This window comes from Arvicanthis niloticus, chromosome 9 (assembly GCF_011762505.2).
Source record: "Arvicanthis niloticus isolate mArvNil1 chromosome 9, mArvNil1.pat.X, whole genome shotgun sequence".
Lineage (NCBI taxonomy): Eukaryota > Metazoa > Chordata > Mammalia > Rodentia > Muridae > Arvicanthis > Arvicanthis niloticus.
The window spans coordinates 62,202,803-62,337,230 of NC_047666.1; the positions used below are offsets into that span (position 1 = coordinate 62,202,803).

General features: G+C 49.2%; 10 protein-coding genes and 1 long non-coding RNA gene across 30 annotated transcripts; 3 read left to right on the top strand and 8 right to left on the bottom strand.

Moving 5' to 3' along the window:
• Positions 1-2,126: 2,126 nt before the first annotated feature.
• Eno2 (enolase 2) lies at positions 2,127-11,645 on the bottom strand. Of its 3 annotated transcripts, none has more exons than XM_034511399.2 (12): positions 11,513-11,645; positions 10,323-10,422; positions 9,749-9,844; positions 9,573-9,631; positions 9,194-9,263; positions 8,630-8,763; positions 8,192-8,414; positions 5,705-5,902; positions 5,007-5,208; positions 4,629-4,737; positions 3,346-3,404; positions 2,127-3,131 (listed from the first exon to the last, which is right to left on the bottom strand). In XM_034511399.2, exons 2-12 carry the CDS (start codon positions 10,405-10,407, stop codon positions 3,062-3,064), a joined length of 1,305 nt encoding a protein of 434 aa, XP_034367290.1. In that variant the 5' UTR covers positions 10,408-10,422; positions 11,513-11,645; the 3' UTR covers positions 2,127-3,061. The 3 variants fall into 3 exon arrangements, with proteins under 3 accessions (XP_034367290.1, XP_034367291.1, XP_076796660.1); XM_034511400.2 differs by having other exon boundaries at positions 10,323-10,590; positions 11,513-11,622; XM_076940545.1 differs by lacking the exon at positions 11,513-11,645 and adding an exon at positions 11,326-11,468.
• Positions 11,646-11,942: 297 nt separating this feature from the next.
• On the bottom strand, positions 11,943-22,232 carry Lrrc23 (leucine rich repeat containing 23). Of its 7 annotated transcripts, none has more exons than XM_076940549.1 (8): positions 21,938-22,232; positions 21,307-21,483; positions 21,111-21,220; positions 20,367-20,620; positions 18,213-18,343; positions 15,035-15,171; positions 12,649-12,952; positions 11,943-12,247 (listed from the first exon to the last, which is right to left on the bottom strand). In XM_076940549.1, the coding sequence occupies exons 2-7, from the start codon at positions 21,430-21,432 to the stop codon at positions 12,679-12,681; spliced, it is 1,032 nt and encodes a 343-aa protein (XP_076796664.1). In that variant the 5' UTR covers positions 21,433-21,483; positions 21,938-22,232; the 3' UTR covers positions 11,943-12,247; positions 12,649-12,678. The 7 variants fall into 7 exon arrangements, with proteins under 7 accessions (XP_076796664.1, XP_076796663.1, XP_076796666.1 ...); XM_076940548.1 differs by having other exon boundaries at positions 21,958-22,172; XM_076940551.1 differs by having other exon boundaries at positions 21,307-21,450; positions 21,958-22,094.
• Positions 22,233-41,218: 18,986 nt separating this feature from the next.
• Positions 41,219-43,377, top strand: Spsb2 (splA/ryanodine receptor domain and SOCS box containing 2). Of its 5 annotated transcripts, none has more exons than XM_076940556.1 (3): positions 41,219-41,548; positions 41,993-42,677; positions 43,030-43,377. In XM_076940556.1, exons 1-3 carry the CDS (start codon positions 41,367-41,369, stop codon positions 43,057-43,059), a joined length of 897 nt encoding a protein of 298 aa, XP_076796671.1. In that variant the 5' UTR covers positions 41,219-41,366; the 3' UTR covers positions 43,060-43,377. The 5 variants fall into 5 exon arrangements, with proteins under 5 accessions (XP_076796671.1, XP_034368098.1, XP_034368102.1 ...); XM_034512207.2 differs by having other exon boundaries at positions 41,364-41,548; positions 41,993-42,735; XM_034512211.2 differs by lacking the exon at positions 41,219-41,548 and adding an exon at positions 41,585-41,679 and having other exon boundaries at positions 41,993-42,735.
• An 89-nt stretch (positions 43,378-43,466) lies between these two features.
• Tpi1 (triosephosphate isomerase 1) lies at positions 43,467-47,632 on the bottom strand. The gene is made up of 7 exons (XM_034512213.2): positions 46,955-47,632; positions 45,733-45,856; positions 45,560-45,644; positions 45,351-45,483; positions 44,636-44,721; positions 44,273-44,360; positions 43,467-44,177 (listed from the first exon to the last, which is right to left on the bottom strand). Exons 1-7 carry the CDS (start codon positions 47,178-47,180, stop codon positions 44,059-44,061), a joined length of 861 nt encoding a protein of 286 aa, XP_034368104.1. The 5' UTR covers positions 47,181-47,632; the 3' UTR covers positions 43,467-44,058.
• Positions 47,633-47,943: 311 nt separating this feature from the next.
• On the bottom strand, positions 47,944-62,172 carry Usp5 (ubiquitin specific peptidase 5). Of its 2 annotated transcripts, none has more exons than XM_034512201.2 (20): positions 61,991-62,172; positions 59,073-59,198; positions 58,149-58,215; positions 57,905-58,038; positions 57,607-57,752; positions 57,176-57,360; positions 56,495-56,589; positions 55,525-55,718; positions 54,874-54,945; positions 54,495-54,582; positions 54,251-54,376; positions 53,579-53,732; positions 53,148-53,322; positions 52,479-52,567; positions 51,584-51,775; positions 50,983-51,126; positions 50,761-50,906; positions 50,405-50,558; positions 50,064-50,148; positions 47,944-48,602 (listed from the first exon to the last, which is right to left on the bottom strand). In XM_034512201.2, the coding sequence occupies exons 1-20, from the start codon at positions 62,099-62,101 to the stop codon at positions 48,509-48,511; spliced, it is 2,577 nt and encodes an 858-aa protein (XP_034368092.1). In that variant the 5' UTR covers positions 62,102-62,172; the 3' UTR covers positions 47,944-48,508. The 2 variants fall into 2 exon arrangements, with proteins under 2 accessions (XP_034368092.1, XP_034368093.1); XM_034512202.2 differs by having other exon boundaries at positions 51,653-51,775; positions 61,991-62,137.
• Positions 62,173-62,247: 75 nt separating this feature from the next.
• On the top strand, positions 62,248-65,791 carry Cdca3 (cell division cycle associated 3). Of its 2 annotated transcripts, none has more exons than XM_076940558.1 (6): positions 62,248-62,386; positions 63,229-63,376; positions 63,879-64,005; positions 64,675-64,968; positions 65,087-65,190; positions 65,505-65,791. In XM_076940558.1, the coding sequence occupies exons 2-6, from the start codon at positions 63,257-63,259 to the stop codon at positions 65,655-65,657; spliced, it is 798 nt and encodes a 265-aa protein (XP_076796673.1). In that variant the 5' UTR covers positions 62,248-62,386; positions 63,229-63,256; the 3' UTR covers positions 65,658-65,791. The 2 variants fall into 2 exon arrangements, with proteins under 2 accessions (XP_076796673.1, XP_034368105.1); XM_034512214.2 differs by lacking the exon at positions 62,248-62,386 and adding an exon at positions 62,847-62,991.
• Positions 65,792-66,659: 868 nt separating this feature from the next.
• Positions 66,660-72,613, bottom strand: Gnb3 (G protein subunit beta 3). The gene is made up of 10 exons (XM_034512212.2): positions 72,454-72,613; positions 72,187-72,273; positions 71,914-71,952; positions 70,203-70,309; positions 70,055-70,118; positions 69,779-69,941; positions 69,609-69,675; positions 69,317-69,518; positions 67,950-68,166; positions 66,660-67,161 (listed from the first exon to the last, which is right to left on the bottom strand). Exons 2-10 carry the CDS (start codon positions 72,241-72,243, stop codon positions 67,055-67,057), a joined length of 1,023 nt encoding a protein of 340 aa, XP_034368103.1. The 5' UTR covers positions 72,244-72,273; positions 72,454-72,613; the 3' UTR covers positions 66,660-67,054.
• Positions 72,614-73,604: 991 nt separating this feature from the next.
• On the bottom strand, positions 73,605-90,045 carry P3h3 (prolyl 3-hydroxylase 3). Of its 2 annotated transcripts, none has more exons than XM_034512203.2 (15): positions 89,331-90,045; positions 88,080-88,232; positions 87,395-87,593; positions 87,164-87,295; positions 86,632-86,768; positions 85,452-85,541; positions 83,754-83,806; positions 83,594-83,661; positions 83,307-83,431; positions 78,003-78,104; positions 77,570-77,720; positions 77,251-77,368; positions 77,072-77,147; positions 74,261-74,415; positions 73,605-74,120 (listed from the first exon to the last, which is right to left on the bottom strand). In XM_034512203.2, exons 1-15 carry the CDS (start codon positions 89,820-89,822, stop codon positions 73,907-73,909), a joined length of 2,265 nt encoding a protein of 754 aa, XP_034368094.1. In that variant the 5' UTR covers positions 89,823-90,045; the 3' UTR covers positions 73,605-73,906. The 2 variants fall into 2 exon arrangements, with proteins under 2 accessions (XP_034368094.1, XP_034368095.1); XM_034512204.2 differs by having other exon boundaries at positions 74,275-74,415; positions 89,331-90,042.
• A 525-nt stretch (positions 90,046-90,570) lies between these two features.
• On the bottom strand, positions 90,571-96,156 carry Gpr162 (G protein-coupled receptor 162). Of its 2 annotated transcripts, none has more exons than XM_034512205.2 (5): positions 95,885-96,151; positions 93,060-94,360; positions 92,302-92,491; positions 91,601-91,758; positions 90,571-91,334 (listed from the first exon to the last, which is right to left on the bottom strand). In XM_034512205.2, exons 2-5 carry the CDS (start codon positions 93,924-93,926, stop codon positions 90,783-90,785), a joined length of 1,767 nt encoding a protein of 588 aa, XP_034368096.1. In that variant the 5' UTR covers positions 93,927-94,360; positions 95,885-96,151; the 3' UTR covers positions 90,571-90,782. The 2 variants fall into 2 exon arrangements, with proteins under 2 accessions (XP_034368096.1, XP_076796668.1); XM_076940553.1 differs by having other exon boundaries at positions 91,121-91,366; positions 95,885-96,156.
• Positions 91,212-102,211, top strand: LOC117715416 (uncharacterized). Of its 2 annotated transcripts, XR_004607627.2 has the most exons (3): positions 91,212-91,350; positions 91,523-91,579; positions 101,834-102,211. It is a non-coding gene; the product is annotated as an uncharacterized LOC117715416 (long non-coding RNA). The 2 variants fall into 2 exon arrangements; XR_013112607.1 differs by lacking the exon at positions 91,523-91,579 and having other exon boundaries at positions 91,216-91,350.
• On the bottom strand, positions 96,974-119,770 carry Cd4 (CD4 molecule). 3 transcript variants are annotated; one of them, XM_076940554.1, is made up of 10 exons: positions 119,472-119,770; positions 111,588-111,671; positions 111,306-111,470; positions 104,653-104,811; positions 103,896-104,132; positions 101,650-101,985; positions 99,969-100,172; positions 99,321-99,442; positions 98,959-99,108; positions 96,974-98,630 (listed from the first exon to the last, which is right to left on the bottom strand). In XM_076940554.1, exons 2-9 carry the CDS (start codon positions 111,637-111,639, stop codon positions 98,983-98,985), a joined length of 1,401 nt encoding a protein of 466 aa, XP_076796669.1. In that variant the 5' UTR covers positions 111,640-111,671; positions 119,472-119,770; the 3' UTR covers positions 96,974-98,630; positions 98,959-98,982. The 3 variants fall into 3 exon arrangements, with proteins under 3 accessions (XP_076796669.1, XP_034368097.1, XP_076796670.1); XM_034512206.2 differs by having other exon boundaries at positions 98,959-99,026; positions 119,472-119,767; XM_076940555.1 differs by lacking the exons at positions 96,974-98,630; positions 98,959-99,108 and adding an exon at positions 99,162-99,228 and having other exon boundaries at positions 119,472-119,769.
• Between the last annotated feature and the right edge of the window lie 14,658 nt (positions 119,771-134,428).

The following is a 134,428-nucleotide window of genomic DNA, read 5'->3' on the forward strand; positions in this document are numbered from 1 at the left end:
GCGCTGAATGGGCAGGCTGCCTTTGGGGGAGGGAGGAGAACGGCTAGCCTTGTAGCCACCCAGTAGGTCTCATGCCACCATTCCTTAGGCCAGATTCAGCCAAGCTCTTGAACTTACCCAAAAAGCTCTACACAGATTCCAAAGCACTAGGGAAACCGAGCAAGAATGCTTGTTCCATCTAGGAATGACTATCCCATCACCCCACCCTGAAGTCCCTTGCCTCTGCAGGGACTCACTTTACCCCCATACCCATCAGCTTGTCCCCTTCCAAGGCCTCCGAGAGACCAGGCCCTGGACCAGGTCCTCTCCTGTGTACCCCTGGCTTCTTTTTCTCTGTGCTTTAAGATATAGACCCAGCTCCTTCCCTCCACCAACTAATTTTGCTGAGACTCCTCCCTCCCTCTCTCCGTTGCATTTCCTCTCTTTCCTTTAGTTTCCCACTGGGCCTGGCCCAGGACCTTTCTAGACTGAGCCTCTACCCTTGTTTAACCACTAAGGCAACAGCCAAGATTACTTACCTAAGCCTAAAAGAAAAATGTAGGCCTAGGTAAGGACAGGGCATGAAACTAGGAAAAGAAGCCGGCACTACACGTTCCAGTTCCTCTGGTACCCAAGGCCAGGCTCATAGCTCAGCTGCTGGGAGCATCATATATACACCCCACCCCCATCCTTCACCCCAGCTTCCTCTCTGGCCCCAGCCCCCTACAATCCACTGGTCTCCAGGCAATGTCACAAAAGGAAAGTAGAGAGGGGCCTTGAGGCCCAGGCAGAGCTAGCCGTAATCCAATCCAACCCAGTACCTGGAGGGGGCTGGTAATGCTGTCAGAGAAAGATACCTAGCTAGGATGGAGGGAAGAAAAGACATGGGTCAGGAATGGTGGCTGCAGCCACAATAGAGCGGGCCAAAGTTCCTGAGACAGCAACCCCAGAGAAGTGTAGCGGGCCCCAAGGGAGGCATACAGGGGTGCAAGGAGAGAAGGGAAAGATGAGGTGCTTACATAGAAATCCAAAGGGACAGAGGAGAGGGGGCAAGAAGTTCTTTGAATTGAAAATAGCTGAGGGATACAGGAATGGGGGAGGGGGGAGATTTGGCTCCTGGCCATTCACCAATGAACGTTTCTGTTAGCCCTAAAATGAGAAGGAAGTCTGAGGGAGTCTGGGACCAGAACTTGGGAGGATCCGTGAGAAGCGGGCGGAGGGTGCAACCTTGAAATTCTTCCCACCCCAACCTCACCTTGGCGTCTAGTATGGTGTCCTGCAAAACTTGGGCTCCCTCTAGTGGCCACAGCTATCCATGGGCAGATGCTGCTTGCAAGCGTGAGCCCGAGTACCCTAAGCATAGTAATGTAAAGGGAGATTGTCCCCCAAGGTAGGCCGGGTTCTTCAACACCACCGCCTCAGTGGAGCTGAAAGCTTAGCGCGCCTCTAGCCACACACCGATGTCCTCACAGTCGTGCGGGCTATCGGGGAGGCTGGTGAGGACTTCAGGTGCTGCAGCCATTTTACTGGAGAACTCAGATTCCCAGGCCCCCAGTTCCCCTAATATTTCTTCTCCTCTCCCTTTCCTCTTCAGTTCCATATTCCAGAGGAGTCGGTGGCCATGATGTTCTCATGTCAAAGCCATCCAGAATTCTGTTGAGGACCAGTACAAGAATGCTTTAGTTTTTAGTCTGCTACTTTATTCCTTTTTTGGCCAAAGACTTTGGGAACCAGGAATGCCTTATTCCTCACCCCAGATACAATCAATCCCTTATGTTTGAGTGACTCCTGTACTACAGGCTAAGAATCCTTAGTTCCGTCAGGGGTGGCGGTACATGCTTTTACATGCTTGGTACATCCCAGCACTCGGGAGGCAGAGGCAGACGGATTTCTGAGTTCGAGGTCAGCCTGGTCTACAGAGAGAGTTCCAGGACAGCCAGGGCTACACGGAGAAACCTTGTCTTGAAAAAAACCAAAAAACCCATGAATCCCACATCACCAGCTACGCTGCAGACTTGATCATGAGTCCAGTGCCTGCCGATTTTTGAGCCCTTCCCAGATCTGCTATCCAGGTTCACCAGTATTTAGTCCTTTCTCTTTCTCCTCTCCTATGGAGCAGAGAGAAAAAGTCCTCAGACAAGGGGCGGTGCTCTGTGATTCAGACTTTAATGGTGGTGGTCATTTCAAAGCCACAAAGACAGTGGCAGCTGTGGAACATGGCACGGGGAGTGGGGCAGTGCTCTGGTGCAGCTGGAGAAAGACTGAGGAACCCAGGGCTGGGGAGAGAGTTAGAGGAGAAAAGCCCCCCAGGTACACAGCCCCATTCTGTAAAGTAGCGAGCTTCGGTTAGTGCACCAAATGAAACAATTGCTAAGGTCCTTTTCTGTTCCCCTTCCCGTGCTAGCAAAACCTCCCATCCTAGGTCATCTTGGAATGCAGTCACATGATAATATTGATGCCTCGTCCTGTCAAGTTGGGTCACTTTCAGACTGGAGAGCTATGGGAGATGACTGACTGACCAGCTGAGTGATTGATAAATAAATAAATAAATAAATAAATAAATAAATAAATAAATACTTGTTCTCTCTCTCTCTCTCTCTCTCTCTCTCTCTCTCTCTCTCTCTCTCTCTTTGTCTTAACCAAGCATGACCACACATACAACACTCCCCAAACACCAGTTCTATGCATAGTTCAAGGCTTCTACACAACATAGAAAACAGTGACACACACCTGCCCCATGGCCCCACTGTAAACACCCCAACACACCAATCCCGAAGCTCCTGTCAGACACTGACGGTTCTTCTGTGGACCCTCTTCTCATCGCCATTTTTTTTTTTTTTAAAGAGAAGAGAGAATAGAAGGGAAGGCGGGCAGACTGGAATCCCTCAAAAATGGAGCCCAGGAGGAGGAAGAGCAGAGATAGCAAGGGGTTGTGGAAGCCAAGAGCAGCCGGAGCAGGTGAGTTGAGGTGTTCTGGGTGACCTGGGGGCTCAGGGTATCAGGGTGAATTATGGCATATTGGGACAGCAAGAAAGAGGCTCCAGGAGAATGAGATGTTCCAGTGAGCAGGCAAGCAGGGGGTTCACAGCACACTGGGATTTCGGAAATTATGTCCCGCGAAGCGAGCTTCGTCCCCCAGTTCTTCTTCAATCCTGACAGGTGATCCAGAAGAGGAGCAGTCAGGAGAAGAGGGATCTGCTCTTCTCTCTGGGTCCCTCCAGGCTCCTCCTTTGAGGACTGCCCCAAGGTGAACATTCCCTGACTTTCCTGGACCCTTAGTGATCTGACAATCAGACCATCCTGGAACCCACTAAGCAAAACTATTTCCTTGGTATCAACTACTTGTTCTTCAGGGACCCTCCTCACCTCATGAGCTGGTTGTACTTCGCCAGACGTTCAGATCTGCATGGGGCACCAGTCTTGATCTGAAACATTCCAGGAGACATATAGCTTAGAGATTTCCTTCACCTGATAGGACAACCCTACTCCCCTCGCCCCCTACCACACACACACACACACACACACACACACACTTTTTTTTTTAATTTTATTTTGAGACAGTTTTATGAAAGTTGGCCTCAAAAGGGACAGGTTAGCCTTGAATTCCTGATCCTCCTGCCTCTACTTCCCAAGTGTCAGGACTAAGGGCATGTATAGCCAAGTCCAGGTCTTTTTGTTTGTTTTTGAGACAGAGTTTTACTATGTTGACTGTGCTGTCCTGGAACTTGCTATGTAGACTAGGCTGGTCTTGAACTCCTGCCTCTGTCTCCTGAGGGCTGGGACTTTTAATGAAACCCAGGGTCTTGCACATGCTAGGCAAGCACTCTGCAGCTGAGCTAAACCTCCAGCCCCGAAACATCTATATTTGTATTAATTAATTAATTAATTAATTCTAAAAATCAATACTTTATTTTGTGTCTGTGTACACGTCTGTGGATCTGCTCTTGCCATGGTATGCATGTGGAGGTCAGAGGACAACTGGGAGTTGGTTTTCTCCTTCTAACTTGTGGGTCCCACGAATCAGACTGAAGCTGACAGTCGGCTTAGCACCGGACACTTGTATCTGCTGAGCCATCTCACCAGCTCAGAACTTCTGCTCTTTTTTATGGTTTGCTTGTTAAGAAGTGCCTCCCTGTAGCCTTAGGAGTCCTGTAACTTACTATATAAACCAAGCTGGCCTTAAACTCACAGACATCCACCTGCCTCTGCCCCCTGAGTGCTGGGATTAAAGGTGTGTGCCACTATGCCTGGCCAGACTTCTACTCTGTTTGTTTGTTTGTTTGTTTGTTTGTTTGTTTTTGGTTTGGTTTGGTTTTTTTTTTTCTTTCGAGACAGGGTTTCTCTGTGTAGCCCTGGCTGTCCTGGAACTCACTCTGTAGACCAGGCTGGCCTCGAACTCAGAAATCCGCCTGTGTACTCTTTTTGTTATTTTTGTCTTTTTTTTTTTTTTTTTCCCAGAGCTGAGGACGAACCCAGGGCCTTGTGCTTGCTAGGCAAGCGCTCTACCACTGAGCTAAATCCCCAATCCCCAGACTTCTACTCTTGAAACTTCTCTGACTCTCAAATTTCTGGCAGGACAGTAACTACTGGGCCCAGAACCCACCAACCCTACAAAGATCTCTCTAATTCCACAGACTGGCTCTACTCACCTGGCCTGTACACAGTCCCACTACGAGGTCAGCAATGAACGTGTCCTCCGTTTCTCCAGAGCGATGGCTCACCATGACCCCCCAGCCATTCTCCTGGGCCAGTTTGCACCTGCAGCGTACACCAGCACTGACTTGCCCCGAAGCACAGCTATTCCCTTCCCAACCCGGGCTTGATCTATGTCAGGGAGCCCCTGGAGGAAGGTGACTAAGGGTCGTGAGGGCAGATCGTGAAGTATAGAGAGACTAGAAGTGACAAGAGTGTGAAGGGTACCCAGCCTTCGCCAGGATTCCAGGGCAGAATCCAGCTGCTAAGAGGGTTCGCAAGAGGAGTCCTGAAGAAACGAGGTGGGAGGTGGGAGGAGGCCAGAAGCCACTCACGCTTGGATGGCTTCTGTGACTGAGCCGATCTGATTGACCTTGAGCAGCAAACAGTTGCAGGCCTTCTCCTCCACCGCTCGCTCGATGCGCTTGGGGTTGGTCACCGTTAGGTCATCGCCCACTATCTGGATGCCGACGTTGGCTGTGAACTTGGACCAAGCTGCCCAGTCATCCTGATCAAATGGGTCTTCAATGGAGACCACTGCAGAGGGAGTGGAGAGGGGACTGGTTTTTGCCAGAGAAGCTTGCTCTGATGGAGACAAACGGCCACCATGGAGCGAGACAGAGGCCCTTGGTAGCTGGGGAGACTGTACCTCAGTGACTCGCCCCCCCCCTCCCCCCACCAAGGCAGCCGTGCCACCTCCATCTACCTTCATCGGTCAAAGATACTAACACCTGGCACTTTTCTGTCACATCCATTCATGTTTTTCCCATCCCTGGCTCCTTCCAGAGCCCTCCCTAGGGCCCAAGTAGCTCTCAGAGCCCAGGTTCTGAAACAATCGGAGGAGCTCCATCACAGCTACGTGCGCAGTCACATGACACTCAAAGCGCGGCTCTGCAAGAAACTGCTGCCTCGTCTCCCTGCTTCTCAGCCTCTTTAGGATGTCACCTGGCCCCAGACTCTGCATCCCATAAAGTTCACCTTTGCCTATCTTCGTTCTTTCCCTTTCCTATCTCCCACAATCCCTCGCTCTCACCAGGATAGTTCCGGACAAAGTCCTGGTAGAGTGCCCCCAGCTGGTCCCCAGTGATGTAACGGGAAGGATCAGCGGGAGACTTGAAATCCAGGTCGTATTTGCCGTCACGGTAGAACTCCGAGGCAGCCACATCCATGCCGATCACCATCTTTTCCGTGTAGCCGGCCTTGTCGATGGCTTCCTTCACCAGCTCCAAGGCTAGAGACAAATCCAGGGAAATTGTGAAGTGAAACAGGTGTGAAGGAAAGAGGAGGAGAAAAGCAATACAGAGTGGAAGGAGGGGACTGCTGGGGGGAGGGGTGGCTAGGGTCTGCGGAGAGGCTAGGGAGACAGAAGAGTAGAGCTCGGTTACTAGTTACTAGTGTTGGTCCCCCTCCCTCCAGCCCCTCCCCCACACTCACTCCCCCACACATCATCCTGGTGCTGAGGCTCAAACCCAAGTCCTCATTCACTTGAGGCAATTCCTCTGCCACCAAGCCACATACATTCCTACGCCCTTTTTTCTCTTTCATTTTGAGAAAGGGTCTAAATTGCTCAGGCTGGTCTGGAACTCACTCTGTAGATAAAGCATACCTTGAACTTTCGATTCTCCTGCCTCAGCCTCTAAATGGTTGGGATACTACACACCAGGCCCTGGCTAGCAGTGTGTGTGTGTGTGTGTGTGTGTGTGTGTGTGTGTGTGTGTGTGTGTTCTTTAAAAAAATTTTATGTGTATTAAGTGTTTTGCTTGCATGTGTGTATATGCTGCATGTATGTGCTGGTACCCACCGATGCCAGAAGAGAGTGTTACATCCCTGGAACCATGTGGATGCTGCGAACCAAACCTGAGCCCTCTGCAAGAGCAGCAAGTGTCCTTAGCCACTAAGCCCTAATATTGGCCTTCCCTGGTATCACCTCATGTTAGCATTGTACATATATTATCTCATGTAATCCTCAATGATACTTCTAGAACTCAGATCACGCCTTGTTTTCCCCTCCACCTTGTTTTGAGACTGGTTCTTACCACGTAGCCATAGCTACTAGCCCCGAACTCTCTGTGTAGACCAAGCTGGCCTTGAACTCAAAGATGTACCTGCCTCTACCTGGGATTAAGGATCTGCACCTCCATGCCCTGCTCAAATGCTTGGCTCTTAAAAAGACCACTTCTGTGTCTTTATTGTTGTCATTTTTCTCTTTTCTTTCCATTATTATTAATTATTATTATTTTCTTTCTTTTTTTTAAAAGAAGAAGGTGGTAAGAAGGTTTCATGACCCTGTAGTCCAGGATCTAAGCTCATAGCAAGCTTTGGCCTCCCAAGTGTTGTTCCAGCTAATAACTCCTCAGAGTTCAAATAAGTGCAAGTAATCTCAGAGTCAGCACGAATGTGTATGGATATGTGTGCACGTACATGTATGTGCATGCGTGTGTATACATTAGGGTGTGGTGTGATGGCCTGGAACAGGCTGAGCAGGTGCTCTACCCCTGAGTGTCACACCCCTAGCTAGTACTTTCACTTTTTGTTTTGTTCTTTGTTTTAATTAGTTTGTTTGCTTATATTTTTTAAAATAAATAAATATTTATTTATTTAATGTATATAAGCACACTGCCCTTGAAACACCAGAAGAGGGAATCTTATCCCATTACAGATGGTTGTGAGCTACCATGTGGTTGCTGGGAATTGAACTCATGACCTTTGGAAGAGCAGCCAGTTCTCTTAACTGTTGAGCCATCTCTCCAGCCCTGTTTGTTTATTTTTAAGATAAGGCTTGCACTGTGTAGCCCTGGCTGTCCTGGAACTCACTCTGTAGACCAGGCTGGCCTCGAACTCAGAGATTCATCTATAAGTTCTGGGATTAAAAACAAGCACCACCACTGCCTGGCCAGTATCTTCACTTTTTTCACTTTTTTTTTGTTTGTTTGTTTTTTGTATATGAGTTTACTGTAGCTGTCTGTCTTCATACACACCAGAAGAGGGCATTGGATCCCATTACAGATGGTTGTGACCCACCATGTGGTTGCTGGGAATTGAACTCAGGACCTCTGGATCTGGAAGAGCAGTCAGTGCTCTTACCCGCTGAGCCATCTCTCCAGCCCCAGTACCTTCACTTCTAACCACTACCTTTACAGTTCCCGCAGCACAGGAAATATAGAAATCCTAGATACCTGAGAGGCTGGGAAGGGGATGGAACCAGTGTGAATTACCTCCCTGAAGCACGGTGTACATCATGTAAGACTGTGGCATTAACCTTACCCAGAGCACTTACCAATATTCTCAGCAGTCCAGTGAGGACCTATGCTAACTAACAGGTTTGGCTAGGCAGGTAAAAGACCAAGCTCCAAGGTCTATTTGTGAAATCAGAAGGCCCCGGGAGTCTACTTTAGGGGCTGCTAGCTACCTCTTGAGATTTTCTGAAGTTTAAGGACCTTTCTCCAGTGTCCTACAGGACCTGCATGTGCCAGCTTTCCCAGTGTGAGACTTGGGCTGGAGTAAGGGCTCCGGGCCTCACCTTCACTGTTCTCCAGGATATTGGGGGCAAAGCCACCTTCATCCCCCACATTAGTAGCATCCTTGCCATACTTGTCCTTGATGACCCCCTTGAGTGTGTGGTACACCTCTGCCCCAAGTCGCATGGCATCTCGAAAGCTCTCAGCACCCACTGGGAGGATCATGAACTCCTGCATGGCCAACTTGTTCCCAGCATGAGAACCACCGTTGATCACATTAAAGGCCTGGGGGAAGCCGCAGATCAAAGAGTCACCAAAGAGTCAGAGACTTTTCCTCCTGCTCCTGAGAATGGCAACCTGAGATCCTCAGATGCCAGGCTCAGGTCTCACATCCCCATCCTTCCTCTGTAGCTGCCTGTTCACCTTCCTCCCCTCATCTCTCACCCGGTGGCATGCTCCCTCCTCCCCTGGGGACGAGGCTAGGCAAGTGCAGTGCTCACCGGCACAGGCAGGATGAGGTCGGAGTTCCCAGCCAGCTGAGCAATGTGGCGATAGAGGGGCAAGTCCTTCTCAGCTGCCCCAGCCTTACACACGGCCAAGGACACACCCAGGATGGCATTGGCCCCAAATTTGGCTGGAAGATTACAGAGGAAGGCAGTGAGTGAAAAATGTGCCCCTCTCTCGTAGGCCCTGGCTCCACCTATACTTCCCCAGAAAAGCCAGTAAAGGAGATTTCCCATCCCTGCCCCTCAACAGCGAGGGGTCATTTTCTGTTACTAATAGTGGGGTTGGGGACAGAGGTGAGAAGAAAGGGAAGGCCTCACCTCTTCCTAAAAATCCCCCAGCCTACCTCATGCCGGCTCCTGGGCTCCTGTCCTCATGCTTCAAGAAATCCTTTCTTCTTAGTGTCACCCCCTCCCACTGCCTTCCTTCTTAGTGTCACCCCTCTCACTGCAGTGGCTTTGGGTGAGGGAGGAGGAGGTTCTCTGACAGTCCAAGTGTCCCCAGCATGGTTCCTCAGGGCTCTGTACTTGCCTACCCCTCCCCGGCCAGCCCCTGCTTACATTTGTTCTCAGTCCCGTCCAGCTCCATCATCAGGTTGTCCAGTTTCTCCTGCTCCACCACGGAGAGACCCTGTGGGCAGAGCCAAGATGGAGGCTGGACCCTAAGGCAGAGGGTCCTCCATTCACACACAGCCTTATGTCTGAGCAGGGTACCACCACATCCCTGCCCTGCCGGCTTTTGGGACCTTCAGTTGCTGCAGGAGCAATAAGCAGTATTTTTCCCACCCTTGCATTTGTAACTACAACTCCTAAAGAGTGGGGGTTAATTTGTTTGTTTGTTTGTTTGTTTTGCCTCCCCTTGTCCCCTCCCTGGAGCCAAGATTTCGTCTAGGATTCTGGCTTAGCAGCCACCCCACCCACAAGAAAGAGCGGGCCTCACTGAGCTGATGAGGGCCGGTGCAATCCTGCTGTTGATGTGGTCCACTGCCTTCAGGACACCTAGAGAAAGGAAAACCAGGCTGGTCAGGCCAGGAGGAGGGGATGGAGAGTGAGGAGAGGAAGGGGGAAGGCATCCAGGGGACTGGGGCATGCTAGGAGAGGAGAGTCATCCATCACCTTTGCCTAAGTAACGCTGTTTGTCCCCATCCCTCAGCTCCAGGGCCTCATAGATGCCAGTGGAGGCCCCACTGGGGACTGCAGCCCGGAAAAGACCTGGAAGAAGACATGCCATGAGGAAGGGGGGAGGACACTCTGGGGCCAAGGATTCTCTGAGCCTTCTAGCCTAAACTCCTGCCTGCCACATCCAGACTTCTTCCTACAAGGTTCCCTGGCACTACACACAGATACACACACTCTCACAGACACTGTACCAGCTGCACACGCAGGGCCACCTCATCCGCCCGACTGAGGCCTCATAGGCACAAGTGGGAGGCCTCAGAAACAGAGCTAAGCTAGGCAGAGCATGCGTGCTCCTGTGCTCACACAGGCAGGACCTTTCTCACTCTGAACTAGAATACAGACCCACCTATCCTGGATCCACAAGCCAAGGAAGATCAGACTCCACAACCCAGCCCTGGCAACCTGGCCTAGCGCTCCACGGCCCCTGGATTTGAAGGAAGACCTCTCAACCCTTTCCAGACCCAGCATAGGAGAAGTAGGCGCTATAGACAACCCATGCTCCGCCCATCACCTTTGGCAGTATAGAGATCCACCTCCACGGTGGGATTCCCACGGGAGTCCAAGATCTCTCGGGCCCAGATCTTCTCTATAGACATGATGGCTGGGATCTCCTTGGGTGGAAGTGGAGGAAGGAGAAAGATAAGAGGCTTAGAAGGGTGGAGCCTGAGGCCAGTGGGAGGGGCCAGAGGCTAGGAGGGCTGGGAAAGAGGTTACTGCAGTGGTAGGGGGAGGGGAGGAGCGGACTGCAATCAGGCACTGTAGAAGGGGTTCTCCCTTCCCTGTGGAGAGAGAAGAAGGTCAATGCAGTGAGGAAGGGGAGGTCACTTGCAGTAGGGGCGGGGTACATCTCATGATAAGATGGGAGAACACTGCAGTGAAGAGGGGAGGGGCAAGCAGCGATTTTTTTCGCCCCTCAGCAGCTTCACCGACCAGTGGGGTTCCCCTAGACTTCCCTAGGCGGGATGGCTGCCAGACTGGCATTTTTTCCCTTGGATCTTGAAACAGAAAGAAGAGGGGTTGTCTGGGCAGGCGGAGCACCAACTTGACAGCCCATATACAAAAGGTCTAGAGAACACTCCGGGGTCGTCACCTCTCTCCCAAACACGAGTTCCTCGTTTCAAGAGGAGTCTAGGGACAGCGTCCTGGGACCAGGCCTCCAGTCCCTAGGGGCTACAGTGGGGAATGGTGAGGCAGACCCATCTCTTTTCTACCCCCGGACAAATTTCCCCCACTCCTCCTAACCCTCCCCCAAGCATCGGAGAAAAATGAAATGTCAGAGAGAGGGGAAGAGAAGGGACCAAAGGAAGAGTCTAGAGCAAGTCTGAGGCAGCCAAGGAAGGAAGCCAAACGCAAAGGAAAAAAAAAAAAAACGTGCTAGGAAAACACGCGCCGCCTGCGGAGACATCGAACTTAAGAAACAAATCGGCAGGACCCTAGATGAATGCCGGCGCGGGGAGAGGAGAAGGAGAGGGTGGAACCGTGCAGTTAGAAAAGCGGATGCAGAAAGCTAGTACCTAAACCAGAGGGGGTGACAAGCAGAAAGCCGGGAGCTGTCCGGGAAGGCCGGGAATGGAGGGTGCCAGGGAAGGCAGGTGACAGTCAGGTATGCAGCGTCACCCGCCCGGGACGCTAAGCCCAGGACAACGGGGAGTGGAGGCCGCAAGGAGCGAGTAAGGGGATGCGGCCCGATACGGGCCTCACCTCGAGGACTGCAGACTCAGCCGGTGGCGGTGGTGGTTGGCGGTGGCGATGGTGACGGCGGCGGCACAGAGAGAGCAGGAGTGGCGGCGGCTGCGGCTCCCAGCGCAGGCGGGGGGTGGGGGGGAGCAAGGGGCGGTGCCTATAGAGCCAGGCGGGCGCATGTGACCCGGGGGCCCCCGATGAGTCAAGAGCTGCAGGCGGAGACGCACGTACGAGCGCGGGTGGTGGTGGGGAACCGAATGGGTGGGGGAAGGGCCCGGGCGATCCGGGATCAGGCTGGCAACCCCTTAAGCACACAGATGCTCATAACCCACGTCCAGCCAACTCGAGGGAAGCAGGCGTCGCCTCATTCCTGTACTGCGGCAGGTATTAACCCAGACTGATAGAAAAGCACACCACAGGGGTTCACGAACTCGGTCACACACAAAAGTATAAAAATGCCTTTTATTTGAAAGCCGAACTGGCCCATCATAGCCCGCCTCCCCAGCTCCTCTCTCCAGACAACCCTGACTAGCATCCTAGTTGCCCCAGACCTGCTTGAGAGCTGTACTTAGGAGTTTAGGCCCACGGAACAAGCCACACAGAGATGACTGCCAAAGAACCTGGGCCTTGGGATGTGATGGATTTCCAGTCTGGGACAAAAAGGAGCATCTCCCACTTCCTGTGACAGGGCTATGAATGAGGGGGTCCCCCACTGGAGTCTTATCAGTTCTTGAGGCCAGTGTCCTTGGCCTCCTGGAAAAGAGAAGAGAAATAAATCTTGTGCCCTACCGGAAATGCCCACATCCCCAGGCCTCTCGGTCTCTGCCTTGCTCTGCCCTCTTTTCCCCTCTTCACCCATGTGTCCTGTTATTTTTAGCTTCAGATTTTGAGTGCAGGATCTTTTCCCTGGCCCAGCTACATCCTCCATATACCCCAAGCTACCTCCTTCCCTGGTGAGCTCCAGAGAGATCCCTTCGGACCAGCTATGTCTGTACAGCGGTCCCTTCTCTAGTCTCCTGTGTCTTTTATCACCACTTCCTGCGCCTCTCTCATTTTTCCTTCATCTCTAAGTAAGATACCTGTAGCCCCTAACTCTGGCCTCTCCTCCTGTGTGCCCAGCCTTTGCCCTCCGGAGGCTGTCTTCCTGGCATCACCTTTACTGTCCCTGCAGGCTGGAAGAGCCACTAAGCTGGTGGCAGGTATGGCTCCATGTCCTGGTCCGGATCGAGTTCTTGCTCCTGTTCCTCCTTCAGCCTCTGCCGGATCTCCTCGGCCTCTGCCCGGTCCTCATCCTCATAGAACTCCTTGTCTAGACGCTCTAGGTGTGCCATCTGCACCAGGGCCTCCTGGCGGTAGTCAGTCTCATCCGCACATGGGTTGTCCAGCAGCACCAGGGCTCGAAGCTTTGGCAGGTCCCGCAGTTTGGCCAGTTCCGCCAGGTCAGCAATCATATTACTTCTGTGAATGAGGTCGGGGAGGGGTTAACTCAGGAAAATGGGCTTGCTTTGATTGTTAGCTAGGAATTGGGCTTCCTTTGTAAGAACACTTCCTGGAAGCAACTCTGGGCCCTGGAAGCAATGATGGTTGAGGACCGGACTTGGCAGGATGCAATTCCCTCACCCCTCCTCTTCCCTTCACAGAATCCCTAAATGCCATGCGATGTGTCATCTTCAGACTTTGGAGCAGCAAAGCTAGGCCTCATCCCATCTTGTATTTGGAGAAGAGGGGCAAATGTCCCTTACAGGAGCAGACATTTTCTGTGTCAGCCATACCACAACAGGGATTGGAAAGATCAGGAGAAGGAGCTTGGACCTGAGAGTGAGGCGCTAAGGGATGAGGGTGCTTCCTTCAGTAAGGAACCCAGAGCTAGGGATGGACTGGGTCTCCCAGCTTGAATAAAAAGCTCAGTCTTCTAATGTACTTCTTTGCAAAACTCTGCATGAAATGGCATGCTCCTGCTTCCAAACACCTATGAATCCAGTTCTGAGTATTCCAGACGGTCTCCACAGGTGCTCTGGGCCTCCTGGAACTTTCTTCACTTTGAGCTCTACCGGCATTTTGTTAGGCCCAGTGAGAGAGTACATATTTCACATGCACAAGGCCCTGGGTTTGATCAATAGAACCACAAAACAAAAATTAAAGAATTGTTCATCAGAAAAGAGGAGCTTAGAGAAAAATCCCTCTGACCCTGCATGTGCGTATCCATCTCCTCCTTCCGTGTGTGTGTGTGTGTGTGTGTGTGTGTGTGTGTGTTGAGGGGGCTGACAGAGTTTGGCTCTGCAGCCCAGGCTGGTCTCAGACTCACAGAAATCAGCTTCCTGCGTACTGCAATTATAGGCATGAGCCACCACATCTGGTTTTTGTTGCTGTTATTATTTTTATTATTGTTTTTTGTTGTTGTTGACAGAGTCTCTCTATGTACCTGTGGTTGGTACAGACCTACTCACTATACGGATCTGGCTTCCCCCTCAAACTTGCAACACCCCTCCTGTCTTTGACTCCCAAGCCCTAGGATTATGAACATGTGCATCAGGCCTTGAAGTTTTGGTCTGTCTTTCGTTCATTTTCTTTCTTTCTCCCTTTCTTTCTCTCTGTCTCTCTCTCTTTCTTTCTTTCTTTCTTTCTTTCTTTCTTTCTTTCTTTCTTTTTCCAAGACAGGCTTCCACTGTGTAGCCCTGGCTATCCTGAAAATCACTCTGTAGACCATGTTGGTCTCGAACTCAGAGATCTGTCTGCCTCTACTCCTGAGTTCTGGGATAAAAAGCCTACGACACCACCGTCTTATGTTTAATATCACAGGTTAAATGCTGTCCTTTACAGGTAGTGTTCAGTTCAGGAGAAAAGAGACAAGGAATGGAAAGGGTAATTGGGGCCTAGGAGAGGGAGAAAGGCATTTACATTACATAAGATACAGCCAGGAAAAGATCACTGGAGTCAGACTGTGAATCACTTAAAGACAGCCATAGTGGTGGATGACTATAACCTCAGCTGTCCAGGAGGCTGAGGCCGAGAGATTGGGGCCAGCCTGTGGAACATTGTAAGACCCTCACATTTAAACAAGAAAAAGGAGCTTAACAGTTGTGGACAGTGGCGGTGCATGCCTTTAATCCCAGCACTGAGGAGGTGGAGGCAGGTGGATCTCTTGTGATTTCCAAGCCAGCCTGGTCTACAAAATGAGTTCCGGGACAGCCAAGGCTACACGGAAAAAAACATTTTGGGGGGAAAAAACAGAAAAGAAAGAAAAAGAGGAAAAAGGACTGCTTCTGATTATTTTAGGTGTTCCTAAAACACAGAATCCGCCCTACTAAACACAGCACAGTCTTCACTATAGAATGAATTAATCTAAGAATCTGGAGCTCCCAGGAAGATCTCTGTGTTGCTCTTTGAGGCAAATGCAGAAGAAAGGACAGCAGAGGACAGGATCAAAAGGACAAGGTGAGGACCCAGCTGACGGGTACTGGGAGAGGACCACGGACTCAGAAGCTGCTCTTGGTGATGAACAGGTGGGAGGTGGGTCTTAGAGAGAATGCACAGCCATACCTCAAGTTGAGGTACTGCAGCGACTTCATTTCCTTGGAGAAGCCATCCAAAGTTTCGATCTGGTTGTCTCGCAGATGCAGGGTGGTCAAGTTGCTCAGGTTCTCCAGGCCCTCTACCTTCTTCAGCAGGTTTTGAGCCTACATCCGGTGTATGGTAACATTGACCCAGGGTGGGGAGCAGAGAGAGTGAGTCAGAAAAGGATGAAGCCAAGAAGAAATGGAAGTATCGTGGGCATGGAGGAGGAGGGTGGGGACAGAAGGTGTGATGTAGAAAATGAAGAAGTGCAGAGCTAGGTGTGTGGCCCATCCCCCAAATCCTAGTATTCAGGAGACAGAGGCAAGTAAAGTGTCATGGCATAGAAGCCAACCTGGGCTACCTCATGAAGTCTCCAGGCCTGCCTGGACTACAGTGTTAGACCATATCTCAAATAGTCCCCCCCCAAAAAAAAGAGGCCATCAGGATTACTCAGTGAGTGTTTGCAGCCATGCCCAACAACCTGAGTTCATTCCCCTGTACTCAGATGGTGGAAAGAGAGCCAGTGTTTGCCATTCATCCTCATGTCATGCTGTGCATCCCCACACACAAAGTAAGAAGTAATTGTAAAGTGTTTTTAACTAAAAAGAAAAACAAGGGCTGGAGAGATGGCTCAGCACTGGCTGTTCTTCCTTGAGGTCCTGAGTTCAATTCCCAGTAACCACTTGGTGGCTTATAACCATCTATAATGAGATCCAGTGCCCTCTTCTGACCTGCAGGCATACATGCAGAATGCTGTATACATAACAAAATAAATAGATTTTCTTTTTAAAAAAGAGAAAGAAGCCCAAAGACTAGATTTCCCAGAACAACAACAAATCTGTCCGTAGAAACTAGAAACACGGCATTGTTTCTGGGCCAGGGAGGAGCTCTGGTGGCTCAGCTCTCCTATAGCTGTGCAGGGCACTGATTTCAAATCCCAGTACAAAGGAAGAAAAAACAAGCTAGACAAAGGGAAAAGAAAAAAGCAGCAGCCACCACAACAGAAGCTCAGCCATATTCTGTTTGTCTCGTCATCCCATCAAGGCTACCTCTAATTCCAGAAGAGTTAGACCTTGAGCCCACCCTTGTCCCAGGAGCCCCACTCTCTAACAGGGAAATGGCTCTAGTACCATTCTAGAAGTCAGCATGTCCAGGCTGAATGGGCAGACACTGAGAGCCTGGCCGGTGTGGTGGTGCACACCTGTGACCCCAGCACCCACTTGGGGATAAATAAGAGGGCAAGCCTGAGCTCTGTTTAGGGGTCAGGCCAGTGTAGGCTATACAGAGAGATCCTGTCTCAAAACTAAAAGTAAGCTTGGGGCCAGAGCAACGGGTCAGCAGTTAAGAGCATCTCCTGTTCTTTTAGAAGACCCAGGTTTTGTTTCCAGCACCACGTGGCAGCTCACAACCACCTGTAACTCCAGTTTCAGGGGATTAAGCCTCTCTCCTGATCTCCAGGGGCACCAGGCACACACATGGTACTACACATACACACATACATGTAGACAAAACATGCTTATACACACACACACACACACCACACATATTCGAGACAGGGTGTAGCCCTGGCTGTCCTGGAACTCACTCTGTAGACCAGGCTGACCTTGAACTCAGAGATCCTCCTGCCTCTGCCTCCCAAGTGCTGGGATTAAAGGCGTGCACCACCACAACCTGGCTATATAAATATTTTTTAAGGTAAAGTAATAAAAACAAGATATGGCAGCACACACCTACAAATCCTGGCACTTAGAAGACCAGGGTAAGAGGATTGCAGTGAGTTCCAGACCAGACTGACTTACATAGGCCAGTCAGGGCAACATGGTGTGACCCTTGAAAACAAAAAACAAACAGAACATGGGGCCATAGACCTGGCTTGGTCAGTAAAATTCTTGTCCTGAGACTTGTTTGTCCTTAGCACTCACACAAAAAGCCAATCCTGTGTCTGTGGTGGGGGAGGGGCACGCAGTCTGTAATGCCCGCTGTTGGGGTAGAGACACTCAGATCCCTGGAGCCCTTAGGCTAGGCCAACTAATTAATTAGTGAAGCTTCAGGTTCTGTGAGAGACCCTGTCTCAAAGTACAAGGTCAAAAGCCATTGAGGAAGAGGCTTGAAGTCTGCCTTGGGCTTCTACACACAGCACAGCTGCACGCCTGCATGCACACACAGTGTGTGTGCACACAGACACAAACACATAAAACAAAACTACTGGGGGCTGGAGAGATGGCTCAGCAGTTAAGAGCACTGACTGTTCTTCCAGAGGTCCAGAATTCAATTCTCAGCAACCACATGGCGGCTCACAACCATCTGTAATGAGATCCAATGCACTCTTCTGGTGTGTCTGAAGAGAGTGAAAGTGTACTCATGCATAAAATAAATAAATCTTAAAAAAAAAAAAAAAAAAAAAAGAGTACTAGGTTATAGCTGGGTAGTGCAGTGCATGCCTTTAATCCTAGCACTTGGGAGGCAGAGGCAGTTGGATCTCTGAGTTCAAGGCCAGCTTGGCCTACAGAGAGAGTTCCAGGACAGCCAGGGCTACATAGAGAAACCTCCGTCTTAACAAAAAAAAAAAACAAAAAAACCCAAAAAAACAAAAAAACAATATTCACACACACACACACACACACACACACACACAATTATAATGGTACATACTGGAATTCTGGCACTTGGGAGGTAGAGGCAGGAGGATCAGGGAGATCAAGGTTATCTCCAGTTACATAGTGATTTCAGGTCAACCTGGGCTACATAAAACCCTGTCTCAGTAAATAAACAAATGAATGTTTAAGTGGCTTTCTTCACCTGTTCTCTGTACCTGAAAAGCGCATTTTGCAACAACCTATATCAAAACATTTCCCTGGCATTTTTCGCACGTCGTACACTGTAGCCCTGCCTTCCTCTCTCCCTCTCCCCAACTCTCCTCCTTTCCCTCTGAGAGACAGAGTCTTATTCTGTAGCCCAGGCTGGCCTCTAACTCTCAACTGTCCTCCTTACCCAGCCTCCCAAGTGCTAGCATTATAAGCATAGCTTGTACTTATTGTTTTAATTTTGTATTAACACAGCATCAGGCGCCATGCGAGGCCGCATCACCACGGTGGTGATAAAGCCTACTAAAGGCCGAGGCTGTGCTCCCTTCCCTGTGCCACCTGAGGGCCCAGTGAGCTACCAGGTAGAGATTCTTTAGCTTAGGAAGGTTGATTCCCATTGTGGTTTCTAACTGGTTCCCCCGAAGCTCCAGGGTGTGCAGGCTCGTCAGTCTTTCAGGGTCCAGCCCAGTCACCTGGTGGATTCGGTTCCCTGTCGGAAAAGAGGGAATGGAGATCTCAAAGGTCCATGGAGAAGGTTCAGCAGGAGATATGTTGCCCCCCCACCCCCACCCCCACATCTTCTTCCCCTCTGATGCAGTGTGGATGGTGAGGGAGAACAACCCAATACTAATACTTTTGGAGCTCTGAGGCAAGTGGGTTAGCCCACCTATGCTTTGAGAATGAATTGGTTATGCCTAAGCAACATTCATGGGCGACGTCCTTCCTTCCTGAACATCTTTGGTCAGGTGGTGTTTCCCCTAAACAATCAGTTTGAAATTGTTATCTGTGCTGGGCCAAGTAGTTCAGACCTAGGAGCCTGAAGCAGCAGAGTAAAAAAGCTATGGCCTCCCTGGGCTACTATTGAGTGAGTTCAAGTCCAGCTTCAGAAATTTATGAGACCTATTCTCAAAATTAAAAGTAATTTTCGAGGCTGAAGAGATGGCTTTAATGGCTCAGAGCATGCCTCCTGTTCCAGAGGTCCTGCGTTCCATCCCTACCAACCATGTGGTGGCTCACTGCCCGTCTGTGGTGGTTTGAATATGCTTGGCCCATGGTGTCTCTTCACAGCAATCAAACCTTAACTAAGACAGAAGTTGATACCAGGCTCTGATAGGCCTGACCATGTTTTTATTTGAGAAATATGGACTTTGGGGCTGTCGTCCAGTGTTACCATGAAGAGACACCATGACCAAGGCAACTCTTATAAAGGACAACATTCAACTGGGGCTTACTGACGGTTTCAGAGGTTCAGTCCATGTCTGATGCATGGTAGCCTGCAAGGCAGACACGGTGCTGGAGAAGCTGAGAGTTCTTGATCAGAAGGCAGCCAGAAGGAGACTCTGTGTCACACTGGCAGACTTAAGCATATATATAAGACCTCAAAGTCCCGCCTCCACAGTGACACACTTCATCTAACAAGGCTGCACCTCTTCCAATAAGGCTTTACCTCCTAATAGTGCCACTTCCCATGGGCCAAGTGTCTTCAAACCACCACACAGTCTATAATGGGATCCAATGTCACCATCTGGTGTGCAGGTGTACATGCAGACAAAGCATGCACAAAATGCATAAACAAACTAACCTTTAAAAATCTTATAAAAAGTCGTGACAGGGCTGGGATATGGCTCAGTAGAAGAGTGCTTGCCTAGCATGCACAAGACAATAGGTTCAGTCCCTTGTACTTTTAGACTGGGTCTCACTCTGCAGGCCAAGCTGACTCTGACTGGCTTTGAACTTCATCGACCCTGCTCTAACCTCCAGCGTGTAAGGATTATGGTTGTGAGCCTCCATGCCTGGTTTGTATTTATTTACTATGCTCACTGTTAAAATCTGCCCATCCTCCTAAACTAGAATGAACTCTACATAAGAGTAGAGAGTTTTGCTGGCCAGTGCCTTTAATCCCAGCACTTGGGAGGCAGAGGCAGGCGGATTTCCGAGTTCGAGACCAGCCTGGTCTACAGAGTGAGTTCCAGGACAGCCAGGGCTATACAGAGAAACCCTGTCTTGAAAAACCAAAAAAAAAAAAAAAAAAAAAAAAAGAGAGAGAGAGAGAGAGAGAGAGAGAGAGAGAGAGTGTGTGTGTGTTTTGGTTTTGCTCATTGTATCTCCAGCATGAAGAACTGTCATAAAGAATTTTATGAGGGACTACAGAGATGACTCAGTGGTGAAGAGACCTGGGTTCGGTTCCCAGCACCCACACCAGGCAGATCACAGGAAGCCGACATTTTCTTCTGGTCTTTGCAGACACCTGCACATACCTATGTACACGTAATTAAAAATAAATTTTTAAAAATACAATTAATTTTAGTAAGTCTCTCTTTTTGTCTAGGCACTGTGTAAGTATATAGACAAGACTTTACTGCTGAGTTGTATCCCCAGCCCAGCATGTGTCTCAACGAATGAATGTCTGTATACAGATGGCTGTGTGGCTCAGCCAAGAAACATATACTTCCTACTTCTGTCAGCTCTATGCTAGGAAGGGAAGTTCTGTGCATCTCTTCCTAAGGACCCACCTTTGAGATCCAGGCTTCCCAGACGGGGATGATAGATGCCTTCGGTGTCTATGATCTGGTTGTAGGAGAAACTGGCGATCTGCAGGTAGGGCAGTTCGTTCAACCGGGCGCTCCGAAGCTGATTGCCATCGGCCTTGAGCCACAGTAGGTGAGTGAGACTATTGAGCGGTGACATGTCTGTAATATGGTTCTCAGAAATATCCACATAGCGAAGATGAATATAGGAACGCAGTAAGGTGATGTCTGTGAGGTCCCTGGGAGATGGGGGTGGGGTGGGGGTGGGGAGATCCACGGGAAAGGGTAAGAGCCCAGTAAGAACTGGCAGAGGTGCTAGGACAGAGAACTTGTACTGGGATGACAAAGAGGGAGGGGAAGAGGAGGCAAGTGGGGTTTTCTTCTTCTTTTTCGGTGCAGAGATCCCAACTAGTGTCTTGCACATGCCAGATGAACCTTCTTACTACTAAACTATATCTCAGAGGCAGGCAGAGACTCTACAATGGACACCAGAGCTCCCCACAGAAGCTTCAGTGTGTTGTTTTGGTGCTGGGGATGAACCCGGAGCCTTGTGTATACTAGGCAAGCTCTCTACTGCTAAGCTACCTACCCAGTCACCAAAGAGTCCCAGAAGTTCTGAAAAGCAAATCCCGCCATTTTTTCCCATTAGCTCGGGATGAGAGAGACAAGCCATAGCCAAAACACTCAGGAATGACAGAGCACGTGATGCTCCGGTCTCTCAGTCCTCACCTGTCCTTAACCTCCAGCTTAATATAAGCGTGGGCCAGTCCACTGCCAATCTTGCAGAGTAATGAAAGCCCTTCCTTCATCATGACCTCCGTGAGGGGGGTGGGCAGCCACTGAAAGAGGTGGGTAACACAGGAATCCCTTTGCAGCTCCCCTCTAGTCCTGAGCCCCAGGAGCCCCCACTTCTCCAGGCTCTCACTTCCTCAGAGACTTCTTCCCCCTCTTTCCTGTAGTCATCCCATTCCTCCATCTCCTTGTCATCCTCTTCTCTTTCCACTTCATCCTGTTCCGGATCAATGTCATCCACATCATCTTCATCCGACATCTTTCTCTGACCTGCGCTCTGGAGTCAGACGGAAAAACTTCAGTCCTGGTCCTGAGAAAGGAGATAATCTTAGCTCCCACCCTCACCAACCCTCCCGTCCCTCACCTCCATTTACAGGTGCTCTACACAGCCTCTGTCATCTCTGAACTCCCACCTGCGCGTCTTATACTAGAGAACATCTTTGGGCTCCCAATCTCTGCTTGGAAAACCTCCCCCCCACCCCCCACCCCCGCTCCCTTCGGGACACTTTCCCACACTCCCAGACTGTTCGTGCCTTCACTTGCCACTCTGCCCCAGCAGCCCAGTGTCCTCCTTCCTGAATTCCCTTTGATACAGTTCCGCATGTCTTCCTAAAACCTCACCTACCGACTCCTCTTCCCCTTCTTTACCCACACCTCATCTCCGGGCTCCCTTCCACCCCCAACCCCTGCTCTTCTAATGCGGTCTCTATGTTAACACCACCATTTCCCCGACACGACGTCTTCAACCCTCCAACCCAATTCGCCTTCAGAAGTGGGCGCAGACCCTGACTCTGCTCCTCTAGAAGTAGTTATGGAGAGGATCTTTGTGCTGAGACGCCAGGACTGGTTTTTTTTTTTCTTTTTAGAAGACGCAACGGGGTAGCAGTAGTTATATATATTGTTGTTATGGCAACAGGGGCGGGACGCTTAGCTTTGCAGCCAGCTTCCGTTGAGAGCCTGGAGTACCTCAACCGCAAAGCACAAACCCTAACGCCCCTATTTCCACCCTCAGCGGGTAGTTTAGTGGTTGCCAGGTTACAAGACCAAATTCCTAATCCCAGGAACCTGGAGGAGGAGAGAAAAGAGTGCCACGGGGTTAATTGTCGGCGGACATAAAACAATGGTCCGAGGCGAGGCTAGCCATTAAGTCCTTAAAGCAACCAGATGTCCGGATGCAAAGGAATTGGGCTTTAAGATCATCTCTAAGAAGCAAAAGGGGGATGGATGAGGGGGAAAAGCACGAAGAGAAGCAAGAAATACTAAGTTATGGGATTTGTTGCTGGTCGGCTCATTATTTACTTGAAGGCCTTGGAAGATGGCCTGGTGGAGCAAACCTGGGCCAAGCTGCTTTAAGACCCAGCTTTAAGACCCAGCTTGCGATGCCTGCCAACCACTCTTGCAAGTGATGAATTAAAAGCCCTGGCTGTTTCTTCTGAAAGACCCAGCTCCATTTCCCAGCACCCACATACCGTCTATAACTTCTGCTCTAGAGAGATCTGATGCCCTCTTCTGATCGCAACACTGGACACTCACATAGTGCACATACGTACATATGCAGGCAAATGAGCGTACACAAAAAAATAATAAAATTAATAAATCCAAAAAATAAAAGGTCCGGCTTGCAGTCTTAGCAGATCTGCAGTCTACTAGCAGTCATCTGGAATTCTGTACAATAAATATAACTTTAACAACTGGGAAGAGTCTGCTGAGTTACGCTGGGTCTTTGCTGTTGCTATGTTTTGTTTTGAGGCTGTCTTTCTATGTAGGCCAGGATGCCTTGAAGTCACTCCTTTCCCAGCCCCCTAAACGCTGGGATTACCGGACAGTGCTACGATGCCCAGCTAATACTATCTTGTGGAATCTAAGAAAAAGAGAACACTTAATACAGGAAGACACGGGACTAATTGTTACATGCTTTATAAAAAATGCACATCAGGGGCTAGAGAGATGGCTCAGTGGTTAAGAGCACGCACTTGCAGGGGACTCGGGTTTGGTTTTCAGCACCCACAAAAGGTGGCTCACAACCATCTATAATTCCGTCCCCAGGGGATCTAATGTCTCTGGCCTTCATGTACATACCCCGACACATACACACACACGCACACGCACATACACTTAAGCTAATCTTTTTTTAAAGATTGCAAAGTAGTCTGATGGAATACGTGTGGGCTGAAAGCCAGGAAGTGTTCCTTCAGATCAGCCTAGCTTGAGGAGCACAACAGACAAATCTGTTCTCTTAGTGTCAAGGAACGGGGGCTCTAGCGAGAGCACTAGCTTTAAAGTATAAATACCGGGCTCCAAACAGCTCTGTCACTCAATAGCCGTGTGTTCCTCAGTCTATATTATCTCAAAATCTATTGCTGAATTATGCGTGGTAGTACACAGCTGTAAACAGCGGCTCTCTGTAAGTTGAAGCAGGAGAATGTTCCAGGCTAGTCTGGGCTACTTCAAAATGAAACGGCATTCACCCCAAAGGATTAGAGAATTTTCAAACAATATAAGTGGTTTGTACTTGATTGACCCTTAGTAAACAAATCCCTGCCCCTCCCCCCCCGTATTCTCAGTACTGAGATTATTGTGAGGAAATAAGTTAAAAATGATATTTTGAGGCAGAATGTCATTGTATAGCTCAGGATGGCCTGGAATTCACTGTGTAGCCCAAGCTGGCCTCAAATTCACAGCAACCTTGCTTCAGCCTTCCAAGTACTGGAATTAAGAGGTAAACGTTAATGAACTCCGAAAGCCGGAAGTGCTTTGCAAGTGAAGTGTGTTAAATGACACAGTCTTGTAACCCCAGCACTTTGTTACTGAGGCAGGAGGATTGCTTTAAGTTCAAAGCCAGCCTAAACTACAGTTAAGTTCAAGCCTTGTCAAGAGAACAAGAAAGGAGACACAGTGCCTGTAGTCCCTGAGGGGTGTGCCATGAAGAGCTGTCAAAGCTGCAAACCCAGCCTTTGTGACCCCAGCCGGTGGATAAAAATGGCGACTCCTGTCAAAAAGAGGACACCTCCAGAGCCTGCAGCCTCTCAGGAACTGTCCGTAGTGGTGCATCTCCTTTCCCGCCACAGCCTACAATCTTCGGGGAAATACCAGTGCAGGCGCTGTCCGAGGTGGCAACCCCTCCTTTCCAGCCATTAAGCAATTTAGCACCCTATCCGAAGCCACCTGAGGCTGAGGAGGTCTTCCCATCCTAACCCATGGGCGCAATGCAGAAAAAGGGGGTGAAAAAAACTACCAATACCTGAGCAGGAAAACCCACCAATCCCTGAAAGTCCTACAAAACCCACCAATCCCTGAAATTCCCACAAAACCCACCAATCCCTAAGCAGGAAAACCTACCAATTCCTAAACAGAGAAATCCACCAATTCCCCAGCTCCCCGAGATCAAGACTTGAAATCCCACCAATCCTCAGTCTGGAAATCTCTGCCCTGAAGAGCTCCACCCTCTAAGAAATCCTACATATGCGCTGTCCTTTGTCCAGTTCTCTGCTGTCCAATCCCAGGAGCAGATGCCAGTCTGTCATTCCTGGATTCGTTCCCTCCACTTCGTGGACCCTCCAATAAATTTCTTTTGTGAGATCTGCAGCCTGGTGTGATTCTCACATCAGAAGCAGCCAAGAAGCAATGAAGAGCAGATGGGAAGGAGTGGGGCTGAAGCTTCTGAGCACCTCAGCTCACCAGGGGATCCCCTCCCCTGGGAGCTGTAGCGCCCTCTGCAGAGGTAGCTTTGGCTCAGAGCTGTGTGGTTCCTGGGCCTCCAAGTCCTAGGACACCCTTCCGTCCATGCAGAAACACTTACAGGGCCATTCTGCCACCTTTACCAGTCTAAGCAATTCCTTTAATCCCTTAGAAATCCAGGGACCACAGGTCAACCTGGGATTCATGGCTTCAACTGAGGAAGTAATTGCAGGCTATCTTATGACATCTCAACGATATGGCTGCTTCAGTTAAACCAGAACTGAACAATGACAACCTCAGCTGATGTGCCAATGGTGGATGAGAAATATCTTACATGTCCCAGCCCTAGATGAAGAACTGAGAGAGAATTAGTCTTCCTCAGAATAAGTCTCCTAAAAGGTTATCTAACATCGAGTGGTCCGTCCAAGAAAACACAAGTACAAGCCACACTAAGCAGACCCAGAAGGTGGTAGTTATATATTTATTTGAATATATATACATATATATGTGTGTGTATAACAATACTAATTAGAGAGAGGGCACAGGAGAGGTGGAAGAAGAAATAGAAATTATATAATTATATTTTAATTAAAAAATTAATTTACAAAAGAATTTAAGGGCTAGCTAGTATGAAGCAGAGTTGGATTTTTTTTTTTTTTTTTTTATTGAAAGCTATTTGAAGGGAGTGGCTGGAGAGATGACTCAGAAGCTAAGAGTATTGACCTTTCAAAGGTCCTGAGTTCAATTCCCAGCAACCACATGGTGGCTCACAACCATCTGTAATGGGATCCAATGCCCTCTTCTGGTGTGTCTGAAGACAGTGACAGTATAGTCACATATATAAAATAAATAAATCTTTTTTTTTTTTTAATGGAGACTGGTTATTCTACAGCAGCAGTTCTCAACCTGTGGGTCACAGCCCCACATATCAGATACCCTGCATAGAAGACATTTACATTATAATTCATAACAGTAGCAAAATTAGTTAAAAAGTAGCAACAAAATAGTTTTATGGTGGAGGGTCACCACAACATGAGGAGCTGGATTGAAAGGCCACAGCGCTAGGAAGGCTGAGAACCAATGTTCAGAGAATGCAGCCTCGATTCCCAGCAGCCACGTGCCAGCTCACAACTTCAACTCCAGTCCCATGTGTTCCATGTCTGCCTCTTGCCTTCCTCAGTACCAGGCACATAGGAGGTACACATATAAACATATGTGCAGGTAAACCATTCATACACATAAAAAAATTCAAAAAATATCATTTTGGTCTGGAAAGATGGCTCAGTGGGTAAAGTGCCTGTGGGGCATAAATAAGGAGCTAAGTGCAGATCCCTGTTAAACGGGAGTAAGGATATTTCTCTGATGGTGAGAGAGACCAGCCAGATTCTGGGGAGGGGAACTCCTTATGCGCCCTGTAGCTCCATAACTTCCCCATCTCTCTTACCTTGCTTAGACTGGGCTGCACAGCAAGCCCCTGTCTCAAAACAACAACAAAGAGATTAGTCATTGGAGGAGGGAAAGGGACCTGTGTTAGGATGCCATCGGTGGGAAAGGGTGTGGTTTTATCTGAGAGGAAACAGGTAGAAATGCTAGACACAGCCTTTTGTTGAACTCTTACTCTGGGCCAGGCTGTGAAAGCTAAGTCCCCAGGAACAGTCTGGTACAGTCTCTGCCTTCAAGGGGTTTACAGTGTTGGGGTTAAGTACACAGGCAATCCAGTACAATAAAACAGGTACCATTATAAACTCTGACCAGCCTAATGAGGCTTTTACTGAAAAGTAAAAAGTTACATTTGTTCTTGTTGCTATTTGTTTCTGTTCTTCTTGCGAGAGATGGAACCCAGGGCCCGAAGAGTGCTGACAAGCACTCCACCACTGAACCACACCCTAAACCCAAGGAGGCAATTTTACAGTATTTGTGTAAACACAATAGCATATATTTGGGGTAGATTCCAGACTGAGGAGGCACCTGTACCACAGGCCTGAAGGAAGAGCTGGATGCCGGCTCAAGGCAGGCAGGTGGTTCTCCAGGCTGGAACAGTAGGTGTCCTGTGGGGGTGTGTGCAATGGGAGGGAAAACAGAGCTAGATCCCAGTGAGGAACTTGGACTTTATCCTGGGAGCTGTGGGGAGCCACTGGTTTTATTTTGTGTTTATTTGGCAAGGGCTGCATCTACTCTATTCGATGAGAGCTAGATTCCCTGATATACTTGATAGTCTTCCCCAGTGGCTAGTTAGGATATACTTCAATGACAATGGATCCTAAAATCCTAGCATTTGAAAGGGCTAGGCAGGAGAATTGCTTCAAGTTCCAGATCATTTGGTTTGGTCTATGCGGTGGTTTGATGTGTTGGTGCAGGGAGTGGCACTGTTAGGAGGTGTGGCTTTGCTGGAGTAGGCATGGCTTTGTTGGAGGAAGTGTGTCATGGTGGAGGTGGGCTTTGAGACCCTCCTCCTAACCACATGGAAGCCAGTTTTGTTTGCCTTTGGAACAGGATGTAGAGTTATCAGCTCCTCCAGCACCATGGCTGCCTGGCTGCTGCCATGCTTCCCACTATGATGATAATAGACTGAACTTCAGAACCTGTAAGCCAGCCCCAGTTAAAAGTTATCTTTTGTAAGAGTTACCTTGGTTATAGGATCTTGTCACAGCAATGAAAACCCTAGCTAAGACAGGCTACATATTGAGATGTCTCAAGAAATAGACCAAACAAAAAGTAATATATTTTTCAACCATATTTACTAGTTTATATATATTTTTTGTTTAAAGAATTATTTATTTATTATAGAAACACAATGTCCTACCTGCACATACACCTATAAGCCAGAAGAGGGCATCAAATCTCACTATAGGTGGTTATAAGCTACTATGTGTTTGCTGGGAATTGAACTCAGGACCTTTGGAAGAGCAGCCAGTGCTCTTAACCTCCAAGCCATCTCTCCAGCCTTCTAGTTCATATATTTTGAGAACAAATATATCTATTTTCCTTTTCTGCATCCTTAGCATAATGTATCATAAGTTTTAATAAACAAACTGCTGTAAACATCTAAGAGAGGAAAACAAATGTAAAGATCTGAGAAAGATGGGAGCTGGAAAGACGGCTCAGCAGTTAGGAGCACTTGTTGCTCTTGCAGAGAGTGCAGGTTCGATTGCCAGCACCCACAGGGCGGCTTAGAGTTGTCTGTAACTCCTTCTCCAAGGCTCTCACAGCCTCTTCCGACCTCTTCAGGCACCAGGCATGCAGTGGTGCACAGGTACATGTATGAGCAGAACACACACATAAAATGAACCTTTAAAATCATTTTGGGGGGCTGGAGAGACGGCTCAGTGGTTAAGAGCATTGACTGTACTTACAGAGGTCCTGAGTTCAATTCCCAGCAACCACATGGTGGCTCACAACCATCTGTAATGGGATGCAATCCCTCTTCTAGTGAGTCTGAAGGAAGCAACAGTGTACTCACATACATAAAATAAATAAATAAATCTTTTTAATAAAAAAAATCATTTTGGAAAAGGTGGATAGCCAGATAGAGCAACCACTAAGAGGACTGTCTGTTGCTATAAAGCTGGAGCCTCTGATGTTACGACACACAAGTGGAGGTCAGAGGTTCTTCCCCCACCATGTAAGTCCTGGAGATTGACATCAGCTCTCATAGTCAGTAGTAAATGCCTTTATCCACTGAGCCATCTTGCCAGCCCATATACTTTCCCCTATATTTTAAATTATGCTATGCACAGTAGGGGAACTTCTAGTGGGATTTAGTAAATGTCTATTCTGTTTGTCTTATATCAATTTGCTTGTTTGCCCTGGCTGTCCTGGAACTCAATACCAGGCTGGCCTCATGCTCACAAAAATGCCCCTCCCTCTACCTCCTAAATGCTAGGATTAAACTACACCTAGTCTTTAAAAAACAAACAAACAAAAAAGATTATTTTCTTTCTATGAGTACACTGTAGCTGTCTTCAGACACCCCATAAGAGGGCATTGGATCCCATTACAGATGGTTGTGAGCCACCATGTGGTTGCTGGGAATTAAACTCAGGACCTCTGGGAGAGCAGTCAGTGATCTTAACTGCTGAGCCATCTCTCCAGCCCTGAACTACACCTAGTCTTGATGGTAAATTTTATTTATTGCGCATGTGCATGCATGTGTGTGCGCACGCATGTGTGTGCATGTGTGTGTGCATGTGTATGTATGTGTGTGTATGCATGTGTGTGTGTGTGCATGTGTGTGTGGAGGGTGATGTGGGCATGAACATTCCACAGGGCAAGTGTTGAGGTCTGGGGAGAACGTATGGGAGTCTGGTTTCTGCTTCTTCCATGTGGGTCCTGGAGATTGAAGTCAGGTGGTCACACTTGGTGTCCAATGTCTTCACCTGCTGAGCTGGCTCTAACCATTTCATTTACTTAAACACTGTCTTGCTTTCTGTGTGTCACAGTCCAAGAGTAGCTCTGCTGTGTTGCTATCACACTATCAGCCAAGGCTGCACTTGTCTGGATGCAGGACTGGAACTGGAGGACTCACCTCTAAGATGGCAGACTCATGGAGCTATTTCCAAGACAACCCATTCCCCTGGTCATCTCTTGAAGTTGGGTGTCCTGAGACTATGACAGCTGATTCACATGTACCCAAAGAAAGAAAGAGACTGAGATTAGAAGTCATTCTGTTTTTTTATAACTTAGTCTCCAGGGTTGGGATATAACTCAGAAGGTAAAGAGCTTGCCTAGAATGTATGAAGCCTCGAGTTGAATGCTAGCATCCTCAAATCTTGGCATGGCAGTGCACATAATCCAGCACTTGTGAAGTGAAGGCAGGAGTATCAGAATGTTCAAGGTTATCCTTGGCTACATAGAGTCTGAAGCCAGTCTGTGATACAGGAGACCCTATCTCAAAACAAAACAAACTGTTGGGGTAATCTCTTCTTCACACTGTGTGAAGGTGTGTCTCTGTATTTTCAATAGTTAATTCTGTACCAGCAGAGGGCTAACTAAATGCCAGCAGGATAGTGATATGACTGGCCTTATATTTTGTAAATATTGGTATTACTGGCCTTATATTTTGTAAATATTCGTCCTTCCTCACTTGCCTAAAGGCAATCTAGAATTGTATCCGAGGTTCTAATTGGTTGTAATAAAGATCTAACAGCCAATAGCTGGGCAGGAAGTGGGCAGCAGAACTCAGGCATTGAGATCGTGGTGGAGGAAGAATGCAGACATGGGAGATTCAGAGAGCAGACACTGAGAAAGCAGACATGGATCACAGAATAATAGAGAAAGGTCTAGAGCTAGCCACATGGTGGGTTGTAGGTTAGTTAGTCTGGTTAAGTTTAGGGTAGCCAGGAGGCTACCCAAGCAAAAGGCCTAAGCTTTCAACTGTATTAGAAGCCTTCATGTCATTATTTATACTGCTGGCAAGTCTGAGAAAATCCCACTATAACCAACAAAACGTGCTCTCTGGAAGACCAGGTCTGTAACCCTTGGAGAGCAAGGCAGGAAGACAGAAGGGAAGTCTGGGTTACAGCCTGGAACTTAGTGAGACCCTGTCCCCAAATAAGACACAAGGCAGTGCTGAGTCACTCAGAAGGCATAGTCTGAGGCTAGTTTGGTCTATATAATAAATTCCAGGCCTGCCAGCACTACATAGTGAAACCCTGTGTCAAGTAAATAACACACACACATACACACACACATATATACACTCACACCACACACATACACACACACCCACCACACACACACACCACCACCAAGAACAAACACCAAAGAAAAACAAAAGCAAAGCACACATAAGCTTTAAATTACACACCATGGGCTGGGATGATAACTCAAGTCAAGTACCTGCCTTGCATTCAGGAAGACTAGAGTTCAATTCCCAGAACCCATACACAAATGCACAGCATGGTGGGTTAGGTTTGTAATTGGGGAGGCAGAAATAGGAAGATTCCTGGGCCACGAGGCTAGCTTATATGCTGAGCACTAGATGAATAAGAAATCTGGTTTCAAAGAAGAAGAGGCTGGCATCCTCGCAAAGATATCTAAGGATGATGTCTGTCCTCCACATGTGTACACTACGGGTTTGCCCCATACATATAAACACACGTGAAGTCTCACGTCATCACATCTATGGATGTCTCACTAAGTTTTGCCTCTTTTCAAGAGCAAGGGAATTGGGTTCACTTTTGTTTTCTTTTAGGAAGTAGGATTCACTATTGAGTGTGACCACGAAGTCAGCAACACAGTGGATCCAGCACTTATCCAGGGGCTACAACTGGGGAGTGTCTTTGATTCATTTTTCTGGAGACTGGAAGACTTGGCTATATGTAGGCCTTTTTTTTTTTAAGGGTCATAATGTAATGAGATTTGATTCAAATTTACTATAGACATTTACTATACAGCTGAGGATAACCTTGAACCTAAACTTTTCTTTCTTTCTTTCTTCCCTTATTTATTTATTTATTTACTTACTTATTTATTTACTTATTTAATGTATATAAGCACACTGTCCTTGAAACACCAGAAGAGGGCATCAGATCCAATTACAGATGGTTGTGAGCCACCATGTGGTTGCTGGGAATTGAACTCAGGACCTCTGGAAGAGCAATCAGTGCTCTTATCTGCTGAACCATCTCTCCAGCCCAAACCTAAACATTTTTTAGATTTACCTTCATGAGTGTGAATGTTTGCTTACAGATATACACAGGCACTACATGTGTATTGGTGCCTGAGGAGTCACTGGAAGGCACTGGATTCCGTGGAACTGAAGTTACATGTGCTTACGAATCACCACCTGCTGGGAACCAAACCCTGGTCCTCTGCAAGAGCAAGAAGTGCTCTTAACCACAGAGCCATCCCTCCAGCCCTGACACTGAACCTCTGCTCCTCCAGCTTCCAGCCCCCAGGTGCTGGTATTGCAGGCACTGGTCACCGTGCCCAGTTACCTGCCTAGGGCTTTAATCGCACTCTTCACGGTCATGAGGACTTGACCAGGCCAATGTGAGTCCTCACCACTGTGCTCTGGGACTTCCCAAAGGCACTCTGGTTACATTTTAGTGGTGATGCTAGGAGCTGATAAGTAGAAGCTGATCCATACAGCAAGCTGGTCTTCCTGCCTCCACCTCATGTATACCAGGATTACAGAGAGGCAGCACCACACCCAATGCCTATGTTCTCTAGACTGGGAACAGCATAAGATCAGAGTCTCATTGGAACATATCTCAATGTACGTGTCAGTGAATCATTCTCTTTGAAGAAGAGAATCCTCTCTTCAAAGAGAAGACCCTCTTTGATTTCTACCAACCACAGACTTTTTGGTATTAAACAATAACAAAAAAAAGTGTGTGTATGTGTGCTTTCCCTCTTCTTTTTGTTACTAGTTTTTAATGTGTATAGGTGTTTTGGCTTCATATATACCTGTGCATCACATGCACACAGTACATTCAGAGACCAGAAAAGGTTGCTGGATCACCTGAAGCTAGACTTACAGACAGCTGTGATCTTCTTGATGTGGTTGCTGGGAATTGAACTCAGGACCACTGGAAGAAGAGTCAGTGCTCTTAACCACTGAGCCATCTCTCCAGCCCCCATTTGTCACTTCTCATGTTCAGATTATATGCTAAAGGTGGTGGTGCACACTTCTGGGTTGTTTTGTGTCTAACTATGTAGCTCTGGGTGACCTGGAACTCACTACATAGACCAGTATAGCAGGACCTTTGCTGACGAGCCAGCAGTATAAATAATGAGACAAAGCTTCTATATAGTTTAAAGCTTAGGCCTTTTGCTTGGACAGTCTCCCAGCTAGCTCATCTTAGAGGGCTGTCTGAACTGCAAGCATCTGAGCAGGTGTGGAAGGACAAGTGTTTACAAATATGACAGGTGATGGGCCATGGAATGACAATATCAATATTCTGCCAGCAGTGAGCTCTCTGCGGGTACAGAATTAACAATAGAAAATACAGAGACATGCCTTCACATAATGTAAAACTAGTTACCTCAACATCTTCCCCCTTTCATCCAAGAAAGAACTTGTCTCTAATATCAGTAAACTGTATACAATAGGGACAATTCTGAGAACTATCAGTAAGAATTATATCCACCAGGTCCAGTCCATGTGTATCTGGCAACCTTGGAGAAAGTGCTCCAGTATCTCTCCTATCTTGGGGAGTCCAAAGTTCTGTACCTAAATCACTCCCTATCACCATTTAAGTTTTCCTATCTTGTAACCTTTGTAACTTGTATGTGTCAACCTTAAAGCACCTTCTTAGACCTTTTTCTTAGCTCTCAAACAACTTAAGCTTTTATGTCTTTATAAATTTGCCCCTCTTTTCTATATCTGATCACAAGGAAAAGGGTAAAACTGTAACTACTGTGTCTCCAACCCTATCAGAGACCAGAGAAGGATACATTCTATTGGAGTAAACAGAAGTGCAGAGCAAGCAGCTTCTAAATCTATACAAATGACTGAGACTTTTGGCTACCGGGATCGTCGCCGAAGGTTCCTCTGGGTCATTGGAGCATCTGTCATTGGCCACCAGGCCCAGATGGTCTGACAGACTTTTACTTTATGAAACAGAAATTTTGAAGGACTGTCCTGCCTTGTCTCTGCAAAGTTGGGCAATCGACTTCCCAGTGTCCTGCTGGTCCATAGTTTGGACAGCATGCTGTCAGCAGTCGAGGTAAGGGACAGTGTTTTGCCAATGGCTATCACTGGGACATTTGAAGCACACGCCAGGTAGACACTCTTTGGTACTCATCATCTTTGGAGTAGAATGGGGTGCTGCCGGGAGCAGATGTGTCTCTCTGTCAGAAAAGCCTTTTATTACAATTTTTTTAAAGATTTATTTTATATATGTGAGTACACTATAGCTGTCTTCAGATACACCAGAAGAGGGCATCAGATCCCATTACAGATGGTTGTGAGCCACCATGTGGTTGCTGGGATTTGAACTCAGGATCTCTGGAAGAGCAGTCAGTGCTCTTAACTGCTGAGCCATCTCTCTAGACCCTTTAATTACATCTTAAATGCCATATTCTGCAGATCTCTGATGCATTTGAGGATCGCCTATCTATCTAAAGTATATCTAAATAGGCAAACATTGCCTGTTACTAGCTACTTACTGTCTGCTTAACTTTGAAAACATCTACAACCGGGCAGTGGTGGCGCACGCCTTTAGTCCCAGCACTTGGGAGGCAGAGGCAGGCAGATTTCTGAGTTCGAGGCCAGCCTGGTCTACCGAGTGAGTTCCAGGACAGCCAAGGCTACACAGAGAAACCCTGTCTCCAAAAACCAAAAAAAAAGAAAAAAGAAAAAAAAAAAAAAGAAAAGAAAACATCTACAGAAGGCTTAATAGAGTTTTTTTCTGTAATTAACTAAACTAATACCTAACATGACTACGAGTTTGATAATCTGCTTGACTGACTACTAACTTGTATTTCCTCATTATCCTAAACAGTTTACAATAGTAGCTTTTATTGGACTAGAACTTTATATTATATTTTTAAATGAACTACATTAAATACAATATCTTAAACAAGAGTTGAAGCATACATACAGTATGCTGTAACAAAATAATCTTCCATTTCAATCAACATACAAAAATCCATACCAATGTAAAATATTCGAGACTTGTTGCTTTCTAGTCTAAAAATAGATATAATAATTTACCCTCCTTTTTTCCCTTTCATCCCATTGTCCCCCCTTTTGTCTTTTTATCCCTTCCCCTATTTCTCCCCCAACGCTAGATAGGAGAGAAGGAAGCAGCAGACGCCATGCTGCAGCCACAGTGGACAGGCGAGCTTCCTGGAGACAGCCCGCCATCTTGTTCAGCTGGGATGGGTGTACCCAGGAGAGGCACACCCCCAGGGGCTCTACTGTACAACTGCTTCTTGCTACTGATGTGCCTTCTGTGTTTGTCATTGTTATATTCTTTATATATCTAGCATGCTGTGATTAGGCATGGGGAGACCCTCACTGAGAGGTTCAGTCTATTATCATCATGGTGGGAAGCATGGCAGCAGCCAGGCAGCCATGGTGCTGGAGGAGCTGATAACTCTACATCCTGTTCCAAAGGCAAACAAAACTGGCTTCCATGTGGTTAGGAGGAGGGTCTCAAAGCCCACCTCCACCATGACACACTTCCTCCAACAAAGCCATGCCTACTCCAGCAAAGCCACACCTCCTAACAATGCCACTCCCTGCACCAACACATTCAAACCACCACATAGACCAAACCAAATGATCTGGAACTTGAAGCAATCCTCCTGCCTAGCCCTTTCAAGTGCTAGGATTTTAGGATCCATTGTCATTGAAGTATATCCTAACTAGCCACTGGGGAAGACTATCAAGTATATCAGGGAATCTAGCTCTCATCGCATAGAGTAGATGCAGCCCTTGCCAAATAAACACAAAATAAAACCAGTGGCTCCCCTCAGCTCCCAGGATAAAGTCCAAGTTCCTCACTCTATTTGGGCAAGTTTCCTGCAGATCAACAAGATGATGAACTTTTAAGAGATAATGCTGTTTAGATGAATGATTTTATGGAATTCCTGATTTGATTTAAGTAGTTCTGGGAAGTTAGTTTGATTTAAATAACTTTGGAAAGTTAGGGTATTGTTAGAAAGTTTAAAGCTAGTTTAAAGTCAGGATCAAGAATAGAGTATGCCCCTTCCTCACAGAGTGGCAAGGGCTGCCTAGGTTTGGGACGGAGCACAGTGAACTCTCATGGGTTACAAGCATTTAATTGTACTAGTAATAAAAACAGGCTTGGGACAAGTTAATGATCAAAGAAAACATTCATTCCAAGTTGGACCTGAATTCCAGAAGAGCACATGGGATCTGAACTCTCATCCTCATGATTATAAAACAAGCTCTCTTAACTGCAAAACCATCTCTCAAGCCACCCCCACAAAATGTGCGTGCCAGTCTGTTTGCCTGCTTGCTTTGTTTCTTTGAGACAATGTTTCTCTGTGGAGCCCTGGTCACACTGGAACTTACTCTGACCAGCCTGGCCTCCAACTCTGAGATTTGCCCACCTCTGGCGCCCAAGTGCTGGGATTAAAGTCCTGTATTACTCTCCACAAGTAATGTATTGGGTGTTTTGTTTTGTTTTGTTTTGTTTTTTCATTAAATTCCTCTCTTATTCCATCATCTTCCTGCATACATATTTTTAGTGGTTGTAGGCAGGTGCATACTAAGGGTGTGTCTGTATTCCAGCCAGAGGGATTAAAGGTATATGCTAAGGGCTGAGCCACACCCTAACTAGAAACAGGTTTCAAATAGTCTGACACCACACTTTTTTCTTTTTGAGGGGTGTTTTGTAACAGTTTCTTTTGAGATTGAAACATTTCATTTAGCAAGGAAACTTTTTGGGAAAGAATGTAAACAACTCAAATAGCTTCAGGAAGTCCCTAAAACTGACTAGATTCACTAGGCCCCCCCCCCCCCCCCCCCCGCCAGAGTAAACTATAAAAGCTGAGTGTTAACTTTCAGAGGACAGAGAAAAGGGTGAGGTGAACAGAAAATTCTGAGACAAGCCGGGCGGTGGTGGCGCAGGCCTTTAATCCCAGCACTTGGGAGGCACAGGCAGGCGGATTTCTGAGTTCGAGGCCAGCCTGGTCTACAGAGTGAGTTCTAGGACAGCCCTGGCTATACAGAGAAACCTTGTCTCGAAAACCAAAAAAAAAAAAAAAAAAAAAAAAAAAGATTCTGAGACAAAGGGCTACCTGAAGAGGTTTAGACCAACTGAGGTACTGAGGTACTGAGGTACCTGGAAAAAACATTCACCAACCCATTGATCTGCCTGCAGGCTGCTCAGTGTGTTCCAGGTTTCCCAGCTTTTGATGAACTATCATCCATACTGGGGTGGGCTTTGGTGATGTAGTTGTCTTTGAGTCATTTCTCTTCCTGTAAGTAGCCCCTCACCCATACTCCTGTAAGTACCTACAATAAAACTCATTGGTTCACTAAACTGAAATTTGATGATATTTATACTTTGGTCTGTTGTGGGTTCCTAACTGGGGTAAATAGATGTGTGTTTTGTCTCCCCAGGAAACATTTGTCACATAACAACTAGAGACTGAAGTTGAGCCTTGCATATGCTGGGTGAGTATGCTCTACCAGTGAGCTACATATGTGTGAGCCCTGTCTCTCTGTTTCTGTCTCTTTCCAGGATTTCACTATATAGTTCTGGATGTCCTGGAATTTGCAATATTGACCAGGCTGACCTCAAATGCAGAGATATCTACTTGTCTCTGTCTCCTGAGTCCTTGAATTAAATGTGAGTACCGCAACATCTGGCCCTGTTCTCTTTTCTCTTTTTCTTGTTTTGAGACAGAGTCTCACTAGATTGCCAGACTATAGCCCAGACTCACCTTCTATTTTTCTTGGGGTACAAATCTGCACCACAGTTGGCTTTTTAATGTGGTTAAAATATTGTTTATTTTTTAAGTGCTGGAGAGATAGATGGCTCAGAGGTTAAGTGCATTGTCTGCTCTTCCAGAGGTCCGGAATTCAATTCCCAGCAATCACATGGTGGTTCATAGCCATCTACAATGAGGTCTCCTGCCCTCTTCTGGCCTGCAGGTGTAAATGAAGGCAGAATGCTGTATATACAATAAATATTTAAAAAACAAAACACCATGTATGAGTGTTTTGTCTGCATGTATGTCTGTGCAGTACACAACATGTCACTAGTGCCCCTTGAGGCCAGAAGAAGACATCAGATCCCCTGAAACTGGTGTTACAGATGGCTCTAAGCTGCCATATGGAAGCTAGGAATCAAACCCTGATTCTCTGAAAGAACAGCCAGTGCTCTTAGCCACTGAGCCATCTTTCCAGCCCCGTTACCCTGCTTTTAAAGAATAATCCTTGAAAAATCCTCCCTTCCATTTGAATTAGCTCTAACAAGATGCTCCTCTGTCTTTTTGGAAAATCACCGATGATCGATCACGATGAAACAGCAAGGCTGGAAAGGGCGCTCACTAGTATTCATCAGAAGGCAACTGAGGCTGGGAAGAATGGCAAGGGCAGAAGACAAAAATGAGGCTTTCCGTCACTGACTGCTTCGAGGCAGGTACCCCAGGCTGTACTGTGTCTCGATCCCCCTGCCTCTGACTCTCCTGTGCTAAGATTACAAAGTATTTTATTAGGTAAATTAAGATTTTTGGTGACTAATCTTGGTGGAGTTGGCAGAGCTTAAGAGGGTGTGGTTACTGTAATGGCTGTGTTCCTTTATACTTCAGAATTTGGGTAGTTGTTGATCTAATGAGTTTCCTTAGAATTGCTTCATAGGAATAAGCATGAGAAATTATTTAAAGGGGCATTTGCAATTTACCAGTGTCTCTACACCACAGAGGAAACCTTTGTTCTTTCCCACCATTAACTGCCTATAAATTCTCAAAGAAGGTGGGGGTCTCCTGAACCTTTTCATGAGTCAGTCCGACCCCCCTCCGCGCAGGTCTAGTACATGCTTGTCAAGCCCTCTCCCACTGATCTACTCCTCCCCTCCCCCCCAGATTTCTAACACAGACTACTTCAGACCTTGGGGCAAAACCAAAACAAAACCAACAACAAAAACATTGCCTGTGGAAAGTCCTTACTTCAGGAAGGTCGGCAGATGAAGAGCAAGGGAACATTTGTCACAGGGAGTCTTAAATATAAACTGGGGTAAATCAAGCCTCAATTAAGGCGTTCTCCTAACTCCCCCCTCCCGTCTACCAGGTTCCGATTTCCCTACATCCAAGCTTTCCCCGGCTTGCAGTAAATAAACTTCTCAGTATGATTCTGCTTTGTTTTTAGCTAGAGTCTTGGTATATAGCCCAGGCTAGCTCCAAGCTCTCCATCCTCCCCTCCTGGCCACCTAAATAACTAAGATTACAGGAGTGCGTCACCACACTCATGCTTCCAACTCTGGCTTTCCTTGGTCAGCTCTCTTCCAAAAGGCCTTTCCTAACCTGACCTAGAGCCCGTAAGCCACGGGCTTTCAAGTCCCTACCCCCAACCCCACCCTGCCTCTCCCAGTCTTAGATCCAGGTCTCCTCTGGTGGAACATTCCAGACCTTAGTGTTAACGCCCGAAGCACAAGCTGCAAGGGGAAGGCCCGGAATGGCGGACCACTAGGACTGGCTGAGGACTCAGCACATACACAGTCGCGGTGGTGCGTGCGAGACCCCCAGGCAGCCGCAGCGCACACTATGAGCCCACGCGTGACCGTCAGCCTGCATGAGTCAGCTTCCCCACCCCCACCCTGCCAGTGCGTTGCCTTGGTTACGGAACTAGCACCAAGGGTGTGGGGGCGGGGCCGGAGGCGGGGCCTATGGGCGCCCAGTAATCCAGGTTTCTCAACCTCAGCCCAGTTGCCATTTCATCCTTATTGGTGAATTTGGAAAATAGGCTTCCTTTTCGGATTTGATCCTTTCTGGTTTGCTTTCCATATTACATAATACTACTTGTTTTAAATTGTTAATATATACAAACATGCAGATAGCATCCTGCTGAGTTCATTCAGTGTTGCTCCAATATATATGTTTTTAGGACCGACCGCTTGGTGTTGGAAAGACTAAGTACTGAGAGCTCATCCCTGAGGAATACTGATTGTCTCTCAGCAGCCATTAATTGCCTTCAGCTCTTCATCTAGGAGAGGGTGGGGCCTGGTGAGATTTTCAGCCTCCTCCTTGGCATGTCAGCTGGTGTTGTCATTGTTCAGGCCTTGTTTAGGCAACCATATTGCTGAAATTTCACTGGTGCAGCGTCCCTGTCCCATAAAGAAGTCTCTCAGGAGGCATGCTAGTGTCCCCCTCCACATTTCACTAGCGCTTGAGTTCTGACAAGGCTGAAGCTCAATGAATCTGAACCTTCCGTACAAGTCTGTAAGAACTGGAATAATCTATTCGGAGACTAAAAGGTTTAAGTTTTATAGCAGACATACTTCGCATGAGCTCAACGGGGGTCTGGTTAAATAGGGCGGAGCTTGTCAGATGGAAACTGAACCGTGTTCCAGTGAGCAGGGCAGGCTTTCTCTGTGTGGCTTAGGAGGCTAGATGGGTTTTGCCTTTTCAGTTAGGTTGTATCACGCTAAGGTACCTTGTCTCCGTACAACAGGACCCATCGGAAGGCAGCGCGACCACTTCATCTGTCGCCCAAGCTGAAAATCTGGAAGAAGCTGTGTCTAGCACTTGGAAGGCAGAGGCAGGTGGATCTCTGAGTCTGAAGCCAGCCTGGTCTACAGAGCAAGTTTCAGGACAGCCAGGGCTACACAGAGAAACCCTGTCTTGAAAAACAACCAAAAGGAAAAAAAAAAAAAAACAAAAAACAAAAAAACAAAAAAACAAAAAACCCAATCTGGAAGAAAAGCTGGCCTACTCAACTAGGGCCAATAGCATGGGACTTAAATATATACAGCCATGGCTTGCTCGGCCTGCTTTTTTATAGAACCTAGGACCACCTACCCAGGGATGGCACCACAACGGGCTACCCCACACTCCACATCAATAACTAATTAAAAAAGTGCCTCACAGCCAGATCTTATGGAGGCATTTTCTCAATTAAGGTTCCTTCCTTTCAGATAACTCTAGCTTGTGGGTCAAGTTGACACAAGACTAGACAGTGTATCTATGCCACATTCCTGTGAAGTTCAGAACAAATCATCAAATCCCCTGGAACTTAAGAACATTCGTGAACTTCCAGGTGGGCGTGAGACCCTGGACTGGGTCCTCTGCAGGAGCAGCCAGTGCTGTTAACTGCTGAGCCATTTCAGCAGGCTCACAGCAGGATTTTTAAAAGTTAAAATTAGCTGTGTGTGACTCATACCCTTAGGACCCTAGCATTTGAAAGTAGAGCTAAGAGGAACAGGAATTCAATGCTAGCTCTCGGCTACAGAGCCAGTCCTGTCCTAGGACAAGAGACCATTTCAAACCCATCCAAACAACAGTAACTACAGCAACAACAACAACAATGATAAAATCAGGCTGGGCACAGGATATGCACCTTAAATGCCAACACTCGGGAGGCAGAGGCCGGCTAATATAGTGTGAGTTTTGAGTTCAACCTGGTCTACATAGGGAGTTATAGGCCAGCAGAAGTTACAGTCTCTCTCTCTCTCTCTCTCTCTCTCTCTCTCTCTCTCTCTCTCTCTCTCTCTCTCTCTTGTTTAAATTACCTGTAGCATTATGGGATTTTTGAGCTGTTATCAACAAACATTCGAGGAGGTCAAACTTCAATGGCAACCTCTCCATGTTAATGCAGCTAGTGACCTAACTTCACTCAAAACTAACCCTTATAAAGCACACACCCACTAGAGAATGTACGCACTAGTAAATCCCATCATTCAGGAGGCTGGAGCAGGAGGATGAACCACAATCTCAGTCCCTGCGTTCTCCTGAACGGGAGCAGTACAAGGCCTCTTACTAATCCGAGGGCCTCAGGAATGACTTGCTCAGGCAGCCCAAAGGTCTCCAGTGGAGAAGTCTCCACACACAGAATCCAAGGTGATTACGTCATCAAAGGGTTAATTCTAGGCTGGGATGGGGGGCAGGGCGGGGCACGCAGCTGTCAGGAAGCTTCGGAAAAATAAACTGAAGAGTCTGACGCCTAGGAGTCCTGGGAGGGACAAGAGGCTAGCCACCCAGAGTGTGCTCCACAAAGCATGCGCGCTTGTCCACATCTGGAGTCGTCACGTATTTTTTGCCTGGATTCTTTGCAGCCGGTGGGTTCTCACGGCGGGAAGTGGTGTGGCGGGCGTGGTCCGGGAGGTGACGATAGGGTTAATCGTCTACAGAGCCCAGGGGCGGAGCGCGAGCGGTCCGGCAGCCCCGCTGGAGCCGGAAGCAGTTGCTGGTCAGGGGCGCTTCTAGCCTTCCCTATCTGTACTTCCAGAGGTCTCTGCGGGTTAGGGGGAGCCCAGTGAGGTGCGGGGTAGGGGCCGGGCATTAGAGACCGCAAGGGGACGGTCCACGGTAAGGTCTGAGGGAGAGAACTCGTGAGAAACTTGGGGGGTGCGATGCAGATGGGGTGAAAGCAGAATGATAGACCTGGGAGGGTTGGGGGACCAAGGGACGACCGGGCTGGTTGGCATACAGCGGTGAACGGATGGGAGCCCTAGGGAAAGATGCGGCTCCTAACAGTCCTTTCTCTCTCCACACCACTACAGGGGACGATCCGGAGCTCAACTTTCAAAAGAGAGACGCCCCAGCAAGCCTGTTTTGAGGAGTTCTTCAGCTGCTCACCTCATGGGCCAGACGGCCCTGGCAAGGGGCAGCAGCAGCACCCCTACCTCGCAGGCTCTGTATTCTGACTTCTCTCCTCCCGAGGGCTTGGAGGAGCTCCTGTCTGCTTCCCCTCCTGACCTAGGTGCCCAACGAAGCCACGGCTGGAATCCCAAGGATTGCTCCGAGAACATCGATGTCAAGGAAGGGGGTCTGTGCTTTGAGCGGCGCCCTGTGGCCCAGAGCACTGATGGGGTCCGGGGAAAGCAGGGCTATTCCAAAGGTCTGCATGCCTGGGAGATCAGCTGGCCCTTGGAGCAAAGGGGCACACACGCCGTGGTGGGCGTGGCCACCGCCCTCGCCCCGCTGCAGGCTGACCACTATGCGGCGCTTTTGGGCAGCAACAGCGAGTCCTGGGGCTGGGATATTGGGCGGGGAAAATTGTACCATCAGAGTAAGGGCCTCGAGGCCCCCCAGTATCCAGCCGGACCTCAGGGTGAGCAGCTAGTGGTGCCAGAGAGACTGTTGGTGGTTCTGGACATGGAGGAAGGAACTCTGGGCTACTCTATTGGGGGCACGTACCTGGGACCAGCCTTCCGTGGACTGAAGGGCAGGACCCTCTATCCCTCTGTAAGTGCTGTTTGGGGCCAGTGCCAGGTCCGCATCCGCTACATGGGCGAAAGAAGAGGTGAGATCTGGACTTGGTGTGGGTGAGGATTATCACTTGGCAATGGTTTGGGGTGGAAACTCATGGCTGGAGCACAGGAAGTGGGTTTTGTGTCCCTTTGGTCTGTCACTTAGTTGGCCTTGGCTCTAGCTTCACTCCCAAGCCCTACTGGATGTGTGATGCAGAAATTCAGAGCCTTCGGGTATCCCTCAGAGGAGAAAATGAAGAAATAAGGGAGTCTTAGCAGGACCTTAGGGTTCAAGGATGTCTGGCTGGGGTTGCTTGCTTACCGTGCCTTCCCTCTCTCTCTCTCAGCGGAGGAACCACAATCCCTTCTACACCTGAGCCGCCTGTGTGTGCGCCACGCTCTGGGGGACGACCGGCTGGGTCAAATATCCAGTCTGCCTTTGCCCCCTGCCATGAAGCGCTACCTGCTCTACAAATGACCCTGTAGCACAGGGTGTGTGCTGGCACCCTACCGTGGGGACAGGTAGAAAGGCACCGCTAGCCTAGACAACTTAAAAGCTGGTGAAGCCAAGGGGAGGAGGCTGGACCCCTTCACCTCCCCTTCTCACCGGAGCAAGACAGAAGTGATACTGAAGGCTGTGGCAGCCTGGGACAAAAGAGGTTTTTGAAGTAAAAATGAGATGTATTGTCACAGAATCCGTCTCATTAGGTTTTTTTATACACGCCCCCCAACAGCAGGCTAGAGCCCTATTACTCTCTTAAGAAATTATGACAGACCACAAAGCTTAGGCCCAGGTGTTTACTTCCCTTACATGTAGGATGGTGGGATGGTTCACAAACACAATACAAGGGCTTCGGCACTATAGGGGAGGGAGGATCCCAGGCCTCTTAGAGTAAGATCTTGATCTCGGCCTTAATGTATACTGAAATTCAGACCCGAAGGCTCTGAGTTTGTGCATCACAGATCCAGTAAGGCTTGGGAGTGAAGCTAGAGCCAAGGCCATCTAAGTGACAGGCCAAAGTGACATGAAGCTCACTTCCTGTGATCCAACCATGAGCTTCCATCCCAAACCAATGGAAGGTGATTTAACTTGTTAGGGCCCAAAGGGACAGTCAGTTCTACTTCTTCCACTCCCCAGGGAGCTACCTTGGTGACATATTTGATTCTACCGATTCTACCCATTGTACGTGGTAAAGGGATTGGCCTGATCCCAACCATTATGGGGAGGTGAAAAAGGCTCAGGAAGGTACAGTGTCGACTAGGCCACAAGATGGGGCAGATGATGTCATCCGAAGCATGTGACTGGTGGGAGCAGTTACTAAACTTCTGGGCAACCTAGTCCAGGCTATGCAGGCAGGTAGAGGGATGGGCAGTGCTCATTGTTTGGCGTTGATGATGTCCACAAATTCAGGCTTGAGAGATGCACCGCCCACAAGGAAGCCGTCCACGTCAGGCTGGCTGGCCAGCTCTTTGCAGGTTGCTCCAGTCACAGAACCTATAACAGGAACAAGACAGCTTGGTCCCTCTGTACAAAGCAGCCTCAGTCTGTCTTAGCCCATTTTTGCCTTGGCTGAAGCCAAAGCCACTCACCTCCGTAAATGATGCGGGTGCACTGAGCCACCCCCTCAGAGACATTGGATTTCAGCCACGCCCGGAGCTTCTCATGTACTTCCTGGGCCTAGAAGGAGGGAGCAGAGTAAGTAAGCTCCTTCCTGTCATTCAAAGAGTAAAATCCACTGGTTCTCATATAGAGCTTGGTTCCCGGAAAAGTCCCAGGATTGGAGAATAGGAAGGCTCCAATCCCACCAGGCTTGGAATGAATGTCTTCGGCAAAGTCACTCTTCTTGGTGAGTTTGGGGTCCTCTGTCTCTAAAGAGCCCTTTAGATGGGCTCCATAGTAGTCGACGTCTACTAAAGCAAGATAGGCTGAAAGTAGAGCCCCTGGGTAGTTACCTGTTGAGGGGTTGCAGTCTTGCCAGTCCCAATGGCCCACACAGGTTCATAGGCCAGGACCACCTTGTTCCAGTCCTTCACATTATCTGTAGGGCAGAGAGCAGAGTGAGCAGGAGGAGCTGACCTGCCAAGCCCTCTAGGTTATAACAGTTAAATGGCCTACAGCTCCTGGTGGGCTTCCCCCTTCCCCTTTTAGCTGTTTGTTTGTTTATTTATTTATTCTGCCTGCATGTATCCTGCAGGCCAGAAGAGGGCACCAGATCTCATTATAGATGGTTGGGAGCCACCATGTGGTTGCTGGAAATTGAATTCAAGGCCTCTGGAAGAGCAGACAATGTGCTCTTAACCTCTGAGACATCTTTCTAGTCCCCTTCCCCCTTAAACAAGTGTGTGTGTGTACAAGCCATGATACACATATGCGGCCAGAGGACAACTTGCAGAAGCTGGTTCTCTCCTACCATGTGGCTTTGGAGGAATCAAACTTGGATCCTCAGGCTTACCCACGGAGCCATTTTGCCAGCCCCTAGTGGCTTTTGAGCCCTGGTGGGGTTTGAACCTTCCGTAGGAACAGAAGTGACAAGAACCATGCAAGTCACCCTCTCCCCTGAGCTCAGTATGATTCAGGCAGGTTGCCGGGCTTTTGAACCCCCCCCCCCCATACCACTCCATCTCTGTGGCCTTTGCTAGACTCAGAGATCCATGTCTTCAGAGATACCTGCGATGACCTTGGTTTGCTCGAAAACCACCTTCTCAGTGATGCCTGCCTCCCTCTCGTCTAACTTCTCTCCGATGCAGGCGATCACTCCGAGCCCCTCTGCTAGGGCATGGTTCACTTTCTGCCCAATCAACTGTTGAGGAACAAACACTGGGTAAGATACCCTCCTAGGATTAAAGCATCCCCTAGCTCCCCTCCTGTTTACTGACCTCATCTGATTCTCCAAAGACGTGCCTTCTTTCCGAGTGCCCCAGCACAACCCAGGTGGCTCCTAAGTCTTTGATCATGCCAGGGCTAAAACACACAAACAAGCAAACAAGGTTCAGCAAGAAACCCACAAGGAAGATAAGGTCTTCCCTCTGCGACCCTCTCTGCCTCTCACCTGATTTCCCCAGTGAAGGCCCCATTGGTCACTTTGTAGCAGTTCTGTGCGGCCACAGCAATTTTGGGATCCAGCTTCTGCCTGGCAAAGTCGATGTAGGCGGTTGGCGGTGCACAAACCACCTCTGAGGATGAGATCAGAGACAGCCCTCACTGTTCAGGTTCCCGGTCTTGCATTCATTTCCTTGGTTCTACTTTCCTTCCTCTTTCAGGCCAGAAAGCTGACCTTTGTTCACTCCACAGCCCAGGCTGGGCTTGTACTAATACCAGAGCCTTCCTAATGCCTCTGATAGGCTATGGCCCTTACCCTGCCCTCTGCTCTTTTAACAGCTGTGGCTCTAATTTCCTCAGGCTATTCTGGGAATGGGCATCTCCTAGACTCAGCATTCTCCAGGGGGTAACCCTTTTCTAAAATAGCCCATCCCACACACATCCATCCCGGGAAGGGTTTTTAGCATAAGGAGAAGAGGTCAACCGCGGGAATTTGCATTGGGTTCTTTGGGAAATAGATGATCAGAGAATAATACACTTTGGTTATTCTCACGGTTCTCTGCTTTAGGTGGGTGGAAGGGGTAAGGATGGAGGGAACTGACTAGCCCGCAGAGACCTTGTGTTTTCCTATTCCCAGCCTGAGAAGAGCTGTACAATTCCTTTTCATTCCCCAACGGCCCAGCATGTTTGGCATCTACCCAGAGCCCAAGGTGGAAGGCAAGAGTGGCCCATGCAGTAGAGGGTAGGGATGTGGAAGCCCCCAGCTCAATGGCTGAAGCAGGCGCAGGCGGCCGCGCGGGGAGGAGCTTCGGGCTACGTGCAGAGACGCATGGAGCCAGAGGCCGAGGCGGCAGGTAGCTGAGAGCCCGAGCCCGCGCAAGCTCAGCTTCCTCCCTCACAATATGGGGCACACGTGCCACTTTTCTTGATTATCCAACCGGACACCGGCTCTTCTTCTTGACCCTGCACCCTAGCTGGTGCAGCTCCCGTCCACTCCCAAGGGCGATCTTCTTTGCACCCTGCCCCCACCCCAAGAACCCCTTACGGGCCCCACAGGCCCAGGGCAGCATTTAAATGCTTTTCCTCCTCAGCAAATCTCTGTGCTGCCGGGACACCAAATGGCCCCTGTCCCCAGGCCACCATCCAGGTCCACTCAGACACTGAGCAAATGGTGCCACGCCCGACCCTCCACCCCCACGCCCTGCCGCCTCTTCCAAACGGACGGAGCTCACCGGTGTCTGCCGGTACTTTGGCTGCGTTCAGGGTGCAGATGAGTTCTCCCAGGCACTTCTTCCTCCCGTTCATCTTCCAGTTTCCCCCCACGAAGAACTTCCTGGAAGGCGCCATTGCACTGTGCCCAGGTCTCTGAAGGTCAGCACAAATGCTCGGCTCTCGCCACTGGCCACTTATATAGATCGCTGTGAGGCAAAACTCCTCCCTCTCCCCGCCCTCCGCCATGGTTAGCCCGGCCCCTTGCTGCTCCGCCTTCCCCTCCGTCCGCCTCTCCACCTCCCGGTGTTTTGGTATTCTGACGTTTCTCCTTCCTTGTAGCAATGTTCTAGGAGGTTCCGGGGGCTCAAACGTCCGGCCTCAGTGGTTCGACAGTTGAGATGTTGAGCCTCGCGCTCAAGGAAACAAACCTTTTGCAATTTCATAAGACCAAAGGGCATTCCTCGTGGAGCTGGCAGCAAGAAGGCCTCGGTTGAGCGCCCCATTCCCTCAAAGCATAAAGCAAAGCCGGGTTGAAGAGCCCTCCCAGCAGTCACAAGGAGCCAAGTGTTTCACAAACGTCGCTGGTGGTTATGGATCCTTGGAGTTGTCAGGCCTTGGCCAAATGGAGCAGAGTAGGATACTAGTGTGGAGGAGGGGAAGGAGGCAGAGTGGAGGCAGCTTTGTAAAGCCAGTCGGCTGAAATCAATATGGACTGTCTACCCTCTGCTCTAGGACCGCTATTTGTTCAGCAACAATGGGGCTAGACCAAGTGCATGGTCCGTGGGTGTGGGGGAGGCGATGCAGTCACTCTTCTGAATTTTCCCTTTATTTCCCACCCCCCCCCCCACCTCACAGTTTTCTGAGCATTTCTAGAGCTAGAGACAAGGGAATTGCGGGGGGGGGGGGGGGGGTGGCAGGGCAAAGGACCCCAGTTGGACCTCTCTGAACCCGCCCTTTCCAGTAATCCTCCCCAGAACAAGTAGGTCTCCCCCAAAGAACTAAAAACCAGTCAGTTGTGGTACTTTTATTCACATCATGTATTTTGGCATTTTTTCAGAGGACCGTGAGACAAAACGGGAGGCTGAGGCAGAAGGGCAAAGGGTGTGGGAGGGTCCTATTTCCCTCATAGCCTCCGTTGCCCCACCACAAGGGAGCAAACACATAAGGGGAGGGGAGGCACAGTAGCTCCCTCCCCTGGAAAGACGCATAAAGCTACACACACACACACACACACACACACACACACACACACAGGTAAGACCCCTCCCCATGTCAGGGGGTGGGCCATCATAGAGAAGCAGAGCACTGTGGATTCAAGGGGCAGGGGAAGGAAGCAACAAGGTCCCACTGTGGACAGGCAGTTGGCCCCTTCCTGTCCCATCCCTGCTCTATCCCCAAAGTCTAATGAGTACCCCTCCTCTTTGGCCATTCTCCCATGGCCTCCAGCTCTTTCTCCTGCTGGGGACAAAAAGAAAAAGGGTGCAGAGCAGGGGGCTGAAGTCCATCCCTCAGCCCTGTCCCTCACGCCAGATGGCCTGTCCCCTGCCTGAAGTGTAGGGGTTGAGGGCAGGCTCTTAGCTGAGCACTCTCTGGTAGAAGTAGATGTAGCCCAGGTCCTTGGGCGGCTTTTCGGAGGCACACACTTTCTGGTCATTGTAGATCACCCATCTGGAAAGTGGGGAGAGGGACAGAAGGATGAGCAGAGTGGGTCTCCATATTGCATCCTGTCCATCTCTCAGGCATGGCCCTGAGGAGCTTCTGGGAAGGATCCCGACTGTGATTCTATGCCTACGTCCCACAATCTGAATGCAGATAGCATTGCAGCAGCAGTCTGAATGCAGCTTTGAAGTCTCCCGAGGGTCATTTCCTCATCTGACGTCCTCAGAGTGTTCATCTAGAGACAGGGTCCCAACAGACCTGGCCATCCTGGTACCCTATGTAAACCAGGCTGGCCACAAACTCAGATCTAGCTACTTCTGCCTCCCCAGTGTTGGAACTAAATGTGAGTATGACTGACTACATCTAGCCAGAATGTATTTGTTTGTTTTAGTTTTTGTTTTTCAAGACAAGGTTTCTTTGTGTAGTCCAGGCTGTCCTGGAACTCACTCTGTAGATCAGGCTAACCTCAAACTCATACATCCAGCTGCCTCTGCCTCCCAAGTGCTGGGATTAAAGGTGTGTGCCACCACGCCCAGCATGTATTTTCAAGAACAATTATTTATTTTGCACTAATAACCACTTGAACCATGGTGTGTATAGAGCTCAGAGGAACTTTTCTGGTTCTGGAAACCCAACTCAGGCTGTCAGGATTGGCAGGCAGCAGGTGCCCTTCCTCACTGGGGTCTTGTCAGCCTGGACTGCACTTTATACTCATCTTCTATCCATTCCTGTAAGGCTGGGGGAGCCGGGAGACCACTGTCTATCCTTTGGTTAAAGGATTTGTTTTTAAAGTAAGGGGGGGGGGGTGAGTGTGAGTGTGTGTATGTGTGTATGCATGTGTATGTGTGTGAGTGTGTGTATGTGTGTATGTATGTGTGTGCATCCTCAGACATGAGTGCAGGTGCCCATAAAGGGAGAAGGTGCCGGATCCCTGGAAGTAGTTAGGATGGTTGTCAGCCTTCATTTGGGTGCTGGAAACTCAACCTAGGTCTTCTGCAAAGAGTGGCCAGTATTCTTAGCAACAGCCATCTCTACAGCCCGCCCCAGCCCCTTTGGAGACAGGTTTCACAGAGCACAGGATTGCTTAAAACTACTCATTCACCACGTACGTAGCCAAAGGTGAGCTTCAACTGCTGGCTCCCTTGCCTCCACCTCAATGCTAGCACTGAAGCCACAAGCCACTACACACAGCTACTGACCACCATTTTCACTGAGTAATTAGTCTTTGCCACAGTTCTTTCACTTTACTGCTGCCACAGGCAGCATAAACAAGCAGATGACTATGTACCAGTAAAACTTCATTTACAAAAGCAGACAGATTTCGACCTGGGATGTATGTGGCTTGCCCATCCCTGTGGGGAGGCATTTGTTTGTATCTGACTTCTCCCACAAACACTGTAGGGCTTCCAGACTGTCCTTCCCATCCCACCAGCTGCTCTCCGTTCACAGTGCACACTGCTAAGCCTTTACCTTCCGTCCTTCTTGATATGGCAGACATAGTGACCGCACATCGTCGACGTTCCCATGTGACTGATGAAGGCAAAGAGCTGGTACTCTGGGGAAAGAGAGAGAGAGAGAGAGAGAGGAGAAAACACAGGAGTCCTGTGTTACAGTATTAAACAGCTCAAACGCAAAACTAGAGTTTCAGGGAATATGGGCAAAGGGCACCTCAGCTCCTCAAATTCCACCCTCACAGGACCAATGAGAGAGACAGGGCTTCTCACCGCTCAGATGGAGAAGCACACAGCACTAGAATGAGGGGCTGCACTACAGATAGCCTCAGGTCTACCCTGATTCTTGGGGACACTCACTTCCAGGACCATCCCGGACTTTAGGTCCCACTGGCACAGACTCAGAGATGGAGTCAGCAGCTGAGCGTCCCTCTGAGATGTCCATAGCAGCTTCTGCATCTAGGTCGTCAATGTGACTGAAGATCCAGTCTACAGCCCGCTCTAAGCTGTTGTTCTTGAAGAGAAGGGAAGTGTTACTTTTCCTAAAAAGTCAGGCAGGCACACCAACACTGTGGCTATCAGTCACAAAAAAAGCAGGCAGCTTCAACCACACTATCCTGGTTTTTGGTACCATTAACCAAAGGTGTTGATGCAACCTGACTCCCACCGCACCACACTTTTCCACGTGGGCTCCAAGTCCCCTGGGCAGTGCATACCGTGGCCCGCAGAGCTTTCAGGGCCTGGTCCCTTGAGAAGCCCATGGAAACAATGGTGGTCACACAATCCTCTGGCGGGGGATCAGCTGCCGCACTTGTAGAGCCAGGCCCACTGGAGCCAGGCAGGATGAGGGGATTTGCAAAATCTGTGGATGAGGAAGGCATGAGTGTTTGGGGGATGGATGGAGGCCCTGTCCCATCCTGCTACCCACCTCTGCCTACCTGGATCATCCATGTGTGACATGACCCAGTTCATGGCTGCTTCGGCCCCACTGTTTCCTGTATAGTACACAGCTTTCCGGCAGGCGTCCATAGGGAAGCCCATTTCCACCAACTGTATGATGACGGACTCATCCAGCATGGGTGCTGTGGTAGAATTAGCACGATGACGTCCTGCTACTGTCTCTACTGGTTTCTTCATCCTCCCACAGGCCGAGCCTCTAGCCTTCTCCCAGTCACCTAGTATGTGCTTTTTTCTTCCACAGATAATCGTTTCGTACCAGAACCAAAATAACCACAAGCAAAATGGGAACCTGGTATCCCATATGGTGATCAGTTTTCTGCCATTCATGGCGATAACCCTTGAACTCCCCAACCCAAACCAAGAAAGTAACAAAGATATAGAGGTGATTAGCCAGTGCTGCTGACACCCATATTAAGAATGCAGCTGGAAGTTTTTCAGCCAGTCTTCACATCCAACAAGGGAACAGAGGAAATTTGGAAGGGAAGACAGGAGACACATAAAGGATGGGAAGGAAGTAATACAGAGAAGCCCTCCCCCATCAGCAAGGGAGAGAGACAGGCAGGAAGAAGAATCACTAACATGTCGGAGAGGAGAAGTGAGGGGAGCAGAAGGAGTCTTCGTCTTCGTTGCCATAGAAACCAAGGCTACCTTTGGGCTCATCCGGAGTGACCAGGGGTGGGGCAATGTCAGGCAGCTCCTCCTCTCCTGGCTGTAGCCCTGTGCCCCTCAACTGGGAGATATCTAGCTCCTCTGGCATCTCAATGGACACATCTGCAATTGGAACGGTGAAAAGCATCACTTCAGGACTTCCTGATGCTAACCTGCAAAAGCACAGCAGACCCTCAGCTCCTGTGCCATGTTTATATCTGCTCTTAGTAGTTCCAACCACAGGAAATATGCAGAAGTGTGGGAGTCAAGGGGCCTATACTCTAGTTCTAAATCTACCATGAGCGATAGACAGGCAAGAGGCCTCTACAGTTGGGGTGCCTTGTACTTCTGAAGGTCTCAGTTCCTTCTCCACAAACTCAAGATAAATTAGAAGTGTCACATTAGAGCCAGGAACCTGGAAGACCTGCTTCAAGATTAACCCAATAAAAGCACTGTCATCAACTAGAAAAATTATAACAATGCAATCAACCATGACTATCAAAATAGTGTTAGCCAGGTATCATGGCACAAGCCTTCAATCCCAGCATTTGAGAGGCAGAGGCAGCCAGATCTCTGCATGTGTGAGGCCAACCTGATTTACACAGCAAGTTCCAGGTCAGCCAGAGCTACACAGTGACTCTGTCTCAAAAACAAAGAAAAACCCAAAAAAGTTTCAATCAGTATCTTTTCAAACTAGATACATTTTGAAACATACACAAAATGCTTTCCTTTTCAGAGAAAAATCTGAGCAACACTAGTTGATACATGTTAAAACTATCTGTTTCTAGGACTTTCTTTATCACCACCCTCATCCCAAACTGCATACCCAGCTTCTTGGGCACCCAGTCTAAGCCAAAGGTGAACTTCTTGATCTGGATGACCAGGTAGTCAGGGAAGGAGGCAAACCGCGTGGTCCTGGAAAGAGAGAATGTGTTGGCACCTGAGCTCTCCTTTCTCTACACTGGGCTTGATCGTGATCTCTGTTAGATAAAGTCCAGTGTCCCAGGAGATACTCTCCTCTCTTCTTGCCTGGATAGAGATCAGGGGTGTGCACAAGGAGCTGCAGAAGCCAGGTATTTGGTTGGCAGGAGCAGCAATAGGCTGAGAACTTGGTCCCTAAAACTGAAGCACCTCTTCAGGTCCCAAAACCATGCCAGAGGCCAATAGCAACCTGTTTTCTAAAAGCCAGATTATGCTTTCAGCTGACACTAAGTGCTTGGGCTCTAGCGTAATAGAGAGATCAAGTGCAGAGGCCATCCTGGAAAAGAGCTTGCACTACGCAAGCGTCAGGAAAGGGGAAGGTGAAAAATGAGGTCATCACCCATGTCTACCCCTGCTACAGCCTCCTGGTACCCTCCAGGACAAAACAAACCTTGAGGCCCAGGGGATAATCTTGAGATCTCCACCAAAAGGATGAGCAAACATCCCAGAGACAGAATGTCTTTGGTGATTACCCCACCAAGGTAGTGGCTGAAACCCAGGCCAAAGGACCTACTTGACAGCGACCGACTTCGCCTGCAGAGCTGTGCTCCAGAAGTCATCCACCTGCTCAGGGGCCCCGTAGGCTTCCAGGCAGGAGCTGAAGGGCACCTGGGCCCGAACCAGTTCTGGCAGTGGAACTTTCTCCTCTTCGGCTTGCCGCTTCTTCTCTTCATACTCTAGAAGTTCCTCTGGTGAAAATACCAGGTGGTGTTGTCTTAGAGGCCACCCCTTGTTCTCAGCTTAACTTTGTCTGCTGGCCTTGTGCCCTAAATTATCCCCATTTCCCTACCCCCACCAAAGCCCACTAGACACATGTCATGTACCGTGCCTCTCAGCTCAACAGTGCTAACAAGCTGCAGGAAGGATTAACCCCAGCCCCACTGTGGTCCAGCTTCAGATCTGGGCTTCCATTGATACCAAGATCTTGCTGAGCCAGCAAGCTACCTTTGTTAAGGGCTGCATCCATGGGCACAGGCAACTGCATGATGTAGTCAACTCGCTGAGTGTACTTAACCTTCTCTGTAGCCAGGCATTTGATCTTTTCTTCCACCAAGAAGCGGAACACTTCATTTGGATTCTCAGAACTCCGGCAATTCCTCTATGGGAAACAGGCAGGACAGGAAGGTCTGGGCGGCCAGGGAACAAATTGAGGCTCAAACATTTGTATTAGGGAACCAGTAGGGAATTGCAGTGGATTGGAAGATGGCACTCAGCAACACAAGGATGCAAGGTAAATGTAGAAGCCTTCCCTAATGAACCACCATCAAACCTCACTTCTGGCCACGGTAATATTCTACCTGTGTTTTTCTTTCTAAGTACTAAGTATTCTCCTGTTGGGGATGAACCCAGAGACTCGTGCTTGCTGGCCAAGTGCTCTACCTCTGTGGCCCACCTCCCAGCCCTTGTAATGTTTTCGCTGTTCTAAGGTGAATTGGGTCTACCACAACTAGAAATCACAGGTAAAGATTATCACTTGTCTTGACTATTTTCCTCAGGTGCAACTACTATGCACAGAACAGGCTAAGTACAAATACAGGGGTGGGTGTAGGGAGAGGAAGCAAGTGGGTGCAAACAGGAGGCTCAATAGTGGCCTCTCTGACATCGTCCCATCCTTACCTCCACCATGTTGATAAGATGTAGGAAGAATTCCTGGGCATCCTGCTGCCGATTAGTGGAGAACTCAGGGTGGCCCTTACCAATGAGGGCCTTGAACATTCGAGGTGCAATGCCATCTTGAACTTCCTAGGCAGGGCCAGGGCACAGATTTAGTAGGCACCAAATGACCTAATTTAGACAACTCCCAGATCTTTGTGTCTCTATGTAATTCTATAGTCTGAAGAGGATAAAGTCCTAAACTCACCTTTTGCTCTGGTACCTGCTCTCCATCACCTGACTCCAGTGCTGGCTTAGAATATTCTCCAGAGAGAAGACCATGCCCCAGCTTGGCCCTGTAGTCATAGCCAAGAACACCATTTAGCTAGTCAACTAATGATCCTGAAGGCTGCATGCATCTTTTTCTCTTTCCTTCAATCCTGCTCATAACCCATCTTAGACATCTTAAAAACCTGTGTGTGGCTTTTGTAGGGATGGGGACACCTTAGGTTACATAGGAACCCAGCACAAGAGGCAGTCTACAGCTTCTAACTGCTCAGAGTCTCCACTCATGCCCATCCCAGGTGGTCATGGTATAGAAAGGCAGAAAGCTGTGCGGCTCTCCACAGCGTCTGTAGGCTACATACACCTGGGTGCTGAAGTCTTGGGTAGGGTCAGTTGGGGCATTCTGGAAGATCTTCTCCAATTTATCCACATACCTAAGAGGCAAAAGAAGAGTAGCAGGAAAAAGGAAGAGATAAACCATCTACTCATCACATGAACACGCTTTCCCTTGAGTTCTAGTCCAGTTCTCTGCAGCAACCTGTCCATCCTCCCTTCTCAACTAAACACAGCACGCAGTGTGCGCGAGGCACTCTTCCAGGCTCCTTTCCCACGACAGAACCAAGGGAACAAGAAGGCAGCCCAGCGTCAGATAAACACAGCTCCTATTCTTTTGTTCATTCCTGCTCTATTACTGGGAAGCTTCTAACACGCTCCCTTCCCAGCACGCTGCCATGGTACAACAGAGCTAGTCTAAGAATGAGAGCAGGCACACAGACACGGAGGACAGCTGAAGGACAGTATGCAAACAGACTGCTGACCAGAAGAGGAGCTAAGATGTTAAAAAGCATTTGGTTTCAGCCAACTACTAACTCTCAGCCACTGTATCCTTCCCGCTCCATCTCCTACGTTCTCATGGCCCTCCTTATGTAAGGCAAAAATGTGGTAAACTAGACCCTACTTGGATTACACAGGTACACAGCATAGGTCAGTAGAAAAGACAAGGGATCACTCACTTCCTCTGAAAGTCAGGGATGCTGAAGAGCACCTGGACCACGGAGTTGAGGTAGCAGCTGTTACCCAGGTTCCGGATACCCGTGTAACCAGGCCCAAATAGAGGCTTGAGTGGCACGCCTGACTCCTGGATCAGCTCCCACTCACCAATCCGCTGGTTCATGTCTATCTCCAGCTCAGTCATTGTCTTGTCCGTCTGCAGGGAAGAGGAACTTAAGACTGGGCAAGAAGCTAAATCCTGAAGTTTCCCAGAGCCTAGGGCAAGGCACAGATATAGCCCAGGACTTATGGAATTAGGGGCCTAGGCATACTATTTATCACATAGTCCTTAAGCTCTAGATCATTGTAGATCCAAGACTGTATAAATGAGGAAGTGAAATGACCCTGCTCCTCCCTACCCAGAATGCTCTTTCCCACTCCGAAGTCATTCTACTCACCTTTAGACTATTACAGAAGAGCACGCATTAGAGAACAGCACTCATCCCTGGTCCCCTAGCAGGGCTTCTGCCGTCCACCATGGTACTACCATACCTTCATCCTCTCATACTACTGGTCAGCAGTTTACAAATACTCATTTATTTGGGAATATGACTATGACCTGCCATGATCCTACACTTTGTCCATGAAAGCAAGAATTATACCTGTCTTTTTTTTTTCTCCTGAGACAGGGTTTCTCTGTGTAGCTTTAGCTGTCCTGGAACTCTCTTTGTGGAACAGACTGGCCTTGAACTCACGGAGATCCACCCGCTTCTGCCTCCCAAGTGCTGCACCACTGCCCGGATGACCATGCTTATTTTATTCACACAGTGGCTGGCATGTAACAAGTATTTGGTAGTATTCACCGAATGACCAAATGACTATAGTGTTCTCTTCAGGAGAGAGTCACACATCCTGGGGCCTGGGTGAGCTCAGCTTCAGGCACAGAGGCAGGACTGAGACTCTGGAGCTAACAGGCACGAGGTCCTCCCTCACCTTCTGCATCTTCAGCATGTCGATGCCAAAGTGAGACAAGTGCTCTGCCAGGCTGGGGTCCAGAACCATGTCGTCCTCGTCGTAAGAGTACACATCTAGAGGGGAAGGCAGGCACACTGTGGCAGGGACATAGTGTGGCACTGGCCTACCCACCAACTCTACCTCCTGCCCAGAGGACGGAGAGACAGGCAGCAGAATCACCCTCCTGGCTCACTTGAACATTAGTGAGGCACAAAGCCCCTTGGGATTGACTGTTAGAGGAAACAGGGTCAAACAGGATAAGGAGTGGAACTGTGTTCTTTTCTAATACATGTGTGCATCAGTGTGTGCACAGGGGTTGTTTTCTTTTCCTCTTAGTTTCTGGTGATAGGTCTCACATAGCCTATGCTGATCTCAAATTCATTATGTGGTTGAGGATAACTTTCAACGTTTAATCCCCCTGCCTCTACCTCCTAAATTCTGGGAGATCAGATGTGCACTAGTGCAATTCCATTCCCAGCTTTAATTTGGATTCGGATTCTACTCCTGCACCATAAGCTACCACAGTGAGATAGTGACTAAGCAGGTAACAATGGCTGGGATCTGGGGACGTCTTTCATCTCTGTATCAGGGAATGCATTTATGTTGTGTCACAGGAAATGAGTAACTGAAACATATTAAGTGGGGAGGGTGGGCGAGTACCGGCTCCATCGGGTGTGATGGTGCCCAGCTTAACAGCTAAGGGGTAGCCAGTCTCCCTGTAGTGCTCCACAGCGTGGTTGTTGCCCCCACTGCCATCAAAGTAGCGTCGGCCACAGAGGATGGAGCCGTCTGTCAGGTTGAGCCACAGGTTCTCTCTCATGTCACACTTGGAACACTTCCAGCCACTAGCCCAGGGAGAAGAAAATGCGCTGAATTGTGGGTTGGCGCCTATGGGGGTGGTGGGGAGTCTGCAGGCCCCCACCAATCCAAGAGCCCATCTTCTCTCTTCCGGCTGCCCTGCGGTGTTCATCTCCCCCACAGCTTCCTTCTGGGCTTACTCCCTCCCCTCTCTTACCAGCTCCCAGACAAAGGTGGCCTCTTTGCCCTCACTTTAGGGATTGTGCCCAGAGATGAAATGAGCCAGGTCTCACCAGGGAGGAATCCGAGCAGGGTTGTCCAACTGCTTGAGGTTGAAGGCATGCTTAGACACCTGACGGACTTCCCCATCCCAAGCCTGGACCTCCTGCTTTCGAGAGGCTGAATCAGCTGAAAGTAGCGCTTCCACTGCACTGGTCACCTACAAGAACTGAGAAGTCAGCCAGGACCCCACCTCTGCCCCACTCACCCTTTTCACCCTCAGTCTCCAGTTTTGTTAGTACTAACCAAGCCATGACTACAGCAGCCCCTTCTGCCCTAGAATCTCTGGGAAGGGTGATAAGATATGCATACCCGATCTCTGACAATGTCGGGAAGCCCCCCCAACCCGTCCCGAGCGATCTCCAGGTAATCTGGCAAAATGACAATCTTCACATCCTCATCATATTCAAACTTGTCCTCGGTGAGGTCAAACCCACCTTCAACACCTGGGTAGGACAGAGAATAAGGAGAAAGTAGGGCAGCTACCATCTGTCGTCATCTCTCCAAAGTTCTGAGGCACTAATGAGGCTTAGGGTTCTCCTAGCAGATAGCTCACCAATAGCCAGCCGGGTGGGCTTCTTCCGAGGTGGGTCCCCAGTGCCTGCACTGGTGTCCTCTTCTTTCTGCAATGAAAAGAGGCTCAGAGGGCAGGGCATGATGGTGCATGACTTCGTCCTAGCACTGGGCGGCAGAAGCAGGATCTCTAAGAGTTCCAGGCTGGCTAAGGCTACTCAGTAAAGGGTTAGGACCAGCAATGAGCCCCAGGGACAGAAGGCAGGAGGGAGATGGAGAGCAAAGAATGATTAACTGCACAACACAACAAGGCTGAAACAACAGTCAGGTTTCAGCGACACAAATGAGAACATGAAAGGAAAGCAAAGGACAATATGGAATCAGGGCTGCTGGATAGTTTTATGTCACCTTGACACAGCTAGAGTTAGCAGAGAAGAGAAACACTCAGCAGAGAAAATAGCTCCATAGGACGCAGCTGTGGGCAAGCCTATAGGGCAACAGTTCTTGCTCGCTTGCTCTCTTAATTTTATTTAATTTTTTTTTTTTATAATAATCCACATTTTATCTCCCTCCAGGTCCACCCCCTGACCGTTCCACATCTCATACCTCCCTCCTGCCCCCCAGGAGGCATTTTCTTAATGACTGGTGTAGAAGGGTCCAGCCCACTGCAAGTCCCATCCCTAGGCCGGTAGTCCTAGGCTCTATAAGGTTAAGCCAGACCATAAGTATTACCCCTCCATGGCCTCTGCATCAGCCCCTGCTTCCAAGTTCCTGTCCTGACTTCCTTCAATGCTGGATTACGGCATGGAAGTGTACACCAAATAAAGAATAAGCCCATTCTCCCAACTTGTTTTTGGTCATGGTGTTTTACCTTAACAATAATCCTCAGATGGGAAGACAATCAAAAGAGGCTTCTTGTGGAATGTGCCTGGGTGTTCCCAGCCCATACCCTAGCTACTGTGCCTACCGGTCGCCGGGTCCTCCGGAGGTGCAGGTAGACACGCTGGCCTGTCTTGTTGAAATGTCTCTCCACATACTGCTTCCCAAATCCCAGGAATGTGTTCATGCAGATATAGAGTCCACCCTCAGACTCCTGCAGGGCACAGTGAGAGTGGGGAACACAAGAGAGATGAAGCTTGTGCATGTGGGGAAACCAAGGATCGAGAGTCAGAAAGTGTGTTTCCTAACACCGTGCAGTTCTTACAACTCACGTAGCCTTCGGGGACATGATATGTGGCTGAAGGTGTCACCTGTACTGAGTTTGAAAACAGCAACAGCCACCAAGCTCAGAAGGCAGCCGAGCAGCACTCAGACAGACTCTCTGAGTGGTGTCGGCACTCACTACTCAAACAAAAAGGCTCCCTTCACCTCTTCTTTCGCTCAGGAGATCCAGAAAGTAAAGGGGCTCACACTGTCAGAGATTACACTTAGAAGACACGGGAGAAAAAAAAGACCTACACTTGCATATGGTCAGCAGCCAGACAAAGCCTACCTAATGTCTGTAACTCAGGAAACCTCCTAGACCAGCACCAAGCAGGACAGCGGTCACGCCTCTCCTCTGTCACACTTCCTAGTGGAGGAAACCCCTGGCTTTGGGGGAAAACACCTTGTTTGGGGCTCACAGCTAAACTGGAAGCTAGTTTAGGTCACAACGCCCATCATTTTGCAGTCACTAGCTAGCTACCTCCTGCCAATCCCTCTCCCCTGTGGAAACCCCACTCAAGTTCCATAAACCTGCAACTCCAAAACCATCCCTTTTTATTTACTTTCATTTGTCTGTCTCTCTGTTTGTTTTTGAGACAGGATCTCCTCCTGGAACCTGGGCTAGCCTGGAACTTACTATGTAGCCCAGGATGACCTACACTTTTGTTCTGTTTCAGCCTTCCTTACCCTGGCTGGGGTAACAGGTTTGTTGCCACCACACCCATTTGAGATATTCCATTTATGAACAATCTGGCAACACTTGCTGACATAACTAGACAAAATAAAATTCAAGAAGAACAGGGAAAATTAGTGCCCATCCTGAATCACAGCTGAGGAGGGAAAGACAGGCTCCCCTAAAACTAAGCAAGTCTTCCAGTGTGTTTTTAAGTGTGGGTGCCATTGTAGGATTGATAGAGAAAGTGGGAGAGGAAGCTGGAGAAGAGTCTTATCTCAGATCCAAGGCTTTGAGCAACAGGCACCCTCTTCCTGGATATAAGTCTTAGAGGCCTTGAAATTTTCTCCACTGTGATAGTAAAATTAGGACAGTATCTAAGGCAGTTAGTGGACCAGTAAATTGCACTGTACCATTCCCTAGACTAGTGTAGACTGCACTGTTCATTAATAAAGCAGTTCTCACAACAAAGCTTAACTACACTCTCTTTCTTCCATAAAAAGAATAAGAAGATGATCTGATGAGCTTCAGTTTGTTACTAAATCAAGTAGGCTGGAGATCCCTGGCCTCAGAATGAAAAACGGAAGGCAATGGAAAAATTACAAAACAAACAAACAAGTGAAAACATTATTTTTCAGTCATATAAAGTACTAAGGAGAGACAAGAACAACTGTCTTCTCTTTAAGTGTAAAGCAAGTTTCCTGCTTTAAGTGTAAATACAGACCCACTGAGATCTACCTTTCCCTCCTGGGACGAAGGTGGGCACATTCAAGTAACTCTTCAGATGAAAATAAAAGGTGCAGCTTCATGGAAGATAGAACACCCTGACCAGCAAGCTCCTTTACTTCTACCAAGGCCCACTTGTGAGAAGCAAAGCATTATCTGGGCTTTGATGAAAGCCCAACAAACCAATCAAACCACAAATCACAGGACTGATCCTGAAATGGACATCACATCATGCTGCTATACTCAGCACTGGGGCTGCATTAATGAAGCCTTTCCAGTCTGACTTGCAGTTTTCAGGCCATGAGCTGGTCTGGCTGAACGCTCTGGGCAGGGCCCAGACAACCGCTAAAGGGGAGGGGTGAGGAGGGGGGCGGATCCCAAGCAAACTGCAGCCCTTTCAGTTAGGGCCTGGAGGCTTGTCTCCAGCAGAAGATGACACAGGAAGGCAGAACTGCAGGAAGGGAGGTACAAGGTGGAGCCTGTAAAACGTGAAGCACGGTGTGGGTGGCGGCTTTGTCTAACTAGACAAGAGTGGGAGCAAGATGAGAAAGGGGCCTTAGCATCCTCCAATGAAACCTTCTCTAGGAATACTTGAAATGGGGGTTGTCTCGGTAACCTGTGAAGGACGGAGATAATGGGAGGGGTCGCGGCTATAGTTCACGTCAAAGGAAAAACGACTAGAGAGAGCTCTCTACTGGGTGTTTTTCCTCCTCCTGACCAATGACCCATCTCCTCAGCCCCTGTCCAAATTAACCACGAGTGGAGGCTATTTAACTCAGTGTTTCTCCAAATCGGACTTCTTCGAAGATTGGCATCCTCTTCCAGACTAGAAGCTGCAGGATGCATACCTTCCCAACCTCAACCCTTTCCCAGAACAGTGGGGAGTCGCCCCTACTCCTCCCATATGAAACTACAAAACCCGGAGAACCCTGCGCAACGTGCAAGGCCACCTCCAAGACTTTTTCTGGGAGTCGCCTGGGGGATGTAGTTCGCCGGTCGGGTTCCAATTCGAGCTTAGAATGGGAACAAGGGACATCGACAACTACAGTGCCCATAATGCTTCACGAGACCAGGAATGGGCAAGGCTAGAGCTGAAGCTTCCGGGAGTGGTAGTCATACGACAGCTACAGATAATGAAAAGGAAAAGCAGAGCGGTACGGAGAAAACTACAAGTCCCAGGGTGCATCGCAAGGAGGCGGTAGCCCAAGGTTTGCAGGCCTGGCCGAATGACCAGGGCGATGGAAGGAAGTCGTGGTCGCCGCGGGCGTGGGGAATGGGCTTACCGGCGTGTCGAAAGAGAAAGCGCACTCGTCTTTGTGGACCCGGTCTCCCGCCTTGGGGACACGGATCGTCGGTAACACTGACAGCAGCGCCTCTTCACTCAGCTCCGCCATGACACCGGCAGCAGCTCCTCCTCACACAGCAGCTCCCACTGTACCTAGTACCCCCCCTCCTGTTCTCGCGTCCAATGAGCGCTTCTCGCTGCGCGCATGCGCTAAAGGCAAGACGCGCGAGATCGGCAGTTGGACTCAGCCTGCCTCCTGGAGCTCCGCCCTCTGCCCCCACTCAGCGAATGCCAATAAAAAACGCTGCCGGTACAACTGATGGTCGAAGGGACCAATCCTGCTCTTCCAGGGCTAGTGATCATGTGGAAGCGCCAGGAGGGCTCGGAGTTGCAGGTGCTGTGATTCAAGGACTTTACAAAAATGCCTTACGTGCAGAGCAGAAACTGTCGGTTGTTCAAACTTACTGATTACTGAACCTTTGCCAAGGACTCGTCCAATCGGAAAGCAGAGGGACGCTTGTCTTCTTGGCATTTGAAAAGCAGTAGTCAATGAGACTGACTTTGAGAGATGTGTGATAACTCCGTCAGCCAATAAGGACAGCTGTTTCCCGTTAGGCCAACCATATTAACTCCGTCTCCAGCTGGCTTTGTGCATATAGTGTAGTAATTTATTCTACTTTGTTTAATAAAACAGAAAAGCTGAGTGGTACCCATCAAATCGACCGCTGACAGGCGGATACTAAACAAAGTCCCCAGCTCACCGAGACGCCACCGGAGGGCAAGCTAGTCCTCATCCCATTGGCCAGTCCTCATGATAGACATCCTTCAGACCAATGGCTTTCTGCTCTAGAGGGCGCGTTTTCCACAACTGGCCTATGGGAGTCTGCTTCGGCTCAGCCAATAGGGTCAGGGTAGGGGGCGTGGCGGGAAGTTTGAAACTCCGGGCTTTGGGAGTTGTTTCTCGAGCTGGTGTTCACCTAGAGGTCTAGCTGGGGCCCGGTAAGTGGTGTGAGTGAATCAGTGGTTAAATCCGAAGGCTCCCGCAGACCTGAACGCTCCATTGAAAATCTCCACTCAGTATCCCCGCAGAGGTCTCTGGGCCAGCGACCCGGAGGTTCCTCTGCTGGAAACTGGGAAGATCGGGTGGGTCTAGGGGTCAGAGGTCAGACACGGAAGCAGTAGGCTCTGAGACCCGAGTCTCTTCTGACGGACGTCCCTTCCTCCGTATCTGCACAGCCGGGCCCCGTCCCCAGCCCTAGTGGAGATGGGTTCTACTCAGAGCGTCTCAGGCACTCCAGCACGGCCTCTGCCACACAACAAGCATGTGGCTCGAGTAGCAGACCCTCGTTCACCTAGTGCTGGCATCCAGCGCACTCCTATTCAGGTACACTGGGCTGGGGTTGGGGAATGCAGGGACGCTGTCTGGATTCGTGGGCCTCTGCCTAGCTTGTTTATGTGAGTCTTCGTCTCCACTGCCACTGGAACCTTACTTTCTCCATCCCTCTTCCTTTGATTATTTTTTGAGGTTCTAATATCTCATTTCTGCCTTTCTCTTCCTCCTTCCAAACCCTTCCATATACCCCCTCCTTGCTGTCTTTCAAATTCACGATCCCTTTTTTCATTAGCTGACTTTCTGCCCCGTTTTGTTTTGTTTTGAGACAGCATCTCACTGTGTAGTCCTGTCACTATGTAGATCATGCTGGCCTCAAACTTATAAGAGATCCTTCTGTCTCTGCCTCCCAAGTACTGAGATAAAAGGCATGTGCCGTTACCATGCCTGGCAACTTTCTGCATTCTTTAATCTGCACTGGGCAGGCTGCATGGGCAATCGAAGGTCTGTCTGGGATCGTGGGGAGGAGACTTAGTCTAACCTATGGTATTGACAGGTGGAGAGCTCTCCACAGCCAAGCCTAGCAGCTGAACAGTTGAACAGCCTCAAACAGGCACAAGACCCAGATCCCCGCTCACCGACTCTTGGCATTGCACGGACACCCATGAAGATCAGTGGTGCAGGCAAGTGATGGGCTCAGGGGATACCTGTGGAACTGACACCTATTCTAGGATGCTATCGCATATTTTTGTTTTACTGGGCTTTTTTTGTTTGTTTGGGTTTTGTTGCTCTGGGGTTTGAACCAAAGGTCTTAAGCATGCCAGGGGGCTTTATCCTTCTGTCTTGGACCTTTCTCTGTTAAAAACATTTTCGTAGATTGAGTGTGTGTGTCACACATTCACGAACCTGGCACAGTTCACCTGTGAAGGTCAGAGGATAAGTTTAGGGAGTGAGTTCTCCCTCTACCCTGTAGCTTCTTGGGGTCCGACTCAACCCATCAGGTTTGGCTGGACAAACTCCTTTGGCCCACTAATCTGTTTTTGTCTTTTCTTTTCTTTTTTTTTTTTTTTTTTTTGCCAAGGTCTTCCCCTGTAGCCCAGGCTGGCCTGGAACTTGTGGCAATCCTACTTCAGTACTGGGAGTGCTAGAATTGTACTTATGTACTACCATGGCCCTAGCCTGGCTGGCACGCCACCCGGGGCTTACCTTGGTCTTCTCCACATCGTCTCCTCCCATCCTGGTTTCACTCTTCCTGTTCCCCTCCCCTCTGAGCAGGAGCCCTGCTGCCCCTTTATTTTTCCCTCCTTGATTTGTGTCAGAAAGCTGCAGCTTCTTTCCCTTCTTCCCTCTAGACCCTCAGTGCCCACTGGTGAAAGAGCTGAGCGAAGTATTTGAGACTGAAGCATCCGAATCGGTTTCCTCCCCAGAGCTTGCTCTGCACCAGGAAACTCCTTTATCGCCTGAACTGGACCTGCCTTTGGATCCTCAGTTATCCCTTGAGGACCAGTTGCTGTCTTGGAGCCAGGCTGAACTTGATTCCAAACAGGTGTTCACCAAGGAGGAAGCAAAACAGTCCACAGAAACCATAGTTGCCAGCCAGAACTCAGACAAGCCCTCCAGAGACCCAGAGACTCCCCAGTCGTCAGGTACAAAGCAGGATGGAGGGAAAAGAAGCTGGAATCACATTCTGGGATAACGGAGGAGGAGTAAACTGTAAGCCCCCAACTGTGAGTCCTTACTTTGACAAAACCTTTTGTACCATAGGTTCTAAGCGCAGTAGACGGAAAGCAAACAGCAAGGTTCTCGGGAGGTCCCCTCTCACCATCCTGCAGGACGACAACTCCCCTGGGACTTTGACACTACGACAGGTAAAGGAAGAGGGAGTGAAAATTGTCACCAAGTATCTATCATTGGCTGGAGAGATGGCTCAGCAGTTAAGAGCACTGGCTGCTCTTCCAGAGGACTGGGGTTCAATTCCCAGCACCCACATGGTGGCTCACAACAATCTATAAGGGATCTGATGCCTTCTGTCATGCAGGCATCAAATGCAAATAGAGCCTATATATAAACAAATCTTAGGGAAAAAAAGTATCCCTCATTAAAGTGGGAGGCCTCTTTCCCCAGCTCTTGCCTCTCCCTAACAGTGCCTCTGGCCCCTCAGCTCATAGACCACCTTTTGCAGGGTAAGCGGCCTTCCGCCCTGAGTGAAAATGTTAAGGACCTAAAGGAAGGAGTCATCCTTGGAACTGGAAGATTTCTGAAGGCTGGAGGAGCGTGGGAGCAAAGCCAGGACCATGACAAGGAGAATCAGCATTTTGCTTTGATGGACAGCTAGATCTGTGCTGGGTTCTTCCCCAAGGCCACTGAGGGAAGCCTGGTTCCTCTCAGGCTACCAACTCTGGTACTTGGACATCATTCTTTTAATGTTTTGTGTGTTTCCTGTATATTAAAGTAGATGGTTTTAAATGATGCTTTAAGAAGTTAGACCAAAGCTGCGCTGGAAACTCCTGTGTATAGAATGGCAGCCTGGAGGCTATGAGATCCGGATAGATAGCTTTCCTGCCACTTCGGAGCCTCCTTCATATTGCTGAAGTTCTGATGTTCCCCACGGCTCCTCCCTTGTCCCTCCTCTCCTCTTCCCCTCTGGTTTGGGTTTAGCTATTGCTTACCTGCTTGTAATATTTAGGTCTTCTCTCCATATTTCTTATTGCCACCTATTCTTGTCCTAATGGCTAGGGAAGGAGTCACCTACCTAATGCTCGAGCCGACATCTCAGCTTTGGTCATCATATTGAATATGACATATCTGTGAGGTTGTCACTAGAGCCTGCTGATTGTATGTGTTTAATGTCTTCTCCTCCCCTGTCTTGCTTGAGTGAGAGAGAGTGTGTGTGTGTGTGTGTGTGTGTGTGTGTGTTCCTAGAGATTGAACCCAGGGTTTTTGCTCATGTTAGGTGAGTGCTCTGTTACTGAGTCTGGTTCCCCTTGACTCTCTTACCACCTGCCTCATCCCTTAATGGGCCCCTAGAGGGCCAGTCTCTCTTTTCACTTCACCGCCATCAGCTGTCGTTAGGGCAGTTTTGCTGACAAGCTTAATGACCATGGTACCGCCCCACTTGAAACCCTTTAATGGCCTCCAGGGCCCTTTATCATTTGACTCCCACTCGCGCGCACACACATGACTGTAGTCTGTAGCATTGTTAGATGCCTCCACTGCCTCTGCCCACATCTACCTAGCTCTCAGCCTTATTCCTAGCACTTGTCATAGCTTGTGGCCGGTTAATGGGACCCAGGACTTCTTGGAGCACAAAGGGCATGAAAGCCAGACATCACAGAGGTACCAGGATGCTACATTTTATTAGGTAATAAGAGAAAACAAAGGGGCAGAAAAGGAGAGAGTGGCGGGAAGTACGCCAGGAAACTAGGAGCGACATCCTTAGTCGTGGGCTGAGCACTCTGGCCACTCCCGGTCTGGACAAAGGTGGCCCAGGAGGACCCTAGGGTGGGGAAGGGGTCTGTTCTTTTTTATTAGGGAGAAGCCGTGGAAGAAAGGGAGCAGTTCTTGCCCTTGTGTCCCTCATGCTTCCAAAGGCACACTCCCATAATCCCACCTGCTCTTAAAAGGAAATGTACTGGAATGGCCCTGGGGTATAGAAGACTGACCTAAGGAGGTGGGGCATAGGAGGGGCCAGCCGAGAACCTTCACAGCTTCCCACCTCTTCCTCTAGCCTCCTCAGTTCCAGATTTTGAGGAAGCTATCCCAGGAACCAGTGGCCACAGCCATCCCATCAGCTGTGACCCCCAGGCAGCTGACTCTGTTGTCATGGCCAGAGAGTACACCTGAGGAAGGGAGAAGGAAGTCAGCCTACTCCAACATGATGTGTGAGGGCTGTGTGAGCATGGACGCCCTGGCTTCAGTGGACTCGACTGCCCTCGATGGAGACTAAGGAACTGAAGGAGGATTAGCCCTGAGGAGAGGGATTTCTTGTCAGGCCAGTTCCTCCATGAGAACTTGAGTCACTAGTGGGGCAAGGGTAAACTGGTTAGTAATATCAGAATCTTGTGAAGAAGGCCAGGGCCACTTTGAAGGACCCAAAGGAGTCCTTTGTTTCTAGGTTTAAAAAAAAAAAGCAAGGCCCAGGGTTGTGACGGTATAGGGGACCTCAAAAAGTAAGCAACTGAACAGGTCTTGGGGCCTGTCTCAGGGGTTATTTTATTCAGCTCTTGGTCTCTTCTGATAGAAGGCAGACTGTCCTTTTCCACTTTAGAGTTGACCAATTCTAGACAAGCCCCTAGGCTAGCCCTGGACCCTGGTACTCTGACATCTTGATTTACTCTCATCCACACGTCCCTGAGGCCGTCCCTTTATGTATGGCCCTGAAACCGCAGTACTGGACATCTAAGGTGCACGGGTTTGGGGGGACCAGGAGCAGGCACAGCCCTAGGCAGGGAAAGAACTGCTTACAGCACTTTCTAGTCAGGGAACATGGTCTTAGTTTCTGAAGCAAAGAGTGGTGGCCTCCAAGGCTCCTGTCAGGCAACAGTTAGGGGTCAGTAGTGAGGGGGCTCCCCGTGACAAGAACTGAGAGGGAAAAGGGGAGGCTGGCGAGTCTGGAGCAGACCCTTACCTACGCGCTCACACTTCAGAGAGTCCCAGACATTGCAGTTGAAGTCATCGTAGCCCGCGAAGAGCAGGCGACCGCTGAGCGAGAAGGCTACAGACGTGATGCCACAGATGATGCTCTCGTGGGAGTAGGCAATCAGTTCCTGGTCTGCCCTCAGGTCAAAGAGGCGGCAGGAGGCGTCATCTGAGCCAGTGCAGATAGCCTCCCCATTGGGAAAGAACTGAGGATACAGTTAGGAAGTGGTCAATGCTCAGACCTGGGGCAGCCTTGCTTTCCTGCCTGCTTCCTGGCTCCCACTGGGGGAGTGTAAGCCACTTCTCTCAGCCCTAGGGGTCTGTTTCTTGGTAGGGCGAGGCAGCCAGCTGCATTGAAGTTGTTCACTGCTGTGTTCTCATAGCTCCTTCTGCCCATGATCCAGCACCATAGGCAGGCATGTTGCATGCTCCCATGTTACAGGCAAGAGAACCAAGGTCTCCCAGGTCATACACACAAAAAGATGAGACTCATACCAAGGTCATACACACAAAAAGATGAGACTCCTACTGCTGCTACTCTCATGACTAGATCAGGGTGGAACACAAGGTCCAGGCATATAACCCGAACATCGTCATGAAGAATAACAGATATACTCTGAGAGGAATTATGGAAAACTGGTGTACCCTCACCAAAAAGATGTAATGTTGCCAGGCAGTGGTGGTACATGCCTTTAATCCCAGCACTTGGGAGGCAGAGGCAGGTGGAGTTCTGAGTTCGAGGCCAGCCTGGTCTACAGAGCTAGTTCTAGGACAGCCAGAGGTATATAAGACTTTCTCTTAGAGAGGATTCTTTTTTTCTTGACTTAGAGAGATGGCTCAGCAGCTAAGAACACTTGCTCTTGCAGAGGACCCAAGTTCAATTGCCACATGACAACTCATAACTGTGACTCTGGTTCTAGGAAATCCAACGCCCTCTTCTGTCCTCCAGGAAGTATCTAAGGGGCACAGAGCCATGATATAATGTAGTCTACTCTCAAAGAACCCAGGACTGAGGACCTAGCGTGTGGCTTGGTGGTAGGGCACTTGCTTAGCAAGTGGAAGCTTGGGCATGAAGCTCCAGCTCCACACACAGGACAGAGGGAAGGATCTAAGTGTGATTGAGTGTGTCCGCGTGTGTGTCTAGACAACAGTGAAGCAAGTGTGGCAAAATGTTAACGGTGAATCTGGGAGAAGTGGACATGGGATTCCTTGTCAAACTGGTTTTGAATCTATCCAATAAGGTAATATTATTTTTAAAATTTTTAAGGAAAGGGCTCGGGCACTGTGGAAGTGGGTCAGAGACAATCACTGGGGTTTAAGGTAGTTGCTGAGGGGCACACTTGGAGGGACACTCACACAGATGGCATTGATGTCTGACTCATGGCCAGTGAAAGTCTGTCGACAGCTTCCTTCCCTCACATCCCAGAGCTTGGCGCTGGCATCACAAGCTCCAGAAATGAAGAGTTTGTAGTCTGGGGACACAGCCAGGCTCATGCAGTCACCAGTATGTCCCACAAACACTGTCTTCTGCTGCCCTGTCTCAATGTCCCACAAGGCACTGCCAGGAGAGAGGGAGCCCATCACAGAAATGTCACAGTTGCCCAGGACAGGGTGACCTTCCTCAGCACCCAGGGCATTCAACCCTTACCACGTGGTGTCCCCAGAGCTAGTCACAATGTTGTTGTCATCCAGGAATCGGCAACAGGAGAGATAACCTGGAGGTGGATAGAGGACAGTGCCCCGGCTCAAGGTCCTGGCCATCACTGACCATGGGCCTGGACTTTCTTGACCTCTACATAGGGGAAGAGGACTTGTCACCTGTATGAGCAGAGAGTTCCCGGCTGACCTTGACATTGCCCTCACGGGATTTGAGGCTGTAGATTGAGCACATGTTGTCCAGCCCCCCACAGGCCACAAAGTTCCCTGATGGTGCATAGGCACAGGTCATGACCCAGGAAGAACGCAGTGGGATAGCATGTACCTGCAAGGGAGGGTGAAGTTGGGGCAGGTGGGACCTGTGTTTCAGCCACACAGGACGGAGATTAGGCATGGCATCCCCGGGAAGGATAGAGCGTCAGTAGGAAGGGCTGGTACCTTATTGGTGGTGTAAGTGTCCCACACGATCAGCTTTCCATCTTGTGAGGCACTTACCAGCAGCCTGGAGAAAAGGGTACCTGGGTCATCTGTCCGTCTCTCTTTTTCCCTGCCTCCCCCTCCCCTTTAGGCCCCTCTGGATCCTCACTTAGAGTCAGTGGCCCAGTGCATGGCATAGATCTTGGCCAGGTGTCCCCTTAATGTCCTCCGTGTCCGCATCTGGACTCGCCCCACCACCTCCAGGCCAGACACGAGCTGCAGAGAAAGGGGTATTGGGTTTCACAAGCCTGCAACAGCCCCTGCTCCGGGTGAGCTTCTGCTGGGGAGCAGACACTTGAGCAGATTCCCCAACCTTAGAGAAAGAGGTCCCTTGGTCTAGAGTGACTGAGCCTCCAACAGTAGACAGGTGCTTGGATAGCTAGTGGCATGTTGCTAAACAGTATAGAGTGAGTATTGACTAAGTGTCTTCATCTGGAGGAGGAGGCGGAGGAATTTCTTATATGAAGATTCTCCCACCTTGATCAGTTTCAAGCTGCTGGTATGAGGTCACTAAATATAAACGTGGCGGGTGTCGGCCTCGTAGGGGCCTGTTCTCACACTCCAGTGGCACATAGCTGTGGAGCCGTCGCCTGCGGCTGCACCTGCTGAAATCCGGCAGCCTCCTAGCTGTTAAGCCTACAGAGTCTGCAGACTTGGTCTGCCATGCTTTGTCACCTTCAGCAAATCGTCACACCTTTCCCTGAGCCTTTTATCTTAGAGTTGCCATGGAGATCATATAGAATTATGTAGTTGAGCATCTATATAATGTTCACTTGTATGTACAGATTTAATACAACTGATTCTGGTTATCTTTTTTCCCCTCAGTACTGTAGATTGAACCTAGGGCCTCAGTATGCTAAGAATTCTGTCACCGAAAATATCCCCAGACCCTTTCTGCTTTTTTCTTTCCTTTTTTTTTTTGTTTTTTTTTTTTTTTTGTTGTTGTTTTTTGTTTGTTTGTTTGTTTTTCAAGACAGGGTTTCTCTGTGTAGCCCTGGCTGTCCTGGAACTCACTCTGTAGACCAGGCTGGCCTTGAACTCAGAAATCCGCCTGTGGCTGCCTCCCAAGTGCTGGGATTAAAGGCGTGCGCCACTACTTCCCGGCTGCTTTTTTCTTTTTTAACATATTTCTATTAATTGGTAATTTCGCACAGGCATTTGGTCATATCTGCCCCTCTCCTCCTAACTCCTCCCACATCCACCCTTTACCTCCTACCCACACACAACTTCATGTCTTCCTTTTTGGAATTTTTTTTTATAGCTCAACTTTTTACTTTTTACTGTGAGACAGGCTGGCCCTAGACGTACTTGGCAGCTCAGGCGTGCCTTGAATTTCAGTCCTGCCTCACTCAGCCTTCCCGGTAGCCGTGCCGCCTGACACGGCTTGAGCTATCAATTCTAAGAAACACTAGTGTTTTGTGTATCACCAAGAAAGAAACAATAGGCTGATAAGGTGCCACGTATTGTTAGGTGCATCTCAATTCTAGAAAAATCTGTGATGAAGCACTCATCTTAAAATCGATGAAATGCCACCTTAGACAAGTGTCAATTCTAGTCTATGAAAAGTCCTGTCCCCTCCACCCCCTCCATCCTCACTGGTCAGGATGAAGACCAGTGTCTATGTCTTTTGTATCCAATATAATGGCTGGCCAGAGCAGATCTTAACAGGTGTTTGTTGAATTAATTCATGAATGTCTTTCCTCACTTCAAGGACAGGATGTGCTAAAAGCTCAGGCAGCAGTATGTTGCAGGTCCTGGAGTGCTTGCTCAGTCTCCTCCTCTCCTATCATGTCCTGCCTCAGAGGGGCAGAAGGTCTCACCTCAGCCAGAGTGATGTCCGCACAGGCTTTCCTGGCATCCTGTGGGGAAAGCAGGCATCAGGGAGGCTATGGTAGGGTGGGGGCATGCACATGCGCCTCACATATGGGGCTCTGCAGTTGGGAGGTGGTCTCAAATGTGAGACCTCTGAACCCTTCTAGACCAGAGGTCTCTAAAGTGTCACTCAAGAGTGAACCCAATCCCTCCCAGGCAACACTCCCATGTGTCCTGAGTTCTGTTCTCCAAGGTCCCTAGGATGAGGGCTCTGGGGTTACAGCGATCTGCTTCTTGAGCTGCTCCGCCTCCTGCCTCAGCTGCTCCATCTCCCCCATGGTGCACAGGTCGAGGGGTAGTTCTGGCTCCTGCCAGGGACATGAAATAGGTATTAAGGAGTCCCCATCAGACCATGTTTCTGTTCTCTCCATCCTGCCATACTCCTGTGATGGGGGGGCTCTCCGTCCTGGGTATCAATCCCAGCCCTGCCTGAGCCCTCCCCGTGGACCCCCAATCCCAGAGGGCAGAGCCGGCCAGCTCCCTCTTACTTGGGCTCTGGCTGGACTTCTCCCAGGTTTCCGCTTCCCAGGCGCCTCCTCACTGTCTCAGCTGCGATGCCTGCCTGTCACCTGCCCCCCTCTGCTGCCAGAGGAGCTGGCCTGGCCTGGCCCTGACTGGGAGGGGTGGGGGGTGGGGGGACTGACAGGGAAGGGTAAGGCCGGCAACAACCACGCCAGGCAAATGAAATCAGCTGGCGGGGGGGGGGGGGGGAGAGGCCAGGAGGGACATATGTGGCTTCCAGAGACTTGGGCCAGGCTGGAGGGGTGGGGAACAGGCCTGCGAACCAGAGAAGAGCAGCACCCCCCCATCCAGCCACAAGAAGGGGGGAATAAAGGGGTGCCTCCACGGTCAGTCTGCCAGCAGAGATAAGAGCATCAGCCCACGGATCAGAGAAAAGCTGTTAGGATTACTGCTTGGGTTTGGGGAGTAGAACAGGAGCAGCCTCTGCTCCAGTGGCCCTCAGGCTCTAGCCCCAACTTGTGGTCATGATCTTGGCATTGCGGGCCTATTCAGCAAGCAGGCCAGGAGCCAGGACAGGAAGGTGATAGATGACCCTGTTGTCAACAGCGCAAACCACGTTTCCTCACTGAGGGCTGTGGGGGACGAGGGTACAGGCAGAAGCTGAGATTAGAAGGGACTGAGCTGGATAATCCTTTTTCTCGACAAAGCCCCGACCAACTGCCCCTGGGCCTGATCCTAGTTGGGGGAGTTGACAGGGGATCCAAGGGAAGCTGGGCCCATGTGCCCCTCTGCCTTGTGGGCAAAGAAATGACTACAGAAGAGGACAGAAGTCTGTCCTACTCCCAGGCTGAGGGTCTGTCTTCACACTTGCTCACATGACTCCTGGGGGTCTTAGTGGACTCTGAAGGTAGGAGCCAGATGGCTCAGCCCTCTCAACCATACTCAGGGAGGGATGACAGGGCTTAGAGTTGGCGGCTCAAGGAGCGGCTGTGGTGGTGGTGATGGGGCACAGGGGGCCTATTTGCATGAAGCAGCAGGTGGCTGAGATTTCCCTGACAAATCACAGGCTTTCATGGCTCCACCTCTGGGAGGCCCCAAGATACCACCTGTCTCCTCCCAGGCCAGTCCCCACCTCCAGCAGCCAGCAAAGCTGGGACACAGCAGACCGGGCCCTGGCTGGGGAGCTTTGTGTTCTTTATTGCACAGGTCGGGAGAGGATGGGACTGTCTCCTCTGTGTGTTCTTATTAGAAGCAGTTGGTTGCCATGCCTCTCAGGGAGGCATAGTGATCTTTGTCCGAGGGAGCTTGCAGGCCCCCAGCTGGGGCCAGACCTGGTTCCCAGGCTTGATGTGCTACAGGCTAAGTCTGTGGAGCAAGCTTGTGAGTCCAGAGTTTGGTGGCCCTTGTAGGTCCCCGAGATGGCAGACTCGGCATGCTGCTGTATCCCTGATGTCATCCAGGGCCTTCTCATCACTTCCTTCACAAGCTGAGTGGCCATATCTTAAGAAGCTGGCTCCGCCATTCACAGTTCCTCTCGGACCCGGAGTGGCTTCTCAGTTTTGTCTTGGACCCCCTGAAGCTTGTGTCTTGGGGGTTCTGGGGACGAGTCTCTGTTGAGAATTTCTTCCTCTTCCTCCTCTTCTTCTTCCTCCTCCTCTTCCTCCTGCAGCAGCTCTTTGGCTTCTGTCCACTCCTGGGAACAGAGAGAATTGTGATTCAGTCCTCTGTATCCACCTTTCCTGGGCTATCTCAGTCACCCAAGAGCTTTACTGGGAGCCTTACCACTCACAAACTTGAGCAGTGACCACCTGCCCACCTGCCCACCGTCCTCACCTCTTCCTCCCTACCTGCTCCCTGTGCTCAGGTGCCCAGGTGTGCCACAGAGCTAGAGCACAGCGCCGTCCCCTCGTCACGGCCCATACACCATGGGGGTTCTCACCACCGGAGCTGAAGGCCACCAGGCGCCCACAGCGAGGACGAACCTGAGCCTGAGGGTGCAGGAACACAGCTTCAGGCTTCCTGCCTCTATTAGTCCTCACTCCCTGACTCAGGGACTAGCTCGGGGCAAATGAGAAACTGGCCCTAAGTCAGGAAGGAAAAATGCAAAACAGAGGCTGTGGGACAGGAGGCCAAGGCTGGCAGAGCCTTCTGGAAGGTCTCATTGCTTCCCTATCCTAGAGCCTGACTTTTCCTACCTGACTCCATGAGACTGGAGAGAAGGAATCCGAGGGCCCTATGACGGCACCAGAAGGGATGGAAGGAGACAAGGACCTTGGGCGGATGCATTTTTACCATAAGAAGACCCTAGATTGTACATGAGTGCACAAAAGGCAATTGCTCCTTTCTGTTCATGCTTCAGGGTGAAGAGTAAGGCAGAATTCCTCAGGCTAGCCCGGAACTCCTGTCTCAGCCTCCCTAATGCTAGGATCACAGGTCTATACTACCATGCCTGTCCCTCTTCCTGCCTATCTCCAGACCCAGGACTAGAAGTTTCCATGATCAAAGAGAAGATGAATAGTAACAGCTAACATTCACTGACTGTTTATTAATACAAAGGTATTGGCTCATTCTTTTTTGTTTGTTTGTTTGTTTGGTTTTTTGGTTTTTCAAGACAGGGTTTCTCTGTGTGGCCCTGGCTGTCCTAGAACTCCTTCTGTAGACCAGGCTGTCCTCGAACTCAGAAATCCACCTTTGGCTCATTCTTTTAAGCATATTGCCACCAAGACCAACAACCTGAGTTCAAACCCTAGAAGCCACATGGTTGAAGGAGAGGACCAGCTTCTACAAGTTGTTCTCCGTTCTTTACACACATGCTGCGATGGTGTGCACCCACCCCATACTCACCCCTTACACGTGCACACACAGATGCACATAGAAAATAAGCAAACTTTTTTTAAAAAATTACTTCTCATAGTGCCAGGAAGATGGCTTAGTAGGTGAAGTGCTTGCTGTGCAAGTGCAAGGACCTGAGTTCAGATCCCCAGAGCCCACATAAAAGCCACGTGAAGTAGCTCATGTCTGACATCCCAGCACTCCTAAGTCCAGGTGTGAGGCAGAGACACGAGGATGGCACCTGAAGTTGTGTTCTGATTGCCACACATGCACTGTGACATGCTCATGTCCTGGCATGTGCACACACCTGCATCCAACATGGTATGTGTGTGCAAAGCCAGGCATGGTGGCACACGCCTTTAATCCCAGCACTTGAGAGGTTAAAAAAAGGCAGGTCTCTGTAGTTCAAAGCCATCAGGGTCTACATAGGAAGTTCCAGCCAGCCCTGGCTACACAGTGAGACCCTGTCTCCAAAAAACGAAAAGAAGGGAAGACTAGCTAGTCAGTCACTTGTCTATAATCTCAGAAAGCTGCAACAGGAAGACTGCTGTAAATTCAAGAGCAGTCAGGGATAGCCACCTAATCAGTTCAAGGCTAACCTGGTCTATGTGACAAGACTGTAAATAACAACAACAATAAAAGTAATGCCAATGTCAACAGTAATAGGTACTATTGTCACTCTTAGTTAGGAAAGGGAGTCTCAGAATTGCTAGGAACCCCAATATAAACTGTCTGTGCCTGTGCCATAAGCTCCACCGGGGCCTCGCCATGGGGGAGGTAGGGTTAAATCTTCAGATCCCTAGAATAGGCCTCTGTGGGACCCCTGTAGGCTGTGCTTCACTCTCCCTTTTTTGTTCTTTAATTTATTTTATTACTGTATTTTATGTGCGTGTTTTGTCTCCATGTATGTCTGTGCACCACATGCATTCTTGGTGCCTGTAGAGGCCGGAAGAGGGTGTTAGATCCCCTGAAACTAGGGTTAGAGACAGTTGTGAACCACCATGTGGATGCCGGGAACCAAACCTGGTCCTCTGGAAGAGCAGTCTGGTGCCCCCTAACCACTGAGCTATCTCTCCAGTCCGTCTTTTTTTGTTTGTTTGTTTGTTTGTTTGTTTTTTGTTTTTTTGTTTTTTGTTTTTTCGAGACAGGGTTTCTCTGTATAGCCTTGGCTGTCCTGGAACTCACTCTGTAGACCAGGCTGGCCTCTAACTCAGAAATCCGCCTGCCTCTGCCTCCCAAGTGCTGGGATTAAAGGCGTGTGCCACCACCGCCCGGCCGTCCTTTTGCTTTTGTTTTATGGTTTCACTACTTTTGTTGGGGATGGGAGGTGAATGTTGCAGCATGGTGTGGAGGTCAGAGAACAACTGTGGAAACTGCTTCTCTCCTTCTCCCATGTCAGTTCTAGAGAGATCAAACTCTGGTTGTCAGATTCTACCCACTGAGCTACTTACTGGCTCATTTTTGTTAGAGGGTGTTTTAGTATATTGTTCAGGCTGGCCTTGAACTCCTGGGTTCCAGTGATCCCCCAACCTTAGCTTCCTCAATAGCTTGAACTACAAGTGTATATCTTTTACCTAGCTATGTTCAACAACCCTTAGGAGGTAAGGCCTACCATGAAGGCAGGGTGGGGGACCACTTAGAGATCTCCTGTTGGGTTCAATCGACCTCTGCAGTAAGCCTTGAACATATGGCCAGTAAGACTAGGGAGAGACAGGGTTAAAGAGGCCCCAGCCATTTCCCTGCATTTGCCTCTGGAGAGCTTCTGTTTTGAATCCTGACCCCACAGCTGGGCCCTCTGCCCCAGCCCCCTACCGTGACAGTGAGGGCGTTGGGCTGCGTGAAGAACAGGTCACCTCCCTTGAAGTCATCATTGAGGTAGAGGAGTCCACTGGAAAGTTAAAAAGGCAGGAGGCAGTGAGGCCCCCACCCAGCCCCAGGCCTGCAGCTACACAGCCTTTGTGCCTTCGTGTGTTCCCCCCCCCACTACCCACCTATAGTCCCGATAGGTGTAGGCTGGGGGCTCCCGCCAGCATTCACCGGTGTCGGGGTCCAGGACACAGTTGTCTGCGTGCACGGGGTGACTCAGGTCCATTCGCTGCTCTTGCTCACCTAGGATGTACATGGATCTAGTGAATGAATCAGGGTCCCTACCATGGGCCCCCTGGGCTCACCCCACCCAGATTCCCGTAGTTCCTGGCATGACAAATAAGCAGAGATGCTCTCTGCTCCCAGTGAGGCCGGTAGGGGGTGTTGTGCAGTGAAGCTGGGGGCCAAGACTGGGCAGGTGCAGTGGGGTTCCCTGGCGGTTACCTTCTATGGCACTTCGGCACACCAGGTGGGTGAAGGAAAGATGCAGTGGCCTTTCCGGGGAGAAGTAGGCCTGGGTCAAGGTTCGTACTCGCTCACTCACCTCCAGAAGCAACTTAGCGCCTGGTCTGCCCACAGTCCCAGCCCGGGCCAGCTGCAGACAGGGAGAGAGGCCATGGTAGGTAGGCCCCTGAGTGTCCCTGATACTACACTTTTGTGTGGGTCTACAGTCTGTCCAACAGGTCAAGTTCCTCCTTCCACGGACTCCATGACAACACCAGGATCCCAGGTCTCTGAATACAAGTCTCAGAATATGTAATCTAGGTCCCCAGAGAATTCCTCCTCAGAAGTCCAGGCCTCGTATCCAGCCTCCTGACATGGTGTCTCTCTCTTCTCAAGCCCTGAGCACCAGACCAGTCATGGGGTCTCCTCTTACCTGAGCAGCCTTGAGCACCGTGAGCCCCTCAAATCGTTCATGAGGACTATGAGGGGAGCGGCGGCCACGGTAGCCTGACCTGGCTCCAGCCTCAGCTGCATCCTAAAAAAGAAGGGGTTTACATTGAGTCACTCTGGACACACCTTGCTGCCACATGACCAGGCTCTCCTGCAAGCCTGCCGAGTGCCTGGAGCTGGATAGAAACTTCCAGAATCCCGCTGTGACTTTTTCCTGAGCTATAGCCCTTTCTCAGAGAATGGTAATTGTCCTGGTTGTCTGGACTGTCACTCTCTAAGAAAAGTTCTAGAATGCTACTTACAGAGGGAACTATGTGGCCATTATCCTGGAGAGCATCCCACAGTGGGGAAGAAGGGACCTCGAGATAGTAAGAGTGGTTGAGGGAGAGACAGCTGAGGTGTGGGGAAGGAAGTACATCACCCTTCCTTGGGGAAACAGGATCCATTACACAGTCTGACAGGGCAGTTCTGACAGGAATCGTGAGGTGTTGAGATACCACTGATCTTGTCCCACTGATGGTTTTTTTGTTTTGTTTTGTTTTGTTTTGGAGACCCTATGGACTCCATGACCCCATTGCTTCTAACACAGACCCCTATTGCTACTGCCTCTCATGACTTTTCACCCGGGGTCGCCCATGTTGGATGTCTCCCTATGGGACTTTTTTTCTTTTGAGACTGTTCTGTAGCAAAGGTTGCCTGGAAATCAGTATGTGGTCCAGTCTGGCCTCGAGTTTGTGGCTATCGTCCTCCTCCAGTTGCAAGTGCTGGGATCTAGGGGTGAACCACCAGGGCCTGCAGACATTCATTTCCCAGCCTGCTTGCTGAAGCTCTATATACGTGCCCACTCCCTAGTTACCCTACATACAAACCTCAGCCTGAGAGTCCACCTGCTCACCCAAGAGATCTAAGCTGCCACCTCTTCTTCCTCCTCTTCCTCCTCCTCTGCAGTGCTGGGAGTCAAACCTAGGGGCTAACCCCTGCTAAGCAATCTCCACCACACCAAACTATCCATCTATAAACACTGTGGGCTTTTAGACGTGGTGTCCCATTAGCCCAGGCTGACCTTAAAGTGGATACGTAGCCGATGATGATTTTGAATTCCTGATCCTCCTGCCTCAGCTTTCCTAAGTGGTGCTGGTTATAGATCTGTGCCACCACACCTGGTTCATGAGGTGCTAGGGTTCCAACCTAGTGCTTTGTTCAAGTTGGGCAAGCCCTCTATCAAATAAGGTAACCTCATCCCCCAGGATTTAAAATAACAGACACATAAACCAATTCAGATGGGGATATGAAGAACATTAAGTGGGGTTCCAATTTTACCCATGTTCACCATGTTAACAGATACTTAAAGAGGTGCCATGTAACTTGAAACCAAATAACGAGATGCCACTTGGCTATGTGAAAGGGAAAGCAAGTGCAAAGGTCCTGAGGCCAGATTGAGTTAAGGAACCGAAAGACTGATACTTGAGGCTACCCTTAGTGTCACCCTCTCAGTCTTCTACAGACTTTGTTCTCTCACTTTTATTCCTTGCTAGTCTCTAGTTCCCCTCTCTTCTTTGAACCTCGTACTCCCCAAGTTTCTCCCATTGCCTTCTAAAGACTGCCACTAGAGGGAGCTCCTGAGTCTACAGAATGCAGCGCTTGGATCCTCTGCACTCGGAAGTGAACGGCTTAAATCCACCAGTAATGTCCACCCTCTACCAATAAGCTGACACTGTCAGGGGACAGCAGGCCCTCTCTGCTGACAGGCCATCACTCTGGGCTCTCTCCCTCTCCCCTGTCCTGTCTCGACAACAGCCGAATAACAGCACCTGTGCATCCTGAGCTGCTTTCTTCATTCTCCTAAAGGATTCCCACTGTACTAACTTATTACATCAGGACACTATGATAGAAACATCATGATCAATCCTACTTTACAGATGGGAAACTAACTCACAAACATTTAAATAAATTGCCCAAAGTCACAGAACTACTGGATCTGGATCTGGTCCACACTTTTTTGTTTGGTTAGGGGTTTTTGGGTGTGGGGGGGCATGTTTGTTTGTTTTTTGTTTGTTTGTTTTTTGGGTTTTTCGAGACAGGGTTTCTCTGTGTAGTTCTGGCTGTCCTGGAACTCACTCTGTAGGCCAGGCTGGCCTCGAACTCAGAAATCCGCCTGCCTCTGCCTCCCAAGTGCTGGGATTAAAGGTGTTCGCCACCACCGCCCGGCCTTGTTTGTTTGTTTTTAAGACAGGCTTTCTCTGTATAACCTTGGCTGTCCTGGAAGTCACTCTGTAGACCAGGCTGGGCTAGAACTCACAGAATCAATTGCTTCAGGCTCCTGAGTTCTGGGATTAAAGACATGTGCCATCACACACTGCCCAGCCTGGTCCACACTTTCAACCTGTGTTTTACTGCAGCTACCAGAAAGTACCTTGTTCTCTCCTCCTCTTCCTCCTTTTCCTCCTCTTCCTCCTCTTCCTCCCATTTCTCTTCTTCCTCCTTCTTTTCAAGTTGTTGTTATCATTTTCTTTTTATGTGTATGTGTGTGTGTGTGTGTGTGTGTGTGTGTGTGTGTATGTGTGTTTTGCCTGCATGTGGTTCTGGGTTTCAAATCACCTAGAACTGGAGTTACAGATAGTTGTGAGCAACCATGGGTGTAGGAATCAAACCCTGGTCCACTGGAAGCGCCATCAGTACTCCTAAACACTGAGCCATCTTTCTAGCCTCTCCTTCCTCTTTGTCTTCTCCCTTCTTTCCTTTCTTTCTCTTTTTGTGATGAGGTCTCTCTTATGTTGCCCAGGCTGGCTTCAAACTCCCAAGCCCAAGCAGCAGCCCTCCTGCCTAGGCCTCCCCAGCAGCTAGGACAACTAAAAATGAGTAAGACCAGCATAAGGAGTAGAGGGTGTGGCTACATGCTTGCCTAGTGTGTGCCATACCCCAAGTTTGACCTTTTAGCACAGCAGGACTGCGGTAGGGCTGAACTGGAGCATCAGCTCTCTGATAAACTGCCTATGATATTGCTTGTCAGTGTTTCTGTTTAGATAGAACGCACTTCTTTACCACACATACCACCTGTCCAATCATGTCTCCATGTCTGTTTCCCTCTATAGACACGGCTCTACAGGGCAGCCTTTGCTCCTCTACCTCCACCTAGGATCTAGCCATTTCTGTCCCACAGCAGGTACTCCATGAGTTCAAGTCTGGGGTGAGGACTGAAGCATCATGGGATGGCAGCTTCAACACATGAGCATGGGTCATTCAACCCAAACTAGGAGAGGATGAAACGCCAGGGACTTTCTTGAACCCCATCACCAGTTACCTCCCTCAGGTAACCAGGGAGCCTTCCATGTGTACCCAACCCTTGTCCACATGCTTCCATTTTGTCTTTTCTTCCTATTCTTTGCAAAGCATATCCACCCTGGCCAGGTGTAGAGCTGTACACCTACAAGTCTGTCATGTAGCACTGAAGGGTAGGTGGGGTGCTGATAGGAGGATCCTGAATTTATTAGGCCAGCCTGGACAACATAGCAAGACCCTGTCTCAATAAGAACACCCACTCTATCAGTATCAGCCAAGTTACTGCAAAGGAGCTGGACGGTTCTGGCCACACCTTGGATCCCATCGTATCTCTGTGAATTTGGGGCCAGCCTGGTCTACAAAGTGAGTTCCAGGACAACCAGGTTACACAGAGAAACACTGTCCAAAACACACACACACACACACGCACACGCACACGCACACGCACACGCACACATGCACGCACGGAAGTAGAGGAACATGGCACCTGCACTGCTGATGGTGCTCCTGGGCCTGGGAACCCTGGACCATTCTGAAAGCTCTGGAAGCAGTTTTGGATGGCAGCTTCCAACACAGATGTGGGAGTGGAGTTAGCAAGTATAAGAAAGGAAGCCCTGCTGACCTTACTAAGTCAAGAACAATATAGACATTTGTCCTGAATATGGCCACCTGAAGCAGAAGCACTTCCTCTGTGTCTATTGCTCTGAGAAAATGCTTGAGGTGACGACAAATAAGGAATCAAGAAGAGGGAGCTGGGCTTGGTAGAGCAACTTTTACTCCCAGCACTCGAGAGGCAGAGACCTCTGGATCTCTCTCTCTGAATTCAAGGCCAGCCTATGTAGTGAGACCAATTCTCAAAAAAAGTGTGTGTGTGTGTGTGTGTGTGTGTGTGTGTGTGTGTGTGTGTGTTAAAGCTCCTTCCACAGATGCCACACACATGAGAGACCCCAGCATAACAGGATCAGGGCAGAAGAACTGTTGAACAACACAGGAAGAGGCCACCCTGTTCACCCAGAACCAACACTAAAACGGTTAAAAGCACAATCCACAGCAAGACAGTCTCTAAAATCAGGAGGACTCTTGTTTCCATGCTATGCCTCTTTCCACAGCATCAGTATAGTTTTTAAAAGTGTTGGGAGTTTAGCAGAAAGCGGCTATCAGCTTTGCAGCCATCTTGAGCCATATACCCTGACATGAGACTTGTATTACAATAGTCTACAACAGCTGAGCACACTCTGATAACATCTTGCTTTAGATACCCAGGATCTTTCCTTAGGTGTGTGAGATTAAGGGTGTGTGAGATTAAAGGTGTGTGACTTAAAAGTGTGACTTAGAGATCAGATTTAGAGACAAGACCTAAGGGCATGACCTAAAGGCATGGCTTAGAAGTGAGACATATAAAAGGCGAGAGGCAGACAGGAGAGTTCAGAACAATTTGGAGTAACAGAGATTCAGACACTAGGAGTAGGAGTAGACATTAGACACTCGGAAGAGAACAAGAGGAGTACAACTAGGAACTAGGAACTAGGAACTCAAGACTTGGGACTTGGATAGGATGAGAGACTGAAGAATAAACGGGATTGAATCACGCTCTGTCTGGTCTCTATTCCTCACTCTCTCTCTTGCTGAACCCTGACCCGCAGACAGGAGCGGCAGCTTGAGCCGGGAAACAGTGGCCACCAAGCATGGAGTGGAGAGGGCCGCAACATTTTTGGCCGCCCAAAGTGGGGCAGCTCAGGCCTCAACAAAAAAGTCTTTCCTGGCTAGTAACTTTAGATAAGGTAATATGAAGACTGCATCATGGATAAACTCATCATGTTTATACAAAAAAAAATTAAGTCAATAAAAAGAGGAAAAAGAATCTTTCCACAGTTGAGATAAAGCACAGACTTTAAGAGAAACTTGAGACAGACAGAGTCCTGGGGGGAACACAGCCAAAAGTAAGGAGCAGGCGGCTGAGCCTGCGGGTGCCTAAGCAGGTGGCTGAGCCACACACCATCACATGTACCTTGGCCAGCTGCAGCAGAACCCCACACTCGGCTGGAGTTAGCAGCCCGTCTAACACGGCTCGCTCCGACCCATTCAGCTGCTGGGCATCCTGGGTGAGGGTTACACCCTCCATCAGAAGGGCATCTACCGGAGGAAGGATTGGGCAGATGTCACTGCAGTAGCTGGCAGATTCTAGGTCCTCGGGCTTCTACCTCCTGAGCTTCCCCACCTCGCCTTTCTACCTCCCTACCCCAACTCTCACCTCCTGCAAGCACCCCCCCCCCCCCCATGTATTAAGGATCTCACCCTTCCAGTAAGTCAAGGGCTTCTGCTGTGGAGGCTCACGGTCCCAGGGCTTCTTCTCTTGATCCTCTCTAGGGCGAGAGACATACTCAGTAGACAGTGAAGACCCGCTCTTTCACCTCCCAGCCTGGGCAAGTGGCCCCCACCACAGGGTGCACCCTACCTGAGCTTCTCTCTCAGTGCCTTAGGGATGAGAGCCACTGGGGTCCAAGAATCCTGTGACAGTCAAGAAGAGTACCCTCACCTCCATGACCAGCTCCTGGGGTTCCTGACATTAGAATCTGAAGGTCCTTATTAAGGTCTTCCTGCTTCCAGGGAGGAAGGCAAAGGAGGGAGAGCCTGGACTCAGGGCCCGGAGCTAGCTCACCCACAACAGCCTAGAGCCTCAAGTTCTAGACCAGACTGTAAGAAGCAATGACTTCCCTCACTGTTTGCCAGGTGCTAAGGCTTTATTCTTGCAGTGAGATTTGAGGTTTGAAGTTAATAATAGTCTAATGAAGCAGAAAGGTCTAATGTGCTCACTACTCAGTTGTCGGTTCTGAGACACAGAAAGGCCAAATAACAGGGTCGCCTTCACACAGCTGGTAAGTGGCGGAGTAGGATTTAAACCAGCCTGTAACCTTCACTTTTACCCTGCAGTTCTTGATGATGAGAGCAATCTGATCCACCCCACTGGGGACATTAAACGTCTGGAAACTATTGATTTCATGATTTAGGGGCTATCAGTGTGTTGTTGACATCTACTGGGAAGAGGTCAGGATAACAGCTGAATACCCATCAATGTAGAGGGAGAGCCCGTCCCTCCTCCAACTAGGTACTATCAAATCCAAAATGTTTTCCCCGTCTTCCCTCTCCTCCCTCCCTCCTTCTTTCCTTCCCTCTCTCCCTCATTCTCTCCCTCCCTCCGCCCTCTCTTCTTTTCTCTTTCTTCTTGCAGTGATGGAGCTAGAACCCTGGAAATTTGCATGTGCTAGGCAAACACTCATCACTAAGTCATCCGAGCCCTCGAAAGGTCAATAAGAAACCTACTACTGGGTTAAGTACCAACTTCATTAGGATGGCACTGCGCTTGGTCCTCAGAGCTGAAGGAGGATAATGGATTAGGCAGCAGTGATGTGTTCTGTACTTTTTTTTTTTTTTTTTTTTTTTTTTTTTTAAATCAGGTGGCATAGCTTCAGCAAAGGATTGTGGAATGTCTGTGATCTTTACAATTTATAGGTAAGGAAACTGGGATAAAGGCAAACTGGTAACCAGAAGGTATTTGTGGCAGAGACAGACTCTCAGCTATGCATGATCCTGTGGCCATTTTTTATTTGTTTATTTATTTATTTGGTTTTTTTCAAGACAGGGTTTCTCTGTGTAGACCTGGCTGTCCTGGAACTCACTCTGTAGACCAGGCCGGCCTCGAACTCAGAAATCTGCCTGCCTCTGCCTCCCAAGTGCTGGGATTAAAGGCGTGCGCCACCACCACCCGGCTTCCTGTGGCCATTTTTTTAAAAAAACCTATTTTTATTTTATGTGCATTGGTGTTACACCTGCATGTATGTCTGTGTGAAGGTGTCAGATCCCCTGGGTCTGGAGTTATAGGTAGTTGTGAGCTGCCATGGGGGTGCTGGGAATTGAACCTGGGTTCTCTGGAAGATCAGTCAGTGCTCTTTAACCACTGATCCATCTTTCCAGCCCTTCTCAGAGCCATTTTAACTGCAGGCACACCGTTGAGGTCCCTGGGAGCCTGGGATGCCAGAGTCTTAGTTCAGTTGGCAGGGCTGTGGGCAAGTGGACCACTGTTGAGGACTGCAGCGGCGTATTGATATCAAGCATCACTGTGCCTCCCTCTGGGGAGAAGAACACAATTGTTTACCGGGTCCTTGAAGCTGGCGTCCAGATGCTCCATGGCGTAATATAGCTGTCTCTTCTCCCCGAGGGATCGAAGGATGAAGCGCTGGATGTCCTGAGCAGGGCAGGGACGGCGGAGAATGGAGATATAAGGAGGAAGGAAGGGAAAGGTGGAAAAGAGGGCGGCGCTGGGTTGTATGGGACATTCGCATGCTCGTGAGACCCTCACCAACTCTGATGCTGCAAAGGTTCAATTTTCAGTGTCTGGGTTCAAAGTAAGAGAGGACCTGAGAGACTCTGAATGCCTCTGTGTGTGTGTGTGTGTGTGTGTGTGTGTGTGTGTGTGTGTACACATTTGTGCACACAGGCGGACATAAGATTGAGGGAAGAGAATACTTTTGGGGTTAGACTCCCAAGTAAACATAACCTGATACGTGGGGCCAGGGAACAAAGGCAGAAGTCAGAACCTAGCCTTGGGTATCTATCTCTTCAGTGGCTAAAAAGCTTGAGTAAGAAGCCAGAATGAGCAGAGTGTGGTCTTGTACACTTTAAATCCCAGCACTTGGAAGGCAGAGGCAGGAGGATCACTGTTAGTTAGTTCCAAACCAGCCTGGTGTATATAGTGAGTTCTAGGCCAGCCAGAGCTACATATTGAGATTCTGTCTAAAAATAGATAGATAGATAGATAGATAGATAGATAGATAGATAGACAGACAGATGCTTCAGTAGTTAAGAACACTTGTTTATCTTGCAGAGGTCCAAGGTTCAGTGCTCAGCACCCACATGGTAATTCACAACCATCCTAACTTCACTCCAGGGATTTCTATTTTATTCCATACCACACCATCTTTTGTTGTTGTTGTTACTGCTGTTGTTTTAAGACAAGGTCTTGCTATGTAACCCTGACTGTCTTGGAACTCATTCTGTAGACCAGGTTGGCCTTGAACTCACAAAGACGTGTCCTGTCCGCCTTTAACTTCCAAAGTGCTGGAATTAAAGAAGCGCACCACCACTCTGGCTCCATGCCCTCTTCTGACCTTTGAGAGCACATACATGCAAGCAGATAAAATAAAACAAACAAGTAAATAAATAAGAAAATAAATGAAATAAACAAAGAAGCTGAATGAAGTCTAGCATCTAGGCCACTCCTAGGTGTTTGCCTTGCTCCAGACCCTACCTATCAATGAGTGTGGGGGAGGGATTACCTCTCGTGGTCCCAGGCCAGGTCTTGGCTCTCCCAACTGAGTTTGGTACTGGTTTAGAGCCTTTTTGGCAGCCTCATCCTCTGGGTAGAAGAGCAGGAAACTCAGGACATTTTCCATGGCCTGAGACACATTCCCCACTGGCGTTGGAGGAAGGTGAGAAGGGGTGCGAAACAAACAAGACAGAATAAAGAAGTTGAAGGTCACCTGGGGAGACTGCCAACTCCAGGAAGTCCCCGCCCAATTTCAGATGTGCCCACCCAGCGCTTCTTTCAAACATACCTTCAATGGCAGAGTTCAAAGAAGAGGAATCAGGGAGAAAATGAAAGGGAAAAGAGAAGCAACCAGGGCTGAAGGAGCCAGTAACCCATCTCCTGAGGTCCGCATAATGGTGCCAAAGGACACCATCCTGACGTGGTGGTCCCCATCGGAGAAGCTAGCAATGCAGAGTCAGATGGAAAGAAGAGAGAGATGCAGCTCAGAATGGCATTAGAGACAAATCTCCCCTCCCAGGTTCCATCCTTCCCAAGCTGACCCTGAATGTAGGCCTCATGCAGCCGTCTCAGCTGGCTGGGGATGAAGTCCTGGACTGGGAAGCTTCGACCAGGACGGGTGGCCGTGTCTGCCACACAGTGCTGCCGGCACTGCAGAACCCGTATCCAGTGTCCTGCAGAGGGTAGGACAAATGAACCTTCGGCTGTGTGGCTCCTCCTCCGGTGTGGGTGGGTGTGGGTGCTCTCCCACGGTACATGGTCTGAGCCCTCACCTGCAATGGCTTCATACAGGCCTCCCTGGCTCCCTTCCTCCTTCTCTCCTTCAGCCCCTTGGTGCTCCTCAGGTCCCTCACAGCCAGCACGGCAGCTCTCCATGTGGGCCAGGCTCCCTTGGAGGGCCTCCTCTAGTTTGGGTAGAGCCAGTGCAGCCTCCCGTTGCTCCAGAAGCTCCAGGCCATTGTCATAAGCTGCCTGTGGGGAAATGGAGCACTTAGTCACCTGAGATTAGTGGGGGAGGGGAGGTACCAAGTAAAACTGGGGGGGGGGGGTCAAAGGGCATGGTGACATATGCTTTTAACATGTCATATGTCTCCTGGCACAAAGAAGGCAGAGACAATCAGATCTTATTGACTTTGAAGCCAACCTGGTCTACATAGTGAGTTCCAGGCCTGCCAGGTCTACACAGTGAGATCTTGTTTCAAAAAGGATAGGGAGGTGGGAAAGACTCGAGCTTATCTGGAACCTGGAAATCTGTATCCTATTTTATACACCCAGAGGAAGAACAGGTGTGTCCCCAGCATCAGAACGTTAGCACAGCACACTTTAGCGGCCGCAGAGGAAGCTGGGTGCTAGGGAAAGACTCTCCAGCCAGCGCCACTGAGGAGCAGTACCCAGATCTGATGCTCAAACTGCACCAGGCTGGAGCTGGCAGTTTTCAGGCAGCACTGAGGAGCTCACCCAGTATAGGGGCGTCTCCAGGTCCTGGAAGCTCTGGGGTCGGATTGCAGACATCCTTCTGTACTTAGCCATGTCTTCCCGCATCTGCAAGTGTGTTGGGTTTGCCACAAAGAAGGTGTGTGCCGCAGAAGCCGCCAGGTCCAACTTCTTCAACTAAGGACCCAAAGGGATGAGATATGAGAGTCCAGGAGTCCAGAGTGGTGTGTGTGTGTGTGTGTGTGTGTGTGTGTGTGTGTGTGTGTAGTTGGTGGTGGTAATGGTGTGTGTGGTGATGATGGGGTTTAGACCTCTGTCCCTTCACCAGCCTCCCCCAGAGCCTTATGGAAGCCTAGCCAATCAGAACTGAAAACCATCATATCCCTAGGAAGCCAGAATGTAGGGATCCCTAGGACTCTGGTAGAGAAAAAAAGAGATCTGGAGACTTCAGAGTGGGTGGGTCATGGGCTAAGGACCTCAGGATCTCTGTTATGGAGACAATGGAATGAGTGGCTCAAGTAGATGGGGCAGTGGGGGAGACCTTGAATGCCGAGAATCTGCAGGCCTCTAGGACCCTGAGCTGAGGTGTGTGTAACTAGAGCCCCTCCCGCCTCCAGCCACGTAGGCATTAGCTACCGTCCTGGAAACTGCACACTGTCTACTGCCACAGACTCGGATTCCAGCCTCAGACGTACTGTACTTCTTTCTTCAAACTAACCCCCCTCCTTCAGCTATTCCGAAGGTCAATTCTGCCCCAAGAGAAAGCTCCTACTCAAATTCCCACTCCTGAACAAACACACATTTTCTCTCTCTCTCTCTCTCTCTCTCTCTCTCTCTCTCTCTCTCTCTCTCTCGTGTGTGTGTGTGTGTGTGTGTGTGTGTGTGTGTGTGTGTGTGTGTGGTGTGGTTAGTTGGTTGGTTTGGGGCCCCTCACCACCTGCCCTCACCACCTGCTTTTCGTATCTAAGAGGCTGCATTCATTCACCTAGACCCACTAAAATAAAACTGAGCGGAGCCCTCCCTCCATCCTCCATATTCGGTCTACTCCCAGTTTGACACCTCCCCCCTTGCCCCACTCTCTATTGAGCCTCCCTCTGCGGCCATCGCAAGTCCTGGCCACCGTTTCGATGGTACCCACTCAAGAGTAGAAGTCCGTTATACGCCCCCCACGACTCCACCCCCGAGTCCGGGCGGCGAGCATCCCGCCCTCTCCTGGTCAGCTCCAAGTAAGACAGTCACTAGGCTCGGGGTAGCACCCTGGCTGGCCCCCCGCACCTGGTAGTAGGCCCTCTGCAGGTAGTTGTAAGGCTCCCGCCGGCGGAAGGCATCCCGCAGCGCGCTCCCCACGCGGAGCCGCGCCGCGCCCCCCGGGCCCAGCCTCCGCGCCGCGCACTGGGTCAGGCACTCGGCGCGGCGGAGCGTGGCGCGCAGGAGCAGCGGCTCCCAGGCCCCGGGCCCCGAGACAGGCTGCGGGGCTCCGAGGAGCTGGGCGGGGAGCGCTGCGTCCGGCTCGGCCGCGCAGCTCGCCCCGCAGTCCTGGCGCACGCGGCCCAGCGCCGCCCGGCTCCGCAGTGCCTCTCGCAGTAGTGCCACTGCGGGCGCCCAAGCCCCGGCCGAGTAGGCTCGCAGGCCGTCCGCGTAGAGCAAATCGGGGGCCAGGGGAGGCGCCCCCGGTGACAACTGGGCCAGGCCCGGGGGCTCGGGAGGCTCGGGGGACCCCGGGGGAGGCAGCAGCAGCAAAAGCAACAACCGCAGGAGCCGGAGCATGGTGCCCAGAGCCGCGGGCCCACCGCAGAAGGGAAATGCGGAGACCGGAGGGAGGGAGAGGAAGGGGGGGGGGGTCAGGGGGAGGAGAAGGAAGGAGAGATGGAGAGGAGGAGGGAGAGGAAGAGAAAGGGAATGAGTGATGCTGAAGAAACCTGCTGGGTTTAGGCCTGCCGCTGGGGAAACCGAAGTGAGACCAAGCGAGAATTCCGAGGGACACGTGGGTCTAGTGTGGGTAAGAAAGGGAAATGGAGAAAGAAAGATGAAATAGGGGTCCTGGGCCGCCTGTGGAGTGGGGATAACTTCGTTTCCGTCCATCCTGGGGTCCTGGAAAAGGATTGTGGACGCCTCTCACACGTTCATGTACCCTGGCTTCTGCCAACCCACCTTATGAAGAAGGATCTTAGAAACTCTCCGTGGAAGAGGGTGACACTCCGGGCTTGGGACCCCAATTCTGGCACCAAAAATTTTCTACCCAGAAAGTGAACACCCGGACTCATTTAGGGGAGATGAGGATTGAGCATTTTTACTAACTTAAACAAAGATCCTTCCCACTTCAAACTAACACACTCAGGTGTCTCATGCTCCACCCCAGGACCGTATGTTCCTAAGCCCGTTTCTCCTATGTCTGCATGTTGGGTGGTCTCTTTCTGTCCCTCTTCCCCCTGCCTTTTCTCCAGTTTGTCCTCCATGAGCCACTCTCTCGCCCAAGCCACTGACCATATGCCACCACAGATGCTGAACACCAAGGTTTCCACGGCAACACTTCAGCCTTTTAATACATTTTGCTAGGGGTGAAGACGGATGAGCTGGGTATCTGGTCACTTGGATGGGAGAGAGCTGGGACTCTAGAGCCCGGATGTAGCTGCCCATCTCCCTGGAGGCAGCTGCTGTAGACTCAGGGCCAGAACAAGGAGGCTGCACCCATGCCCCCTCCTCTGAGTTAAGCAGGCCCATGTGGCCTCACAGGGTCAACTGGGGGAAGATGGGGTTGCCTGGCCCCCAGGGTCTTCTCCAAGCCCTTGAACCCCCCTCGCTCACTGTCAGGGAACAGCGTCTTGCTGCACTTAACCCCAAAGGAAGTCCAACATCTCGGCTATCAGGAGACCCAAGGGAGAGTCGTCGAGGTGAAAAACCCAGTGGCCTAGGCCTACGAGGAGAGGGTCCTGGTGATGCAGTTGGAGAAGGCAGAGGTGTCTCATCGATGAAGGTGGTGATCTCCTCCCGGAAGAAACCAGGACCTCGTGGGGTCCCCCCACCTGACCCCAGAACCCCACTTTCTAAAAACTGGCGAAGGCTGGCTAAGCCCCCGCCTTCAGCCTCTTCCTCATCCTCCTCATCCTCCAGCCTGTGTCTCTGTCCCAGGTATTCTGGAGGGCCTCCAAGGGCTCTGCTCTGGGCTGGGAGGATCCGGATATCGTCGGATGATGACCACTTGTGCAGGAAGGAGCCTGGTGCCCGAGGAGTAGAAAAGATGTTGGTGTCATCATGGGATAATCTTCGGGACAAAGGGACCTGGGAAGAGGAGCAGGTGAGACCTGGAGATGCTGCAGAGACAAAGGTAGAGGTGACAGGAACCAAAGTGGGGACTCTGCAAGATGGCCTCATACTCTTCCTTTTCTCCAAAGCATTTACTCTAGCGGGCAAACCTGCTTCTGAGAGATCTGAGGAAACCATACTTCTTCCTCTTGTCTTTCCTTCAGCTGACCCCCAGGGTACCCTGTAGCCATGGAGTAGTGGTGTAAGGGATCAGAATGGAGGTGAGTCCTTCTGTTCCATACCTGTAAATAGTGCACTCTCTCAAGAGGTGGAAAGAGCATGTGCCGTCCAGGCAGCAGTTTCACCTGGGTGGGGTCCCGACTCCCTGACCCTGTGGCCCCGTTAGCATCAAAGCGAATTTTGCACACTCGGCCATCTGTGTAGTCATCACAGGTGCCATCTAGGAGAGAGAAGGAGCCGAGTGGTTACAGGCAGAGAATACCTACCCTCTCCCCATCCCCTTCATAAAGTCCAGGAAGATCCTTTGGTTCCCGTTAGTCTGTAAGCCCCAGGGGGATCTCTGGCTAGCTTCCCTTCATTCACTGAATCCATGGTCCTGTATATGAGCAGACATTTTTGCTTGTTCTCCAAGAATTCTCCCAAGAGTAGGGGATCTCTTTCAGGAAGCTTAGCTTCCCTTTAATGTCACACCTTCTCTGCAATTAGGACTGAGGACCCTTTCTCTGGAGCTCTGCTTGGCATGGACCAAGCTGGTCAGTGTAGGCTTTCAGGGTGGAGCAGAGGCCTGGTGAAAGGCACAGAAGGAAGCAAGGCTTGTATGGCCAAGCACTTGATCAGGCTAGAGGGAGCCTCGAGTTGGCTCCATCTTAGTCCAGCAGGGGGCACCCCAGGGCAGCACATCTCCTCAAGGAGAAGGGCAGTAGAAAGAACAGAAAATAGAGGTAGCTGTCCAGGAAAGAAAAGGCCCCATCCCTCCTCTGACCGTCATCACCATCATCCTCGGACATGATAGCGACACACTGCTCCCACACTGTGCGCACATCCGCACGGTAGCGTTCACAGGACCAGATGAAGGAGGGAAGGAGCAGCGTCTGTGCCATGGAGCACCACAGCACAGCCAGCACCATCCATGGTGGAGCGGAGTCCGACTTCAAGGAGAAGAAGCTCACCACCTGACAGGGGAATAGGGAATGGCTGGTCAGACTTGATAGCCCAGGCCCCACCTAAGCCTAATACCCACCCTTAAAGCAAGGGGTTAGGAAGGGAGGCAGGTGAGCATCGGAAAGGGGCTGAATGAGAAGTTGAGAAGTGCTATAAACAAAACCCTGACGTTGGGTTCTGGAGATGGGTGGGGGGAGGGGAAGACTAAGACTCCAAGGAAGTCAAAGAGAGACAGAAACCCAGGAATGGGGCCTGGATAGTGTGGTGGGATGAGCCTGGGGTTTCCACTCAGGAGTGCTCAGAGAATCATCTCCATGGAGAATCAGGGACTAGATAAAGGCTCAGGGCGGCTAGAGTGACAGGTTGAAGAGTGAGCTGGAAAATGGAAGTCAAGGGAGAGATGTTTGATGAAGCTGGGAGATTGGGTAATGGGGTGAGGACTGAGGATAGAGACAGGGAACCCCAAATGTCAGGAGACAGGGGACGGTAGACGCCAGAACTGGAGGTGGAGCTCCTGCATGGCTGGTAGAGCTGGAGGGCCCTGAATATTAAAAACAGGTTGAGGGACCTCAATCTCACCAAGATGGGCACCCCCGTGAGTGAATCATAGAGAAAGACGATGGCGCTGACCAAGTTGGTGACCTGCAAGGATGTCTTGGCAGATTCCGAGCCATCCAGCGAGGACCTCCGCTTCCCTCGAGTGTCTTCCACCACGATGGCTGGCACCTCAAAAGCTGGCCGGGTGCCCAAGCCCCCCAGCCCACCTGCTTTGGCTCCCACACTGGTCCCCGCTCTCCGGGCCTGCCGAGCCCTCCGGGGCCGGGCCCACAGTGTCTGATAGAATGTGATAGCCACGCAGACCAACCCCATGACAATGCCCCCAAGAAGCAAGAGGCTGAAGCAAACACCAAAACCGAGGCCGATCTTGGAGACTATGAACTGGCAGCCTCGGGCATAGTAGCGCTCGCCGTTGTTATGCCAGCCGATGGAGGGCAGCGTGGAAAGGATAAAGCTGACCATCCAGATGCCCATGACGGCATGCAGTGCCTGCTTCTTGGCGTTGCTGAGGCGGTAGTTGACGGGCCAGCGCACCATCCACATGCGATGGTAGGAGAGAGAGGCGACCGTGAAGCAGGTGGCCAGGGCCAGCGTGTAGTATGTGGACACAAAGACCTTGCAGATGCTCTCGTTCCAGTCATAGTCAGAGGAAGCCTGGCGCCGGAGCTGCACCACAGCAAAGGTGGTAAGGGGCACAGCCGCCATGAGTATATGTGTGCCCGCCAGGAAGCAGAGCAGTAACTCCAGTGGCTTGTGCTTCTGCTGTTTGGCGGAGATGCTAAGGATGATCCAGGCGTTGGCCAGCAGGGCTAGGAGCCCACAGGCCAGCCAGGACAATGCATTTGAGCGTAGGGAGGCCTCTTCTGCCCCCAACCCACCCCGAGCCATTCTATCCTTGGCCCCACCCCCACCCCCTTGAATTCCTGGGGGCGGGGGCTAGGTCTCACCCTGGAGCCCCGCTCACACACACCCCCATGATGCCCACCGTCCTTGCCCTGGAGCCAGGTAAGCTGACCCCAAGTCTTCCTTACTTCTCAGCATGGTATGAGTGACCCAGCTAAGGCCAGGTGGGCAGGCAGGGGAGAAGCCAGAGAATCAATAGAGGTGGTAGTCCTTGGCTTCCATATTGGGTGGGGCTTTTTCTTAATTATCCCTGTAATTGACGAGGGAGGCAAGCAGGCTGCTTCCCCATCTATGAAGCTGGCTGGGGAGCTCGGATTCTCATGCTGGGACTTCCAGATCTCTTTCTCCAGTGAGGCTTGACCAGTGGGGGGGAGGGGGTGTCTTGGTGCGCAGGGGTGGAACTCAGTCACCTGGACGAGCTGTGAGGGGAGGATGAGATGAGGAGCACACATTAGGCCTGCGCTGTACTCTAGCTCACCTGTACCCTCTTTCTCTTGAAACCATAGAGATGATTGATCGCTGAGGGTCGCTGGGGTCATTCAGAGCATTCCCCAGCCTTAAATCAGATGCCCACTTACCCACAGGGATAAGACCTCATATATTTCCAGACTACATGGGAAAGGCTCCCGATCCATTCCTTTTAGCTCTTTCTCCCTGCTTTAGAATTCCAAGTTTCCTTCTTATAATAGCCCATGCTTGGAACTACCCACCCCTGTCTCCGAGTCCCCAGGTCTTTCTTCAGTTGCTAAAAGGAGACAGACGGGTATGTGTTCCTTCTCGGGGACTCACATTAAAGCAGGAGCCCTTCTCCTGCATGCCATTCTCCTGGACTTTGTGCTCAGCCCACTGAGCTAAGCCCGGATTTTTAGCCCTTCAGCTACCTAAGGAAAATGGGAGAAGGAAGGCTGGGACTGGGGGTGGGGGTAGCTAGGGAACCTGAAGGCGGGGAAGCCACTGACATCAGAAGCATCCAGAAATGGAAAGAGGGGGAACTAGGGAGAAGGAGGAGAGTTTGAGCAGGAGAGAAAGAGGGGGAAAGTGGTAGTATCTGGAAATAGAAGGGAAGGTCCAGAAGCCCCTGAGGCGGAGATATTGGAGGGAGGTGGGTGGGAAGAAGGAGGATGGAGGTAAGGAGCCTGGGAACAGAGACCATGAGGGGAAAGCCAGACCTTAAATAGGCTCGCTGACCTCACTAGGAGACCTTGGGTCTCCTCCCCTGGCCCAGAGCCTCAGTTTCCCTCTAATGGGAGAGAGGAAGAGGTTTCTGGTCTTAGTGACACCGTTCAGGGAGACCTGGGGAAGGCACTAGGAAATCAAGTAAAGCACTGAACAGAGTGTAAGGGCCAGTATGATGGCGTTGGGGCAGATAGGGGAAAGTGGGGCACAGCTGTGCCATCGTTTATTTCCTGCGAAGAACCTCAGACCCTAGCTCTCCCCCAGAGGTCCCAGTCCACCCCCACCTTTGTCTCTTCCCCCCTAGCCCAGTACATCCTAGTTGCCATGGCAATGGACAGCCAGGAGGAGGTGTAGGGAATTGGTCCGGATGCCCCCCACTGCCCTCCCTTACAGCCTTTGGACCCCATCCCACTCACCCTCATCCCACCCCCAGACCCAGTTGGTGGTTCGGAAAGAACGAGAGGGAGAGTCAGAAAGGGAGGGAAGAAGAAAGACGTGAAGGACAGAGAGAAGGGGGTGAAGGACAGAGCGAAGGGAAGGGGTGGAGGAAGACTGGGGGCTTTCTGGCCGACAGGGGTCCCTCGCCCTTCGCCTTGAAGAGATAAGGTCAGGCGGCTCCTCCCTCTAGTCACCTAGGGTGTTCTCCAGGGCAGAAACAGCAGGTGGCTGGGAAGGAGGGCCGGGAGGAGGGGCGCGGAGGCAGCTCGCGGGGCGGGGTGGGGTGGGGGAGTGGAGACACTCGGGGGGCCGGGCAGGGGTCCTCTTACCTCTGGCTACGTCCTGCTCTGCGGAGGAGACGCACTCCCGACGAGGCTCGCCCGGCTCCCGCCGCCTGCCGGCTCCAGCTCGCCAGCCCTCCTCCTTCCTTCGCTCCCTCCCTCCGGGCCTCCCTCCCCCCAGCCCAGCCTCTCCGGCTCAGCCCGCGGCGCACTAGTTTGCGGCCCCTCGAGGTCCCTGTCTCCCAGGGTCATCGGACTGCGAGTCCGGGGTTAGGGAGCCACTGGCCAGTCTTGGGGTCGGGGTGGCGAGGGTGGGGCGGGGAAACTGGACGGCGGTGACTTAGAGGAGGAGGGGCAAGGAAGGCGCGGGGAGGGTGGGGGCGAGGAGGACGGCGGGGAGCGGGCTTCATTGGTGAAGCGGTTGGTGTCCTGCCCCCACCCCATCCCGGTTTTTCAACACGAATGAGCCCGAAGAGGCAGCTGGTGTTGTTAGGGACTGAGGAGCTAGCTGTTCGGGGAGGAGGAAGCGTGTGTCACCGTGTGTCACTGTATGTGCATCCTTGTGAGGGCTGTTCTTGGGTAGAGCTCAGAGGCCTGCTAGAAGCTAAGGGGGCTTGCGATGCCAGCTGAGATCGCTTGTGAAGTTAGAAATGCTTGCTTGGATCAAAAAAGAAGTGGGTTTTTGGTGCACCTGCATACACCTCTTTCTCTTCCTGGAATGCAAGCATACACTTATGATGGGGACACACACAACTGCCACACACGGTTTCTCATAGTCTCTTCTCTCCCATACATCACCATGTAGTCTCTCTGTTAATTACACAGTTGCACACAATGCTTTTGGGGTGTGAAGGTGGACAATCAGCCTCCAGGGAATTTTCCCTTCTCTGGGCAACTTCATCTTCTTCCTGGGCCAGGCCTGGCACCTAAAGCCCCAAAGGTTCCTGGGGTCCCCAGCGAAGTGCAGTCTCTGTCTCTCTTCATCTGTCTCTTTCTAGAGCTCTCTCTCTCTCTCTCTCTCTCTCTCTCTCTCTCTCTCTGTCTGTCTGTCTCTCTGTCTCTCTCTCTCTCTCTGTGTGTGTGTGTGTGTGTATGTGTATGTGTGTGTGTGTCTCGCTCTCTTACACACACAGTGCATTTTATTTATAGCCTTTATTTTTCTGTCAGCTCAGGAAGCAGGAGTGGAGTGGGCAAAAATAAGAAGTGAGCAGTGAGGAGAAATGAGGAGGGGATGTTTCCAGAAGAGACCAGCTGGGAAGAAAAAAGGAAAAGGGGAAAGGGGTTGGGAGCGGGGAAGGAGCTGCTAAAGCAGGAAAGAGAAAGAGGCAGAGGAGGCTGAGAATCTGAGAGAAGCAGCTCAAGACTGTTAGGGACAGTCCTTAGACCCCCGATCTCCCTGGATGGAAGGCACTACCACCTGCCACAGTGGTCTTCATAAAGGGCCCCAGCATTGCCCACTTCCCAGGCTCTGCACACACTGAGTGGCAGGTCTCTGTGCATCTCTCCCAGCCTAGCTCTAAGAGAACTAGGGTTTTGTCCTTTGGTAAAAGGGTGGGGGACAGCAGTGGTCAAGGAGGGACTTGAAACAATACGTGCTCCTCCATCTTCTCACGGATTTCTGGCGGTGCTGTGTTCCTCTGTGTCCTTGGTGCATGCCGAGTGTCTAGGACTAGCTTCAGAGATCTGTGTGGTCTTCATCCCTGTGCCACACATAGTGGCTCTAGGGATCAGGGGCCCTGGGTTTGCCCTGACATCAGCACTTGTTAGCTGGACAACCTTAGGTAGTCATTCAACTCAAGTTCCGGTTTTCCAGGGATGATTGGTGATTGGTTGTCTCTGCCATCTTGGTCATCATTTTTAGTTTGTAGGATTACTCTGTGTGTGTGTATGTGTGTGTGTGTGTGTGTGTGTGTGTGTGTGTGTGTGTGTGTGTTTGCTCACACATGCATGTCTGTGTGTTGTGTACATGAGGGTCAAAGTACACACACATTTTCAAGGGGACAATTTTCAAGAGTTAATTCTCTCCTTCCATTCTCAAGAATTAAACTCAGGTCATCAGGCTTGGCAACAGGAGTTTGGTTTTTTTTTTTTTTTTTCCGATGAGCCATCATGCTTACCCACATGCAAGGTTTTTGTAAGGGTTGAATACCCAGGACATTCAACTGGCTTATGAATTAAGATCTGCAGTTTGGATATAGGAACAGGTGTGTGACTGTGTGCAGGGTGTGTGTCCTGGGTGTGTGTTGGTGCACTGGTAAGAGTGTGAGTCTGGCCTCACCACCTCAAACGAGAAGCAGTCAGCATGGGAAGCTGAGACTGACATCAGCAGCATCTGCATCTGCCCCTGAAAGGATGTGCGGCCTGCACAAGGCCCCCGCTGCCCACCCCCGGCTCAGCTTAGTCCCAGAGCCCTCTTGTAAACTGTGCTGTGTATGTCCAGTCCCACCATCTGGGCCAGGTGCTGTGCACTGCCCTTAGATCCAAGCAGACAGCTGGAAAGAGGATGTTAGTCAGAGAAGGGCCGAGCTCTGGTGTAAAGGCAGCTGCGAAGAGTAAATAAGCTGGTTGGTTGTGCTTAAGTGTCTGAGAGGCAGAGAGCAAGCTCTGCCAAGGGGCTTGGGAATGGAGGGAGAGAAACCATGGCCACTTGAGGAAGGGGAGAGCAGGAGGCCAGAGGCACTAGGTCTGCTACATTCATCTGGTCCACAGGCCTCAGTCGATGAGCCTGGACACAGGCAGTAGGCTGCATGCGGGGCCCAGGCCTCAGATGAGATTATGGGTCTTCTGCATCCGGCTGGAAGAAGAACAGGGAAGCAGATCCAGTCTCCTACTCCCTCCGTGTGCTACCCACTTTCCTCCTGCAGCACGGTGGTACCTCAGGGCATCACTGCAGCCTCTGTGCAGACCCACAGGCCCACTGCCCCTTCACCTCCCTCTGCCAGCCCTTTCCCAAGCTTCATTCCTCACTCTCTCCACACCCCCCTCTTTATCCCAATTCCTTACTCCATCCCTACTGGAAGCTCTCATCCTTCTCAACTCCTTTTTCTTGTCTCCCTTACCCTCTTCTTCCCTGTCTCCCATCCTTTCCCTCACGCCTCCTACCCCTTAGCCCAGATTCTTACTGGGAGCACTGGCAGGTCTTCTTCTCACTGAGGAGCTTCTTGATCTGAGACATCCGTGCTGCCTGGCGCTGCCCGGGGACAAGGAGAGTAGTTGTGAGGGTCCCAGTCCTCCAGGAGGGAGGTGCCCCTTGGAGGGGGGAGGGGAGGAAGCTGGCAGAGAAGAAGCATTTTCTGTGGTTTAAGCCACCTGTTCCTTCTTGTGTCTCCCTTGTGGGATCAGAGGCAGGGTCTGGTCTGCAGTGAGGAGCTTCAGGGGCTAAGCAGAGAAAGCTAAACCAGAAGCCAGTGGCAGGGTTCTCAGCCTCATGTACAAGGTTGGGGGCCTTGGGGATCCAGGGGGCAACTATGGTATGCTCACTCACCTGTTGGTGGCGGCACCTGACACAGCAGAAGATGCAGAACCCAATGATAGCCAGAGAACCAAAGGCGCCCCCAAGCACGACAGCCAGGAACACTGCTCTCTGGTTCAACCCTCTGGGTAAAACTGGGAGAAGAGGGAAGAGAGGTAATTTGGTTGGGGATTTAGCTCTAGCAGCAGGAAACCCTGTGTCCACCCCAGGCACTATGAAGAAAGAAAGACACTGAGTGCCTCTATCTAGGGACACTCTTAACTGTGGTCCCACACCAGAGAAAAGAGGTGAGTGCAAAGGGGTCTTGGGGGTACAGACCAGACTAGGGAAGGGACGGTTTTTCTTAGTTCGCTAGAGAACTAGAAGCAGGTGGCTGAGGCCAGGCCCTGTGTGTTTGTTTAGGTTTAGGGGGAAGGCAGGGAGCCGTTAGCTCTTAGCCAAGATGACCTCATTCCTAACCTGTCCGGAAGTGGCAATCTGGAGGATACAAGTGGGAACCTAGAGCCCAGGACCACTCTCCGTCCTCACTGCTATCTTCAGGCCTCTTTACAAAGAGGAGCTAGGGAGCTGGCACTCTAGGTCAGCGCAGCTCGTCCCTGGGAAGTTCCACAGTTGACTAGGCCAAGGCTCAGCGGGAGGCTTTAGAAACTGGCTCCTTACCCTGGATCTTGGAGTCTATCTTGACCTCTTCATCTTCACTCAGTAGACAGTGCCACATTCCTTCCTCAGGGGCCGTCACTTGAATCCATTTCTTCTCCTCAGAGACCCTAGCCTCCTGATTCTCCTGCTTCAGGGTCAGTCTCATCTTTGGGGAGGTAGGTCCCGCCACCTCACAGGTCAAAGTGTTGTTGTCATGCTGAGTCACTGCAGAGGAAGGAGAGTCAGAGGCCTGGGTCCTGTTGCTCAGGGTTCCCAGCCCAGTCAAGCTGTAAGTGTTGAACCAGATTTACTTCTCTCCTGGCTTGATCTCTACTCTGCCAGCCATGGTGATTGCAGAGACACAGGGTGTCCCTGGACAAACTGCTTACCTGCCTGCGCCAATGACAGTAGTGAAATGTGTGAATGAAGTGTTTGAATGGGGCCAGGCATGTGCTAAATAGGAAACGTTAGTCACTGTGATTTGTGGAGTTGAAATGATGACAAGCTAAGGGTACAAATAACTCATTGTCAAGGTTGATATTACAACTACTGCTGTGTGCAAAAGATTTTGTTCCATTTCAAGATGATGGGAGAGATGGCTCAGAGCTTAGTGCAGAGTGTTTGCTGCACTTCCAGAGGTCCACATAGCAGCACAGCACCTGTAACTCTAGCTGCAAGGGGTCTGCTCTCCTCTGTCATACACATGCGAGGCATATATTCACATGTACACGCGTGTGCGTACACACACACACACACACACACACACACAAATCTTAAGGGGCTGAAGAGATGGCCCAGTGTTTAAGAGCATTGGCCACTCTTCCAGCTGATCCAGATTCAATTCCCAGCACCCCCATGGCAGCTCACAGCTGTCTGTAACTCCAGTTCCAGGGTTTCTGACACCAGCATACAGGTATAAAATAGAGAAAAATTATGTAAAATAAGTATTTTTTTTTAAAGTGACAGGGGAGAGAGAAGAGAAATCAGCAGTGGTGGGGGCAGGGACCCCTCTCTCCTGGGGGAAATCTCAGGGAGATGTCCCTGAATTTGTTGCTTGCCTTTGGATCCTGTTCTCCTAACTGGGCCACCTTGTCTGGCCTCAGTGGGAGAGGATGCACCTAGTCCTGCAGTGACTGGTTTGTGTGTATGGGATAGCCCAGGGGCTCCCCTTTCTCAGAGTGAAGAAGAGGTACTGGAGGAGAGAGGAGCTGATATTGGGATGTAAAGTGAATAAATAAGTTATTTTTTAAAAAATGAGCAAGAAGGTCCACAGTACGGAAGGGGCTTAGCCAGGGCCACAGAAGGTCAGGCAGAGGTAGAACCAAGTCCCGTGTGTTTGTCTCAGTGGAGCCGGTCCTAGAGTAGATTATAGATGTTGGGGGGGGGGGAGAACACGTGGATTCCAGCCTCAATTCAAAGCCAGCTCAGGACTAGGTGCTGCTCAGTGATAGAGTTTGTGCATAGCATGCATGAGGCCCTGTTTTCCATCCCCAGCACACACACACACACACACACACACACACACACACACACACACACACACAAAACCAAAAAACCCAAAGCTATCTCAAGATCCAGAGATTCCATTATTTAGCCAGATAACCAGGTCAAAGCATCCCCTTTTGGGACCTGACCAGCCATAGAGAGCCCTAGACCATCTCTTTCCCTTTTTACCCCAGGCCCTTCTCAGCCCACCCTTTACCTTTCATCACCACCAGGTTCACTTCCTGATGCAGTGTGCCTTTGTCCAGAGTCAGAGTCAGGATGCCAGAACCAGCAAACTGAAGCGAGACCTGGGGTATCTTGAGGCTGAGGGGGAGCATTTCCCCCAGCTGGGGCTTGGGGTTGTTGGTAGACTTTTCCACAGATATCTTTCTGTTCTTTAGAGAGAAGTCGATCCAGAGCTGGGAGAAAGAAGCCTTCTCTGCCTTCCACCACAGCTCTCCCTTCAGGTTTTCCTCTCCAAAGTTGAGTGGGAAGGAGAACTCCGCTGACTCCCCCTCACTCTTATAGGCCGTGATGGATGTTCTCTGAAAGCCTGGAGGTGTGAAGTCAGCAGAAATAACTCTGGGTGCAGATGGAGAGGAAGATGAGGGAGCGTATGGCGGGGCAAGCATGTGGCACATGGACACAGGGACCATCTATCCACCAAGGTGGTCATTTCTCTCTCCTGGGACCCCTGGAGGCCAGAAGCTATTTGACATTTGCTTATCATCCTTCACAAGATAAGAACCAACAATAAAATAAAGCTTGCTGTGTGTCGAGCCCTGGTCTCCATGCTCTACACTGTCATTCTCTCTATGGTACTAGAAAGTTGCCGCTGCTGCCACAGTCAGCACCATCTCTATCTTATGAATGCAGAGACCATGGGATAAGAGGACGTAGTTGTCACGTGACAGGAAGGGAAATCATTCATTGTAGTGGGAAGCTAACCAGCTACTCAGGGCTGCTGAAGTCATGGGTATTGGAGGGAACCCCTGTCTGAGTCAGCATTCTATTGCTCTGAAGAGACCATGGCCGTGGCAACTCTTATAAAAGAAAGCAATTAATTGGGGCTGGCTTACAGTTTCAGAGGTTTATTCCATCCTCATCCTGGAGGGAAGCATGGTGGCCTACAGGCAGTGCTGGAGTGATAGCTGAGAGCTACAGCCAGTTCCAAAGGCACAGAGGCAGGCAGACTGGGCCTGTTATAGGCTTTTGAAACCTCAAAGCCCACTCCTAATGACACACCCACTTCAAAGGCCACACCTCCTAATCCTTCCCATCCTTCTCAGATTGTGCCTCTCCCTGGCATTCAAATATGTGAGCTTATGAGGGCCATTTTCACTCAAACCAGTACAACCTACAACCATCTCTTTACTAAGCCAGCACAATCCCTAACGCCATTCTAAACGGTTGTCCTCACCCCCACAGATAAGCGTAGTCCTCACCCCTCATCAAGGACACTTCTCTGTGACAGATGGAGACTTATTAAGTGCAGAGCTATGGAGCCCGATCCCACCAGATACATCTAGAAACCCAAGGTTTGGGAAGACTGCTGGGAAGATTATAAGGGCCAGAGGAACACAGAGTTTGCTGTGAGACTGTGTCTCCTATGAATGTCAGAAACTACACCTGTAAACTCTCATTACCAACATGGCTGCGTAAACATGGCCTGAACTGGGACAATACCAGTAAACAAGATAATCTGGAAGGGGGGGCGACCTCAGGAGGCCTCAACCTTAGACAAAAAAACAAACAAACAAACAAACAAACAAACAAAAACCAAACAACAACAAAAAAAAACCAAAGATCAGCTCTGTAAAAACATGTACATATAAACATTATACAGACTGAGTAAGTGGTGTGAGTGTGTGTGTGTGTGTGTGTGTGTGTGTGTGTGTGTGTGTGTGTTGTAAACAAATAAAAAGATGCCATGAATTTGAAAGAGAGTTGGCAGGGGTACATGGGAGGGTTTGGGGAGAGGAAAAGGAAATGATGTAATTATATTATGATCTCCCCAAAATTAAAAATAGTAACACAGGAGTGTGTGGCTGTGGTAGAGTTGGGACTTGAATCAATCCTACACACAGGATCTGTGTTCAGGGTCCTCAGTCTTCCCACAGGGTCTAGCTCAGGATATAGAGATGCAATGCAGGTGCCTGCATGACTGGTTTGCTGTAGTCTTCCTGAGTATATGGACTTGTCCACTAGTAGAGAAAGTCAGAGACAAAGACAACAGGCATCCCATACTCTCACCTCCTGCTTTCCCACACTTCCCTCTTGTGTACTCCCTTGGTTGCTGTACTGCCACTCCCTAAGGGGGAAGGGCCCTCAGGATAGACCTCAGATAGAGAAGAGTCTGGAGCCATCCCATCACTCCAGGAGATCCAAGAACCAACAGAAGAGCTGAGTGAGGTCCAAGAATTCCTGAGTAGGAAGGAAGCTGCAGGGTTTGTAGCCTCTTACCCAGCACTGAGAGTTTCATGTCGAACGTGTGCTTTTTCTGGCTCAGGGTCACGGTGCAGTTCCAGACGTCACTGTCCTGAGTCTTTAGGTTGGACATGAAGAGAACTTTGGAGCTCTTGACAATTTTACCCCCTTTGAGTTTACACTCTATCGAGGGGTTGGAGACCTTATGGTTGCTATCCAAGGTCAGGGTCAGGTTCTGCCCCTGCAACAGGGTGGTACCCGGACTGACGGTCACTGTAGAGGAAGCAGAGTACCTGCATCACACACTCCTGCATCACACCATCCTCAAGGACTAAGGAAGTAAGAACAACGGTATCTCTCCATCATCCCATCTTTCAACAGTGCCTCCCATCCCAACTCCCAGCACAAGACCGGGTTCCCCCTTCTCCTTCCCTTCTTCCTTTTCTTCCTTTTCTCCTTCCTTCCTTCCTTCCTTTCTTCCTTCTGTTATTCCTCCTTTTTTTTCCCCTGGTTTTTCGAGACAGGGTTTCTCTGAGTAGCCCTGGCTGTCCTGGAACTCACTCTGTAGACCAGGCTGGCCTCGAACTCAGAAATCTTCCTGCCTCTGCCTCCCACGTGCTGTCTTCCTCCTTTTCTTTCCTTCTCTCTCTCAGTCTTTGTCCGTCCCCCATTAACAAAGAGGAACACTCTGACCCACCTGTGGTCTGAAATATCATCAGTTCAGGTCCTGGTTTTGGTGTGAGAATGGAAGGGAAGAGGGGAGGTGATTACATCCCAGGGCTATCCCACTCACCTCTGAACACCCACAACTCCACCTTGTCTTTCTTGTTCTCCACCTCACAGATGTAAGTCTGAGAGTCGTCCATCCTAAGTTTATTGATGACAAGAGGAAATGACCCCTTCTCCCATGCACCTTTTCTGGAACCAAACCGATCATTCTTCTCAAATGAACCTGTGAATAGAAGCCATACAAAAGAAGGTGAGGTGCCCTGGTACCCTCTGCCAAAAAGAGTGCCCACAACTCTGCTGGTCTGAGTTGTCAGTCTTTATTTCATCCCTATCAGGGTCTTCCGGCTGATGAGAAGCCCCACTGATATCTAGTTACATGGTGGGAACAGTGTCCCACTTCCTTAAATGTATCATAAGACACTGTGCTGACTGGGGAGCACCTCCTCTTACAGACTGAACACTGTACATGCACCATCTCCAGTGACCTTCACAATTCCTGAGAATATAGACTGTTTTGCCGACAGTGCAGATATCGACACTGTCGCTCAGGGTTGAAACAGGGGCTCGAATTCATACATCTTAGTAATTTGTTCCAGGAATTAGAATTATTAATGACCACTCAGAACAAAATGTCTCCCCGAAAGGATGGTTAAATAAATTATACTTCAGTCTTGTGTGGTGGTACACCTCTACTCCCAGCCAGGCCTCAGGAGGTTGAAGAAAGAACATTTGAGAGTTCAAGACCAGTTTGGGCTATGTAGTGAGACCTGGTCTTAAAAAACGTACCCGACGCCTCAATGAGTAAGCACTTTCAGCCTGGCGACCTTACCTCAATCCCCAGGACCTGTGTGGGAGGACAAACTAAGCTCCCACAAGTTGTCCCCTGACAATCCTCACCCCACGATGATTTGTTTTGTTGTTGGTTTGTTTTGTTTTTTCATTTTTTTTTTTTCTGAAACAGGGTTTCTCTATGTTGTACTGGCTGTCCTGGAACTGGTTTTGTAGACCAGGTTGGCCTTAAACTTGGGGTTCTACCTCCCCGGGCCATACCCCTTATCTACCTTTAAATTTTTGACACCTGTAAGAGGTGGAGCTTAAAGTTCAGTCCTGGGATGTACACTCTGCAATACTGTCTCTGGAAAGCTCCTTCCGAGTGGATGTGGGGTCTGTTTTTTCCCTCCCTCCTCTCTCCTCCTTCCTCATTCATGCTGGGGATGGACCCCAAGGCCTCACACATATCAAGGAGGCTGAATGCCAGAACTACACCATCTCCATGCCTCCTGGTTCGGCCTCCTGGTTCAGTCTCTGTCTTATGTTCTTCTCCTGTTGCTATGATAAAACACCCTGACAAAAGCATCCTAAAGCAGGGAGTTCCGAAGCTCAAGGGTCCAGTCCATCACGGCTCAAAACCCAAGGCCATGGAGTTGAAGCAGTGGGTCACAGCCTATGGACCAGTGGGAGGCGGAGTAGGGTAAACTGATCTTTGTGCTCGGCTGTTTTGGTTTTTTTTTGTTGTTGTTGTTTTGTTTTGTTTTGTCTTTTTCCTGTTTATTCCCACAGTGGGCGGCTCCTCCACCAGAACCTGATCAAGAGAACTCCTCACAGTCATGTCTGGAGACTAAAAAGTGTCCCACAAGTTCTCTGGAGGAGTGTTTTGACAGCATGTATGTATTTACACAATGTGTGTGCCCAGTACCCATGGAAACCAAAAGAGGATGTCATTTCCCCCAGCCCAGGTGTCACAGATAGTGTGAGCCTCTCTCGATGAGTGTTGGGAACCAAACCCAGGTCCTCTGCAAGAGGAGAAAGTGCTCGTATCCACTCAGCTGTCCCTCCAGCCAATAATAAGTAAAATTAATCTTACGAAGGAAGATGTAAGCAGGCTGGGGCTGGGGCTCATGGTGGAGCCTGTGTGTGTGTGTGTGTGTGTGTGTGTGTGTGTGTGTGTGTGTGCACATGAGTGTGTAAGTGTCTGAAGGAGGGCATCTGTTATTCCTCTATGTCATTCTCCACCTTTTTTTTTTTTTTTTGGTTTTTTGAGACAGGGTTTCTCAGTGTAGTCCTGGCTGTCTTGGAACTCACTCTGTAGACCAGGCTGGCCTCGTGTCCACCTTATTTCTTTGAGACCAGGTTTCTCTCTAGCCCTGGAGTTGCTATGGTGGTGAGTAACCCCCGTGATCCTCCCAGCTCTGCCCTGTACAATGCAGGGGTTGCAGGTGGGTCACACTATTCCAGATTTTCACATGGGTAAGGGAGTTTCCAACTCAAGTCTGTCTTCATGCTGTAACAATTCTCACACATGGCCAGCCCCCCAGCCACAAGAAAGAAAGAAAAAAAAGGTTTACATACAGAAAAATGGATTTGGGGGAAGATGGTTCAGGAAAAGGAGATGACATGAGAAAGTAGCTCAAGGCAAGCTGTCAAGAGACATCAGGGTGTGGCGCTTTCAGCTGGGGTGCTGTGACATGGCGCAAAGAAAGCAGAATGCTTAGTGGACACTCCTAGGCTGGGTGGCACACAGGGGATGACACGAGCCAATCCTTGCTTGGGAAGTCAGTACCTCAGCAGCAGAAAGAGAGACCCAAGAAGAAAGGCAAGAAAGAGAATGGCCAGGTTGCTCACTGTGATGCCTGCGACAGACAGGTAGATCCTGAAGCTATTCACCAGACAGACAGGTAGATCCTGGAGCTATTCACCAGACAGACAGGTAGATCCTGGAGCTATTCACCAGACAGACAGGTAGATCCTGGAGCTATTCACCAGAGCATCTAACTGAAACTTTGAGCATCAGGTTCAGTGAGAAACTGCCTCAAAAATAAAGCAGAGATGGGGCTGAAGAGATGGCTTAGCGATTGAGCACTTAAGAGGACTTGGGCTCAATCTCCAACACCCACACAGCAGCTCACACCTGTTTGTAGCTCTACTTCCAGGGACCTGACAAAACACCAATGCATATAATATATATATATATATATATATATATATATATATATATATATATATCAGAAAGCAATAGAGAAAGACATCAAACGCTGACCTTTGGTCTCCATTCAGACACACAGGGTGAGCACATCTGTATCTGCACACACACAAACACACACACACACACACAACCAGGAAGTTAGAAAGGGAACTGTTCCTACAGAACAAAAGCATTAACACACAAGATTAGAAATTGTTAGAAAGTTTTTTAATCTCACAGGTAAGAAAAATAAATGCAAATTATAAGAATGTTGTTGTACTTTTAAACTATTGAATGAAGGAGGAGGAAGAGGAGGATGAGGAAGAGGATGAGGAAGAAGAAGAAGAAGAGGAGGAGGAGGATGAGGATGAGGATGAGGAGGATGAGGAAGAGGATGAGGAAGAAGAAGAAGAAGAAGAGGAGGAGGAGGAGGAGGAGGAGGAGGAGGAGGAGAAGAAGAAGAAGAAGAAGAAGAAGAAGAAGAAGAAGAAGAAGAAGAAGAAGAAGAAGAAGAAGAAGAAGAAGAAGCAGCAGCAGCAGCTGAGGCTAAGAAAGATGGATCAGTGGGTAAACTGCTGCTTACCACAAACTTTAGAGAGAAGCAGAGACGACAAAATGTGTAGAAACCCATGGGCTCCTGACATATATAGTGACAAACATCATGAGACTTGCCTCACATAAGGTGGAAGGTGAGGAACAACACATGAGGGTGACCTCTGACCTCCATGTGTTGGTTGTGGCATGTATGTTCCTGCACTCACAAACAAATGCACACACAGGTTTAAATAAAATGTTCAATGCTGACCATGGGGGCAGAGAAGCACATGGTAATGTCGACCAGCATTAGTGTAGACCGTCTTCTGGAATTCAGTGTGTGCTCACTAGGAATGGAACTCAGTTCACAGAATGCCTACTTAGAAGGCACAAAATCTTAACTTTGACCCGCCCCAACCCCTGCACCAGTAAAGGTGGGCATGCCTATAATTCTCAGACAAAAGAGAATCAGGAGTTCTAGGTCATCTCTGCTACACAGTGAGTTCAAGGCCAGCCTAGGATATAGCCTGTTTCAAAAAATAAGTCACGGAAGCCGCAGGCATATCTCCCAGTAGCATCGGGAATGGTGGCTCATGCCTGTGACCCCAGCATGTGAGAGGCTGAGGCAGGTGGATTACTGTAGGTTCAAAGGCAGTTTGGGCTACCCAGTGAGACCTTGTCTAAAAAAAAAAAAAAAAACAGAAAATGACAACAGTCATCATCTTAGTTCTATGGCTGTGAAGAGACACCGTGACCTTAGCAACATAAAAAGAAAGGATTTAATTAGAGGTTCACTTATAGCTTCAGAGACTTAGATCATTGTGACCATGGGGAGAAGTAGCTGAGATATCTCCATCCTGATCCACAGGCAGCAAGGGGAAGAGACTGGACCTGGATGGCCCACTCCCATTGACACACTTCTTCCAACAAGGCCACACCTCCAGATTCTTCTAATCCTATCAAAGAGTTGTACACCCTGGTGACTAAACAATCAAACCTAGGAGCCTATAAAGTCCATTCTTATTCAAACCACTGCGGCTATATGTTAGAGGACATTATTTTGGGGCTGGAGAGATGGATCATCAGTTAGTGTTAGCAAGCAGGTGATTCTGCTGGCCTGCCCTAGGGGACCGAGCAATGGCTTATGTCATCTGTTGCAACCACCATCAGGTGTACCAGCTGTGGGTTGCATATGAAAAGCCACCTCTCTCTCTTCCTCCCCCCACCTCCTCATGTTCCCCACCAGTCTCTGTCCCCCCTTTCTGTGCCCCCTTCTGTGCTGTCATGGCTCTGCTCTCATCTGTCTGTCTGCCTCTCTGCGTGTCTATTCATCTGCCTCTACTCCTTCTCCAGGCCGTTCTTCCTGTTCCTTTCCCCAGTAAGCCCCCTTTATCCCAGACCTGTTGTGTGCTGGGGCTACTCAGGGGCATACCTTGGCATGGTAATCCCTCACCCCTCTATTTTATAATAGTTAGGGGTGTTGACTTCTCTATCTAAAGCCCCAGGTTCCATCCCAGCATTCACATGATGGCTCACGACTATCTAGGGTCCAGTTCCAGTGGATCCAACATTCTCGTCCATCCTCCTCAGGCAGCAGGCTGTACATGGTACACAGACATACATGTAGGCAAAACGCCCATACACGTAAAATAATAAAATTTGAAAATTTAAAGAGAGTCTTTGAAAAATGTGTTCAAGGACACAAACTTATCCTCTGGTGTTCTAACAAAACTGCAGAGCCTAACTGTCCAACAATATGGACTTATTCAAGTAAATCATAGATTAGGTGGATAAAGAATTAAGTAGTTACTAGAAAGAAATGAACTAGAAATACATACCTATTTCAGATAAGTCAACATACTTTAAATTTTTTACTACATTTATTAGTTTATTTAGAGAGTGTATTAGTGCTTGCACATGCCACAGAGCACACATGGGGTCAGAGAACAAGTTGGGGATCACGTGGGTCCTGGAACAAGAGTCAGGCTGCCAGATTTGGTGGCAGGCACCTTTAACCTGCTTAACCATCTCACCGGCCCAAGCATATGTATGTACACACACAGGAATATAGAATCATCAATATATATATATATATATTGATGATTCTATATTCATATATATATATATAACACAAAGCTTTCTAGAGGAGCATTCCAGGCCCAGTTCTGCCTGTAAGTAAGTATGATGCTTCTCTAGGAAGACTAGAGGCTGGACTGGAGCTACGTTTTCAGACTTCAGCCATTCAGAGACATTGCACATAGTTTAGCCAAACCTATCTGCTTTATACAGCATCTTAGAATGTGTTCATTTTTAAGAGTAAATAAAGGTATTTTTGAGACAGTCTTGGTGTATGAGCTCAGAACTAACTTTTATCACCCTTCTTGCCTTAGCCTCCTAGTGCTAGATTGTAGGACATGAGTGTGTGTGTGTGTGTGTGTGTGTGTGTGTGTGTGTGTGTGTGTGTGTGTGAGTGTGTGTGTGTGTGTGTGTGTGTAGGTTGTTTCTTTGTTTTTCAAGACAAGGTTTCTCTACATAGCTCTGGCTGTCACAGAACTCACTCTATAGAATAGGCTGGTCTCAAACTCACAGAGATCCATCCGCCTGCCTCTGCCTGCTGAGTACTGGGATTAAAGATGTGCTCCACTACTACCTGGCTTTGTTTTTGTTTATTTGTTTGATTTTTTTTCTGGGGAATCAGACATGTTCTAGTCAAGCACTCTATATGACCAGCTGTTTCACAGTATCATATCATCTTCATGGCCTGTAGTAATGATGCTGTTGAAATCATATACTTCATACCATAATCTTTGCAATGTCTTAAAGTCATAAGTATTAAAAGAATAGAGTTAAGATTCTAGAAACCACATGTCATCAGCAGTTAGAAAAAGGGGATCCCAGAAAAGAGGGCCACTGAGATGACGTGGAGCGTTCCCGACAGTAAGTTCATTCAACTCACTGTTTCCCTCCGTTCAGGGGACAGGGAATCCTACCCTTTTCTTTTCCCCTTCCCTTCTCCCACTCACTCTGGCCCAAAGGTTTTCTATTTATTTATTATATGTAAGTACACTGTAACTGTCTTCAGACACCCATATGAGGGCATCAGATCCCATTACAGATGATTGTAAGCCACCATGTGGTTGCTGGGATTTGAACTCATGACCTCCGGAAGAACAGTCAGTGGTCTTAACAGCTGAGCCAAATCACCAGCCCAGGAATCCTACCTTTAAGCAATATCTCCTTGTTCTGCCGTCGCAGAATAATCCTCTGGTCAAGGTACTTCCAGGTGAAGAGTGCGTTCTTCTGGGAACTTTCACAGGGCAGTTCCACGGAAGCCCCTTCTTTCCCCAGCACCACAGTCGTCCTTTGAGTGTCAGCTAGGAGTTGGGCTGCGCAGAAAAGGTCATGTTTCAGATGCTAACAGCCATCTCCCTCTGTGTCCCACCCTTTGCGGTTTCCCATTCGCCTTTTCTCCCGCACCATCCGCCGCTGAGGACAGAACTTACACAGCTGCAGCTGCAGCAGCAGCAAGTGCCTAAAGGAGATGCCTCCGCACATGGTGGCCTCCTCGAGTCGACGGGGATCTGAGTCTGCAAAAATAGCCGCGGCGGAGGAAGTTAGAAATCATTAGTCTTCAGGTATTCCTTGAGCCTGGGGCACACAGGAGCTCTCTCTCTCTTCCTCAGGACCTTTATAACCAACCCAGAGAACCTATTTGCATACACTAAAGTGGTCGCCCTGTGGGAATGTACCACAAAGTTCTGTGCCAAATTTAGACTGTGATGTTGGTAGCATACGAGCAATTTTAACGTCCTAAGCAATAGCAGCAGCATATGACACAGACACAGAAATAAGTATATTCATGCGTGTCAAATACAAACTACAGTTTTAGGTAGTTACATAAACAGTTATTGTCTCCTACCCTGGCACAGAGGCACGTATGTATACTCTTAATAGCCAGGAGACCCAGGCAGGAGGACACGTCCAAAGCCAGCAAGAACTACACTGTGAGACCCCATCTCAAAAATAAAACCAGCAGGTCTGAAGAGCTGACTCAGCAGTTGCGAGCACTTGTTCCTCCCGTGGAGGACCCAGGTTTGATTCCCAGCACCCACATGGTCGTGTCTGTAACTCCAGTACCATGGATCTGATCCAATACCCTCTTCAGAGCTCGGCAGGCTCCAGCCAACCACGTGGTATACATACATACATGCAAGCATACACATCATTTTTTTTTTTAATAAAAAAAAACAGTTCAAGGCCAGCTTCAGTTATATAGTAAGCTCAAGACTAACCTGGGTTATACAAGACCTTATAATGCCAAGTATAGGGAGGGGGAACCCTCTAGTCTTTTAATAAAACTATAGCCAGGTGGTGGTGGCACACATTATTAATCCCAGCACTCAGGAGGCAAACACAGGTGGGTCTCTGTGTTTAAAGCCAGCCTATTCTACATAATAACGTTCCAGAACAGCCAGGGCTATGCAGAGAAACCCTGTTTCTAAAAACCAAAACCAAAGAAAACAAACAAACCGAGAGAGAGAGAGAGAGAGAGAGAGAGAGAGAGAGAGAGAGAGAGAGAGTTACTGTTGTCTTTGCTTAAGAAATACCTACTTTTGAACTGGAGAGATGGTCAGTAGATAGTATTTACCATGCAAATGTGTGGTCTAGAGTTTGGACCTCCAGACTTCACTGAAAAGCCAGGCAGGCATTTGTAATCACAGCATTTGAGGAGGCAGAAATATGGGATTCCTGGAGCAAGCTGGCATGGACACACACACACACACAAAAGCTGGCATGAACACACACACAAGCTGGCACGGACACACACACACACAAAAGCTGGCATGGATACACACACACACACACAAAAGCTGGCATGGATACACACACACACACACACTCAAGCTGGCACGGACACAAACACATACAAATACACTAACTCGCCGGGTGGTGGTGGCACACGCCTTTAATCCCAGCACTTGGGAGGCAGAGGCAGGTGGATTTCTGAGTTCAAGGCCAGCCTGGTCTGCAGAGTGAGTTCCAAGACAGCCAGGACTATACAGAGAAACCCTGTCTCAAAAAACAAAACAAACAAACAAAAAAACAAATACACTAACTCAAACATACATACATTCAAATTTAATTTTAAGAGACAATATTATGAATGGGTTTTGTTGCTTCGTTAATTATTTGAAGCTTTAGACAAGTAGTTCATAAAAGATACTATTAGACTCCATATAGAGAAACATCCCATTTTAGTTTGGATTTCTGTTCTGGTTAGACTTAGACTCCAAAGGATCTGGGTTCAGTTCTTAGCACTTACTGGTGGCCTGTCTGGAACTTAGTCCCAGGGCACTAGGTATACATGTGGTGCACAGACCCACACGGAGACAAAATATCCATATGCATAAAATAAACAAAAAAAAATGAAAGTATAAGCATAGACTGACTGTTGACAACTCTGGAGAAAGAAAAGTTGGTGGGAGGTGAGTAATCAGAATGCATTATACAGGTATATGAAATTGTCTAAAAATAACATGTTTAAGAAAGAAAGAGAAAAGCATCAAACTGAAAGCAAAACATGTCTCTTACTGAAGTGTGGGGGGGCACGTTAGTCATTAAATTTTTTCCACCTTATTTACTTATTCATTTGCTTATCTATAAATCTATTTATTTGTCTATTTGTTTATCAAATGTTACACTTGTGTGGAGGTCAGAAGACAACTGGTGGCAGTCCCTTCTCTCCTTCCACCATTTTGGGGCTTACGGACCAAGTCAGATGGTTTGGCTCGGCAGCAGACACCTTCACCAGCTAAGGCTTCTCACCAGCTAGGTCTATTCATTTTTGATAAAAGGTTTTGTTGAGATGGAACTTGGGGCCACACACCCTAGACAAGTGCTCTACCACTAAGCGTCTGTGGCGACGGTGGCAATATTTTAATATACGTTTTTCAAAAAAATTAAAAGCGTCATTTGAGAATGGGGTTCAGCTAGTGCGTATCTGCCTAGCATGTGCGAGGCCGTGGGTTCAGGAGCACCGGGCGTGTAGTGGTCCGAGCTGTGGTAGTGAATTCCAATAATCCCTGCACAGAAGGTAGACAGAGGCAGGAAATCAGGAGTTCAAGGCCATCCTCAACAAGCAGACAGGAGAAGAGGGATGACCACTCTCAGTCCCTTGCTGGCAGAGGTGTGGGGGTGCCCTAGAAGTGCTAACAGCAAACACGGTGCACTGAGCTGATATAGGAAGGTATTTGGGGCCGACAACAAATCCTAACAGACAAGCTAGGAGAGCTGAGATTGGTTCTGGTGATGAGTGGAGCCACTGTTGTTTGCACACACGCACCGCACGCACGCACACACATGCACACAAGTAATTCGACCCAGGCTCAGGCTATAAGTGGGCCCCAGGGAAGTGACTGTTAAGGACGAGTCTCAACAGGGATCTGGTGCAGAGCTGGCAAGGCAAGATATTCATGGAGAGTTATTTGTGATTCTTTCTCCCAAGCCTGATTTTTCTGTCTCCTTGGTTAGCCCTTGCTGTGTCACTCTGTAGCAATCTGCCCTTTCTGAATTCAGTCAGCTCCCTGTTGATGCTCTCTTGGCTATGCCCCCCTCTTCCACCTTAAGAGACAGTGATTCACATAATCCCTTATCCAAGCCTGAACTCTACAAGGACAGAGATGACAGTCTCAAGCTGCCTTAAGCCACCACAAGGTCACAGGCCCCAGTGGAAATGGATAATGTGCCTGTTTAACTTGAGCCAAACAGGATGAACAGAGGCAAGTAACTCATTGGTGTATCTTCCTATACGCAGTACATTAATCTTAAATGGATCCGTGAGGGCTGAGGACGAAGCTCAGGGGTACAGGGTTTGCTTTGCACACCCAGGGTTCCGTCCGCAGTGCCACAGAAATGTGGCTTCAAGGAAAGAAGGGAGAAGGGGACAGAGGAAACCTGAGAAGAAAGGCCAGCCAGTAAGTGTATATTCACACCCAGCCCTGGCTTGGATGGAGCCAAGTCACCTCATCATGCCCCTTATTCTGTCTATGCCCAAATTCCACTGAAGGTGCTGGCTGCTTCTGGCTGTGTGTCCTTTAGGGTTCCTGGCCCTCTACTGATCACTCGGGGCTGCCAATGAGAAATGTCAAAAAAAGAGGGGAGTATCCTAGCCAGAGACTAGAGTGTTTCCCTACTCTCTATCCACGCTCTGGGTGTGTTTGATGCCAGCTGCTGTGTGTCCACCCACCCTCTGCTCTGCTCCATCACAACTGCTGCCTGTCAGTCCTGTCCACAAGTTAGGCTCTTCCTGGCTTCTAGAAACATGACTTTTTGCCTTTTTAAACACTTCACTACTGTTGCTAGCCTCTGTGCCCCTCAATATACAGGTTATCACGCTGTAATTGTAATAACTCCTTTTTACACAATCCCTTAAAGTCAGGTCATGGTCATGACACTTGCAGTTTTATCCACTGGGCCATCTGGGTCCTAAATACATAATTTGGAGATGTAGCACTCAAAGGAGGTGTGGAAATTTGTTCTACTTTTTTTGTTTTTTTGTTTTTTGTTTTTGTTTTGTTTTTGTTTGTTTGTTTGTTTGTTTGTTTTTTCGGGACAGGGTTTCTCTGTGTAGCCCTGGCTGTCCTGAAACTCACTTTGTAGACCAGGCTGGCCTCGAACTCAGAAATCTGCCTGCCTCTACCTCCCAAGTGCTGGGATTAAATCCCGGTGGGATTTGTTCTAATATGGCTTAGGGAAAGCTAAGAAATAGCTCTGTTCAGTTCCTCCACTGGTTGAAAAGGGAATCTTCCAGAACCTAAAGTACAAAGATGCTTCAAATGGCTAGACAGATAGATGATAGATAGATGATAGATAGATAGATAGATAGATAGATAGATAGATAGATAGAATAAATTTTGTTTAAAACAGGGAGCTAGAAAGAGAAATGGCCAAGAGAAAGGTTTCTGGGGAAGGCGGGCATGAGACTAAGTCATCTTAGTCATGGAGTGGGTTACAAGTTGGCACAGTTGACTTGGGCTAGGGTCTGCAGAGCATTTAAGGGACGGGTGTAGGGTAACAAGAGCTGAAGAGACTGCCTGGTCCCATAAAGTTTTCCTACTGTCCCTACCCTAGATGGAGAACTTTGATGAGCAGGTGTGTCATCAAAGACATTAGTAGAGAAAACAAGTCTCTACTGGGCTCTTCCTCCTTGGGTTCTTAATTCCCATCAGTCTGGTAAAGATGCTGGAGGAGAGATGGCATGCCTGGCTCTTCCCCAGATGGTAGGCACTTTCTCTCCCTCACTCCACAACCTTGGCGGCTGGCTCCAGTTCCTGGCACCACACCAAGGCACCTTGGGAGCTGGCTCAGTGGAGGAGGCTGCGGGTTTCCAGCCACAGCCTGCTTTGGTGCTTTAGGTTTCCGCTGCCACCCCAGAGACCTGGCCTTTGATTCCCACATCCTCAGCCTCCCCAGAGGCGCTGTGTCTCGTAGAGCATAAAAGCAGCATCCTGTGTACATCAGCCCTGGGAAAGGATGCAAGAGCTGACTGGCTGCAATGTCCCCCTCCCCCAGTCTCTACTCATGCCTGCATTTCTCAATCGGTTTTCCCATGCTTATGCTTCGGGCTTCAGCTCCTTGGGTGTCTTCCTCTGAGCTGCAGTCTTTCCTCTTCTTTTCCCTTGGAGTGCCCCCTCTCCCTTCTTTCTCCTCTTCCCCCCTTCAGCCACCAAAATCTCTGGTTCCTTCTACCCTGTAAACAAGCAGCCTGGCTTCCGGCAGGCCAGCCAGTCTTCCAGCAGCTTTGATCTAACAGGAAGCTGCAGAGTATAGGCTGGACCCGAGGGGTGGATGTGAGAGGGATTGTCTGCAGAGTAGGGGGGGACACAGCAAACAAAGAAGGTGGGCATGTTTTCTGGAAAAACAAAACAACAACAACAAAAAACAACAACAACCACAAAAAAAAAAAAAAAAAAAACAACCACAGGGGCCTCAAGGGAAGATAGGAGCGAAGGAGAAAGGGACTCAGAAAGGTCAGGAAAGCAACAGCCTCCCCTCACACGATCCGTCAACACACAAAAAAGCACAGGGCCTGTCAGAAATGACTGACAGAGGAGAGGCATAGAAATGAAGGAGTCTTGGAAGGAAAGACGCATGGAGAGTACAGGACATCAAAAGAACACAGAGCGGGACCACACAGGCTGTGTTACCAAGTGACAATGTGTACCACACACCTCTCAGGGTGCTTGGGGTTCCTGCCACCCTCACAGGGCCCCCGGAGATGGGAGAGGAGGGCACAGTCCCAGCACAGCCCCACCACAACGACAGCCTGTGGTCCCGAAGGCGTTTTCATCTTCTCCTCATGGCCCCCAGTCAGCCCACTCTAGCCCAGTTGTGGGATGTGCCCCCCGCCGCACACTCTTCCTCTGCTGACTAGCTTCGTATAAAACTTCCTAGAGATGTGACCCTCTAAGCGACCCTTGTGGTTCGGTGGCTGCAACCTCTGCCACCCTCTCCTTTGCCTCGGATGCCCACACGCAGAGGGTGGGTGGCAATGGGTGGGGGATCTGTACCCCCTCCTTCTCTTGTCTCTGAAAGGTCTAAACAGTTCTGTAAGCAGCACTGAACAATGACACCCTACAGATGCTCACACATGCACCCTCCCCTTCATCTCCCATTTCCCATCTCCTTCCAAGGTATTTAATCTAATAAATGTTTACTGCGTGTCTAAAATGTGCCAGGCAGGGCCACCTGGCTCTAACCACTGCCACTTCATCACTGTGGTCAAGAGCAAGACCCAAGGCCACTTCGAGCCTCTGCTTAGAACTGGTTGATCGTCGGGGGAGACTTTGTACTTAGAGGCAGGCCTCTCCTATGAGAGCCCTGGGTTGGAAGGGAAAACTGGTTCTGGGTATCTGGCTCCACAGAGGACCTTTCATTAGTGGTGCAGGGCAGCCATTTTGTATCAATCTACAGAATCTAAGATAGCACCAGAAATGATCAGAACATGAAATAGCACTGGTGTCCCTCATTGTCTTCTCCCGGCTTTGCTTACAAAACAACAACAACAACCGCAAGAAGGTCCCTACAAGATCAGGACATCCCGCTATTCCACTCAGGAGAGTTTTTGGATTGTCATCTATTTTGAAGGATCAGACTGAGCCTCAGGAGACCACTCTCTGGGAAAAAGTCTATGAACTGAAGGATATTCAGGGGCACAACATGACTTCACGTGGCTCTAGGAGAGGAGAAAGGTCTGAGGGTGTGGAGACAGAGGACTAGAGTTAAATCGCTCACCCCATCTTGAGAAATAGAGACCTGCCTTACTTAGGCCCACTTCGTACCAAGCCCCCTGGGCTCTGTAGCCAAGACTAATTCTCTTAGAATTAATTATTATTCTAACAACATGTCAAAAAAAAAAAAAAAAAAAAAAAAAAGGAGAATATCCCTTTACTGCAGTTCATAAATAAGAGGCCAGTTTTAACATTTTCTGATAAAATGCCTTCCCTGTCTCCTAACTGGGGGTAACTTAGACAGAGTTCCCTTAGATCATTTCAAAGACCTAGATATCAGTCCAGACATGTGGCATATGCCTTGGTCCCCTACTGGGGAAGCTGAGGCAAAAGTATCACCTTGAGCCCAGGATATTGAGACCAGCCCAGGCAACACCAGGAGACCTCAGAAACAAAACACAACAAGCCAAAAATCCTAAAACTTCATAGAGGAAGGCAATGGTTTAACAGCCTACGTGAACACAAAAGAAATGGAATGAGCCCAAAATGGACCATGTGGCTTACATTGTTCTTAATTGTGTGATCTTTGGGAAAGGTTTATAGCGAAGACTTTTTTTTTTTTTTTTTTTTTTTAATTGCATATAGTTCACTCTTTTTCTTGTGTTCTTTGTTTTTGGGTTTTTGTTTTTGTTTTTGTTTTTCATTTCTTAGTGTCTCCTCCATTCTCAATATCTGTTTTCTCTTTCTAATCTTCAGTCCTCTGTTTAACTATGTCTGCATTTTCTCTCTCCCTGGCTTCCTGCTCCCCACCATTGCCCCCACCCCCCACCATGTCCTGGCTGCCTTTTCTAGCTCTCAGCCATCACCCCTCTGACTTTGCGTTCTAGTTGGGGTGCATCAAGGGGCCACCTACTGCCCTGGGCACTAAACTATGCTTGAGGGACAGGGCTCGGCAAAGACGAGAGTGGTTTACTGCTGAACCTTTCGAAGCTCAGGATTCCAGTGGGAGATCAGTGTTCATGACCTGTTCTAAGAGGAATACAGGAGCGCTCCAGGCCACAACTGGGAACAGAGAACCACATCCACATCCAGAACATTCCGGCGCATCAGCTGCCCTTTCCCTCCTTCAAAGAACGAAGTTGAACACATCCCTCTTACCTTTGGACAATCCTTCCTTCTTCGCTCTGCTTTTTGCACAGGTGTGTGTGTCTGAGGGCCCCAGGCTTTGCAAACAGGTGCCTAGTGAAGGAGAGAGTCTTGCTGTGTCTTCACAGATGTTCGTAAGTGAGAAGACAGGAAGCTTGCGCCTGAAGCTCCTCTACATGGCGGACGTGAGCCAGCCCTCAGGAGTCCCTCCCTTCCACCCCCACTGGTTGGGGAAATTGACAAATTAAAAATGCCAAAGTCATTGGAAACACCCAAGCAGAATCAGGCTACAGTCTGGAATGTCATTGCTGTTTGGGGCAATATAAAGGCTGACACAGTCTGGTAGGGCTGACGTCAGGCCAGGCTTGTGAGCATGTAACCGTAAGCCCAGCACTCGGATGATTTAGGCAGAAGAACCACAAGCTCAAGGCCAGACTGGGCTGTCTATGTAGTAATGCCACGTCAAAAAAAAAAAAAAAAAAAAAAAAAAAAGTTAGCAAGAAATTTAACCAATGGAAAATGTAGATTACATCGCCCAGCAGATCCACTGAGTTGGCTGTTTAGAGATGACAAAGAGCCCAGAGGGAAACAGCAAGGGTCAACACAGCTCCATGGCAGCTAAAGACGTAGTGGTCTGGTTTTCCCTTACTCCATTGCTGGAGCCTGAGTGGGTAGCATATGGCCAAGATATGGCCAAAAAGCATGCATGATGAGAACCTTGTGTCTCCTCTATGGAGAAGATATGAGGAAGCCATTTAGACTGCATGCTCCTCTTACAGGAAGAGTAGGGTCATAGTTTTGGACGAGTAAGCAAACATGCTACCCTTTCATTTTGTTTGTTTGTTTGTTTTTCAAGACAGGGTTTCTCTGTGTAAGCCTTGCTGTCTTGGAACTCACTCACTCTGTAGACCAGGCTGGCCTCGAACTCAGAAATCCACTTGCCTCTGCCTCCCAAGTGCTGGGATTAAAGGCGTGTGCCACCACTGCCCACCCATGCTACCTTTTCTTTAGTGACAATTTGAGAGCAACTGTGGTTATCCCTTTGAGGGATTCTCATTACACATCCCTGAGCACAGCTGTGCAATGTGGTTTCTGCCAGGACTGCCATCAGCAGGAACTGAATATCTGGCCCGATGTGGCAGAGAGGTCTGGACTGAAAGACGGACATCTGACAAGACAGCAATGGCTGTGGAGCACACTGGTGCTAACATTCCCCATATCCTCTAGCCCAGATTTTGCTAAGTTCTGCAGGGACACACCCACCTTCCCGCTGAACAACTCCACTCGCGTGTTTACCAGAGTGTGGTGGTTTGACTAAGAATGGCCCCAGTAGGTTCATATATTTGAATGCTTAGTCACCAGAGAGAAGTACTATTTGTACTATTTGAAAGGATTAAAAGGACTAAGAAGTGTGGCCTTATTGGAGGAAGTGTGTCACTGGAGGAGGGCTTTAAGGTTTTAAAAGTCCATTCCAGGCCCAGTCTCTCTCTCTCTCTCTCTCTCTCTCTCTCTCTCTCTCTCTCTCTCTTTCTCTCTCTCTCTGCTTACAGATCAGGATGTAGCTCTCAGCTACTGGTCCAGCACCTTCCTTCCCACCATGATGGTAATAGACTCCCTCTGAAACTATAGGCAAGTCTCTAATTAAGTGGTTTCTTTCATGAGCATAGCCTTGGTCATGGTGTCTCTTCACAACAACAGAACAGTGATTAAGACACAGACTATATTTTGAGATTCCTATAAATCTCAGACTAGTTCTGGACTAATTTAGCACCTGCATGCCTTTGTCCCAAGTTTTCCACTGAGTGAGGGTAAGCTACCCAAACCAAATACATCAGATGCAGTCTTTAACTTCCTCAGCCCCCACCCCTCTCATGTATCTATTTACAAATCCTTCTAAATGTCTTTAAAATGTCTCTAGGTAACTCTGTACCAATATCACCACTCCAGTCTAGGGTGACACTGTCATCCTATGTTGGCATAGCTCCTGCCCATGTCCTGCCCTCTCCTGTTGGGGTCCAGATGGTTTGCTGTTTCTTTCTTGGGCACAAATCCTGACCCAGATGTGGCCCCATGACTGCCTGACTTTGGAAAACTTCAAACACAGATAAAACCTAGGAGGAATGTCCTCTGGGGCAAAACAAAGTCACAAGGGCAGCGGAGCTTGGAAGAAAAAACTCTTATAAGGGGGGAAGGTACTGTTTATTCACGTGCTGCTTGCGGCAATCCCTAGTAGCTAGAGAAACAATACAGAAACAGTGGTAGGGAAAATAAAATTCGTTCATGTCTGTCTGTTTGTTTTTGAGAGAAGGTTTCTCTGTATAACAGCCCAGGCTATCCTGGAATTCCATTTATAGACCAGGTTGGCCTCAAAGTCATAGAAATCCTCCTGCCTCTGCCTCTTGAGTGCGGAGATACACCTGGCAAAATTTAGTTTTGAAGTGAACCCAGAGTCTTGGGTCTCTGTCTACCATCACCCACCCATGCTGCTGGGTACCCACTCTGTGTTCTTCTGCCTTCCTCCAGGTCATGTTCCACACAGCAGTCAGAGTGATCACTAAAAGGCACACACATGTTCTAGCCATTCGCCTACTCTGAAAAAAGTGGCTGGTTCTGGGCCTGAAGAGATAGCTCAGTGGTTAAGAACACTGGCTGCTCTTCCAGAGGATCCAGGTTTGATTCCCAACACTCACCTGGTGGCTCACAACTGTGTGTAATTCCAGTACCAGGGATCTGCCCCATCTTCTGGCCTCCTCCAGCACCAGGGGCATCATGTGATGTACAGACATGGAGGCAAAATACTCATACATGACAAAGAAATGAAAAACAATACAAAACAAACCAACTAAAAAATGTGGCTGCTTCAGCAAGAGGGGCATAGGGGCACGGGAAGAATAAGAGCAAAGTATGATGATACTACATACGAAGACGCCATCGCTGCGATGACATGTATGTATGAAATCCATCACTGTGCACGTTAACTTTTAACAATAAGGGACTGTAGAGAGATCTCAGCAGTTAGGAGTACTGGCTGCAGCCTGGCAGTGGTGGTGGCGTTGGGAGACAGAGGCAGGAGGATTTCTGAGTTCGAGGCCAGCCTGGTCTACAGAGTGAGTTCCAGGACAGCCAGGGCTACACAGAGAAACCCTGTCTCGAAAAAAAAACCAAAAACAAACAAACAAACAAAAAAGAGTACTGGTTGCTAAAATAAATAAATTATTAAAAATGATAAGAAACGAGACAGTAAAAGTGTAGCTCGCCGTGTAGCCCCCACGACAGATTGCTTCTACTCACCGCAACCATCCCAACCTCATCTGCACCGAAAGTGCTCTCTGCAGCTTCCTGTTTCGTAACTCGGTGTTCCCAAAGGTTGCATTTTAATAAAATTAAATTTTATTGTTTCACCAAAGACATTGTTCAGTAAAATACGGGCATGTTTTTTTTAAAATTGCAAGTGCCTGGCAGTGAAGGACCAGGGCACATTTTCCTGACACTACCTTGCTTTGTGCTGAGGCAGCAGTTTCACCCAGGAAGCTTTTGCAGCCCCACTGGGATGCGGTGCAGCAATGGGCAGATGGCGTCCTGTTGCTTTAATGAAGCGACCTTGCCCTTTAAGGTTTCAGGGCCTCCTCGGGGTCCATGGGCCATACTTATAGTTGGGGACCACAAATCTAGGGAACTTTTTATTCATTCTTTAGATCTTAGCTGTTTTCTTTATTTAGCTATGTCTCAAATTGGTTTTCTCTTTCTTGTTACTAATAGACCTCCCCATTTTTATTCTCTCTGTCTCTCTCTGTCTCTCTCTGTATCTCTCTGTATCTCTCTGTCTCTCTGTCTCTCTGTGTGTGTGTGTGTGTGTGTGTGTGTGTGTGTGTGTGTGTGTAAGGAGGGAGACAGAGAAAGGGAGAAAGAGGTGTTATTCTGTATGGGTAAATGCACAAGTGTACCAATGATCATGTAGAGGTCAAAGGATAATCTTTGTTTATTTGGGTTTTTTTTGTTTTGTTTTGTTTTTGTTTTTTTGTTTTTTGGGGTTTTTTTGTTTTTTTTTTTTTGTTTGTTTGTTTTTTTTTTTGGTTTTGTATTTTTGAGACAGGGTTTCTCTTTGTAGCCCTGGCTGGCCTCGAACTCAGAAATCCGCCTGCCTCTGCCTCCTAAGTTCTGAGATTAAAGGCGTGCGCCACCACTGCTCGCTCAAAGGACAATCTTGAGTGATGTTGGTCCCCACCTTCCTCCTCGTGTGAAGAAGGGTCTCTTGTCCTCTGCTACATACCTTGGGCCTGTGAGCTTGCTGGGGTTCCTCTGTGTCTGCCTCTCATCTCACTGTAGGAGTGCTGGGGTTCAGACATTCACTATTGCATCTAGCTTTATGTAGCTTCTGGGATCCAAATTCCAGCCTTCACACTTGCAAGGCGAATGCCTGACCCACTGAGCCATCTCTCTCTCCCCAGAAGTCACAATTTTCAGCTAAGCTCAGTTTTTATTTGATTATTAATTTTGAGATGGGATCTTACAATCTTGCCCAGCCTGGTCTCCAACTCCTGCCTCAGACAGTCCTCCTGTCTCCTCTCAAGTAGCTGGAATTACAGGCCTGCCTTTAGCAACCAGATCTACCACACACTTACATGCTTACTTTGCAGTCATTCTGGCCAAGTGACTCAGTTTTGTGAATGAATTGAAGTGAATGTGTCAGACAAAACCTCTGAGTTGCTCTTTAAAAGCAGCTAGGTGTTGATTCCCCTGCCTGGAGCTTTCTTTTCTTAAGTCTGCTATGCAAACTCCTCCCTGTAACCTACAGCCAGCCCTCCTTTCTCATTTGCATTACCTAGCAGGCTTCCATAGGCAGTTGAATTTGTGATTGTGCTACAGACCCAACCACGCACCCATCCATGCATTCACCCACCCACCCACCTACCCACTTATCCACCCATCATCCATTCACCCACCTGTCTTAGTGGGGGTTTTACTGCTGTGAACAGACACCATAACCAAGGCAACTCTTATAAGGACAACATTTAATTTAAAACATTGGGGCTGGTTTACAGGTTCAGAGGTTCAGTCCATTATCATTATGGCAGGAACATGGCAGCATCCAGGCAGGCGTGGTGCAGGAGCTGAGAGTTCTACATCCTCATCTGAAGACTGCTAGCAGAATACTTTCTTCCAGGCAGCTAGGATGAGGGTCTTAAAGCCCACACCCACAATCACAAACCTACTCCAATAAGCCCACACCTACTCCAACAGGGCCACACTTTCTAATGCTGCTACTCCCTGGGCAGAGCATATACAAACCATCACACCACTCACCTATCTACCCATCTACTTACCCACCCATCCACCCACCCATCCATTCATTCATCCACCCATCTACCCACCCACCCATCCATCCACCCATCCATCCATTTATCCATATCTACCCACCCACTCATCTACCCATCCACCCACCCATCCATTCATATCCACCCACCCATTCATCCATTCATCCATCCACATATTCAAAGAGCGTTAAGCATCCACCAGACCAAGCCACTTTAGTCGGTGCTGAGGTGTAACAGTGAGTGTGAATATGTAATAGTGAATATCAAAGCAGATCAGGTCGCACAAGCTTTGGCTTGTGACACGTCCATAACGAATGATCTTATTGCAAATGGCATGCACTACAGGAGGAAAAGCATGGAGAGCCGAGAGACAGAGCTTGCCACAAAGTAGCCTTATGCGAACTACAAGTGCATTGTCAAGACTCATGAGCTTCTATGCTGAGGCAGATGGAGGAAAATCCAAAACAGTTGCTTGGCTTGACCGAGATGAGAATTTGTTCCTCATAAGAAAGAGGTGGAGGGTGGTGGTTCTGTGGGAGGAGCACCGGCTACTCCAGGACCAGGGTCTAGACTGTTGGCATCCTTGTTATTTTATTTCATGACCTCTGCCCAGAGGCTGTAGCCACTCCAGTTCTTCAGATGAAGTACACCTCCCTGATGTAAGGAACAAATGACACCTTGTGCCTCTTCTCTGTAGCCATCTTTCAACCAAAATAAAATATTTATTAGCTGGTGTGCATCTCAGTAGACACAACAATGGTGGCTAGTGCCTTACTTAGCACTCTACCCCCAGGATCCCAGCAAAGACGCCTAGTACCTATGTTACCAGACTGCAGTCTCTGGGTTTTTGTTTTGTTTTTGTTTTTGTTTTTGTTTTGTTTTGTTTTTGGTGTTCTTGGAGAAAGAAATTCAAGAGTGGTGCGTGTCTATAACATTGGAGATTAAGGCAGGAGGAGTGCTGCAAGTTTAGAGCAACCTGGGCTACATAGCAAGACCTTGTTTCAATATATACACACACACATACACACATACACATATACACACGCATAAACATATATAAAGAGATTAAGCAAGAATACGCAGGCTTTTTGGAGCAGACAAAAGAAGAGCAGAGAATATCTCTAAGACACCGTGAACAGCCAGGCTCACCTCGGGTCTGGTGACTGTACTCGTGTCCTCGTACTTGTGAGGTAAGCCATGGTGCTGGAGTCTAAACTTTTATAGGGGTCTCATTGTCGCAGCAACAGGCTTTTTTCAGAATTAAGAGCTATCTTCTTAGAATCAAGTCCAAGTGTCAATAGATACCTCCTCCGTGTTGGCTGTTGTAGACTCTGACCAGGATAGTGTCTTGTTTTATGTTATCAGTTTCTTGCTCTGTAGATCAGGCTAGCCTGAATTCAGAGTCCTGCCTGGGTCTGGCTCCAGAGTGCTGTGACTAAAGGTGTGAGCCACCACTGCCCGGCCCTTCATTTTATCAATTCCTATTTCCTAACTCTTGGCCTATATCCATATGTATCTGTATGTTAAATATATTTTTCTAGCCGGGTGGTGGTGGCACATGCCTTTAATCCCAGCACTTGGGAGACAGAGACAGGCGGATTTCTGAGTTCCAGGCCAGCCTGGTCTACAGAGTGAGTTCCAGGACAGCCAGAACTACACAGAGAAACCTTGTCTCGAAAAACCAAATATATATATATATATATATATATATATATATATATATATATATATATTCTATGTTAACATTATTTGACATGAAATTGATATTAAACTTCTTATGGTAAAATACATATACCATGAAGTTTACTATTTTAGCCATTTACATCCTTTGCTTGTGGTGGTAATAACTTTTTTTTTTGTAGATAAAAGGATCCCGGGTAGCCCAGGCTGGTCTTGAATTTGTTATGAAGCCAATGATAACCTTCAACTAATAATCTTCCTCCCTCTACCTCTCAAGTGCCTGAGATTACAGGCACACACTGCCATACCCAACTGGAAACCATTTAAAAATTAGACATTAATTTTTGGCCCAGAAATTGCACACAAACATTAACACATGCTAAGTATGACCTCTACCGCTGAACTATTTCCCAGCCAGCAGTGAAAACATCTGAAAATCCACACCTCTGTGGGATTAAGTACAGTCACCGTGTTGAACTGAAACCTTTTGCCTTTTAAACAGTCTCATTGCATAACCTATACTGGCTTCTAACTCCAACGTTTCTTGTGCCAGACTAGGCAGGGTGACACATGCCTGTAGTCCCAGCAGTTAGGAGGTAAAAGCAGGATGACCTGTTGAAGGTCATCCTACAGATAGCAAATTCTAGGCCATCCTGAACAGGAGACCCTGCTGAAAAGCAAAGCAAGACAAAAAATTAAACCCTTCCGCTCCAGGCCCCCATGTGCTGTGATTACAGGCACGCTGTATTGATTTAGCCTTAAAGTAAAAACTCTTGAGACCAAGAGGTTCAGAAAGAAAAGGGTTTATTGAATCATTACCAACCCTGCTAAGGAAGAGGACAGTCCCGAGACCTTCAGCCAAGAGCAAAACAGCACTTAAAAATATAGCCACTTGGCTTACAAGCCAAGAACTTAAAAAAAAAATTCATTGTTTTCATTTCTTCTTTTGTTTAACAAGGGGGTCTTGTGTAGTGTAGTTTGGACTGACGTCAAACTCTCCTGTAATCAAGGCTGGCTTTTGACTCCTGATCATCCTTCTACCTCCCCCTCCCAAGTGCTAAAGCTACAGATGTGGCAATCACACCTCTGCTTTTTAGGGTTTTTTCTTTTCTTAAGATTTGTCTTGTACATGTGGGTGTTTTGCTTGCACTCATGTCTATGCAGCCCCCTGGGAGGCCAGACGAGGGCATCAGATCCTCTGGAACTGGAACTGCCTATTGAGTGCTGGGAATCAAACCCCAGGGCCTCTGGGAGGACAGCCAGTGTCCTGGTTGGCCTGGAATCCATTATGTAGACCAGGATGACCTCAAATCTGTAGAAATCCTCCTGTCTCTGCCGAGTTTTAGGATTACAGGCATGGACCATATTGAGGAGGAGGAGGAAGAGAAGGAGGAAAAAGAAGAGAAGGAGGCAGGAAAAGGAAAGGAAAGGAAAGGAAAGGAAAGGAAAGGAAAGGAAAGGAAAGGAAAGGAAAGGGGCCTGGCAGTGGTGGCACACACCTTTAATCCCAGCACTTGGGAGGCAGAGGTAGGAGGATTTCTGAGTTCGAGGCCAGCCTGGTCTACAGAGTGAGTTCCAGGACAGCCAGGGCTACACAGAGAAACCCTGTCTCGAAAAACAAAACAAAACAAAAACAGAAAAAAAGGGAAGAAGGGAAGGAAAGGAAAGGAAAGGAAAGGAAAGGAAAGGAAAGGAAAGGAAAGAGAAAGAAAGCCTTTACCCTGGGAGATGGTTTGCAGCACTTTCAGTGAAAGAAAGATGACTCAGACTGAGTGCACGTCACCAGCACTTGCAGAGCTGGACACGACCGACCGTATGTGCCTATAACCCCAGTGCTGGGGACCGAGATAAACCTCCAAAGCTCACTGGAACCTGACCTAAAAACGGCAAGTTTTAGGTTCATTGAGAGGCCTGTCTCAAAACATAAGGTAAAATACCACAGAGGAGGCATCTGATGTTCTCTATGTGGAATCTGTGCTCACGCACACACATATGCACACGCCCCAATTTTAACATTCAAAATAATGGGGCTTCATTGTGACTTATTTTAATTGGATATTTTCTTTATTTACATTTCAAATGTTATCCCCTCTCCAGGTCTCCCCTCTGGAAACACCCTATCCCATCCCCCCTCCCCCTGCCTCTATGAGGGTCCTCCCCCACCCTCCCATTGTGACATCTTTACGAATGCCTATCACGGCACTCTGCACATGTGTGTGGCCATGCACACACACACACACACACACACACACACACACACCTTCTTCACTCTTTTGTGTCCAAGAGCAGGTGGGGTTTTTTGTTTGTTTCGTTTTCTGTTGTTTTGGTTTTAGACGGACTCTCTGTGTCTGTGGCTGGCCTAGAACTGCTGTCCTCAAACTCAAGGAGATCAGCCTGCTCCAGCCTCAAAGGTGTGCACTACCATGCTAGGCCTAGAGAGCATTTTTATAATAAAAGTTGAGGAAGGAAAATATAAGCTTCTCATTGAAAAGAGAGGTAAGAGAGAGCAAAGAGGGGAAAGTTCTGGAATGAGAAAGTCCACGAAGAGAACAGACTTGTTTCTGGATTAAGTTGGGAGCGAAACCCAGGGACTCCTGTCAATCAGCCACCTGCTGCTTGAGTCAAACTTTTCATAGATACACTCCAAATTGTGGAGTGGTTTTGTGCTGCTGGTGTTGGTTTGGTAACATAGCTGCTACTGGCTGGCTTCCCCTGTTGGTCTTCTCCATCTTCTGGCCCTTTTATTAAACTTAGGAAGTCTTAGAAATTTTCTCTAACATGGCTGTGTCGTCAGTTCCAGTATCCACCACTGGAATGTTCTCATGTTCCCCACCTAAATAAACTCTCTGGTCTCATTAAACAGCATAACATCCTACACACACATGCACACACAAACATGCATACACACATGCACATGCACACATGCACACATGCACACACACATGCATACATGCACACATGCATGCACACACATGCACATACACACATGCACACACATGCATACATGCACACATGCATGCACACACACATGCACAAATGCATACATGCACACACATGCATACATGCACACATGCATGCACACACACATGCACACATGCATGCACACACATGCATACATGCACACACACATGCATGCGCGCACACACAGGCAGCCTGCGGTTAAGGGCAGGCATTGCTAGCTCCTAGCTATTTGATAATGAAGGAATGAAAAGGGCTGGCCCACAGCAGCACGTTTCCGACCTAAGTGCTTTTAGGAGTCTGCCAGGTGAAGTGAGAAATCGAGCTGGCCATGATGGCATAGGGAGGGGTGGGAATTGAAGAAAGCCAGAGGTACCTACCTCATCTAGGATGAGCAGAGGCCTCCTTTAGAGGTCCAGCTGAGCCAGGAGTAGATGTTTGTTTATTTCAGACAAGGTCTCACGCAGCCTGGGCTGACTTGAAACTCTCTCTCCACAGACCAGGATGACCTTCCACTTCCCACCATCCTGCCTTCTATCTCCCAAGTGCGGGGATTAGAGGTTTGCAGCACCATGGACTGCTCAATCCTAGAACTTGTATCAGAAGGACAGGACATGAGCCCAGAGTTGCCAGCTCTGAAGATAATGTTGGGAGAGAATAGAAAACTAGGATTATGTAATACCTCCTCATTTTAATGACAGCAATGAAATGGTTTTTTGTTTTTGGGGGGGTTGTCTTTTGTTCCTTGTTTTTGTTTGTTGTTTGTTTGTTTGTGTTGGTAATGCCACTGGGTAGATCAAACAAAGCAATCTGCCTCAAGCTTCAGAAGCCACCAGTTTGCAAACTACAGGCCAGAGGAACCTAGTCAGCTTTCTGACTGTGTATGTGTGTGGCTGTGATTGCCTGTGTGGACTGGCACCCGAAAATCAAGGGTATCAGTAGCCTAGCTCCTCCTGAGGGGATTTCCAGAAAGGAAAAGAAAAGAGGAAGAGACAGCAGGTTTGTGGCAAGCAGATGGCATAGCTTTGGGTGTTATGTGATTGATGTTTTTATTTAATCCTCACAAGAAGAGGAGGCTCGGGCACCATCCCCAGGCATAGAGATAAGGAAACTGGGGCAGAACAAAGTTCTTTTAAAAATTAGGGCTGAGGGGCCTAGGAAGACGGTTCAGTCAGTCAGGAGATTGCACACAAGTATAAGGATGTGAGTTTGAGCCCCTCCCCAGGTAATAAAAGTAGCACAGGCTTTTAACCTCAGCACTGGGTAGACAGAGATAGAAGGGCCCCTCAGGCTCTGGCCAGGTAGCCTAATCCAAGATGCAAGCCTAGGACTCAGTCAGTCACACCCTGCCTCTGAAAACACCGTGAGAATCAACTTATCAGCGTATGCCTTTAGTCCCAGATCCTGGAAAATTAAGGCAGATGAATCTCTGTGACTCTGAAATCACCCTGATCTGTATAGCAAACTTCAAGTCAGCAAAAGCACAAACAAGCAAACAAAAAGTTCCGTACGAAGAAATGATATTTTTGGAGTAGATGGATATTTACCTTGATTTAGATTTATGATGTTTATTGTTTTTGTGTGTGTGTGTTTCCTACCTGTATATCTGTGTGATGCATGTGTGCCTGGTGCCCTCAGAGGTCAGAAGAGGTTGTGAGAGCTGGGAATCAGACTCAGATCTGCTGGCAAAGCAGCAGCGCTCTTAACCACTGAGCCAACTCTCTAACTCTATTTGCCCTGATTTAAATATTACACAGCACATATGTAGCAATGCATTATACAGGAGATGCTCCCATAAATAATTGGATTTGGGTTTTTGTTTTGTTTTGTTTTTTGTTTTTCTAATTAATTGAGACAGGGTTTCTTTGTATAGTCCTGGCTGTCCTGGAACTTGCTCTGTAGACCAGGCTAGCCTGGAACTCACATAGATCCACTGACTCTACCTCCCAAGTGCTGTGACACCACACCTAGTTTAATAAGTGCATTTAATGTTTTGATATATCATCTAAGAACCAGAAATTGGATATTGTGCTCACACCTGTAATCGCAGTCCTTGGGAGGCTCAGACTACAGGAATGGGAGTTGTAGGGCCAGCCTGTGCTACATAGTTAGACACTGCCTCAAAATAAATGGATAAATAAATATGGCTGCGCAAGAGCATTTACGTAGCTCAGGATCTTTGTGTGAGATCCTGGGTCCAATCTTTAGTGTTGTAGAAGTAAAACTGTTTTGTTTGCTTTATTGAGATAGTCTAAGTAGCTTTGCCTGGCCTGGAGGCAGAGTTCCTCCTGCCTCAGCCTCTGAGTTGGAGGGATCCAGGCAGGAGCCACCAAGGTCAGATCACAGTCCTCATTTTACAAAGGAAACTGAACTCAGACTATCTGCCCCGTCCCTGAAGGTAAGCTTGGGGCCTGGTCTATGCATCTTCCTAGTTCTTGGTTGGAGCTATTTTTGCTGTCCATAGTCTGTGCTTCCTAGCTAGAAGAGGGGGAGGTGACCAAACGCAGAGACTGGGAGAAAGGAAGCAGAGGCCGTGACACTGTGAGAGGCTAACCAAAAGAACCCTAGAGACCAGTGTATTAGAGATGAGGACGAGGGAAGTGGAGCACCAGGTGCAGCCCGGCAGTGACCTCGTTACAAGAACCATCTGCTGTAGCACAGACTCCAGCAAGATAGCTGAGGAGTGGGCATGGGTCAGCAGATAGGCTGGGCTACAAAGGCTTCTCCTTGGTGTGGGGTGAAATGCCCAGACCCTGGCGGCCCCTTGGAAGCTGCAACTAGGAGAACCAATCTACCGCCATCCTGTCTGCCTTTTCCTGAGTCACTTTCTGTGACTTACAGAGGCTGCCTCCAGCCATGAGAAGACAGAGATAGCACTTCTCAGGGTTCAGCCTAGGCTCAGCCAGCTGACACCTGTTACCCTTTGGAGAAACTGCCAGCCACAGAGCAAAGCTGATAGGACCCGCCCCCACCCCAACCCTACTCCCTTTAAAGAGACTCCATCTTAGGGTGGGGCTCGGAAGGGAAATCTAGGCCCTTTGTTCTTTTTTTTTTTTTTTTTTTTTGCAGAGGGCTAACAGCTGGGGCTCAAATTTGAACCCCAGCACCTTGGCTTGGTTAAGAATGTAGAACAGAAAATTCTCTGGGTACGGTCTGACCCACGGAGCCCAGTAAACAAGTTCAGATGGGGAAGGAGTAGTAGCCAAGGGTCTGAATGTTCACTGGATAACCTTCTACCTGACAGGCTTGGCCTTAACTAGCCTCCAGGGCATCTGCAAGGTTGACGGCGGAGAAGACTGCCAATTCCCTGAGAAGGCCACGGATGTCAGATAATCAGAGACGCCCCTCTTCTCTCTTAGGCTGTCTGTCATTCAAGTACTGCTAGCTTGTGACAGCCAGATTATAAGAGGTCCCAGCCATCCTGCTTTCTTGGTTCACATCCTTATCTTGCATTTTCTATACTGTGTCACAAGTGGCCTGTGTGATCTACAGATAGGGGCAAAAATGACGGCCTATCACTTTCAGGATCAGGTGATGAGATTGATTGCTTTTGTCTTATCCATCCTGCCCACGGAGGAGCCAGCTGCCATGGCACAAAAGGGGAAGAATTGAGGCCTCTGGCCCTCGGCCACACGAGTGTGCCTCTTCAGGGGCAGATCCTTCAACCCAGGCCTCGCTTCCCCTTGACCACAGCTTTGACCACAGGATAGGGCAGCCTCGTGACAAACACTGTACCAGCCCTACCAGCTAGCCTGATTTCTGGCTAGAGGAGGATTACTCAGTTCTGGGTGTGTGTCTTTTTTTTAAGTGCAGTAATATATAGCTATAATATACATTCTTTACTTCTGAGATGATTCCCCACCCGAACCCCCCTACCCCACCCCTGCCCAACCCCTAAAGTTCCCTGAGCCACTTGCCTCCTCACAGGCTCCCTTCCCCTTCAGGCTCCCAGTCTGGTTTACAGATACAAACTAACTGGTCAACAAGCTAAGGAACCCAGTGGCAGAACATTTGCTACAAACAGAAGATCCTAGGTTCAAACTCCAATACCATGAAATAAACAAAACAGAACAAAAAACAAAACAAACAACCACTTGAGGACACACCTAGTGAATTATCCTAACTCTCAGAGATCTTATAAGGACACAGAAAGGGCTAGAAGTTATCCTGCTGGCAAGAGAGTGGGGCCCTGTGTGAACTGTGCAACACTGTTCTACACAAGCTGCCAGCCCCTCTCCCTTGTGTTCTTTGCTACGGGCCTCATGTATCTTCTATGTGAGACAGAAGACCAAGGTGGTCTTCCACTCCGCCTCTGTTCCCTTCATGAAAGAGCATTGGGGAAGTCCCTGTAGGAGCCCTGGTGAGCCTCTCACAAACCCAAAGGGTATGGGTTATTATCTAGTGCAAAGGAAAAAAATGCCACCCACAGAACTTTCCAGGAAACCCCTGCCTTGCGAAAACATGGTGGCCTCCACTAAGGCCATGGAAAGAAGACCTGAGGCAGGGCTGCTGAGACACACTGGACCTCAATCAAAAGGGTAGGACCCGAGAGCTCTGCGTTGTGAAGCCTGGACCTTTGCCATTTGTCAGGAAGCTTCAGCTCTGCACAGGAGAGCTGTGACCCCGAGAGGAAGGGAGCCTGCAAGAGTCTCATGGTGGCATATACACAGTTGTGACAAACACCCTACACAGGTGCCTGAACATAAACAGAGGGTTCAAGAGCTCCGTCTCCATGGAGACAAAGGGGCCAGAGACTTGGCAACAGAGAATGAAAAGTGACACCATTATTCTGTGCTGAGCCGTAGGGAGTCTCCGAAGCCTGAACACCCAGCCATTTAAGGCAGTCTAACGTTCAGAGGCTTGGGGTCGTGGTTGGAACTCTTGGGTTGTCACAGGTGAAAACCCAGTGGCACTGGAAGGGGGACCAGAGACAGGCGCACTATAAAGCAATGTCCTAAAAGGTCTTCAGAACTCTCCTAACTTTTATACCGGTTCTGGGGATCTGAACTCAGGTCC

What these genes read in the sequence shown, in the direction of transcription:
- Eno2 (XM_034511399.2), bottom strand. Translation starts at nt 10,407, where the DNA reads ATGTCTATAGAGAAGATCTGGGCCCGAGAGATCTTGGACTCCCGTGGG. An exon ending in GTCACAGAAGCCATCCAAGC is followed by an intron (nt 4,738 to 5,006) that starts GTGAGTGGCTTC and finishes TGTACGCTGCAG; the next exon opens with GTGCAAACTGGCCCAGGAGA. An exon ending in AAGTACAACCAGCTCATGAG is followed by an intron (nt 3,132 to 3,345) that starts GTGAGGAGGGTC and finishes ATCACCTGTCAG; the next exon opens with GATTGAAGAAGAACTGGGGG.
- Lrrc23 (XM_034512057.2), bottom strand. An exon ending in GGGAAGCCTGGATCTCAAAG is followed by an intron (nt 18,344 to 20,366) that starts GTGGGTCCTTAG and finishes CTTTTCCGACAG; the next exon opens with GGAACCGAATCCACCAGGTG. An exon ending in AGCTAAAGAATCTCTACCTG is followed by an intron (nt 15,172 to 18,212) that starts GTAGCTCACTGG and finishes CACCGGATGTAG; the next exon opens with GCTCAAAACCTGCTGAAGAA.
- Spsb2 (XM_034512207.2), top strand. Translation starts at nt 41,367, where the DNA reads ATGGGGGGCAGGGCGGGGCACGCAGCTGTCAGGAAGCTTCGGAAAAAT. An exon ending in GCCTGGATTCTTTGCAGCCG is followed by an intron (nt 41,549 to 41,992) that starts GTGGGTTCTCAC and finishes ACACCACTACAG; the next exon opens with GGGACGATCCGGAGCTCAAC. An exon ending in CTACATGGGCGAAAGAAGAG is followed by an intron (nt 42,736 to 43,029) that starts GTGAGATCTGGA and finishes TCTCTCTCTCAG; the next exon opens with CGGAGGAACCACAATCCCTT.
- Tpi1 (XM_034512213.2), bottom strand. Translation starts at nt 47,180, where the DNA reads ATGGCGGAGGGCGGGGAGAGGGAGGAGTTTTGCCTCACAGCGATCTAT. An exon ending in CAAAGTACCGGCAGACACCG is followed by an intron (nt 45,857 to 46,954) that starts GTGAGCTCCGTC and finishes TCTCATCCTCAG; the next exon opens with AGGTGGTTTGTGCACCGCCA. An exon ending in AGACTGCAACCCCTCAACAG is followed by an intron (nt 44,361 to 44,635) that starts GTAACTACCCAG and finishes CCCTCCTTCTAG; the next exon opens with GCCCAGGAAGTACATGAGAA.
- Usp5 (XM_034512201.2), bottom strand. Translation starts at nt 62,101, where the DNA reads ATGGCGGAGCTGAGTGAAGAGGCGCTGCTGTCAGTGTTACCGACGATC. An exon ending in TCCGGAGGACCCGGCGACCG is followed by an intron (nt 58,216 to 59,072) that starts GTAGGCACAGTA and finishes TTTTCATTGCAG; the next exon opens with AAAGAAGAGGACACCAGTGC. An exon ending in CCGACATTGTCAGAGATCGG is followed by an intron (nt 57,753 to 57,904) that starts GTATGCATATCT and finishes CAGTTCTTGTAG; the next exon opens with GTGACCAGTGCAGTGGAAGC.
- Cdca3 (XM_076940558.1), top strand. Translation starts at nt 63,257, where the DNA reads ATGGGTTCTACTCAGAGCGTCTCAGGCACTCCAGCACGGCCTCTGCCA. An exon ending in CATGAAGATCAGTGGTGCAG is followed by an intron (nt 64,006 to 64,674) that starts GCAAGTGATGGG and finishes TCTTCCCTCTAG; the next exon opens with ACCCTCAGTGCCCACTGGTG. An exon ending in AGAGACTCCCCAGTCGTCAG is followed by an intron (nt 64,969 to 65,086) that starts GTACAAAGCAGG and finishes TTTGTACCATAG; the next exon opens with GTTCTAAGCGCAGTAGACGG.
- Gnb3 (XM_034512212.2), bottom strand. Translation starts at nt 72,243, where the DNA reads ATGGGGGAGATGGAGCAGCTGAGGCAGGAGGCGGAGCAGCTCAAGAAG. An exon ending in CACTGGGCCACTGACTCTAA is followed by an intron (nt 70,119 to 70,202) that starts GTGAGGATCCAG and finishes CCTTTTCTCCAG; the next exon opens with GCTGCTGGTAAGTGCCTCAC. An exon ending in TCTGAAGTGTGAGCGCGTAG is followed by an intron (nt 67,162 to 67,949) that starts GTAAGGGTCTGC and finishes TCCCTTCCTCAG; the next exon opens with GTGTACTCTCTGGCCATGAC.
- P3h3 (XM_034512203.2), bottom strand. Translation starts at nt 89,822, where the DNA reads ATGCTCCGGCTCCTGCGGTTGTTGCTTTTGCTGCTGCTGCCTCCCCCG. An exon ending in CCTGTATGAAGCCATTGCAG is followed by an intron (nt 87,296 to 87,394) that starts GTGAGGGCTCAG and finishes TACCCTCTGCAG; the next exon opens with GACACTGGATACGGGTTCTG. An exon ending in TACACCTATCGGGACTATAG is followed by an intron (nt 77,148 to 77,250) that starts GTGGGTAGTGGG and finishes TTAACTTTCCAG; the next exon opens with TGGACTCCTCTACCTCAATG.
- Gpr162 (XM_034512205.2), bottom strand. Translation starts at nt 93,926, where the DNA reads ATGGCTCGGGGTGGGTTGGGGGCAGAAGAGGCCTCCCTACGCTCAAAT. An exon ending in CGAGGATGATGGTGATGACG is followed by an intron (nt 91,759 to 92,301) that starts GTCAGAGGAGGG and finishes TCTCTCTCCTAG; the next exon opens with ATGGCACCTGTGATGACTAC. An exon ending in AGAGAGTGCACTATTTACAG is followed by an intron (nt 91,335 to 91,600) that starts GTATGGAACAGA and finishes TCCTCTTCCCAG; the next exon opens with GTCCCTTTGTCCCGAAGATT.
- Cd4 (XM_076940554.1), bottom strand. Translation starts at nt 111,639, where the DNA reads ATGTGCGGAGGCATCTCCTTTAGGCACTTGCTGCTGCTGCAGCTGCAG. An exon ending in GGAGTTGTGGGTGTTCAGAG is followed by an intron (nt 104,133 to 104,652) that starts GTGAGTGGGATA and finishes CTTCCTCTACAG; the next exon opens with TGACCGTCAGTCCGGGTACC. An exon ending in TCAGGTGCCGCCACCAACAG is followed by an intron (nt 99,109 to 99,320) that starts GTGAGTGAGCAT and finishes CTTCTCTGCCAG; the next exon opens with CTTCCTCCCCTCCCCCCTCC.